At 49.9% G+C, this 122,186-nt stretch overlaps 5 protein-coding genes across 11 annotated transcripts; 3 read left to right on the forward strand and 2 right to left on the reverse strand.

Annotated features, from left to right (window-relative positions):
* The first annotated feature begins 9,857 nt into the window (after positions 1 to 9,857).
* On the forward strand, positions 9,858 to 55,821 carry Cep250 (centrosomal protein 250). 5 transcript variants are annotated; one of them, XM_075962692.1, is made up of 33 exons: positions 9,858 to 9,976; positions 16,315 to 16,597; positions 18,197 to 18,253; positions 19,001 to 19,083; positions 19,374 to 19,539; positions 20,267 to 20,373; positions 20,576 to 20,827; positions 22,805 to 22,901; positions 24,195 to 24,302; positions 25,303 to 25,461; positions 25,919 to 26,097; positions 26,573 to 26,755; positions 28,696 to 28,840; positions 29,951 to 30,097; positions 30,583 to 30,813; positions 32,146 to 32,339; positions 32,543 to 32,670; positions 32,754 to 32,923; positions 35,238 to 35,405; positions 35,796 to 35,930; positions 37,274 to 37,396; positions 39,010 to 39,143; positions 40,722 to 40,860; positions 41,567 to 41,909; positions 42,995 to 43,116; positions 44,351 to 44,471; positions 45,612 to 45,733; positions 46,356 to 48,956; positions 51,485 to 51,670; positions 51,832 to 51,981; positions 52,317 to 52,418; positions 53,235 to 53,297; positions 55,110 to 55,821. In XM_075962692.1, exons 2-33 carry the CDS (start codon positions 16,415 to 16,417, stop codon positions 55,371 to 55,373), a joined length of 7,362 nt encoding a protein of 2,453 aa, XP_075818807.1. In that variant the 5' UTR covers positions 9,858 to 9,976; positions 16,315 to 16,414; the 3' UTR covers positions 55,374 to 55,821. The 5 variants fall into 5 exon arrangements, with proteins under 5 accessions (XP_075818807.1, XP_075818808.1, XP_075818809.1 ...); XM_075962693.1 differs by having other exon boundaries at positions 51,557 to 51,670; XM_075962694.1 differs by lacking the exon at positions 51,485 to 51,670.
* Positions 55,822 to 58,920: 3,099 nt separating this feature from the next.
* Positions 58,921 to 59,589, reverse strand: C2H20orf173 (chromosome 2 C20orf173 homolog). Its single transcript, XM_075962845.1, is given in 6 exon segments — positions 58,921 to 58,950; positions 59,043 to 59,092; positions 59,095 to 59,167; positions 59,344 to 59,364; positions 59,367 to 59,466; positions 59,468 to 59,589. Coding segments are annotated over 6 exon segments (396 nt in total).
* Positions 59,590 to 61,550: 1,961 nt separating this feature from the next.
* Positions 61,551 to 72,845, forward strand: Ergic3 (ERGIC and golgi 3). Of its 2 annotated transcripts, XM_075962698.1 has the most exons (14): positions 61,551 to 61,694; positions 61,830 to 61,900; positions 62,009 to 62,096; positions 62,292 to 62,411; positions 63,640 to 63,733; positions 64,817 to 64,982; positions 65,071 to 65,128; positions 70,107 to 70,121; positions 70,728 to 70,759; positions 71,419 to 71,515; positions 71,595 to 71,659; positions 72,155 to 72,291; positions 72,369 to 72,424; positions 72,649 to 72,845. In XM_075962698.1, the coding sequence occupies exons 1-14, from the start codon at positions 61,607 to 61,609 to the stop codon at positions 72,726 to 72,728; spliced, it is 1,167 nt and encodes a 388-aa protein (XP_075818813.1). In that variant the 5' UTR covers positions 61,551 to 61,606; the 3' UTR covers positions 72,729 to 72,845. The 2 variants fall into 2 exon arrangements, with proteins under 2 accessions (XP_075818813.1, XP_075818814.1); XM_075962699.1 differs by lacking the exon at positions 70,107 to 70,121.
* Positions 72,846 to 74,522: 1,677 nt separating this feature from the next.
* Positions 74,523 to 110,858, reverse strand: LOC142844413 (fer-1-like protein 4). The gene is made up of 45 exons (XM_075962846.1): positions 110,780 to 110,858; positions 110,480 to 110,535; positions 110,029 to 110,117; positions 109,854 to 109,953; positions 106,396 to 106,487; positions 106,218 to 106,259; positions 105,654 to 105,818; positions 105,134 to 105,194; positions 104,899 to 105,030; positions 104,600 to 104,662; positions 104,354 to 104,438; positions 103,955 to 104,114; positions 103,656 to 103,839; positions 102,713 to 102,899; positions 101,897 to 102,261; positions 101,449 to 101,557; positions 101,089 to 101,263; positions 100,875 to 100,995; positions 100,462 to 100,562; positions 95,980 to 96,067; positions 95,787 to 95,903; positions 93,976 to 94,128; positions 92,679 to 92,832; positions 92,436 to 92,560; positions 91,980 to 92,114; positions 91,559 to 91,732; positions 90,702 to 90,818; positions 90,453 to 90,614; positions 85,749 to 85,947; positions 85,550 to 85,608; positions 85,339 to 85,467; positions 84,306 to 84,348; positions 83,905 to 84,005; positions 83,694 to 83,828; positions 83,324 to 83,440; positions 79,988 to 80,115; positions 79,659 to 79,829; positions 78,712 to 78,866; positions 77,952 to 78,112; positions 77,439 to 77,524; positions 76,032 to 76,130; positions 75,648 to 75,889; positions 74,952 to 75,229; positions 74,781 to 74,881; positions 74,523 to 74,703 (listed from the first exon to the last, which is right to left on the reverse strand). The coding sequence occupies exons 1-45, from the start codon at positions 110,856 to 110,858 to the stop codon at positions 74,523 to 74,525; spliced, it is 5,976 nt and encodes a 1,991-aa protein (XP_075818961.1).
* Positions 110,859 to 117,156: 6,298 nt separating this feature from the next.
* On the forward strand, positions 117,157 to 121,580 carry Spag4 (sperm associated antigen 4). Of its 2 annotated transcripts, XM_075962700.1 has the most exons (12): positions 117,157 to 117,586; positions 117,992 to 118,096; positions 118,389 to 118,455; positions 118,581 to 118,642; positions 118,848 to 118,891; positions 119,113 to 119,138; positions 119,258 to 119,366; positions 119,560 to 119,635; positions 119,739 to 119,854; positions 120,209 to 120,376; positions 121,189 to 121,278; positions 121,369 to 121,580. In XM_075962700.1, exons 1-12 carry the CDS (start codon positions 117,277 to 117,279, stop codon positions 121,522 to 121,524), a joined length of 1,329 nt encoding a protein of 442 aa, XP_075818815.1. In that variant the 5' UTR covers positions 117,157 to 117,276; the 3' UTR covers positions 121,525 to 121,580. The 2 variants fall into 2 exon arrangements, with proteins under 2 accessions (XP_075818815.1, XP_075818816.1); XM_075962701.1 differs by lacking the exons at positions 118,581 to 118,642; positions 118,848 to 118,891; positions 119,113 to 119,138.
* Positions 121,581 to 122,186: the final 606 nt, after the last annotated feature.

Here is a 122,186-nt window from a genome sequence, read left to right on the forward strand (position 1 = left end):
AGACGCAGCCAGGGGGTGAGTCACGTGGGAGAGCAAGTCAGACATGTCAGAACCATATCAGGGTGGCTTTGTAAGCCATCAGCAGTGAGTTCCGTTTTATTTGTAGTTCACTGGAGAATCTAGTGGAGAATTTTAGGCAGGATGTCACATAATAACTAATATGAAGCTACCAACCTTCAAATAAACCCCAGCGTCTCCATTCACCAACTGCATGATCTCAATTAAATTATTGTTATAATCTTTTAACAGATTTATTTATTTACTTATTATGAATACAGTGTTCTGCCGCATATAGGCTTGTATGCCAGAAGAGGGCACCAGATCTCATTACAGATGGTTGTGAGCCACCGTGTGGCTGCTGGGAATTGAACTCAGAACCTCTGGGAGAACAGTCAGTGCTCTTAACATCTGAGCCATCATCTATCTGGCCCTCAGTTAAATTATTTAATCTCACTGTCCCTCAGTTTAGTAATATTATATGACAAAAATAATAATTAAAATATTTTGGGGGGGGTGGAGAAATAACTCAGCAGTTAAGAATGAGTATTGTCCTCCCAAAGAACCTGCATTCAGTTCCCAGCAACAACACGGGGTGCTTCATAAGTACCTATAACTCCAGCTCCAGTGGATCTGACACTCTTCTCTTGACTCCTCGGCTCATGCATTTAAACATGAACACACCACATAGAGACACACACATATATACATAATTATAAATAAAATAAGTATTTTTTTAAAAAATGAACATGGTGGTATATGTCTTTAATCCCAGTACTCAAGAGGCAGAGGCAGGTGGATCTCTGAGTTCAAGGTCAGCCTGGTCTATGTAGGAAGTTCCAGGATAGCAGCCAGGGCTACACAGAGAAAACCTGTCTCAAAAATAAAAACAAGAAAATAATAAAGGAGGGAAGGACAGGAGGAAGAAGAGAAGGAAGTGTGGTGTGTGGTGCATGTGGCGACATCACACTTACATGTTATCAGTGGTCAGAGGGGTCAGAATCTGGGGCCTGTGTTCGTATGATCTTGGCATTTTTTTCTTAAGACAGAGTTTCTCTGTGTGTCTGGAACTCGCTTTGTAGACCAGGCTGGCCTCGAACTCACAGAGGTCCACCTGCCTCTGTCTCCAGAGTGCTGAGATTAAAGGTGTGCACCACCACCACCCGGTTGGAAGCACTTTCTTAATTGATGTGCCCTCCTCCAAAAGGATTTTAGCTTGTGTCAATTTGATATAAAACTATCCAGCACATTCCCTATCACCACACAAACTGGTGTGTAGCCCTGGCTGCTCTGGAACTTGCTATGTAGACCAGGCTGGTCTCAGATTTCCAGCAATTTGTCTGACTCTGTCTCCTGAGTGCTGGGATCAAAGTTGTATATTACCACACCCTGTGGTTCTTGACTTCTTACTCAAGGAACTGAGATAAAGGCTCACAGCAGCTGCAAATGCAGCAAGAAAACTATTTAAAACAAAGCATTAGAATAGGCCAAATACAGTGTCAAGAGTGATAGCTGGGGAGCTCTGAGATGGCTTAGTGCTTAGTAAATTACTTGCTGAGCAAGCCTGACTGCAGTGATACTTCGTTTGTAATCTAACAAATAAAGCTTGCCTGAAGATCAGAGTGCTGACCTGAGCCACTGTTTAGCCACAAAGGCCAGGCAATGGTGGCACACACCTTTAATCCCAGTACTTGAGAGATAGAGGCAGAAGGATCTCTGTAAATTCAAGGCCATCCTAGGCTACAGGACATTTAATCTCTCTAAAAGAGAAACAGCTCACACAAAGGTGGTCCCAGCACTTAGGATCACGTGCCTTTAATCCCAGCACTAGGGAGGGGGAGACAGGAGTGATAAGGCTGGGAGGAGAGAGGAATATAAGGTGGGAGGAGACAGGAGCTCATCCAGATAGGGCGATCCTATCTCTACACGGAGGATGTGTAGAGATAGGATCGCCCCTTCAGTCTGAGGATTCAGTAGAGGTAAAAGGTCCCCCTAGTGGCTGGCTGCACTGCTTCTCTGATCTCTCAGCTTTCACCCCCTAATTTCTGACTCCAAGTTTCTATTATTAAGACCAATTAGAATTCATAGTACACCTGATAACTTGAGTTTGATTCCCAAAAACCTGCATAAATGTGGAAAGAGAGAACTGACTCCAACAAATTGTTCCGTGTCCTCCATATGGGCAGCTTAACACTCGAGCCCCCACCCACAACCATATACACACACATGTGTTATTCAAAGCCAGTGCACAGCAGGCTATATAAGATCTTGTCTCAAAAGAAAAGAGGGGGAGGGAAGGGAAGGAGGGAGAAGAGGGAGGGACAGAGAATGGCTCAGTGGTTAAGAACACTTACTGTTCTTTCAGAGGACCTGAGTTCTGTTCTAGGATATCCAGGTGCTGCCCAAGCTCCTATTGACTAATTCTTTAAGGGATCTGGTGTCCTCTTCTGGCTTCCAAGGGTACTACACGCGGGTAGTAGATGTACATAGACACACATGCATGCGCACACAACCTTAACAACAACAACAACAAAATCAAATTATCCTGGCATAGTAGTGTGAGACAAGAGGATCCCAAACTGGAGAAGAGTCTATATAGTTGACATAGTGTTTTAAAGAAAGACACAAAAAAATCCTACACCACCCCTCCAAGCTCTTAAAGCCTCAGGGGTAAAAGTTAGGCACCTGGAAACTTTCTTACTGTTTGGTTTATTTGAGAAAGGATATTGTGTATCCCAGACTGGCCTCAAAATCACCATATTCAGCTTCTTGCAATTCTTGAACTCAGAAACCTCAGATTCTTGCTGAATATTCCATTTTTACCTCCCATTCCTACCATCCTCCTGCCATTCTTAGCTCCCTTCATCTAAACTCTGGAAGCATTCAGGTCTAGGACACAAGGAGAACGCCGAGGCGGGGCGATCGTCCTTTGGAAGTAAGAGATTTAATACAAGAGTTATCTACGAAGCCGGGCGGTGGTGGTGCACGCCTTTAATCCCAGCACTTGGGAGGCAGAGGCAGGCGGATCTTTGTGAGTTCGAGGCCAGCCTGGTCTACAAGAGCTAGTTCCAGAACAGACTTCAAAGCTACAGAGAAACCCTGTCTCGAAAAAAAGAAAATCCATCCTATCCGCAGAATCGTCGAAAGAGCAGACGAGGCACACACCTTTAATCTAAGCCCTCGGGATGTAAAGGCAGGCAATCTTCTGATGTCATATTCTCTCTCTCTCTCTCTCTCTCTCTCTCTCTCTCTCTCTCACACACACACACACACACACACACACACACACACACATACACACACACACACACACATACACACACATACACACACCACATACACACACCTTAATCCCAGCACTTGGGAGGCAGAGGCAGGCGGATCTTTGTGAGTTCGAGACCAGCCTAGTCTACAAGAGCTAGTTCCAGGTCAGGCTCTAAAAAACACAGAGAAACCCTGTCTCGAAAAACCAAAAAAAAAAAAAAAGAGAGAGAGAGAGAGAGTTCTCTACGCCATGGACAGACAGACAGCAGTTTAGCAGGGCTCTAAGGAGAGCTCAGGCACACTGTGTAGAGTGAGAGGGTCCCTTCTCATAGGTCTCAGAGGAAAGGAGGGTTCATAGCAGAAGCTGGCAGTCGGGACGTCTGTGATTCCTAGTGGCATGGGGGAGAAAGAGATGGGGAAGTGAGGAGGAGTACATCTAGTTGAGGTGTACCCATTGTATAAGTCAGGGCAAGTGTCACCACCCGCAACCTGGTCTGGTTTCATTCTCACCTCCCCAAGGTGAGAATTGAACCAGTCAGACTCCTGGGATCTGGGCGACTGGTGAGTCTGTTTACAGACCCACAGACAGCAGGGATCCCGGAACCAGCCACGAAGATGGAAACCCAGAGTGTTGTAGATAGGCACTAACCAGAGCACCATATGGTCAGGGATTCTGATGATTCTGTCTCTCAAATCAGGCGTGGTGGTGCAAGCCTGTAATCCGAGCACTTGGGAAGAAGCTGAGGCAGGAAGATCATGACCTTAAGATCAGCTTGAACTACATACTAAGACTATGTCTAAACAATAAAGCAAAAGGGCTGGTGAGATGGCTCAGTGGGTAAAAGCACATGCCATTTAGCATGATGACTTTAATTCAATCCCTGGGACCCACAAAGAGCTGGATGTAGTGGCTAGAGTATGTAATCTCAGCACTCTCGCACAAAGCTAGGAAGAGGAGACGGGAATCACTGCAAGCTCCCAGCCAGAGAGCCCACAATACACAGTACAGCAGCAGAGAGACACAAGAGACTCCGTCTCAGCGAGAAGAATGAGAGAATGAACCCCAGGAAAGCTGTGCTCTGACCTCTAAACAAACACCACAATATGCACCCACTTCCACCGCTGCACACATGCACACACAGAAAGTAACTTAAAAATAAACAGGCAAGTAAATTCTACCTTCCACATTACATATAAGAACCCTAGTAGAGGGGCTAGAGAGATGGATGAGGTTAAGAGCACTGGCTGCTCTTCTAGAGGTCCTGAGTTCAAATCCTAGCAACCACAGGGGTGGCTCATAACCATCTATAATGAGATCTGGTGCCCTCTTCAGGCGCCCTCTTCTGGCGTGCAGGTACACATGCAAGCAGAACACTGTATACATTAGAAGAAAAAGCAGAAGCAGAAGCAGAAGAAGAAGAAGAAGAAGAAGAAGAGAAGGAGGAGGAGGAGGAGGAAGAGGAGGAGGAGGAGGAGGAGGAGGAGGAGGAGGAGGAGGAGGAGGAGGAGGAGGAGGAGGAGGAGGAGGAGAAATACCCAAATAGAAAGAAGCGTAAAACAAAAATACCAAGAACCCTTGTAGAGGGCAACAAGATGGCTCACAGATAAAGGCATTTTTTTGTCAAGCCCGACATCCCGAGTTCAATTCCTGGAACCCATATAAAAGGAGAGAATTAACTCCTGGAAATTGTCAATAAATAAATAAATGTAAAACAAAACATAAAGCAAAGCAAAAACAAATTCCAAACCCCAAGAACCCCATTTGCAGTTGATATGTAACAGATAAGAAGTTTAATAACTTATTCGCTGGGCAGTGGTGGCACACACCTGTAACACCCGATTTTGTGTTACACCCTCGGTACAGTTCGCGCGCCACTGTACCGAACGTGAGTCGAGCAAGGGCCTGGAGATTGAAAAGAACACACAGAGAGACCAGGGTCATTCGAAAGGAGATCAGCCGAATGCCAGTTTATTCAGCATTGGGAGAGTCCTTATCTACCTAACTGCAGCACAAGGATCTCCGCCCAGGCAGGTGGGAAATTACCATATTAACAATGGAGTAAATGCCCTGTAGCTAACCACCAGGCGGGGCAGGAATAGCACAGAAACACACAGGAAGCTTAGTTAGTTGATCATAAACTGTCCCCACAAATGCACCCCAGGGATAAGAGAGACCAGGGCCCTACACACACCTTTAATCTCAGCACTCAAGAGGTAGAGGCAGGAGGATCACTGTGAATTCAAGACCAGCCTGGTCTACAGAGCAAGTTCCAGGACAGCCAGGGCTACATACTAAGCTCCTACCTCCAGAAAAGAAAAAAAAAAAAACACTTTTTTTTTTTTTTAAAGTTTGGATAACCACAGTTTGTACAATCTGAATTTATGTAAAGCCAGATGTGGCAGCACAAAAGAATCCACAGAGAAATGAGAGGCAGAAGCAGTGGTGGTGGTGGTGGGGGGGGACGACAGAAGCTTGCTGGCCAGCTAGTGGTGAGCCAGAGACCCTGTCACAAGACGGAGAAGATGTGGACTGACACCCAAGGTTGCCCTCTGACCTCCACAGCTGTGACACAGAGCTGTGCTCACACACCAACACACACAGCCACACATAAATGCACATCTGAGGAAAACAGGGTTTCTCTCTGTGAAAGTGAGTTCTAGGACAGTCAGGGCTACACAGAGAAACCCCGTCTCAAAGAAAAAAGAAAAGAAGAAAGAAAGAAACAAGATGGGTGGCTGTAGAGTCAGTTTGGGGCCTGCACGGAGGCGAATTCACAGAGATTTAGTTTAGGATGTAGAGGAAGACACACAGTTTACCTGAGGGGACCAGGGTTGGTTTTCTTTCATATCCATTTCTCTCTTTCTTTCCTCTCATTCCTCCTCCCCAGTCTGGCTACTGAGACTCTAGGTCCAATTTAATTTTATTTGGTGTCCCAAATGTTCCTTGCAGTTTGCAGGATGCCCAAAGGCTGATGTGCCTACTGTGTGCCTACCAATCCTCGAGGGACAAGGTCACCCATGATTTTACATCAGCAACTCCACTTTCTGCTCTGGCCCAGGTAGTTCCTGGTGGTATCACTTTATTGTATTTTCATAGAATTTCCAACAGGTTGTTAACACATTGTGTTATCATCTGATAGCAAAACATAACAACGGTCCGATAAAAGCCTGCTGCGTAAATGGATAAAATAGTAAGGACATGAATGATCCCCCCTTACAAGGGTCAATGATTAATGATTACTGTTCAGTATTGATTTTTCTACTTCAATGACCCCTTTTAGTGTTATATTTTGGTGATTGAAACCTATGTCTATTCCCTAAAGTAGGCTGGCAGTTTGCTGATGGATTTTCTGTTTTAATTTTTGGTTATTGAAACAGGATCTCACATAGTCCAGGCTCCTTTGAAACTCTTTATGTAGCTGAGAGTGACTCTGAGTGGCTGGGAATGACTTTGAACTTCTGATCTTCTTGCCTGCACTTCTCACGTGCTGGGATACAGGACTGTCCACCATGCCCAGTTCCATCAGACCCAGGGCTTCACAAATGCTAGGCAGGCACAATAAACTGAGCCACACTCCCAGTACCTGCTGGTGGACTTTCGTCTCGGTAATTTTTTAATCCTGAGGATGATTTGACTTACTCAGGTCAATGGATACTTATTAAAAAACACTGTTTGGTCGGAAGGGTCACCTCAGCTCCCCGGCACCCCTTTACACAAAAAGTCTGGATTGTTTGCCTGGGGGCTTCACCCCAGCTTCTGGCATAAGAGTTGCCTCTGTCCAAACCCCACCTCTGAGAAAGCCTGCCAAAAAGTGACCCCTCCCCATGGAGGGGCACAAAAACCCGGCCAAATGATGACCCCTCCCCAGGGAAGATCGGGACCACTTCCACAGGCTATTTAAACTGCTCCCCCAAAGAATGAACATGTGGTCTCCGGGTTCCCTGTGGTCTCCCCTTCTCTCTCTTCCTCTCTCCATGTTTTCCTGGGGCCACTCGAGAGTATTGTCATCCATTAAATATGGGCATCTTTTAATTCGGTCTGATTTGATCTGATTGGGATTATTTGAGTCAGCGGAGAGATCTGTTAGCTAAGAAAATATTTAACACACACTTGTCAGACTATATAAGAAACCCTCAGAATAACTCATGCTCATAACTTCATGAAGCTTAAATTTCATAGGGGAAAAGTATGAAAATAGTAAGTCAGCAAATAAAAAATAGAATTACTATAAAAGAAACAAAGAACCATGATGGAAAATATAGGGTCTTACTTTTCAAAAATTATTTTATTAGGGCTTGTGTGTGTGTGTGTGTGTGTGTGTGCGCGTGCTCACACATGCAGAGGTGTACATGTGACTTGACATATGTGCAGAGGTCAGAAGGCAACTTTTGGGAGTCAGTACCTTCTTCTACCATAAGCGCCCAGGACACAGATGTTCAAGCTTATGTAGGCTCAACTTTTATCCATCTCAGCTGCTCGAATTTCACAGCAGAAATCATGCTGAGGGAACCTTTAGGAAAGGAGACAGCCTGGTAGTGCACGCCTTTAATGCTAGCACTCGGGAGGCAGAGGCAGGCAGATCTCTGTGAGTGAGTTCAAGGCTAGCCTGGTCTACAGAGCGAGTTCTAGGACAGCCAGGGCTACATAGTAAAATACTATATGAATGAATGCCAGTTAAGCCAACAGCTGAGAGAAAGAGGGGGGAGTAGTGGTTTAGGTCAAGGGCAAAATATATTAAAAGGCCTAGAGGTAGAAAAGATCGGGTATGTCTAACAGGTTGGTTTGTTTATCTTCATTCCAAATGCAGCAACGGAGAACATGCTTCCACAGGGCTTGTGGGATTGCTTTTCTGGGATGAGTCCTCACCAATTCTTTGCAGCTCTCTCTAGGTCGAAGGTGCCTCTTCTTCCTGCTCTACACAGCTTGTTTTTCAGAACCATTTGGTTTTTCGCTACTTCACCCCCTCCCCAATAACCATTAAAGGGCAAGATAGCTCAGAAGGTAAAGGCATTTACCACAGAGCCAGATGACCCCAGCTTGTTCTCTGGAACCCACAGACTGAAAGGAGAAAACCGACTCCAGCACTGTCTTTTCTGGCCTTCGCATGTGTACATTCATACACATATACACATAAAACAATTAAATCCAATGTAATAAACAGGGTTGAGCTGGACAGTGTGGACACACGCCTTTAATCCCAGTACTCAGGAGGCGTAGGCAGGTGGATCCCAGAGTTCGAGGCCAGCCTGAACTACAGAGTGAGTTACAGAACAGCCAGGATTCCCAGGGCGTTGGTGGTGTACGCCTTTAATCCCAGCACTTGGGAGGCAGAGGCAAGTGGATCTCTGTGACTTCAAGCCCAGCCTGGTCTATAAGAGCTAGTTCCAGTACAGGCTCAAAACAAAACAAAAAAACAGTCAAGACTCAAAGGAAAAACCCTAAATCAAAATCAAAAAAATACCAAAACAAAACAAAAAAACCCAGACAAACAAAAGGTTCTTATATAAGAGATCAGAATAGATGGCGTCACAGATGCTTGTCCCCAAGCATGGACCTTCGTTCCAACAAAATCACTCAAATCAAATAAAAAGCTGTGAGGTGCTTAACGGAGTGCTCCCTTCTCAGATTCCCTTTGTGTCTTCGCTCTCCGTTTCTCAAGACAGGGTTTCTCTGTGTAGCCCTGGCTGTCCAAGAACTCTCTGTAGACCAGGCTGACCTCCAAACCAGAGATCTGCCTACCTCTGCCTCCTGAGTGCTGGGATTAAGCGTGTGCCACCACCGCCCAGCCGACTTCTCTTGGGTACACACAGTTTGTACACTGGTTCTCTCAACACTTGCTGTTGTGCCAGCCCTTGTACTGGATGCTAGAGTCAGAGATGCTCAAAGATGGCCCTGTATCCTCAAGGTCAGTCTCATGTAGTGCCCATAGAGAAAATTCATCTGGTTTCTTTGTTTTGTTTTGTTTTTTTCCGACCTTTGTCTCGACTAAAACTAGAGACAACCAGGAGTCAGACAAATGAAATTTCTACGCTAAGAAAAAAGCGGAAAGCAGACGTCTAGAGGTAGTCATAACTGGACAAACCGCAGCCCTCCTGGCATTTAAACCGTTCCAGCAAAGCAATACTGTGCAAAGGCTTGTGGAGTACCGAGTATTCCAAAAGACACTAAGTTGTTTGTAGATGCTGTGTTGCCCGAGGCTGCGTGGAGGACCCGGAAAGATGGAAAGTTGAGTCGCTCGCCCAGACTTAACCACAACTAGACCCTATCACGCAGTCACTACTGTTAGTGCAACAGTGCGCAGGTGCCCCTAGATCTTGGTTTTACGCGTGCGCGTTATTTAACTCTGAAGCCGCGGGCGGAAGTCGGAGAGCGGGTGTTTCTTCTCCCTTCTGAACGTTCAGTGCTAGAATTCAGACACTGTGGCTGTGTCTATTTCTGGAGAGCGCTCGTGTGTCTCACTATACCCCCTTTTCCTTTTTGAGACTCTTTAGGAAGTTGGCTGCCAGTACTTAATATGGCGAGAGGCGCAGCCTCGGCGCGCCGGCTCCCGGCCCTCGGCTCCGCTGGGCCGTCCCCCAAGAAAGGGCGGGAGTTTGGGGGGCGGGGCCTGGCCGCCGGGCCGAGGGCCGCCCCGGGCCTGGCCGCCGGGCTGCTGTTTCGCTTCTGCGGTTGCTGAGGAGCACTCGGGGATTCCCGGGGACTGGCGCTGCAGAGGTGGGTCTGGGGCAGGCGGGAGGTGCCGAGTCTAACGGTCCAGAGCCCGGGCGCCCGCGGGAATCTCGCCTGGGCAGCGGCTGGGCAGGGGTCCGGGCCTGCCTGCCTGAGCTTCCTGCTGCAGCCACAGCTCCGGAGAACTGCACCCCAGGGTGGCCCACAGCCGTAGCCAGGGCTAACCGGCTAAGACGCTGCGCTCCCTGCAGATCTCACTTCGTGCTCCCCCGAGCTTCGCAGCGCCCTGTGCCCCTAAGGCTTTGCACGTGATCTACCCCTTGAAAGTCCGGTCCCAGTCCTCTGCTCCCTCTCAGATTCCTAATTCCTCAGGACCCAGCTCGAAGACCACTTCCTCACTTCTTCAGAATCTTTCCTAGAGGCCTGCTCCAGGCACAGCTAATCTCGATTCTTGGGTTTTGCCATCTTTGCTCAAGTCAATGTTCTTCCCCTGGCTCATGTTTGGGGCTTGTTTATTCGAAGTCATGTCTTTTTTTCAGCTCTGTGTCCCACGATGATAGTAAAGTTACTGAATGGTCACAAGATGACAGCTCTGCTAAATGCGTTACCTGCAAAGGCCCCGTTAATTCACACAGCGATCTACGATGTGGGTTCCATTTGTTCACATTTTATGCATGAAGAAATAAGCCCTCATAAATCAAGTTAGAGCTAGAATCTGCCAATGTAAATGATTGATAACTTAACTAGATTGTCTTTGAGTTGCTGTTTTTACTTTAGCCTGTAAGATATGGAGGCCAGGGTTACAATTCACATTTTACTAAAAGGGCTTTTGTAATGGGAATTGGACCTATGGTCTTCTGCGTGCTGACCAGTGTTCTGCCACTGAGCTAATCCAAGCCCTCTTTTTACTCTTTTATTTTGAGACAAGGTGTTACCAATTTACCAAGGCTTGATTTGAACTTGATGTCGTCTTGTCTTGGCATCCTTAGAAGCTGAGATTTCAGGTCTTGGACATCCAAGGCCAGGCTTATAAAGGAGAATTGATCTTACCAGATCAAATAGAATTCATAACAAAAATAATCAAGATGAGATTTGGGTTGTCCTACTGATACACTGACAGCCCGTGTTCTTCCAGGAACATTCTTCTGTACTTTGCTCCTTCAACCCCAGAAAGCTTTAGACATGGATGCCATCGCTTCACGCCCCATTGGGAAATGCTCCGTGGGGCTGTGATTTTAATTTTTGGCTTTGACAGCTAATGAGATGAGTGTAGAATCTGGAATCAGATTAGAATTTGGTTTCTACTTTGCCACTAACTAGTTGTGTTTCTTCCTTAAAAAAAAAAAAGTGTGTGTGTGTGTGTGGAGTTGTGCCCTGATGTACACAGGGAGGCTAGAAGACAGCTTTGAGGAGTTGGGGCCTCCTTCCACCTTCATGGGGGGTCACACTCAAGTCATCAGGCCTCCCTTTCCCTGCTGAGCCATGCTCCCATTTCACTTTCCATCTAAAAATCATATTCACTTTTAATTTTGTGTGTGGGGTGCACGTGAACCTCGAGGCCTTAGATCTGGAGCCGGAGTTAGAGGCAGCTATCAGCTGCCCAGAGTGGGCGATCAAAATTGGATTTGGATCCCCTGCAAGAGCAATATGGCTTTTTAACCAAAGAACCATCTCCTTCATACTTCTGTATTTTGTTTTGTTTTGCTTTGTTTCATTGTTTGTTTGTTTGTTTTTTGAGACAGTCTCTCCACGTAGAACTCATTCTTGTAGACCTGACTGGCCTCAAACTCAGAAATCCACCTGTTTCTGCCTCATGAGTGCTGAGATTAAAGACATGGGCTATGATACCCGCTCACACTAACATTTTTTAAAACACTGGTTTTCCTCCATTCTTTCTTTTTTCTTCTTCTTCTTCAGGATTTTATTTATTTTTATTTTGTATGTATGAGTGCTTTGCCTACATGTATGTATGCGCACCATCTGTGTGCCTGGTGCCATCAGAAGTCAGAAGAGGACCTCAAGCCCTCTGGAGCTGGACTTGCAGATGGTTGTTAGTCACTAGCGAGTGTTAAGAATGGAACCCAGCTCTTCAAGAACAAGTCTTCCTAATTGTGGAGCACTGAATCTTAGTTTTCTTGATTGTAAAATGAGGATCGTAATTTTTTTTTCAAGACAAGGTTTCTTTGTATCACAGCTCTGGCTATCCTGAAACTCATTTTGTAGCCAGGCTGACCTCAAATTCTCAGAGATGCTCTTGCCTCTGCCTCCCAAGTGCTGGCATTAAAGGATGATCCACCACTGCCCAGCTGAGACAGTAATCCTATACCGCTAAGGTTTTTTGTTTGTTTGTTTGTTTTTGGTGTTTGTGTTCTTTTTTTTGATAATGAAGGTTGCAACTGATTATTTTAAGAGTTAAACACTGTACACACTATACATGATCTTACTTTTGCTTTATGAATGGTTATGGAGCTGCCAACACTTTGTAAAACATAAGGATCATGTTACTTAATGTTAGCTATCAGCCAGTCAGGTTTATTGGGCACTTCATACACACCAGGTCTATTTTAGGAGCTTGGAATACAGCATTTAGTGAAGTGATGTTAGCTGGGGTGACGGTACACATTTGTAATCTAAGTACTTGGAAGGCAGAACTAGATTCATGAGTTCTAGGTCAGCCTGAGCCACTGTAGCAAGACACCGTCTCAAGCAAAGAGAAAACAGTATTCCTGTACTGGCGGGGTTTACATTTTGGTAAGTTGTTGCACATAATAATTAGAGGCCGCTAGACATGGTAAGTAGAATTGCCAGTGCTTGTGTCTGGGAGTGGTGTCACTTTACACGACACAGCTTACTAAAAAAGTGACAGTTGATCAGAGACCTGGTTAGAGGTCTCACTAATATGTGAGCGCGGCTCCTGCTGTGTTCTAAGCACCTGAGGGCTGGCTATGTGGTTGGAGGCATGGCCAAGGAGGTGAGAGAGGATTAATTCATTTGGCTAAGATGGGTCAATTAGGACTCTACAGACGATTATAAAGATCTTCTTTAACTGTAGTTGGCTGTTACCTAGGGTTTGGGGGGTTTTGTTTTTTGAGACAGGGGGTCTATGTGTAGCCCAGGCTGCCTTCAAACTTACTACATAGTCCATGGAAGACTCTAACTTTGACACTCCTTCTGCCTCAACCTCACAAGTGCCAGGATTTTAGGCATGTCTCACCATGCTTGGCTGCTTATGTTTTGTTTGTTTGTTTTATTTTGTGTGCATGTGTGTGCAAGTGTGTGCTACAGTTCTCGGGTAGAGGTTAGAGAACAACTTTATGGGGCAATTCTCTCCTTCCACTCTGGGTTCTGTGGACTGAATTCAGGCCGTCGGGACGGTAACAAGTACTTTTACTCCCCGAGACACCTCAGCAGCCCTGTTGTGTTTTTAAAAGGATCCTGTAACTGTTCTGTTGAGGAAAAGCAAAACAAGACAGACTTTAGGAGGTATCACGAGCACCGAGGAAGCTTTGGCCGTGCTCCAGTTACGCAGCCGTACAAGGAATTATCCTGAGTTTGGTATTAAGCGGCAGTTGTTTATGGTCTCACACAGCCACTGTGGGTTGGAAGTTGGAGCAGATTAGCTGGTGTTTCTGGCTTAGGAGACACAGGCAAGGCTGACAGTAATCTGAGGTTTCAACCAGAGGCTGGAAAATCTGCTTCCAAGATGCCTCACTCACAAGGCTGTTGGCAGAACTCCCAATGCTTTCTCCTGGGCCTCCTCAGAGGTACTTGTGTGTCCTCAGGACAGAGCAGGTTTTTCTCCAGAGAGTTGTTCAGAAGAGTAAGCGAACAACAAGCCACAGTGCCTTCTGTGAACTCATCTCAGAAGGCATTTCTACTTAAACATTCTTTTGTTTGTTTGTTTGGTTGTTTGGTTGGTTGGTTGATTTTCAAGACAGGGTTTCTCTGTAGTTTTGGAGCCTGTCCCAGAACTAGCTCTTGTAGACCAGGCTAGCTTCGAAATCAGAGAGATCCGCCTGCCTCTGCCTCCCAAGTGCTGGGATTAAAGGTGTACACTACAACTACCCGGCATTACTTAAACATTTTTTAAAGATTTATTTTATTATTTTATGTGTATGGATGTTTTGCCTGCACGTATGTATGCGCATTACATATATGTCCTCAGAAGTCAGAAAAGGGTGTTGGAGCCCCGGGCGCTGGAGTTACAGGTGGTAACTCCACCATCTGGGGGCTGAGACCTGAACGCTGGTCTTCTGCAAGAACATCAAGTGCTCTTGGCTGATGAGCCACTGTCTAGTGTTAGTCGTTTCTACTTTAGTCATACTACACTCAAAGAGAAAAGTTGGTTTCACTTTTTAATTTTAGACTTGATTTGATGTAACCAGGTTAACCTTGAACTCACTGTATAATGAAAATGACTTTAACCACTAGATCCTTCTGCTTGACCTCCTGACTGCCCAAACTGTACTACAGCCAAATTAGGCTCCCTCTCATTTTCGGTGGTGGTAGTGGTGAGGATAGTAGTTTGGTGGGTTTTTTTTTTGTTTTGTTTTCTTTTTCTGTTCTTGTTTTATGTGTGTAGTGTATGTGCAAGTGTATATCCACATTCACTGTGCAGGAGCAGAGATTAATATTGAATGTCTCCCCTGATTTTATTCCACCTTATATGTTGAGTCAGGGTCTTGTATTTGAATGCAGAACGCACCAATTTTAGCTAATGGAGATAGTCGTCAGCGCTACCTAGGAAGTGAGTGTATAGAGAGACTCAGGGCTGAGCCCTAGAACCCTCAGTCTTTTTTTTTTTAATTTATTTATTTATTGTGTATACAACATTCTGCCTCCATGTATGCCCACACACTAGAAGAGGGCACCAGATCTCATTACAGATGGTTGTGAGCCACCATGTGGTTGCTGGGAATTGAACTCATGACCTCTGGAAGAGCAGCTGGTGCTCTTAACCACTGAGCCATCTCTCCAGCCCCAACCCTCAGTCTTTAGATGATGGAGAGGCAGGAGATCTCGGGTCATGGCCTTGTTTGTTAGTAGCCTGGTTATTCAGAAGAGCCAGAAAGGCTTATTGTGTGTGCGTCCTTTCGATCATGAATGTTGGCATCTGTTTTTGAATTTTTTAAATTTTTATGGAATGGTAGCACACACCTATAATTACAACACTTGGGAGGTAGAGGCAGGAGAGTCAGGAGTTTGAAGTCATCTTCAGCTACATACAAGTTTCAGGCCAACTTGGGCTGTATGAAACCCTATCTAAAAATAAAAGAAGAAGAAAAAAAGAGAGAGAGAAAGAGCCTGCAGGACACTAAATTTATAACCTCTGGACTAAGGTTGAGGTCTGCCAAGAGTGGGCCCATACACGTTTCTTTAGTGTGTATGACTGACAATTGACTGTGACTAAAATGAATTGGACAGTTGTTACTGTTGAGACACTCACACTTTGGTAGCAAAGACAGACAAATGCTGATGGCAAAGACGGGCAGACAGTGGTGGTGCACTCCTTTAATCCCAGCACTTGGGAGACAACCAGGGCTGCTCAGAGAAAGCCTGTCTCAAAAGGTAATGTAGACATTAGAACACCTATTTTTGAATACAGTTAAATGTGTATGTGAGCAGGAGACTGTGAGTGTGTATGTGCACACATACACATGTATAACTGTCACAATTTGACGTCTTCAAGGCTTCATCTGGGTGGGCAGGTAGGAGGTAGACTGAGCCATGACGTACTCATATTCTGGTACATGAAAAAGATTTGGCGTTCTAGAAACTTTTGTGTGTGCACATGCCACATTGAATTTAATTGTTGTGTCTTCGCCTTTGCCAAACCGACAGCACCTTCACGATTGATTCCACAGATTGCTGTGGGCCATGTGTCGAACAGAGGGTGCAGTGGCATAGCCGGGGCTCTTAGCTTCAGGTCGGGTCCCAAAGGCACACATGGAAGCGGGAGTCCTCTGACGGTGCCCATCATAGCTCCTCCTAAAGGGTAGGGTCCATCCTAGTCTTTTCAAAGTTCTGAAGAGGGGACTGGAGAGCCGGCTCGTTGGTTAAGAGCACTTGCTGATCTTGCAGAGGACACGGGTTTAGTTCCCAGTACCCACATGGTAGCTCACAACCATCTGTAACTCCAGTTCCTGGGTATTGATGTTCTTTTTGGCCTCTTCAGGTACCAAGACCACACATGATGCATATAAGTGCATTCTGGCAAAACACTCAACACACATAAAAATAAATATTTAAAAAGGAAGCTCTGAGGAGTCCTGTAATAAAGGAACTTATTTACTTCATTCAGCCAGATTCACCCCACTTAATGTTTGCTGAGTAATTCTGAGAAACCTAGCCTTTTCGATTTTCTTGTATGTTTTGGTCTCTAGCTCAAGAGGAGATCTAGGACACATAGATCAATGGTTAGACTCCCTGCTGCAAGCAATCTGTAGCCACATAGGAACTGTGAGTCTGTTCTCGGATGCTCGCATGGAGACAGGAAGCCCCAGGTTGAACATGAAGCCCCAGCCATTGCAGCTGGTGCTAGAGGAGCAGGTGCTGGCACTGCAGCAGCAGATGGCAGAGAACCAGGCCGCCTCCTGGAGGAAGCTGAAGAACTCCCAAGATGCCCAGAAGAGGCAAGCCACCCTTGTGAGAAAGCTGCAAGCCAAGGTGAGGCAGCTGCCCCTCTGGGGAAGGGAAAACAAAGCCCCACCCCGAGTTAAGTGACAGAGTGGGATGAGGGCTGGATGAGGGAGAGACCGTGGAGGGGAGTGGACCAAACATCCTGGTGAGAAGGGCCCAGATATTCACCTTTCAACCATAGCCTCTCCTCTGATGGTCACACTATGCCAGGAAGTGTGGTTTGTGTTCCTTTCAATCTGACATTCGCAATAATTAGTTGTCTAGGTTTGTTCTGTTAGACTAGAGCAATGGCCCTCAGCCTTCCTAATGCTGAAACCCTTTTAATACAGCTCCTCGTGTTGTGGCGACCCCAACCATAAACTTGTTTTCTATGCTACTTCATAACTGTATTTTTGCACATATCTGTGTTTTCTGATGGTCTTAGGTGACCTTTGTGAAAGGGTTGTTTGACTCTCTCACGGGGGTCACGACCCACAGGATGAGACCTGCTAGTCTAGAACTAAGCCCAAACTCAGTATACAAGGTATATAGAAAATAAGTGTGAGTAAGAATACGGAAACAAGGGGTCACTGTTGGGTATCCTTGTCTATCACTCTTCATATGCATACTGTGTATTGTATGCATATGTCTGTGTAAGTGTATCGTGTGTGTGTTGATGCCCTTGGGGGCTGGAGTTACAGGCAGTTGTGAGCCATGCATGGTGCTGGGTGCCGGGCACCAAATTTGGATCCTCTGAAAGAACAGCAAGCTTTTTAGCACTGATCTGTCTTCAACCTCCACCACATTTTTAGGACAGGGTCTCTCTCTGAACTGGAGCTCATAGATTCGGCAGGCCGGCTGGCCAGGGAGCTCCAGGGAATCTGCTGCCTCAGCACTGGGATGGTGGCTTTTTATGCTGGGGATCTGAACTTGGGTCTTGATGCTTGCACAGTAAGCATTTTACTTTTGATTTATTTATTTATTTTACTTTTGAGTTAGGGTTTCTCTGTGTAGCTTTGGATGCCCTAGAACTAACTCTGTAGACCAGGCTGGCCTCAAACTCAGAGATCCACCTGTCTCTGCCTCCTGAGCTGGAATTAAAGGCGTGTGCCACCACCAACAGACACATTTTACTGACCAAGCTATCTCACCAGCCCCTTGGAAATATTGATTTAAAAAAAGAAAAAAGTCCTTGTGTAAGTGGGGGAGTGTAAGCATGCACACACCTGACACGGGTCAAGGTCAGGGGCCATCCCCAGGTGTCCACCGTGCTTCTACCCTGCTGAGAGAGGGTCTCTTTGTTTGCCACAGTATGCCTCAGGGGAGCTATCCAGTGAGCTCCGGAGATGCTCCTGTCTCTGCCTCCTGTCTTGCCATAGGAGTGCTCGCCCAGAGACACACACTACACATCTGGCTGTACTTGAGTTCCGGGGATCTGAGTTCAGGCGTTAGGATGCTTGCACAGCAAGTGCTTCCCCACGGAGCCACCTCCCCGGAAAGTATTATTTAAACACTCAGCTAGATACTGTTAAGATACTTCACCGTCACCACCCGCTTCCCGTGTTCACAGCAGATTTGCCCACGAACCCAGGAGCCTTGGCTTGTGTTGTTTACACGCATGCTCAGGGCCTGCTCTTTTTGCTTTAGGTTTTACAGTACCGGAGCTGGTGTCAAGAGCTGGAGAAGCGCCTAGAAGCCACTGGAGTAAGTGAGGTTGAGTTCTGGACTTCCCCTGAGAAATTCCATCCCATGGTTTTCCTTTTATAAATGCAGATTCTGGGGACTTAACATAGTCGAATGGGCATGTAGACTCATAAGGGAAATTCATTTTTCACCCAGCAGGGGTCAGTGTTTATACGTTAGGAAGATGCTCGCCTCTGCATGCCTCTAAGCGTGCCTGTTGTAGAGGGATATGTTTGTTCCCTGGGTAGGACTGGCTTTGAAAGACCCTTATGTCACTCTCTGTTCCAGCTTTCTTAGGCTTCTCCTCATTCCCCCTAGTAAACATCTCAGAAGAAGGAAAACCAGAATGTGTTGAGCACCTTCTGTGCAGGCCAGGGCACCACTAGGCATTTTGTATTGTGTCACGGGACTTGCAGACTCTCTGAGAAGAATGACAGCCACCTTCGCTTTGTGGTCTGGAGACGATGAGTGACTTCCCAAGGTCCAAATCAGTGGACTAGAAGTTAGGGCCATAGTGAAACATGCAGCTTACGCTCCTTGGGTTAGGTGCCGTTTGCCATAAGTTCCATCTTTTAGGGCTGGGGATTGGTTCACTCTGGAGAAGGAGTGCAGTGTGTTTGCTTTCCTGACAGTGACTGAGAAAAGAAGCAAATTGCTCCCAAGAGAAAGAATAAGGAAGGAAGTGGGCTGCTGTCGAAGAAGGCATCAGGGAATTGTCCTGGGTGATGTTTTTGTGTGGTATTCTAAGGCCTGTCTCTGTCTCTTAAGGGACTGATCCCTCAGCGGTGGGAAGGTGCAGAAGAGCCAAACCTGGAACAGCTGCTGGTCCGGCTGGAGGAGGAGCAGCAGAGGTGATGGACCCCAGCCTTCCTGAGCTGACTGGTCATGCAGAGGGTGGAAAGGCTGACCATGTGGTGGGAAATGCTGGGCGTGGTGGTTCATGTGGGTAGTAGGGCAGGCAGAAAGCAAAAAGAGAGGGAGGGAGGAAGAGGGCGCTTGGGAACCTTGTGTTCTGAGGGCAAATAGGATTCCAGTCCTCTGGTTCCTGGTGATGGAAAGTTGTGTTCACTGTCTTAATCCCAGGAGCGAGGGTGGGACCAGACCTTTATTTCGTCCTTGCTCTTCTCAATTCCCAGTGCAGGTGTGAGAGTCTAGTGGAAGTGAACACGGAGCTTCGGCTGCACATGGAGAAAGCCGATGTGGTGAATAAGGCCCTTCAGGAAGATGTGGAGAAATTGACAGTGGACTGGAGTCAGGCCCGGGACGAGCTAGTGAGGAAGGAGAGCCAGTGGCGGATGGAGCAGGAGGTACGGGAAACGGGAGTGGTGTGTGCACTCTGGGTGCTATTCTGGGCAGCGCTGGAAAGGGTTAACTCTTAGACCTGGGTGGAAACTGATCTGTCATTGTTCCAGCCTCTGCTTAGCCTGTCCAGGCTGACAGCTGTGTCCTGTTTCAGCTTTCTTCCTAGTTCTGCCTGGTCTGGGCTTCGCTGGCAGGTAGCAGAACACTCAGCTCTTGCAAATGCGAGTAGCCTAGCTTTCAAATGAATCTGAAAACTTACTGATTGCCCTTGTCTGGAGGTCTGCCTAGCTAGATGCTAAAAAGGTAGCTGCTGGATTAAATGGAAGAGAAAACAGTTATGGACCTTGGGAAATTTTTCAGTCACAGCTATAGACGGCAAATGTTTCCTGAACCCTTGCTGGGTGCTGGGTCTGGGTGATTTACATGTATTAGATACCCAGTTCTCCTGCCAATGGTAATAACTCCCATTTGCCAAGCCGCCACTGCATGTCCTTTTCTGTTCTGGCCAAGTGGAAGGCCACTTTTCACACAGGGCCCTTTGACCTCTTGAACCTCACTGCCAACTTTAGCAAGCCCTTTGGTGTAGCCTGAATGTAGACACCCATTCATAAGCTGTCTCCTCGAAGTCCTTCCCTTCCGTCACCTTCACGCAGCAGCCATAAAGAATCTAGGACTCTTGTGTTGCTGCAGGGTCTTCTGCCCTTGGGTATGACTTGGGGTTTCTGAACACAGTTCTTCAAGGGCTATTTGAAAGGTGAACATGGCCGTCTGCTCAGTCTGTGGCGTGAGGTGGTGACCTTCCGACGTCACTTCCTGAAAATGAAGTCAGCTACTGACAGGTCAGTATGGGGATGAGAAGAGAGGTTTGTCCCTGCTGAGCTGGACGTAAGGCAGCAGGCTCTGTAGGAGAGGATCTGGGGGCAGTAGGCGTGGGCTAAGAGGGAGAGCTGCTGTTACTAGATACAGATGACCCTCTCAGACCTGCCCCTTAGGTCTCTCTCTTGCTTCCTTGGAGTCTTCATTGTTCCTTCCTGTGCTCAGAGATCTGACAGAGCTAAAGGCTGAACATGCCAGGCTTTCGGGGTCCCTGCTGACCTGTTGTCTGCGCATGACCGTGAGAGCTCAGTCTCGTGAATCCAGTGGCTCTGGGAGAACCGAGGAGAGTGAGCCGGCTCAGCTGCTACTGCTAGTAGCTAAGACCCAGGCGCTGGAGAAGGAAGCCCACGAGAAGAGCCAGGAGCTGAGACAGCTGAAGAGCCAAGGGGATCTGGAGAAGGCTGAGCTCCGGGACCGGTAAGGCGGCACATGGTCCCAGGAGGAATTTACTGAGGGAAAGCTGACTCCCTAAAGAGTTGTGGGTGGGCAGAAAAGATGTCAAGAACACACCCACCCTGAGAGGGGAAGGAAATGTGACCTCTGAGTCCTGTTAGGAACCCAGTGTCTCAGTTGGGGTCTGTTACTGTCCCCCAGCTACCTTGCAGCTCAGTCCCTCTCCTGATAGTTTGTGCTGCTAGCTGTTCTCTGGCGACAGCGGCTCCCCGCAGCCATGCTCCTCCACAGGCTGTCTCCTCGTGTATGGCCTCCCTTCTTCCCTCTGCCTTGCCCTTTAAGGTGGAGTTCAATGTCCCCTCTCCTGTGACTTCTCTGACTTCGGTAGCTTTTAGTCCTGTGAGTTTTTTGGCTTGCCTGTTACAGCACTAATCTTACTGTATCTCTTTAGTTCCTTTATTTCTTTGTATCCCTTCTTTCTTTTGGTGGTGGGTGGGTAGCTTAGTTGTCTTTCTTGTGTTGGGGATTGAACTCAGGGCCTTGCATATCAAACTCTCTACCATTGAGCTATATCCTACCTTGGCTATTTTAACTTTTGGATTATAATAAGTTGGGATTTTTAAAATAATAAGAAGGGAAGACATGAGCAAAGTGCCACTGACTATCAAGACACAGTCTGTGTGTCATGGCTAGGCTTCTGTCCCTATCTATTGGTGGGACATAAGTTGGTGTGTACATAAGCTGGGGGCAATTTTGTTTTCTTTTTGCTTTTGGAAACATTAAGAACAAAGATCATATCTTACTAAGTTTGTATCTTTAATGTTTTGTACTTTATCTCTCATATAATAGATAATTATTTGTTGAATGACACAATATTTAAATAAAAGACAATACAGTGATCTAGGCCCCCAGAGGTGATTCATGATTCATAATAAAATTATTAAGGTTTAAAATTTTCTTTTAGTCAGGTGTGGTAGTCATTACTTTTATTGTTTTTTGTTTGTTTGTTTGTTTTGTCCCAAGAAAGGGTTTCTCTGTGTAGCTCTGGCTGTCCTGGAACTCAGTCTATAGACCAGGCTGACCTCAAACTCAGAGACCTCCTGAGTTCTGGGATTAAAGTGTCACTACTGCCTGACTGGTAGTTGTCACTTTTAATCCCAGCTCTTTAGAGTTATAAGCTGGCTTGAACTCTCTGAGTTCAAGGTCAGCCTGGTCTACACAGCAAATTCGAGGCCAACCAGGGCTATGTAGTGAGAGCTTGCCTCCAAAGTGAATAAATGAATGAGTGAAGGAATAGATAAATAAAGACTCCTAGGTAACATTAATTTAAGACATATTTGTTAGCCAGGTGTCATGGCTCATGCCTACGATCCTAGTGCTCAGGAGGCTGAGGCAGGAGGATTTCTAGTTCAGGATTATCCTAGACTACATAGAGAATTTCAGGCAAGACTGGGCTACATAGGAAACAAAAACAAAGAGGAAAGAAAGGCATGAGTGTAATACTGCTCCCAAAGCTCTGAGATGCATTGTTAAATGATAGAGCTGCTGATAATTTTGCTGGGCATCATTAGCTATATTGTCTCCCAAGTCATCTGCCCTTTTTCCCTATCAGAGTCAAAACCTTGGGCTGGAGGGACCTTGGGACTATCCCCTGTGGTGGCAATTCTGATGTTCTTATTGGCTTCAGGGTGCTTGACTTCACAATCAAGCAAGGCCTGGAAGGGCCTAGGCCAGGGCTTTCCTTCAGCTCTCGGGCCCACAAACGCTGTTCCAGTCTTGAGATGTGGTAAATCCCTGCATGTGTCTGAGTGGCTTTTGGCTTTCCCCACCAGATCAGAACTCTAGAGTCAGATGTTATTCAGGGAGTAAAAGGACTGGGCATGCCCAAGGGATTCTGGGAGCTGCAGTGGGAGTGTCCGTGTGGGGCTGAGGTGTGTTACCGGGTGACTTTGCCCGTGTCCTTGGGCTATCCAGGAGACAGTGCTATGCCTCTTTCCTCAGAGTGACGGAGCTCTCTGCTCTGCTGACCCAGTCTCAGAAGCAGAATGAAGATTATGAGAAGATGGTGAAGGGTCTGAGAGAGACGATGGAGATCCTGGTATGTGATCCTGGGTTGCAAAGGAGCTGTGTGGGTTGACAGGTTCCTTGTCCTTTGTGGACAGTAGTGAATGGCACCCGTTAGATGGTCCTTGATGAATCCTCCAAAGCTGGAAAGTGAACTTTGGCCAAATCTGAAAATTAGTTAACTCATTCATTTTCCTGTTCAGTAAAACAACTGTCCACTATTTTGACTGTAATCCTGGGGAAACACAGTGGCATAGATATGAAATGTGTCCTGTCTGAGAGAGACTTGTCATAGTGAATTTGAGGCCAGTGTGAGGTACACGAGACCCTAAGGAAAGCTGAAGTGGTGGGAATGAGCAAGGTATCAAGGAAGGGATCTGTGGAGAGCTGAAAAACCAAGTCACATGGGAGACTGCTTACCCTGGAGCAAGATAGGCTTACTGCCTTCACGTCTCTGAAAGGAGAGTCAATGGCGGAAAGCCGTTCATGTTCTCCAGCGTAGAGCCATCACAGCGGTGGAGGTTGCAGATGAGGTCGTAGGTGTTGGCTCAAGCTGGAGCTGTCACTGGAGCGGTGTGTCTTATGAAGAGTGTGGTTGTGCTCACTGACTTAAACGTCTGTCGGGATGTCACAGAAGTGCTGCTCCACCATGGGATGGCAGAGTCCCCGACTCGATTCCGAGTTGCCTTTCATCTCAGCACGTTTTCTGGTCATTGACTTTTGGCAGCTCTGCACCCCTATCCACATGTGTTCCCCTAGTCTCATCTGTGTTGGAGTCCACTAGAAGGCGGACTTCTGCCCCTTTAATTCCTTCTTATCAGGAATGTGCCAACACAGACATCCACAGGACTCAAGTAACAGAATGAATGACATCAGAGTGCAGAGTTCTGGTTTTCCAAGGCTGTTGTAGTATTTCCCACTGATAGAACAAGAACTTTAATCCAGGCAGTCATTTAGATTTCTGATCATTTATTCTGAGCCTTTTATTGCCATATTACATTGTTTTCAGACTCCTTGGGAAAGTGTGGTTGACGAAATAGAATATGTCTTGATGGATTTGTGGACAAGAATGGTGAATTCGGGCTGGAGAGATGGCTCAGAGGTTAAGAGCATTGCCTGTTCTTCCAAAGGTCCTGAGTTCAATTCCCAGCAACCACATGGTGGCTCACAACCATCTGTAATGAGGTCTGGTGCCCTCTTCTGGCCAGCAGACATACACACAGACAGAATATTGTATACATAATAAATAAATATTTAAAAAAAAAAAAGAATGGTGAATTCTCCTTGCAGAGTTTGGCTCTCAGACTCTCTTCTGTTCCTTTACCAGGAGACAAACCATGCAGAGCTAATGGAGCATGAGGCCTCTCTCAGTAGGAGCGCTCAAGAGGAAAAGCTGTCTCTGCAGCATGTGATCAAGGCTATCACCCAGGCGCTCGTGAGTGCTCTGTACCTGGACAGTGCCCCCTTCCCCGTGTCCTCTCTGCACCTGGACAGTGCCCCCTTCCCCGTGTCCTCTCTGCACCTGGACAGTGCCCCCTTCCCCGTGTCCTCTCTGCACCTGGACAGTGCCCCCTTCCCCGTGTCCTCTCTGCACCTGGACAGTGCCCCCTTCCCCGTGTCCTCTCTGCACCTGGACAGTGCCCCCTTCCCCGTGTCCTCTCTGCACCTGGACAGTGCCCCCTTCCCCGTGTCCTCTCTGTACCTTCCCCGTGTCCTCTCTGCACCTGGACAGTGCCCCCTTCCCCGTGTCCTCTCTGTACCTTCCCCATGTCCTCTCTGCACCTGGACAGTGCCCCCTTCCCCGTGTCCTCTCTGTACCTTCCCCGTGTCCTCTCTGCACCTGGACAGTGCCCCCTTCCCCGTGTCCTCTCTGCACCTGGACAGTGCCCCCTTCCCCGTGTCCTCTCTGTACCTTCCCCATGTCCTCTCTGCACCTGGACAGTGCCCCCTTCCCCGTGTCCTCTCTGCACCTGGACAGTGCCCCCTTCCCCGTGTCCTCTCTGCACCTGGACAGTGCCCCCTTCTCCGTGTCCTCTCTGCTGCCTTGATTTCTAGACTGAGGTTTGGTTTGAGGGTCATCATGTAGGATAAGTTCTCTCAGGGACTTGAAGATTGGGACCCCGAGTATAGGTAAGCATTCATGTCCTGACCCTGTGTAGTGGAAAGGTCCTCTATCTTGTTTCTTGTTCTGGTTCTTAGGCCATAGGCTGAATTCTGTCTTTGTCATTGCAACAGCATTTTCTTTCCCTCCCCCTCACTTACTGCCCATAGACGATTGTAGTCTTATTGCTTGGGTGACCAAACATGAAGAGATGAAGAGACCAGTCATTTTTGCTCTTAGGGTTCCTGCCTCAGGAATAGGACCTGCAAAGGAAACCTTCAGGCTCCTCTGCTCTGTAATGCAAGTCTCTTGGTGACACGTGGTTGCATTTCAGGCCTCAGTGGAAGAAGAGGACACTATGACCCAAAGCTCAGATCATGAGGGCTCATTGCAGTTGGACTGTAGCAGCTTCTCCCCGTTTGATCCCCAGGACCCAGACAAGGCTCTTACTCTGGTGCGCTCGGTGCTGACTCGGAGACAGCAGGCTGTACAGGTGAGAAGCTCCAGAGCTGCTCCTCGGCCCCAGGGACAGGTGCCCCAGGCATGTCTCTCGAGTCTGCAGTATCCCTTTCAGCTGGCACTCATACTGTGTTCGGTTGCACACTAATTTCTCTGTTTGCCCAGTGGTGCCTGTGACCTACAGGTGTCTGTATTCTCCACACCAGTTGCGTGTATCTTTGAGTGCTGCTAAGCAGGGTCCTGGGAGAGTGTAAATGTCCCCAACTCCAAGCAGCCCTTGCTGTCCCTTATGCTACTCTGTCTGAAGATGGTGGTCTCCAAGACTCTAGAGCCACAGAACCCAGGAACCCTTGGTTCTTTGACATCTCACTTGGCCACATTTCTGATCTCAGCTGGCTGTTGTTACTGTTTCCAGTCCCCTTGCCTTGGAGTCACCCGTTTGGTGTTGGTTCTTTGCTCTGCATCCCGTTTCTGTGGCTCTCCTTTCACAGGACCTCAGGCAGCAGCTTTCAGGCTGCCAGGAGACGATGAGCTTGTTGCAGCAGCAGCACAATCAGTGGGAGGAGGAGGGCAAAGCCCTGAGAGAAAAGCTACACAAGCTCACTGGAGAGCGGGATGCTCTGGCAGGGCAGACTGTGGACCTTCAGGGAGAGGTGGACTCTCTCAGCAAGTGAGTGAGCAGGCTGCTTGTTCTTCCCTTTCGTGTCTGGTTTTTGGAAAGCAAAGCCTTCGTAATTTTATTTTATCCCATGTCTGGTTTTACTTATGGTTTTGCAGGGCTGGGAATCAAACCCCAAATCTTAGTCTTGTTAGGAAAGCACTCTTATGACTGAACTGCATTCTTAGTTCTTAAGTGTCTAGTACTAGTCCTCATTTAGCCACTTATCCAGCACTGTCCTGTCTTTGTCCCTGGATCCATTTAATGATGCTTAAGGCTGCTTTGGTTTTTATTCTATCTCCTGTGGGAAAACCTTTTTGTGTTGGTGTCTTTAAAATCATATAATAAATTGTTTTCTGCTTGAAAAAAGCATTATATATTTTTATAAATGTTAAGAAACAAGCTTCTCTCACCTTTTGCTCTACTAGGTCTTTTTCCACCAGGATCTTTGGTCCCCAGGCCTGGACATCTCCGATCTGTATTTCAGGGAGCGAGAACTGCTGCAGAAGGCCAGGGCAGAGCTGCAGCAGCAGCTGGAGGTGCTGGAGCAGGAAGCGTGGCGGCTGCGGAGAGCCAATGTGGAACTGCAGCTGCAGGGGGACTCTGCTCAGGGGGAGAAGCAGGAGCAGCAGGAGGAGCTGCATATGGCTGTCCGCGAGAGGGAACGTCTGTGAGTGTGACTGGGCCCCTGTCACCAGGGCCTGGCTTTCCTTACCCTATCCTTCTCTCTTAGGAAGTCGAGTACGTGTGGTTCACCTTAGCTCACTACTTCCTCCTTTGTAGGGAGCTGAGGTGGAAAGTCATCAGACACTGCTGAGTCCCTGTAGGGTATGGGGCTGTGAGGGCCACAAAAACGAGTAAAGATGCTGGCCATGATCTCGAGGATCTTGAAATCTAATGAGAAGTCAGACGGACAGACAGCTGTGACATGAAAGCTAGAAGACATACGGCCGCACGAGAGCTCGAGCTTGGTGTTTTGGAATTACAGGAGCAATAGTTAATATCGAGAGCCGGGACAACTTTATGGAGGAGGGGTAGACTTTGAGCAGGGCCCTGACCTGTTTTAATTTGTAGGGAAAAGGACCAAAGGGACAGAATAGCAAAGAAAAGGAATAGGAGTTGTGATGTGTTCAGAGTTAGCTGGCTAAGGAAAGGTAAGACCACTGGGAAGTGATAGGAAAGTCACTGGTCAGGAAGGGAAGCCAGGGTCATGACCCCAGCTCACCTGTAAAGTCCACTAGGTGATGCTGCAGAAAGGAACTGTAGAGCAGGACAAAGGCTTGGTGCAGATTGTGGCTTTGCCGCCAGGATGGATTATTCTCTTGGCAAAATAGAAATGATATTTGAAGAGTTATTGGAAAAATGGGCAATACTTTACAAAATGCTAGCATAAGCTGTCAAGATGGCTCACAGTGAGTTCAGTCCACTGACCCCAGAGATTGTCCTTTGACCTCCATGTGTGCATTGTGGTTCCCTCCGCACACACAAGTAAATTTAATTAATTTCTTGTTTATTTGAGACAGGGTCTCATCTGTAGTCCAGGCCAACTGTGAACTCACTTTTTAATGCCAGCAGAGCCCTGGTAGCAGCTCGTTCCTTGGCGTGGTCCCTTCCTGTGCCTTATTCCTTGCGTCTAGTTAGTAAACAGTGGAAGCTTGAGGAAGCTCAAAGGTCTGCCAAAGGGTAGGGTCATGCCGCATGTTCTGCACTGAGGGCACAGCAGACAATCCACACAGATACATATGTGTTTAAAATGTGATCTATCCTGGGTAGTGGTGGTGCATGCGTTTAATCCCAGCACTCGGGAAGGAGAGACAGGTGGGTCTCTGTGACTTCGAGTCAAACTTGGTCTACAGAGTGAGTTCTAGGATAGGCTCCAATGCTACAGAGAAACCCTGTCTCAGAAACAACAACAAAAAAATGTAATCTATCTGACTCGATATATAGTTAGATAAATCAAAAGTTAAAGCTGTTTAAAAAGATACCAGGGTATATTGGCTCACACTTACAATCCCAACACTTGGGAAGATTGCTCTGAGTTCAAAGCCAGCTTGGGCTGCAGAGCAAGACCCTGTCACAATAAACAACAAAAATCCCACCTATTTAAGAAGATGCACATAGGGAGGTCTCCATCTTTGCTCGTTCCGTCCTCCTCTCCTGTCTTCTGTTAGTCACCGGTTCAGTTAATTTCATGTTTGTCTTTTTTTTTTAATTTTTTTATGGTTTATTTAACACATTGGTGTGAAGTGTCAGATCCCCTGGAACTGGATCTTCAGACAGTTGTGAGCTGCCATGTGGGTGCTGGGAATTGAACCCGGGTCCTCTGGAAGAGCAGTCAGTGCTCTTAACCACTGAGCCATCTCTCCAGCCCCTCGTGTTTCCAGTCCACTTCGTGCAGATAGTCTGCTTCCTCTCGCTTTTGTACGAAGGCAGTACACTAACACTGCTATGCGCTTTGCTCTTCTCACCCGCTGTCATTGAGAGCTCTCCTTATTAGTTTTCAGAAGATAATTCCACATTTTTTTAATAGAAAAAATAATTAGACTCCCATGTCCTGTTGGGACACAAACACTCCCATATACTCCCTAACTCCCTCTCCTTCCTTCTTAGTCAGGAGACGCTGGTAAGCATGGAAGCCAAACAGTCAGAATCACTCAGTGAGCTGATCACTCTTCGAGAAGCCCTGGAGTCAAGCCGCCTAGAAGGAGAGTTACTGAGGCAAGAGCGAGTGGAAGTGACTGCAGCCTTGGCCAGGGTATGTGGGCCTTCTCCCTTGGAAAGTCGTGTTCCCAGTAGAGGGGCTGGATGGCTCATTCTTCACCCTTCAGACTTCAAATCTTCATCTGTTTCTCTTCAATCGCTAGTGTGCTTCTGGGTCCTCTCCCTCCCAACATGCCCTCTACGTGACATTCAGTCAGTTTTGTGAATGTGGTTGTGAGTCTCTTAAAGTTGCCCTGTGCTGGCTGGAGGCGCATACTGCTCTTGCAGAGGACCTGAGTCCACTTCCCAACATCCACATCAGGCGCTCACAACTGCCTGTCACTCCAGGAGACTCTGATGTCCTCTTCGCAATGTCATGGACATATACATTTATTCATTCACAAGAAAAGAGACACAGAGACATATATAAACATGATTTAAAAATATAAGTCTTTAGCAGAGTGGTGGTGGCGCATGCCTTTAATCCCAGCACTCAGAAGGTAGAGACAGTTGGATCTCTGTGAGTTCGAGCCAGCCTGATCTACAGAGCGAGTTCCAGGACAGGCTCCAAAGCTACACAGAGAAATCCTGTCTTGAAAAAACAACCAAACAAACAAACAAGCTAATTAATTAATTAAAAAATATGTATATATGTCTATAAAAAAAATCAATGGCTTCTCAACTCTAGTACCACATTCAACACCCTCTGCTTCAACTATTTCTGGCCTACCTGCGCGAGCCCCCCACACTCCAGGTATCCTTTCTCTTGCACAAAGCATCAGCTGCACTCTCGGGTCCCCTTCCTCCATGACTAACACTGGATACACGTTTCTGTCACCTTGACTCCCAAGCACCATCTCCCTGTCACTGTTCTTTGTCCCAAGCATTTTCTGCTCTCCCAAACTGAATGAATGCCTCCTTCGAGTTCTCATTTGTGCTTACACTTTCTGTACTGTCGTGACAATTGTAGTTTGCACGGCTTTCTGTGTTTCTGTGCTGTGAGTGCCTTTCTCGTGAATGGATGGATGGATGGATGAATACCTTGTTTAGAATGGAAGGGAAGAGGTGGATGATATTTTACAAATGAAAGCAGGTATTGGGAGTGTGTACGGTTTACTGTTCTGTGAAAACTGAAAGCAGAAAGCACTAACCCTTTTGTTTTTAGGCAGAACAGTCCATTGCAGATCTGTCAGCTTCCGAGAACAGCCTGAAGGCGGAGGTAGCTGATCTTAGAGCTGCGGCTGCCAAGCTTGGGGCCTTAAATGAGGCTTTGGCTTTAGATAAAGTGGGACTGAACCAGCAGCTTCTTCAGGTGAGCAAAGATTTGATTCCCAGGAGGGGCTGGGCCTTACCTGATGATTAGCCATTAGCCCAAGTGCCCCCAAATCACCTCTGTTGGTTAAAAATTTAACCTCTCATTTTAGTAGAGAAAACTTCTTGTTTCCCGTTCTCCTGAGACCCAGAAATGTCATTATTCTGGGTGTTTTGTTTGTTTGTTGAGACCCTGTTTCATGCTACCAAGGCTGTTCTGATCCTCCATCACTTCCCAAGTGTGGGGATCACAGATTTGCACCGCTACCCGGTGTTACTCTGAATTCTTTGGAAGCAAGAGTTCGCCTTTTCAATCTTAATCCCAGCATCAGGCCCATCTGGTGCCTAGAATATAAACACCAGATCAAATGGCTGGGTCTCCCCTTCTCTTAAAAGCACTCTGTGCAGAGCTGCAGAAGCGCGGGGGAGCGAACTGTACCTACTTAGCTTTGGTGTGCTGCACTCCCTTCTCTTTCTGGCCAGTAGTTGGAGCAGGAGAACCAGTCTGTGTGCGGCAGAGTGGAGGCGGCTGAGCACCTGAGAAGTGCTCTGCAGGTGGACCTGGCGGAGGCAGAAAGGCGCAGGGAAGCCCTGTGGGAGAAGAAAACTCAGCTGCAGGCTCAGCTGCAGAAGGCGGAGGAGACAGGGGCTGAACTACAGGCAGAACTGAAGAGTGTCCGAGAAGAAAAGGAAGAACTTAAAGAGAAGTTAAGCGAGGTGAGAGGACACGTATTGTCAATGTACTGTCCCCACGGTGTGAAACACGCTCACTGTCAGCAGAAGGAGTGACTTAGTGTGAGTGAGGTATCAGAGTCCTTCACTGATTCCCCCACTCCCTATTCCTGCATGGTCTTCCCTATAGTCTTCATACTCCGTTCAAACATCTACAGCTCTCATGCTGTGATTATTTGTTTGCTGTCCTAAAGGCCAGCTCTATTGTTTACTTGTTTATTTATTTTCGTCTTTTGAGACAGAGTCTAACTCTGCAGTCCTTACTGGCCTGGAGCTCATTATGTAGACCAGGCAGGTTGCAGCGTCCACCTGCCTCTGCCTCCTGAGTGCTAAGATTATTAGCTACTATGTTCAGCTAAGGCTGTGTCTCTCTGTCTTTTTCTTGGTTTGGTTTTTGGCCCTCCCTAGTGGGAAAGCATGCCAGCAGATGTCTATATGGTGGCCAGGGTTTGTGGCAGCTACTTGCTTGCATCTTAGCCACCAGGAGGCAGAGAAGGGGAAATGAAGTGTCTGCTGGGCTTTTTCCTGTTGCCCTTTTAATTGAGTCTGAGACTCCACCCATGGGATGGTGCCATCCATATTCAGGTGGTTTTCCCTCTATTAATGCCCTCACAGACACACCCAGAGGTGTAGCTCCTAGGTGAGTCTATGGCGGTCACGCACTTATATTTCTGGATCTTCAGTCAGTTGTGAGCTGCCATGTGGGTGCTGGGAATTGAACCCAGGGCCTCTGGAAGAGCCATCTCTCCAGGCCTCTCCTAGGTGATTCTAAATCACCAAACTGACAATGAAAGTTAATGATGACAGTCTTGCTTTTCCTACCAAACCTCTCATTGTCCTAATACTTGAACATAATCCTTTCTTAAGAGTCCCTTCTCAGGGAATGGAGAGATGGCTCAGAGGTTAAGAGCACTGACTGCTCTGCCAGAGGTCCTGAGTTCAATCCCCAGCAACCACATGGTGGCTCACAACCATCTATAATGAGATCTGGTGCCCTCTTCTGGGGAGCAGGTACGCATGCAGGCAGAACACTGCATACAAAATAAATAAATAAATAACTTTAAAGAGTCCCTTCTCAGATATTAATCAGGTTCTTGGTGTATATATGGGTTCTGCTGTCCCCAGCACAGAGTCTCACTCATAGGAGAGCATCCTTTTTGCCCTAGGCCTCTTGATCAAGGAAATAAACAAACACCAGTTATTCCTGAGTCAGCAATGTTCAGTGCTGAGTCCAGAATCTTCAAAAACCCCTCGCGCTGACCTGATGGCAGCAGCCCTGGGGTTCTGCCTCACTCTGTAGCTCATCGTTTTCCTCAGGTACGTCACCAGCAAGAAGCAGCTACAGCTCAGCTAGAGCAGCTGCATCAGGATGCAGAGCGACAGGAAGAAACACTTGCTAGAGCAGTCCTGGAGAAAGAGGCCCTCGTACGGGAGAGGGCAGCTCTTGAGGTGCGCCTGCAGGCTGTGGAGCGGGACCGACATGACCTCACTGAACAAGTTCTGGGGCTCAGGTAGGGTCCACACTTAGCTCAGGCAAACACAGAGAGCGTTGCAAGGCTAAGCAGAGCTCCCTGTCCTAAGAGTATGAATTTTCAATGAGCTGTAGACATGCAGTTGCCCCCATAACTTCTTGTAGCCTGTACTGCTCTAGTCCCTCCTAAGAAAGGGTAAGGGGCTTGATGGATTAGAACTCTTCCTAATTCCCAAATCTCAGGTCAGCCAAGGAACAGCTGGAGAGCAATCTCTTTGAAGCCCAGCAGCAAAATTCTGTCATCGAGGTCACCAAGGGTCAACTGGAGATCCAGATTCAAACTATTACTCAAGCCAAGGAAGTCATTCAAGGTGAGAGCCCACTGGGATGGAGAGTATTGTTAGGTAAACGGAGTGGGGCAGAGGCTCAGAGGTGGTCTTGCCTGGCATCCTAGGGGAAGTGAAGTGCCTGAAACTGGAACTGGATGCCGAGAGGAGCCGGGCAGAGCAGGAGCGGGATGCAGTAGCCAGGCAGCTGGCCCAAGCTGAACAAGAGGGGCAGGCAGCTCTGGAGCGACAGAAGGTGGCCCATGAGGAGGAGGTGAACAGGCTCCAAGAGAAATGGGTAGGTGACGGACGTGGTTGGGGATAGGAGAGGCAGACGTGGCCCCCCTTCAGTGAGTCTGCCCTCTGATGCCTCTTGGTCCAGTTACTACTGCTTAGAAGGATGAAATTTGATCACCAAAGTATAAAATCCAGTTTTCGAATCCTCAATCCCAGAATACCTGTCTCTGTCTCTACTTCAGCGTCTCTTTTCTGAGACAGGGTACCTCCTCGTGGCCTAGTGGGCCTCAGACTTGAACAGCTTCTAGCTATTAAGTAAATTAACATGAAAAATACTAAGACTGGTTCTTGGCATAGTGTGAGCCCTGTATCTATCTATCTATCTCTCTCTCTCTCTCTCTCTCTCTCTCTCTCTCTCTCTCTCTCTCTCTCTCTCTCTCTTTCTCTCTCTGTGTGTGTGTGTGTGTGTTGCTTGTTTGTTTGATTGGTATGTATAAAGAATTAAGCGTGGACCATGGAAGTAGCCATAGCAGAGCCCAACTATAATCCCAGCATTCAGAAGACAGGAGGCTTGTGGGTTTGTGGGTTCAAGGCTATCTGTGTTACCAAGGGATACCCTTTTTCAAAACGCAAAGAAACTTCCAGAAGTGATGGAGCACGCCTTTAATCCTAGCACTGGGGAGGCAGAGGCAGGTGGATCTCTGAGTTTGAGGCCAGCCTGGTTACAGAGTGAGTTCCAGGACAGGATTGCCTAGTGAATCCCGCTCTAAAACTTTATTTAAGTTTGGGCTGGAGAGATGGCTCAGAGGTTAAGATCTCTGCTGCTCTTCCAGAGGTCCTGAGTTCAATTCTCAGCAACCACATGGTGGCTCACAACCACGTATAGTGAGATCTGGTGCCCTGTTATGGCATAAAGACAGGACACTGTATACATAAACAATAAATAAATCTTTAAGAAAATTATAATTTAAATTTAAAAAAAAGTTGTAAGAGAGCAACCTTCCTTTTAATCATCAGGAAGATTGTAAAGCCAGACAGTCAGAAGCGGGGATTATCTAAGTGTGGAAAGGAAAAGAGAAGGGACCACCATGACAGTTAGTCCTTCCAGGGAAACTGAGGCCATTAGCTCATGAGAGGTTTATAATATCTTTTACTTTGGAGTTTTTAGTGGGTATTATGCCTGGTTCTTAGTAGAGGAACCTTGTAGACACTGTTCAACAATTGTTTTCAAGGCACATAATTCTAGAAGTGGGCGAACTTTTGCCTGCCATTTGCCAGCAAACCCGCCTTAAAGTCAAGGGGCTAGAGAGGTTCCTAGCACCCACTTCAGGTGATTCACGGTTGTCTGAAAGCCAGCTCTAGAGGTCCTAAAGCCTTCCCCAGCCCCTGCGCACACACACTTACATGGCATGCGTACACACAGAAAAATAAATACTTAAAAGCAAGTAACCAATAGTCAAAAGCCATACGTGGTACTTAGAGCATGTCTGTAATCCAGAACCCAGGAGGCAGGTCCTGTTCTTCAGTGGACCCATGTTTGGTTCCCAGCACCTACAAGATCAAGCCAGTTAAAAATCCCAGCGTGGAGGAGGTTGGGGCTCCTGAGGCCAAACTTCTAGCTTAGGGATTACTAGCACTTGATGGCTTTGAAAGTTGGTTCTCCTTCCATTGTGGATTCTGAGGGTGGGACTCGAGTCCTCAAGCGGATGCAGCCAGTTCTTTTACTTTCTGAGCCATCTTGCTGGCCCAGAATGTGGCACTTTGAATAGTAAATATTCTGGTCATAGTCTAACCAGCAGTGATAGACTACTGCTTCCTGTTTTGACATCACAGAATGGAGCAAATAGCTTAATTTTGTTCTAGGTTTTTCTAAGCATTTGTTACCATTAAAATTCATCTTTCATATATGTTTGCAGTTGGCTTTCTGAACCCAAATGTAAGGTTTGTCATTTACGATGGTTCTGTGATTGATATTCTATACTACTGTTCTACTTTTTTTGTTTTTGTTTAGTTTTTTGAGAACAGGAATTATTTGTGTAACAGCCTGACTATCCTGCAACTCACTATGTAGACCAAGCTGACCTCGAACTCACGGAGTTCCACCTACCTCTGCCTCCTGAATGCTGGGATTAAAGGCGTGCGCCACCACTGTCTGGCCTATACATCATTTTTTAAAACACAAATCTCACTTGACCCTTCAGTTTTAGTGAGACTGATAAGGCAGGGATCACCAAGCCTCCCTTCAGAAATGTTTAGCAGGCTGACAGCTGTCCCTAAGTCACATGAGGCAGTGCAGAGATTTGAACTCCAAACAAGCTCTCCTGCCTCCTCTGCTCACCCTCTGCTTCTAACTGTGGCTTCCTTCACATGGTCAGGAGAAAGAGCGCTCCTTGCTTCAGCAGGAGTTGGATAAGACCCTGGAGACCCTAGAGAGGGAGAGAACAGAGCTGGAAGCGAGGCTGAGAGAGCAACAGACAGAAATCGAAGCTCTCTATGCCCAGAGGGAAGAGGAGCGAACCCAAGCTGACAGCGCCCTGTACCAAGTAAGCAGCTGGACTATTAGGATCGCCACCTGTGATTTCCCCAGTTTTCCCACTTTCCCGTTCCTAACAGCAGGCTTCGGCGGGGCTTCCTGAAGAGAGTGTAGCTACCGCTGCACTGCTCATGAGTGGGCTAGTAGCAGTTAGCTGCAGCAGGCAGTATGTCATACTTCCTGAGGGAGGGCCAGCGTTTACCACATCCTGTGTGCTTGCAAACCAGTGGCAATCTTGGCACTTCCTGGTTCTATGTAAATGGTCTTAGACTTTGCTTTGCTCTGAGCCCCCATCCTATTTGTTGGAAGAACTTGGAACAGGTGTGATAGGCTTATGGCCTCCCGGGTCAGTATGATAATCCAGAGCCTTGAAACCCTTGCCCTTCCTGCCTGTCCACAGATGCAGCTGGAAACAGAGAAGGAGAGAGTGTCCCTCCTGGAGACGCTGCTGCAGACCCAGAAGGAGCTGGCAGATGCTACTCAGCAGTTGGAGAGGCTGAGGCAGGACATGAAGGTTCAGAAGTTACAGGAGCAGGTATGGAAGGTGTTCCTGGGTCTGGTCCTTCTGCCTCCTCCTAAACGCCAGGATTACGGGTGTGAACCACAAGACCCAGTTTTACGTATTGTTAAGGATCAAACCTCAAGGCTTACTAGGAGGAGGCAGTTTTAGTTGTTTTTTGTTGTTGTTGTTCTGTGTGTATGTGTATATGCGTGTGCATATGGCACGACATGCATGTAGGAGTTGGTTCCTTCCTTCCACCATATAGGACCCTGGCATTGACCTCAGGCTATTGCACTTGGCAGCAAGCACCTGTACCCACTGAGGGTAGTTTTTGAAGGACACAATATGCACATGATTTCACTGTCATAGGGCCCTGTAATAGACAGAAAGGGGCTTGGGAAATTCAAGGACAAAAAGATGTGCATGGCTCTAGTGGATAAACTTGGGGATAGTACAGGAGAGAGGGGAGGGGATGAGAGGGGCCTTTCTAGCCATAGCAGGAGCTCGGGTTTTGTTTTGAGGCCAGTGGAAAACTGGTGACTGGTATTTTAAGAGCAGGGAGAACACGTGATTTTTTTTTAAGATTTATTTATTTTTATGTTATGTGTATGAGTGCTGTACTTGCATGTATGTATATATACCATGTGCATGCCTAGTACTTGCAGAGGCCAGAAGAGAATGTCAGATCCCCTGTAACTGGAGTTACAGACGGTTAAGAGCCTCCATGTGGGTACTGGGAATTGAACCTAGGTATTCTGCAAGAGAAAAGTACTCTTAACCAGTGACCATTTCTCCAATCCCCATGATATATCATTTTATATATTTCTATATACATATTTAAGTATTTATTCTTTTATTATCATTATCTTTCTGTAGTTCTGGGGATCAAGCCTGGAGCCTTGTACATGTTAGGCAAATGTTCAGCTACTAAATTACAATGCCAGCCTAGAATATCTTTTTGAGGCATGGTCTCTGTATTATGTATCTGCCACCTGACTCTGCCTCTCTAGTGCTGGCATTGAAGGCATGTGCCACCATGCCTAGCCAGGATATCTTTTAATACAGTACTTGACTAAATGGAAGTATGTGCACGCATGTATGCAATTAAATGGAAGGAGGAGTTTGTTTAGGAAGCTGTTAGGGGGTCTGGGTTAGTGTCGGTCACAAACTTGGGCTGTCCAAAAGGTTGACTGAGCCCATACAGTCATGTGGAAGGAGAAATAGGGTGTGAGAATAGAAGGGGAAACTATGCATTGCTAGTTCCTGCCTCAGCTTTGCCAACTCAATAGGAGCAAACGGTGTTCATACACCGCAGATCTGGGGAGCCAGCTCCTGTGGAAGCTTTTCTGCACTCACTGAACCTTTCTCCTCTGCAGGAGACCACCAGCATGCTGCAGACCCAGCTCCAGGGAGCAAAGCAGGAGCTGAAGGAGGCTGCCCAGCAGCACAGGGAGGAGTGTGCCGCCTTCCAGAAGGACAGGGTAGATCTGCAGAAGCAGGTCTGTCCTTTCTACCTGCCCCACAGCCCTTCCCACCACAGCCAACCCCTGCAGGACAAGGACAGGCTACAGAAATAAGTGCAGGAGTTGAAGGGTGTTCAGGGCTGAGCATATGCCTTTCAGAGTTCCAGGATTGTATTATTAGCACTCCTTATCCACAGATTCTACCAACGGCCAACTGAAAATATTGGGAGGACATTGTACTGTAAATATACAGACCTTTTCTTAATCACTAAGTAATGTTTACATAGAGTTTACATTGCATTAGGTACTGTTTACATTGTATTCAATATGATAAGTAATATGGAGATTATTTAAAATATATAGGAGAATGTGAATAGGTTATAGTCAAATACTATATAGTTTAATCCCAGCACTTAAGAGGTTGAGGCAGGAGGACTGTTGAGTTTGAAGTCAACCCAAACTGCATCGTGGGTCTCTGTCTCTAAAACAAGAACAGGCTAGGAAGCTGGCTCAGTTGATACATTGCCTGCCGCATGTACATAGGGGTCTGAGTTCAGATTCCCAGCCCCCATGTGAAAAACTGGGTACAGTGGCATGTGCTGAAAATACTGGGGCTGAAGAGGCAGAGACAGGGTTCCCTGGAGTCCACCTGCCATCAGGTTTAGGAAGAGGAAAAACCTGCCTCTAAAAAGAAGGGTGGGAATGATAGAGGAAGACTCACATTAACCTCTACCTCCATACACACACACATTTGCACATATGCACACGCACACACACACACCATATTTACAGAGCAAAGATACCGCTATATTTAACGGTTTATATAAACTTCTGCAAACTTGGATATCCAGAGGAGATGTCACAGGATACTGGGACCACTGTTATCTTTGTCTGGAGTGACCATAAGCAGACTTCTTAGACAAGCCAGTGTCAGCTGTCCTTCCTGTCCTCACCTAAACCTGTATTATCACATGACTTTTGCTTCTCAGAGTCCAATAGCAGAGGATGTTCTGAGTTTTTATTTTTAAAAAAAAGTGTGTGTGTGTGTGTGTGTGTACGGTCACTGTGGTCTTGCCCATCACTTTGCCTTTTGGTATAGTTGTGTTCAGCCAAGATTCTTATTTGTGTCTGCATTTATATAGCATTTATAAGGCTGTGGAGACCAACAGGGTGAAAGGTCTGGGAGAAGAGAATGATTAAGAACTGGGTATGAAGCCAGCTGTTGGTGGCACCTTTGATCCCAGCACTCAGGAGGCAGAGGCAGATGGATCTCTGAGTTTGAGGACAGCCTGATCTACAGAGCAAGTTCCAGGACAGCCAGACTATAAAGAGAAATTCTGTCTTTTTTAAAAAAAAAAAAAGGAAAGGAAAAGAATGGTGTGTGTGTGTGTGCATGCGTGCAGTTAGATAGTTCAGAACCAACTCCTACCAATTGTCTACTGACCTCCACTAGCATATCGTAGCATGTGTTTGAGTGTTTGCATACACAGTAAATGTTAAAAGAAAGTGTAGGGACCAGTGAAATCTCCGGAATGTGGAGACAGGCCTCTGACTGGTGTGGTGTAGGAGCCTAAAGCCCTAGGTGGAATCGTCTTCCCACCTGGCTCCCTGGGCTTTGCCATCTCAGCCTCTTGCTCATAACCTTCCAGGTAGAGGACTTGAAGTCTCAGCTGGTAACCCAGGATGACTCCCACAGACTGGTGAGACAGGAGATTCAAGAGAAGGTGAAAGAAGCTCAGGAGTGTAGTCGGATTCAGAAGGAACTGGAGAAAGAAAAAGCCAGGTAGGCTGGAAAGCCAGAGGGGTGGCTTGCCTTCCACATGGTGGTCACAGTGGCATTGGCTCTTCTGCACAAGGTTCCCTCCCCATGCCTCACTCTGGCTACACTTGGAGCCGTCGAGAGTGAACATGGTCTCTGCTTTAAATCTTACGCTTGTTTTATTTCATACATGTTTAGAGAAGACCTTTTATACACCATTGTCTATGACAATGTGGACCCTACCCCAATAGAAGTTATGTTCTATGGGGAAATTTTTAATCGAATAATTTTTTAAATAAGTTGTTACAGATTATTAAATATGGTATGGAGGAAAGAGATAAGGTGCTACTAGAAAGAGAGAGAAAATTGCTTTAGAAAGGTATATGGAAAAAATCTTTCCCTGGAAATTGGATTTGAACTAAATGCGAAACCAGACATGGTGATGCACAGCTTTATCCACACAGGAGGCAGAGGCAGGCAGATCTCTGAGGCTGGCCACGGGTACAAAGTGAGTACCAGGACACCCTGAGCTACACAGAGAAACCCTATCTTAAAAGACAAAAAAAAAATTTAAAAAATAAAAATAAATTGAATACTAGGGCTGGCGAGAAGGTTCAGCTGGTAAGGATGCTTGCTGCCAAGCCTGTGACCTGAGTCTGGTCTACAGGAGCCACACGATGGAAAGAGAGGACCCGCTCCTGAGGGTTGTCCTTTGACCTCCATTTGCCCCCTCAACACACACAGTAAATAAACAAACAGAATGCTAAACAATGAAACAGAGCCACCCCTGCAACCGAAGAGAGTTCTGTTCAGGAAGAGCAGAAGGCCTGAGGCAAACGCAAGCATTCAGCGTTTGGTGAAGCCACAGTGTGGTATGACCATATTTGCTAAAGTCCATGGGAAGGAGCTTGTAGGCTACATTTAGCAAGAAACTGTAAGGATTTCAAGTAAGGAAACCAACATAGTCAGACTTCCAATGTGTTGGAAGAGACTGAAATGGCCTGAAACATGGAGCGGCATGAGCCCATTCAGAATGGGAAGCAGCATACACTCGGTGCCCCAGGGATCCGAGAAGGAAGGGATGATCTCTTTAATAGTGACAACTGCGTCCTAAAAACAAGTCAGGAGGCTGGTGTAGGTGTCCAAATGAGAGTTGGCAAGAAAGCAGAAGGGAAGAGAAGAGCTTAAGATACATTATGGGGTTAATCCAGTTATATACAGTTATAGATTGGATGTGGGTAGGATGAAGAGGAAACTGGAATGGTCATGGCTTCCATGCTGTGACTGTAGATGAAAGAGCCATTCCTAGAGCCAGGGGACAGAGAGATGATTGGCTGGGGGGTTGGGAGCACAGAGGGATGGGATCTTAGTGAATTTGAAATATGTGCATATATTTATCAGATATATATTTGAAATATGTGTATAATTTATCAGAGAAGAGTAAATTTGAGTGAAATGACTCCTCATATGTATGAAGTTCCTAGGAGCCCTTAGTAGGTGTTAACCAGACAGTTTTTACTGACCCTCCAGTGAGCACTGCTGTTTGTGTTTAACAAGCCATGCCCATGCTCTCACCCCTACCTCTCCAACCTGTGTTTTCAGCCTGGCGCTGTCGCTGGTGGAAAAGGAAGGAAGGCTCCTGGTTTTACAAGAAGCCGACTCTGTTCGACAGCAGGAGCTAAGTTCCCTGCGCCAGGACATACAGGAGGCCCAGGAAGGGCAGAGAGAGCTCAGTGTACAGGTACCCCACTGAGCCCTGCTCTTAGAGGGGCTGGGTGAATCGTTTTTCTGTCCTAAGAACGGGATAGGCTAGGGACCTCAGCGTCCCCACCAGTAGGGGAAAAGTGAGGCTGGGCAGGCCAGTTGGGAACCTGACCTGCAGATAGATGAGCTATGTCCTCTGTAGGGAACCTGACATCTTGAACAGAACGTTCCCAGAGTACCCAAGTGGGCCGAATTCTTGCACAATCACTTGCAAATGTGCTTTATCTGGCTGGCAAAATACAACAGGGGGGACTTGGAGGGCATCAGCAAATACCCCACCCAGATCAGGTAAACACCAGCAAGATGACTTCCATTCTCAATTTGCTCACTGAGACCCAAACCTGAGCCTGGAGGAGAGATGGAATTGGGAAGGAGAGAGAAGGGACTCGGGTCTGCCGTCATGCAGTCTGACTAGCCCGTGCTGAGGTCTCAGCGCAGAGTTATAATCACTGCAGGGGCTGGCATATCTGTTTTCCTGGGAACATGGCCAGGGCCTGTTAGTATAGCCTGAGCCCTTGTGTCGAGTGTTGGTCACCCCCAGTTGTCAGAACTACTCATTTCAGGGCCCTTGCTACCTGCCGCAGAGCTGGGCCCAATGGACTCCTCCCTATCAGGGGTCAAGTGCGGGAGGATTGAGGAAAGGGTGCCACTTGCTCGCTCAGGGAGTCTACTTCCTCTGGCAGGTGGGACTACTGAGGCAGGAGGTGAAGGAAAAGGAGGCAAACTTTGTAACCCGGGAAGCACAGCTGCTGGAGGAGCTGGAGGCCTCACGCATCACAGAGCAGCAGCTGCGTTCTTCTTTGTGGGCCCAGGAGGCCAAGGCAACCCAACTGCAGCTGCAGCTGCACAGCACTGAGAGCCAGCTGGAGGTACTGGCTGCAGAACGGCAGCCAGAGAAGCAGGCCCAGGCCCAGCTGGCTAGCCTCTACTCTGTTCTGCAGCAGGCCCTGGGGTCTGCATGTGAGAGCCGGCCTGAGCTGAGTGGCGGGGGCGACTCTGCTCCTTCCCTGTGGGGCCCTGAGAAAGGTGAGGAAGCCAGATGACAGCTAAGTCTTGTGGGCCGAAGCCTGGGAGAAGGGAAGGGAATGTAGTTCCTCTTGTAAAATAGCATCAAGGTTAAGGTTGCAAATGCTGCAGCTGCTTCCAGGTAGCCTGAATCCCGGTCTATCTGGTAGCAGGCAAACTATTTAACCTCACTGAACTTGATTTTCCTTGACTATAAAATGGAAGTGTTAAAAGTCCTACCTTAGAATTTTTCTAGGATTATAAACATAAAGAGCTAGGCCAAATGTGGGGTGCCTGCCTGGAACCCTAGCACTCAGGGCTCTGTAGGATTCTAAGTGCTCCCAGCCTGAGCTCCGTAGTGAGTTGTTGGGTGTCATGGTGCCTGCTCAGGTGGGGGTTGGAATAGGAGGATTAAGAGTGCAGAGTCATCCTCAAGTACTTAGTAAATTTCAGGCCAGGCTGGGCTCCATAAATCCTGTCTTTAAAACATGATAGAAGGGCTGGAGAGATGGCTTAGAGGTTAAGAGCATTGCCTGCTCTTCCAAAGATGCTGCGTTCAATTCCCAGCAACCACATGGTGGCTCACAACCATCTGTAATGAGGTCTGGTGCCCTCTTCTGGCATGTGGGCATACACACAGACAGAATATTGTATACATAATAAATAAATAATTTTTTTTTTTAAAAAACATGATAGAAAATTTTCAGCTTGCACTTGAAAGCATAGCGGCCAACAGCCAGCATTATCTAACACAGCAGTTCTTGGCCTGTGGTGGTTGAATGACCTTTCACTAGGGTCAAATACCAGACATCCTGCATATCAGATATTTACATCACAGTTCATAACAGTAGTAAAATTATAGTTATGAAGTAGCAACGAAACAATTGTATGGTTGGGGTCACCACGAGATGAAGAACTGTATTAAATGGTTGCAGCATCAGGAAGGTTGAGAACCACTGGGCTAATGGAAAGTGTACGAACGAACCACCTAGAAGGGATGCTTTGGAGAGAGGGGACCCAGCAGGAAGGCCAAGGCCCTGTCTGGAGAGGGACAACTGCCTCTTATTGTGGCAGCCAGGTGAGAAGTATTTTCCTCTTTTCCTCAGATCAGAATGGAGCCAGGAGACTCTTTAAGAGAGGGCCCCTCCTGACCGCCCTGTCAGCCGAGGCTGTAGCATTGGCTCTCGAGAAGCTTCATCAAGACCTGTGGAAGGCCCAGCAGGCCCGGGTATGTCCTCAGATTTCCTCCTTCCTTTTCTTGACTTTCCCCGCGATGCTCAAACAGACTGGTAACATGGAGGAAGATGGGTCAAAGAGTGCTGCTCATCCTGAGCTCTGCCTCTGTCACTCTGTGGGTTGCTTACTGCCTGACAGACGTAACTGAAGCATCTGGGTTTCTGGAGCCTTGTTTTCCCTTGGAAAGTGGGTGGATGATGCTTCCCTTCCCCTGCTGCCTCTGCCCTCACACAGCACTCCACACCCCACTGCTGGGAGTAGGGGTCTTAAAGGAGCCCTATGCACTGTAAACCCTTCAACACAACACATGGGTTTTATTTTGTATAATTTCTCGTCTAAGAATTTATGCATAGTACCAAGTCCTCTGAGAAGTCAGGTAAGCTGAGAGCATTGGAATTTGAAGTCACTGTTTACAAGAACATTCTAGACATAAGACTGAACTAACTGCACCTCACTGTGCCTGCTAGTCAGTACTGAGAACTACCTGTGCACCAGCCACTCAGAGCTGCTGATACAGAATGTAAAGACCCAGCCCGCCTTCAAGAAGCCCTCCATGGGGAGCCCAGGCTTCACTCTGACATGGAGCCGACAGAAGGACTGGCTCAGACACAGCTAGAGCATGTCAGGGGAGAGGTGACCGTGTTCTGAACTGTGAGGGATTCCTAAGAGAGAAGGAGTGGCTGGAATAGGACACTGAGCAGTTACTTCAAAAGAAATAATCCAGGTGGGGTGGCACAGGCCTGTGGTCCCAGCATTTGGGAGGCTGAGGCAGGAGGATGATCAGGCATTCAAGACAAGCCTAGACTTTGTGGTTACTTTAAGACCAGCCTGGGCTATGTGAGACTGTCTGAAATAACAACAAAACATAGGCCCAGGGGGTGCCCCTCAGGTTCACCCCGCCTTCAGGGGACAAAATAAATGCAGAGGAGTTTTGAGCAGTGGTTCTCAACCTGTGGGTCACAACCTTTTTGGGGGTTGAACGACCCTTTCACAGGGGTCAGATAGCAGATATTTATGTTACAATTCATAACAGTAGCAAAATTACAGTTATGAAGTAGCAACAAAATAATTTTATGGTTGGGGATCACCGCAACAAGAGGAACCATATTTAAGGGTCACAGTTTAGCAAGCTTAAGAACTGGTTTAGAGAGTAGGGTCATGGTGACAGAGTATAGACAGTTTGAGCTCTACAGAGCAGGAGCTCAACCCCACCCTTCCTTTCCCAGGATGACCTGAGGGACCAGATCCTGAAGCTGACACAGCACCTGGCTGATACGGAGGCCCAGAAGAGCCAGGCCCACTCAGAGTTGCAGGACCTGAAAAGACAGCTCTCACAGAGCCGGGAAGGTGAGATGCTCAGGGCAGCAGGCTGACAGGAGGCAAGAGCCGGTGGTGACAGGGACAGGAGACTAGCTGAGGCACCTGTGAGGGGCAGTGAGCTTTTTCAACTCTAGTTCCCCTTTACTTGGCCTTTGTGGGCATTCTGGAAAAAGGAGTTAGAAGGAACAGATCTGGGAATCTGATAGAAGTTGCTGCTTCGGCCGCTGTTAGTCTCTGCAGGGAGTTGTTTTTGGTTTTGCTTTTTTGTTTTTAAAATTGCATTTATTGTGTGGTGTGCCGTGGCACACTTGGAGGTCAGAGGGCAATTTATGGAAACCAGCTCTCTTCTACCTCACAGATTCCCCAGGCATCCTGCCCAAGTAGTCAGGTGTAGTAGTGAGAACTTTTCCCTTCTGAGCCATCTCAGCCCATGCAGAGATTTTTTTCTTTTCAAGCACAAAATCCTGGTGACCCTGGGCCAGAACTATCAGACCATAAAATTGTGTTTCTCATCATTTATCCATGTTTCTTATTTTTATCATTTCCCACTATGCCCTCAAAATTAGCCTTTGAGGACTAAAGGATTATTGTGAGAATAATTTACGTACTGTGAGAAAGGCCAGGCAGGGGAATCGGGAAGAACATGCTGTCCTGTCCCTCTGCCACGGACTTGGAGGGGTGGGTACCACCTGGAAAGGAAAGGAGCCTCAAGACTGTTTCCTCTTGACGTCCTATTGCAGAAGGCAAGAAATGAGCCTTTTTAGGGTTCTCTGAGGTCTGTACACACAGCTGACCTGGGGTGTCTTCAGACTCAAACGGCTCTCGGAACTACCTACAAACTCATATGATTTGGGATTAGAAGTGGCTGCTGTCATGACCACTGCCTCTCGTATCTAGAGAACGGATCTGAGGACCCCTGGGTGTTGAGGATAGGAAGTGTAGGACGGTTGGCAGGCCGTGCTGTGCCAGGGCTAACGGCTGACACGGTGCAAGGCTGGAAGCAGCTGCTGATAGACAGGCAAAGGCACAGGACACTGGGTGTCATTTTTTTCCTCCTTGGCCGTGTTCCCCTGGGATTCTGATCGCTGTCCTCCATCTGGTCTACACCCTTGTGTTCTCCCACCTGCGCCCATGCATCTGACTCCAGCACCTCTGCTCTTTTCAAAGAGAAATCCAAGTGGGAAGGGAAACAGAGCTCCCTGGAGTCTGAACTGAGAGACCTGCACGAGACTGTGGCATCCTTACAGAGTCGCCTGCGGCAGGCAGAGCTGCAAAAAATGGAAGCTCAGGTAAAGTGCTGACCTGGGGAAGAGTGACTCAGGAGTTGTGTTTAGAGTTCACAATCCTGCCTCTCAGACCCACCTTGGCCTGTGCTCATATACCTGGCTTCCTTCAGCAAATCTCAAGGTTCCCTGACGCCTCCCACCTTCCCATTATGAAGGTCATAATGACCTTCATCTAATTACTTTTTCTGAATCAAGATTAGACTCTTATTCCTATTCCTTGCTCTGGAAGATCAGGGTCTAGAAAGCCTCTTTGCACCAGGCTATCTCTCCTGGACACAGAGGAGCCCTGAAAGATGGTAGGGACACTCCTGTATAGGATTTGCTTAAGTGGAACACATCACTTCAGTCCTTGCTAAGACCTGGTCACTGATGGTGCCATAAAATAAAAGGCCAATATCAGAGTGACAGTATCAAAAAAATAATCTTGGCCAGGCAGTGGTGGCACACATCTTTAATCTCAGCACAGATGCAAGCACATAGGCAGGCAGATCTCTGATTTCGAGGCCAGCCTGGTCTGCAAAATGAGTTCCGGGATAGCCAGGCCTACACTGAGAAACCCTGTCTCAAAAGACCAAAATAAAAAGGAAATCATCTTGTCTTAAAGCATTTTGTCTCTTGTTTCCAGAATGAACAAGAGTTGCTTCAGGTGTCCAAGGAGAAGCTGACTGCCCAGGTTGAACATCTGCAAACATGTGTTGCAGAAGCCCGGGCTCAGGCAAGTGCAGCCGGTGTCCTGGAAGAAGATCTGCGAACGGCTCGCTCAGCACTGAAACTGAAAAACGAGGAGGTCGAGAGTGAGCGGGAGAGAGTCCAGGCTTTGCAAGAGCAGGGCGAGCTAAAAGTGGCCCAGGGGAAGGCTTTGCAGGAGAATCTAGCCCTGCTGGCCCAGACCCTGTCTAACAGAGAACGGGAGGTGGAGACGTTGCAGGCTGAGATCCAGGACCTGGAGAAGCAGCGGGAAATGCAGAAGGCGGCTCTGGAGCTGCTCTCCCTGGACCTGAAGCAGCGAAGTCAAGAGGTAGACCTGCAACAAGAACAGATTCAGGAGCTGGAAAAATGCAGGTCTGTGTTAGAACACTTGCCCATGGCTGTCCAGGAGCGGGAGCAGAAGCTGTGCCTGCAGCGGGACCAGATCAGAGAACTGGAGAAAGACCGGGAGACCCAGAGGGGTGTCTTGGAGCATCATCTCCTGGAACTGGAGAAGAAGGCTCAAGTGATTGAGTCCCAGAGGGGGCAGATCCAGGATCTGAAAAAGCAGCTAGTGACACTGGAATGCCTGGCCCTGGAACTGGAGGAAAGCCACCACAAAGTGGAGGGCCAGCAGCAAGTGATTGCGGAGCTGGAGGACCAGAGGGAAATGCAGAGGGTGGCTCTAACCCACCTTACCCTGGACCTGGAAGAAAAGAGCCAGGAGCTGCAGGCACAAAGCACCAAGCTCCATGATCTGGAGAACCACGGCACTCATCTGGCGAGAGAGCTGCAGGAGAGGGACCAGGAGGTGAAGGCTCAGCGCCAGCAGATTAAGGAACTGCAGAAACAGAAAGAGCAACTGACTCAAGATCTAGAGAGGAAGGGCCAGGAGCTGATGCTGCAGAAGGAGAGGATCCAGGTTCTGGAAGATCAGAGGACGCTGCAGACCAAGATCTTGGAGGAGGACCTGGAACAGATCAAGCATTCCTTGAGAGAGCGCGGGCAGGAGCTGGCCTCCCAGCGGCAGCTGATGCACGAGCGGGCAGACGATGGGAAGAGCCCTAGTAAAGCCCAGCGTGGGAGCCTGGAGCACTTGAAGCTGATTCTGCGTGATAAGGAGAAGGAGGTTGAGTGCCAGCACGAGCGCATCCAGGAACTGCAGGAACACACCGGCCAGCTGGAGCAGCAGCTCCAAGGCCTGCACAGGAAGATGGGCGAGACTAGCCTGCTCCTGACCCACCGAGAACAGGAGATAGCGAGCCTGCAGCGGCACCTCCAGGAAGCCAAGGACCAAGGGGAGCTGAAAGAGCAGGCACTTCAGGGTCAGCTGGAGGAGGCCCAGAGAGCTCTGACCCAGAAGGACCAAGAACTGGAGGCCCTTCGGCAAGAACAGCAGCAGAACCGGGATCAGGAGGAAAGCATGAAGCAAAGGGCAAGTGCTCTGCAGGCGTCGCTGGAGCAGGCCCATGTGACACTGAAGGAGCGCCAGGGGGAGCTGGACGATCACAGGGAACAGGTGCAAAGGCTCCAGGAAGAGCTGGCAGCGGAGGGACGGCAGGTGCGGGCCCTGGAGGAGGTGCTGGGAGACCTAAGGGCTGAGTCTCTGGAGCACGAGAAGGCTGTGCTGGCCCTTCAACAGCGGTGTGCTGAACAGGCACAGGAGCATGAGGCCGAAGCCAGGACCCTGCAGGACAGCTGGCTGCAGGCCCAGGCCACACTTACAGAACAAGAACAAGAGCTAGCAGCTCTGCGAGCAGAAAATCAGTATTCCCGTCATCAGGAGGAGGCTGCCTGGGGCCAGGCAGAAGCTCTGCAAGAGGCCCTCAGCAAGACCCAGGCTGCCCTGCAGGACAAAGAGCAGAGTCTCCTTGAGCAGGCTGAATTGAGCTGCACTCTGGAGGCCAGCACTACCACCTTGCAAGCTACCCTGGACACCTGCCAGGCACGTGCCCGGCAGCTGGAGGAGGCCCTGAGGAAGCGAGAAGGTGAGATCCAGGCCCAGGCTGTCCAACACCAAGAGGTTATGCAGCAGCTCCAACAGGCCCTTTCCCAGAAGGAAGAAGAGCTGAGGCAGCAGGAGGAGCAGGGGCGGCTGCTGGAAAAGGCTCTGGCCCAGAGAAGTCAAGAAAATGGGATCCAAGAGAAGCAAGATCTGGAACGAGAGAGAGAAGAGGAGGCAGGGGACATTGTGGAAAGCCTAAGGGAACTACAACTGACTCTAGCCCAAAAGGAAGAAGAAATTTTGATGCTGAGGGAGGCCCAGCAAAGGCAGAGTCTGGATGCTTCTTCCCTAAGCCTCAGAGCCTTCCCAGCAGAGAAGCCAGCTTCACTATCGCCCCCAACGCAACAGGAGCTGGAGCGGCTGCAGAATGCCCTGAGGCAGACAGAAGCCAGGGAGATCGAATGGAGGGAGAAGGCTCAGAACTTGGCACTGTCCCTGGCCCAGAGCAAGGCCAGCATCAGCAGTCTGCAGGAGATAGCCATGTTCCTACAAGCCTCTGTCCTAGAGAAGGAGTCAGAACAGCAACGGCTACAGGTGAGTCACTGTGTGGAGAGACAGGCAGGGGGCAGAGTTTGTTAGCTGATTGCCTGCCTGTGGTACCTCAGACTGTGAGAACGAGGTGGTGAGCCCTTCTGTACCTCAGCTGGCAGAGCAGATGAGCGACTGTAATCAGTGAGGACCATGCCGGAAAGAGGAATTTCAGTGTGCTCTGAGCGTGTTTCAGGGACACCCAGGCTTCCCAAGGGTGGCACCAAATGGCTTTCTGGTAAAAGTGGTGTTTAAGGTTAAGTTGGAAGGAACTGGAAGGGAACTAGCCAGGAACAGTGCAGCCCATGAAGATGATGAAAAGCGGGATTGAGGACGGTGAACTTGGTTTGAAAGTAGAGCGAGGCACCGAGGGGACACAGGGACATTGCAGCAGGCAGCTCAGTGAAGGGCCTGTAGGTCAGAGTGAGATGAGCGTCTGCAGAGTGTGGAGCTGGGCCTGTGATAGGAAGGGGTGAACTCGAAAGTAGGTGGTTGATTACAGACAGTGCTTCTCAACCTGTGGGTCCAGACCCCTTTGAGATCAAACAACCCTTTCACAGGGTTGCCCTAGACCATCAGAAATATCAGTGTTATGATTCATAAAATTATAGTTTTATTGAAGTAGCAATAAATCAATTTATTGTTGCAGGTCACCATATGAGGAACAGTCTTTTTTTTTTATTGAGCTCTATATTTTTCTCTGCTCCCCTCCCTGCCTCTCCCCTCCCCCCTTCAGCCCTCCCCCAAGGTCCCCATGCTCCCAATTTACTCAGGAGATCTTGTCTTTTTCTACTTTCTACTTCCCATGTAGATTAGATCTATGTAAGTCTCTCTTAGTGTCTGCATTGTTGTCTAAGTTCTCTGGAATTGTGGTTTGTAGGCTGCTTTCTTTGCTTTATATTTAAAAACCACCTATGAGTGAGTACATGTGATAATTGTCTTTCTGTGTCTGGGTTACCTCACTTAAAATAATGTTTTCTAGCTCCATCCATTTTCCTGCAAAATTCAAGATGTCATTTTTTTTCTTCTGTGTAGTACTCCATTGTGTAAATGTACCACATTTTCCTTATCCATTCTTCATGAAGATCTTTTGCCATTCTGTAGGTTGTCGTTTTGTCTTGTTGACCGTGTCCTTTGCTTTACAGAAGCTTCTCAGTTTCAGGAGGTCCCATTTATTAATTGTTTCTCTCAGTGTCTGTGCTGCTGGGGTTCTATTTAGGAAGTGGTTCCCTGTGCCAATGCATTCAAGTGTACTTCCCACTTTCTCTTCTATAAGGTTCAATGTGGGTGGCTTTATGTTGAGGTCTTTGATCCATTTGGACTTGAGTTTTGTGCATGGTGATTGATATGGGTCTATTTTCATTCTTCTACATGTTGATGATATCCAGTTATGCCAGCACCACTTGTTAAATATGCTTTCTTTTTTCCATTTGATATTTTTTGCTTCTTTATCAAAGATCAGGTGTTCGAAGATGTGTGGATTGATATCTGGGCCTTCTATTTGGTTCCATTGGTCCTCCTGTCTGTTCTTATGCCAATACCAGGCTGTTTTCAGTACTGTAGCTCTGTAGTAGAGTTTGAAGTCAGGGATTGTGATGCCTCCAGAAGTTCTTTTATTGTTCAGGATTGTTTTGGCTATACTAGGTTTTTTGCTTTTCCATATGAAGTTGAGTACCATTCTTTCGAGGTCTTTGAAGATTTTGCTGGGATTTTAATGGGCATTGCGTTGGATCTGTAGATTGCTTTTGGATAAGATTGGCTTTTTGTTGTTGTTGTTGTTTGTTTGTTTGTTTGTTTTTGTTTTTCAAGACAGGTTTCTCTGTGTTGCTTTGTTGCTTGTCCTGGAACTAGCTCTTGTAGACCAGGCTGGCCTCGACCTCACAGAGCTCCATCTACTTCTGCCTTCTGAGTGCTGGGGCTGAAGGTGTGGGCTCCCACTGCCTGGCTGTTGTTGTTAATGTGTTTGTGCATATTTGTATGAGTGTGTGCTATGTGAATGTGCTATAGGTGGGTGTGTGTATGTGTAGGAGTGTGTGTGTGTGTGTGTGTGTGTGTGTGTGTGTGTGTGTGTAGGTATGTGTAGGTGCCTATGGAGGCCAGAAGAGGGCATTGGAGTCTGTGGAGCTAGAGTTAAAGACAATTGTGAGCTATGCCACAATTGGTGCTGGGAACCAAACTTGGATCCTCTGGAAAAGCAGCAGGTTCTCTTTACCACTTAGCATTTTACATATTTAAATATTTTTACTTGCCAGGTTCCATTGTTTTCAGTTTTCACTACCCTCGAAGGAACTGATACTATGTCCATTTTATCGTTGAAAAATGGCAGTCAGGGACTTGAGCTTGTTCAAAGTCAGACATCTGGTTGAAGTGGTTAGCTCTGACAATCTGAGGAGGGCTCAGGGTTAGACCATGTGGCTCTTACTTTCCCTGTGAGCTTATCTCTCACACACACAAACACACACACACACCACACACACATACACACACACACTCCCAGATCTGTCTTCCATCTTGAACATGGTCTGTTTATGAAGAGGATAGAGGAGGAGACAACTTGGATATGGGTTTGGCATAGAGTGGTTTTTGTCCTTGGCTCTGAACCTCAGGAGGAGTTGGTGCTCAGCAGACAGGCTCTGGAGGAGCAGCAGTCATGTGGCCCACGCTCAGCCAGCAGAGCAGACCAGGGGCCCAAAGCTGGACAAAACACACAGCCTGGAGAGGTGAGCTGGGCCCGGTGGTGTAGGAGGAGCCCGTCAGCAGCTTGTTCCCTCCTTTAGGAATGGGCCTCTGACCCCAAGCTGACAAATTGGTCCCTTTGCCCTCCATCTCTTCTCCCTGTCTGTTGGGCTGCCTGGATGAACATCCTGGGTCTCCCCTGCAGGTAGCTGTGGCTGAGCCTAGTCCTGGGGCGGAGGAGAAGGAGCAGTGGACACAAAGGCTGGAGCGTCTGCAGCAAGCAGTGGCGCAGCTGGAGTTTGACCGGAGCAAGCTGCAACACCACAACACGCAGCTGCGGACTGCACTAGAGCAGGTCAGGAGCTTTGGCAGTCCCCCTCTGGGGCCCCAAATCTCCATTTCTTGTGCCCGTTTTTGAGTTTTATTAAGTTACAGCCGTGTTTGTGGAGCCTGCTGGCCATGCTGGAGAGCAGATTAGCTGTGACAGTGGGAACAGCCCACGAACAACCCACACAGCCAGCCTGAGAGCCGGCCAGCCTCCTCTCTCTGTACCAGGAGCACTTCTGTATATCCTACCTTATGCCTCCCAGCCCAGGAGTCTCACTGCCCATGGCTTCCAGCTCTCCGCACTCACCCCTGCACATGTGCTGACTCCAAATCAAGATGTGTTTCTCTTTTTCATATTGGCAGGTGGAGCGAGAACGGAGGAAGCTGAAGAAGGAGTCCATACGTGCATCCCGAGCGGGGTCACTGGAGATGAGAGAAGCGATGGCTTCATCCCCTACACAGCAGGTTACCTGCTTTTCTTACCTGCCTCTTTCTTCCTGCCCCTATAGAGACTCAACCCTCTGTAGTGCATATCCCAGACCAGTGTAAACGTAGAGACAGCCACTCGAATCTAGAGAGCGCCCCCGCCTCCAGCTTGACTCTGTCCTCAGTCTGTCCTTGCCTTAGGAGGTCTGACATCAGTGGGTAACTGCAGTCAGGAACAGTGGGTTCAGATCCACTCACTCCCTGAGCAGTGCCTTAGGTTCCGCGGTTACCCAGAGTCCCCGGCATCCAGTGGCTGTGCCGTGCTTTCCAGCCCAGGGCTTTGACCACAGCTCCACATCTACGAGCCCCTTAGTTCTAAGTTTACGTTAGGGTTCTGATATGTCCTGGCACAGAGCCCATTTTCATGGAAGGGTAAGCTGTTCCTGTCAGCATGGGCCGAGGAACTGCTTCTCCTCCTGAACATCTCCAGCTTCACTTCACTTTTAATGAACATTTCCCAAGGGCAGATACTTTCTTCGCCTTCATCCCAAGGCTGCCACAAAACAGATCCACCGTGAATCCTTAATGTTAAATAAAAAGGTTCCTCACAGAAGATGCTGCCCATGCTGCTGCCATGGGCCCTCTAGGGCCTCCCCTTGGCCTGGAGCCATGCCCGTATGCTTCATTCAGTTCAGGTACTCCTGGCCCTCAGGGTGTGGGATGAGTTGAGCGCGGCCTGCTCAACAGATAGGCCCCTGGAAGCCTTGCTGGCCTTGGGCCAGGGGCAGAGGTGGGTGCTGTGGAAACTCCAGAGCGGACAGCCCGTTCTGATAGGTCCGTTTTTATCTCCCTCAGGATGGAAGAGGAGGTCAGAGGGGTTCCTCGGATAGCATGCATATGGTTGAGCTTCAGAGAGAGGTATGTTCTGGAAGGATCCATCTTCTATTCCCCCTTTCCCTCACTGTGCTCAGGCAGCAAATTTTGTGTCTGTGTATTTCCAGCTGAGAGGGAGAATCTTCGGCCCCAGAGAACTTTATCTCCATAGGAGGCAAATGTGATCCAGTCTCAGCTTCTCCTGCAGGGTGGCGGAAAGTCTGGGGCAGCCTCCAGGTCCGTCCTCACAGAGGGAGAGGAGACACAGAGGGTCAGGGCAGCCTCCAGGTCCGTCCTCACAGAGGGAGAGGAGACACAGAGGGTCAGGGCAGAACAGGACAGGAAACATTGAGGCCTGGCCCTCGGCTGTAGGCAGGCAGGACTTGGACAGTAGCAGAGGGACTCAGACACGGTCAGGCAAGCTGCCACATCCAGGAAACTAATGCCTCCTGCCTCCTATGCCTTACCTAAAGGTCCCACATTCCTCTTTCTCCTCCCTCCTCCTCTCCACACCTTTCTCCTACCCCACCTAGGAGTAATGAAGAGATAGATAGGATTCCTGAGCCTCTCTCAAAATCAGTATTTACTGTCGGCAGGCTGAGTCCAGCTGGACCTGAGCTGTGCTTTGTAGTTACATTTCTATGAAGCCCCTGACTCAGAGTCTGAGACAAGCCTTGGGACTTGCTTTTTTCCTGGTGTGTCCCTCAGAGCTGCCCTCTAAGGCCCTCCCCTCACCTTAGTTCTGGATGATCCTGAGAGTCCAGTCACTTCACCGTTCCCTTTCCCGTCTGAGGCATGGGAAGTTTAGTTGGAGATTCTCAACCTTGGCAGTATCTTAGAGCCACATTGGGGAGGAGTTTTGGAAAAACACTGATACTGGGGCCTCACCCCATTCTAGTTAAGTTGGAATGTTTCCTCCCAAAGATGTGTTGGAACTTGTGCCTGATCCAAGAGTTCAATGGTTGATTAGGTTGTGGTTATGCCTGAGTACACACATTATTGAAATCATCAAAATTAAAACTCTGGGTATTTGAGCAAATGTGAATTTCCCTTGAGTGATGTTAGTGAGGGGCTGGAGAGATGGCTCAGTGGTTGAGAGGATCTAGGTTCAGCTCCCATTGCCAACATGGTAGCTCACAACCATCCCCAACTCCAATTTCAGGGCATCCGGTGCGCTTTTCTGGCCTGTAGGCACCAGACACACATGGTGCACATACATACGTGCGGGCAAAACAGTCATACAGGTTTTTTTTTTTTAAGTAAATCTTTTAAAAATTAAAGAAAATAAAGTCGTTGAGTTTAATTATGCTGTAGCGCCCCATGTCATCTGTTGTCCTAGTTCACGATAAAACACCCTGATGACAGCCATGGACAGGAAAAGGGTTTGTTTTAGCTCTCAATTCCAGGTACCAGTCCATTGTAGCAGGGAAGTAGAGGCCGCTGGAAGTCAAAGCAGCTAGTGGCGTCACAATGAGCAGCCAGGGTGAATGCATCCATGCCTACTGCTTAGCTTACTACAGTGCAGGACCATAGCCAGGGAATGGTACCACCAGCGTGATTTATGTAGGTAAGGCAGTCCCTTACAGACGTGTCACAGGCCACCCTGATGTATGCAGTCCCTCACTGAGGTTTTCTCAGGTGCTAGATTGTGTTGACATTAAACCAGCCATTATAACTGGAGTCAGCATTGAGAATCACTGGATTTGGAGTCCATGGAACCCTTCTAACACCAGAGCCTGATTCTGAGATTCATATACACGTTGGTTCCAGCGTGGAGCCGCAAGAGCACAGAGCAGAAGGGCCAGGACAGCTTCAGAGCCTTCAACTGCTCTCCTTCTTGGTTTTCCTGTCCACTAGGTAGCCCTGCTGCGAGCCCAGCTGGCGTTGGAGCGGAAGCAGAGGCAGGAGTACATTGCGCGATCAGTGCAGACCAGCCGTGAGCTGGCAGGCCTCCATCACAGCCTGTCTCACTCCCTCCTCACAGTGGCCCAGGCCCCCGAGGCCACTGTACTGGAGGCTGAGACCCGGAAGCTGGATGAGTCCCTGAGTCAGAGTCTGACATCCCCAGGGCCAGCCCTGCTACATCCCAGTCTGAACACTGTTCACACTACACCCAGGTAGCAGCCACAGCCAGGGGGGCACATCAGATGACTGCAGAGGGGGGTCACAGCTCCCTGCAACAGCTGCGGGTTTGCCAAAGGCAAGATTTAGCTCTTACCCAGCTAGGAGGCCCAGGTCAGCTGATAGTCCCAGGAAGAAAATGGGAACCCTCCAGGCTGGAGGGGGTTGCAGCTCACATGGGAATGAGGCAAATCACATTTGCTTGCTAACCTACTGTTACCCAAGAAGTGCCTTGCCCTGCCCATGGGCATCTGTTGTCTTTCCCTGTTGAAGCAACCACAGTCTGTACTAAGCCTGAAGGCCCCGTTGGCACCAGCAGCATGTGGGTGTTCTGTCCTGGGCAGGAGCATCCTGAATGCATTGAGTGCAAGGAGTGTTCACTGCCTTCTTGGCTTCAGTGTCTCCCCCATCTTCCCCTTCACCAATAAATTCCAGGTCTCTGCATCTGTCCTGGGCTGCTGTCTCCACTTCTGTAGCTCGGCGGAAGCAGGACATCAGGGGAATTAAGAAACATACTGCGCCGGGCAGTGGTGGCGCACACCTTTAATCCCAGGGAGGCAGAGGCAGGCGAATCTCTGTGAGTTCGAGATCTGCCGGGTCTACAAGAGCTAGTTCCAGGACAGACTCCAAAGCAGCACAGAGAAACCCTGTCTCGGGGGCAGGGACAGGGGCTGGGGGAGAGAAACATACTGCATGAGATGCTGTCTAGCTGGGAAGGTTACAGAAGCCAAGCCTGGTCCAGCCTCAGGGGTGACTGATGAGAACCATGTAACAAGTCTGGTGAGATGCTTGGCACTTGCTGCCAAGCCTGACAACCTGAGTTCTATCCCGTCCTACACAATGGGAGGGAAAGTTGCCCTCTGACCTCCACACATGTGCAATAGCACATACATGCCCATACATGTGCACGTACATGTAAACAATAAACAAAAGGAGAACCAGGTAACACGTTAACAGTTTAGACAGTCCTGCATATGAGCAGAAGTCCTGTGGAAATTCTGAGGGAACGAGGGAGGCGCCTGAGAGTGCTGCTGAGCACACTGGTGGGGCTGGTCTATCTGTGTCTACCTGTGTCTGTCTGTCTATCTGTGTCTGTCTGTGTCTGTCTGTCTATCTGTGTCTGTCTGTCTATCTGTGTCTGTCTGTGTCTGTCTGTGTCTGTCTGTCTGTGTCTGTCTATCTGTGTCTGTCTTTGTCTGTCTGTGTCTATCTGTGTCTGTGTCTATCTGTGTCTGTGTCTGTCTGTGTCTGTCTGTGTCTTTCTGTGTCTGTCTGTGTCTGTGTGTCTGTGTCTGTCTGTGTCTGTGTGTCTGTGTCTGTCTATCTGTGTCTGTCTGTGTCTGTGTGTCTGTGTCTGTCTGTGTCTGTGTCTGTCTGTTTCTGTGTCTGTCTGTGTCTGTTTCTGTGTCTGTCTGTGTCTGTCTGTGTCTGTGTCTGTCTGTGTCTGTCTGTGTCTATCTGTGTCTGTCTGTGTCTGTCTGTGTCTGTCTGTGTCTGTCTGTCTGTCTGTGTCTGTGTCTTTCTGTGTCTGTCTGTGTCTGTGTCTATCTGTGTCTGTCTGTGTCTGTCTGTGTCTGTCTGTGTCTGTGTCTGTCTGTGTCCGTCTGTGTCTGTGTGTCTGTGTCTGTCTGTGTCTGTCTGTGTCTGTGTCTGTCTGTGTCTGTCTGTCTGTGTCTGTGTCTGTCTGTGTCTGTCTGTGTCTTTCTGTGTCTGTCTGTCTGTGTCTGTGTCTGTGTCTGTCTGTGTCTGTCTGTGTCTGTCTGTCTGTGTCTGTGTCTGTCTGTGTCTGTCTGTGTCTGTCTGTTTCTGTGTCTGTCTGTGTCTTTCTGTTTCTGTCTGTGTCTGTGTGTCTGTGTCTGTGTCTGTCTGTGTCTGTCTGTGTCTGTGTCTGTCTGTGTCTGTCTGTGTCTGTCTGTGTCTGTGTGTCTGTGTCTGTCTGTGTCTGTGTCTGTGTCTGTCTGTCTGTCTGTGTCTGTCTGTGTCTGTCTGTTTCTGTGTCTGTCTGTGTCTTTCTGTGTCTGTCTGTGTCTGTGTCTGTCTGTGTCTGTCTGTGTCTGTCTGTGTCTATCTGTGTCTGTCTGTGTCTGTCTGTCTGTCTGTGTCTGTGTCTTTCTGTGTCTGTGTCTGTCTGTGTCTGTGTCTGTCTGTGTCTGTCTGTGTCTGTCTGTGTCTGTCTGTGTCTGTCTGTGTCTATCTGTGTCTGTCTGTGTCTGTGTCTGTGTCTGTCTGTGTCTGTGTCTTTCTGTGTCTGTGTCTGTCTGTCTGTCTGTGTCTGTCTGTGTCTGTCTGTCTGTGACTGTGTCTGTCTGTGTCTGTCTGTGTCTGTCTGTGTCTGTGTGTCTGTGTCTGTCTGTGTCTGTGTCTGTCTGTCTGTCTGTGTCTGTCTGTGTCTGTCTGTCTGTGTCTGTGTCTGTCTGTGTCTGTCTGTGTCTGTCTGTGTCTGTGTCTGTCTGTTTCTGTGTCTGTCTGTGTCTTTCTGTGTCTGTCTGTGTCTGTGTGTCTGTGTCTGTGTCTGTGTCCGTCTGTGTCTGTCTGTGTCTATCTGTGTCTGTCTGTGTCTGTCTGTGTCTGTCTGTGGCAGAGGGTGGGACCAAGGTTAGAACCGGATTACAGCAGGCTTCTAGCTGCAACCCAGACAATGAGTGTGTAACTAACTGTTAACTCGATTCGTTAAATAACCAGGCCAGCTTGGAGATAAACAATTATATTTTTACTTATTATAAGGGGAAACTCACGCCACGAGAATGAGAAGTCCAAGCTCTTCTGTGTCCTGCAGGAATCACCCAGAGAGAGCGAGCACCTGGTCCATCCCAGTTTTTCTTCCTGGGCTCCAGGTAGCCATGCCTTAATTAGGTTCCACTTCTTAGAGGTGATTGGTTAACAAAGCTTCCCCCATCACCAGTCTTCTGTGCGTGAGCTGAGCACGCTGTGCATGTGCTCACGCGCTTTGTATTTTTGACAATGAAGGCCTACATGTGAGTGCCTGTCCACACACACACCTACACACATGCAGGCAGGACCTTCGCGGCAGGGAGGGGGGGTGGGGGTGGGGGGGCAGCTTTGGTCTGATTACTATAACGAAACCACTTACTTTGCTGTTCAGATTCAAATCCAGAGAGGGAGGCCACTCACCCTGGCTATCCAGCTAGCTGCCCATGTTATAGTTGTGCCCTGGCTAGCCTGAGTCCCTGCCCACTGCGGATCAGAGCCGTATCCTCTGTGCCTTATCCTGTCTCGTGCCTCTGAGGAAATCAGACCATTTCCCAAAATCTACAGTTGAGAAAGAACTGGAGATGGTGAAATTCCAGGAAGCTCTTGAGACCTAAGAAAATCCCTCAGACATCCCCATCAAGGCAGCAGAGATCCCCACATTCTTCCCTCCTCCTCAAGAACTCTCCGTACCTCCATGTTGAGAATGTCTAGCCTATCCCCACACTACCACCTGGTGCACCAGATCAGCAAGCTCTGGGAACCCCTGCTGCCTCCAGGAACCCTGGTATTCCTGGGACAGGTGAAGGGTCCTGGGGTTTGGCTCCTTACACCTTCCTCAGAGCTGCCGGTAGTGTCCTGACTTATCCTGGGAACAAGGCAGAAACTGACAGAACCTGGGGCAAGCCTGACTGGGCCTACTACCTTCTTAGTAACTACTGAAATCCATGTTGATACTACTGCGGCCAGAGTCCCCAGCATGACACGGGGCACACAGAGGAAATCAAAAAGGTGCACGAGAGCCTGGGAATCACTTCTAATAGCTCCTTCCACACTTTTCCAAGCTCGCTTACTGAGCTCATGTCCTGGTAGCAGCAGAAAGAGAAGTTGGGGTTCTAGCACCAGCCATCAGTTCTAGGGGGCGGGTGAGCCCAGGGGCCAAGATTGGAGAGGGGAGAAGCACACAGAAGCCAAAGGATGGGGGATGAACTGGGCCTGGGGAGGAAAGTGAACAGCTCAGGGCCCAGTGCTGTCCACTGACCAGCCACCAGAGAGCTTGGTCCTCCTCAGGTACCCCACGGTCTTCTCATAACATGCCTCAAAACAGGTCCATCCTCCAACTGTATGGTGGCAGGTGGGGCAGTTGGGGGTCCTTGAAGGGCAGCCAGTTACAGTGCCGTGGTACCATGTATGCCCATTCCTGCTGGGGTGCTGTTTCATGTGTCCAGTCCGGGTAGGGAGCCCTCAGCCACAAGATGAGCCCCCAGAAGACCTAGCAGTACTCCATGGCTGGCCCACACAAGGGCTCATGTGGCAGGCAGCAGACTGGCTTCTCCTCCTGGAAGGACATGGGGCTGAGGCCATGGACAGCACCAGCATTCCTCCATGCTGGCTCCAGCATCACCTTCCCCTCCTGTCCATTTTCCTGCCCCCAGGGAGTGCTCTGACTGGGCCTAGAGGGAAGATGTTGGAACAGACAGGACAGCATAGTTTTCTGCTGAGTGCTCTCTGCAGAAGGGAAGCCTGGCTGTCAGTGAAGGGGAAATGAAGGTGCCTAACTGGGTACACTCATGTGTGTGTGTGTGCATGTATGATAGAAATACATTTTATATATATGTATGAAGATGTTATAATGAAACCTATTATTGTGGATAATCAATATATGCTAACAAAAACACTTAAGCGCTCGGTGTGGCAGTACATGCTTGTAATCACAGCTCCCGGGAAGAAAAGGCAAGCAAATCTCTGTGAATACAAAACCAGCTAAGGCTACACAGTGACACCTTGTCTAAAATAAAATAAACTTTGCTGGACAGTGGTGGCTCATGCCTTTAATCCCAGTACTTTAGAAACAGAGGCAGGTGGATCTCTGAATTCGAGGCTAGCCTGCTCTACAAAGTGAGTTCCAGGACAGCCAGAGCTACATAAGGAAACCCCTTCTCGAGAAAGAAAAAAAAAAAAACTTTGAAAAAATCTTTAGGTGGAAGGGAAACCATTCACTATTATGGGTATATAACCACTAGACAGCATAACATGGGATTCCTAAAGCGAGATTTATGACCCAAAGCAGGAATTCTAAATCAAAACCTTTAAGCTCAGGGCTTAAGAAAGAGCTCAGCGTGGTTGACCCTGGTTCAGTCCCTGGAACGCACACACTGGATGGCTCACAACTGCCCCTAAGTCTAGCAGGGGATCCAATGCTCTCTGCTATCACCTGCTTCATAGAAACACCTGCAGATACACGTACACAAAAATAAACCTTCAAAACAAAAACCTCCCATGAGATGCCGTGAGGCTGAAACGGGTGGTGTCCAGGAGTTCTGGGCCAACCTGGACAGCACAAGGAGACCCTGTTTCAAAATAAAACTCAGGATCACTTCGTTTTAGTCAGCACAGCTGGATTAAGCCGAAGTCATTCCTCTACAGCCAATGGGTCACAAGAGAATGCGAATAAGGGCTGGCTTACTCTCTACTCTATAGCCTAGGCCTGGAGGGGTGGAAAGGGTCGGTGAACTGCCCACGTTCTATACAATGATTTAGGATAACCCAGAAAGCACTGGGAGTAACGCTGGGGAGCTTTTGAGTTAAGAACCCAGGGTACTTTGAGGTCCAGTAGAACTGGGTTCCATTATTGATCAATTTGCGCTTGAGAAAAATGAAAGCTAACTCCCACTTTCTTTTAAAAATATATTTACTTATTTGTATGTGGCCATGGGAGTGCCACGACATTCGTGTGGAGGTCAGGAGGACATTTTGCAGGAATCAGGTCTCTCCTTCGGCCATGTGGGTCCTGGGGATCAAACTCAGGTGATCAAGATTGGCAGCAAGCGCCTTCACCCGCTGAGCCAACTCGCCACTTCTCAGGGCGGAGATTCTCGAGCCTTAACCGCATTGGAAACACCTCGGAGCCACTTTTGGACTTTCCGATACGGTCGATGGGGGACAATTATTTGCACTTGTAACCAATTCGAACTGATGCTGCTGCAGCTACTGCCGGAGAATTGTCAGTAGCGCTGAACTAGCAGATCGTAAGGTCCGACAAGAAGCGCTTAGCACTGGGGCAGTCGCTCAAGCTCCGCCCTCCCTGTTATCGGCCCGCCCACCTCCGGGCCCTGCCCAATCCTCGCCAGGGAGCGGGACAACGCCCACAGGCCACACAGCCTGTAAGAAGGCGGGTAAGGGTGGCGCCCTCGTAGGCACTGCCGCGTATGCGCGAGACAGCGAGGGGCGTGGCCCAGACCCCAGGCCGGAAGCGGGAGGCTAAAGGGGCGGGCCGGCTAGTGTCCCCTTTCCGGGCGGTCCCCATGGAGGCGCTGGGGAAGCTGAAGCAGTTCGATGCCTACCCCAAGACTCTGGAGGACTTCCGGGTCAAGACCTGCGGGGGCGCCACGGGTAGGTCTCGGAGCGGGAGGGTTGGTGGGGAGGGAGCTGTCCCCGCGTTTGGCCCGGGCTCCCGGACTCTCCCTGGCCTGCTGGAGGCTGAGGGGTGGGACACAGGCCATTCCAAATCTCGCTCCCGCCTTGCAGTGACCATAGTCAGTGGCCTTCTCATGCTCCTGCTGTTCCTGTCCGAGTTGCAGTATTATCTCACCACTGAGGTAAGGGGCGTGCCCTAGAACGTGGGCGGGGCTTGGCGTTCTAAGGGTAGGACCCTTAAAGCAGGGTAGTGGGTAAGGCCCAATCTGACTGAGAGGGCGTCGCTGCAGGTGCATCCTGAGCTTTATGTGGACAAGTCTCGGGGAGATAAACTGAAGATCAACATCGATGTTCTTTTCCCGCACATGCCTTGTGCTTGTGAGTACCTGATTGTGGGTGGGAGTTGGACTCTTGGGTGTACCAGGTGGGCGTCCAGATTTACACTTAGATCCCGGAATGGGTGCCAGGTCGTCCTCATGCCCCTAGTTCAATTCTTCCACGAGATACTTCTTTCCTATCAAAGCTCCGATCTCCAGGTCCCTGGAGTCATACATAGTACCTCTCTCTTTCAAGATCTGAGCATCGATGCCATGGACGTGGCCGGGGAGCAGCAGCTGGATGTGGAGCACAACCTGTTCAAGAAACGACTAGATAAGGATGGAATCCCCGTGAGCTCAGAGGCGGAACGTCACGGTAACCAAGGTGGGGGTGGGGGTGGGGGGGCAGGTCTCCAATCCTAGAGCTGGACACACACCGTCATCCAGAAGTGGACTGTTGCTGGCTCAGTGACACATTATACAGAAGTCAGCTGGCTTGCCTAGGGTTCTTCAGCTGTTAAGAATCAAGACTGTTGAATCATGTTTCTTGTATCGGCACATTGAGTGGAATACCTTAGGGACTGGAGAGATGGCTCGGTGGTTATGAGCAGAACACTTTACTTGGTTTTCATACTCTCAAGATTGAGCAGGGGTCTTCCATATATAGAAGCTTGTCATGTGTTTGCTTTCCCAATGCATTGGCTAAAGGGCTTTCCCCCTTTGCAGTGCACGTGGCCTAAGGTTAAGAGTTTAAGTTCTTAAGTAGAATTTCCTGGGTTCAGATCCAGCGCCGTCCTGCATGCGGTCTCTGAGCATCAGCAATAAAGTAGTAAACTGTAGTATCCCATACAAGAGAGAAAGGCTCAGATGCGGGCGGACGGTTCCCCACTTAGGATGTTCTGACTTTGTGAGGGTGTGAAAGCACCCATACAACCTTTCTGCTTCTCTTTCAGTAAAGGAGTCAGGAAGTTATTTGCAATACTTAGTACTTTGTTAGGAAATAGCCTCTCTGCCAGATGGGTTTACCCAGCTGTAAGCTGTGTGTGTATCTGAGCATGTCTTAGGCGGGCTAGATTAAGCTATGACGTTCAGTATCTTAGATGTATTAAGTGCATTTTTTGGGGATATGATAATTTATCCATATGTAACCCCCGTCGTAAGTTGGGGATCACCAGTAATGTGTATGAAAGACCTTGTATAGCTAGCTCACTTTCACTTTCTGTTTCTAAGCAGCTGTCTCCATTACCCTCAGGTATATTTCTTTTTTTTTTTTTCTTGAACTCACAGAGATCCACCTGCCTCTGCCTCCTGAGTCCTGGGATTAAAGGTGTGCGCCACCATGCCCACTTCAACCCATTTTCACAGTCTTATAGGAATGCAGTGAGACCTGGTAGAGTTACCTGTAGCAACTGTGCTAGCTGAGTCCTACCTGTTCCTTATTAGCGCTTGGTGTATGTAAAGCGCTTAACTCCTGACCATCATGCGTATTGTATAAATATTAGATTTTGGTTTTCCTTTGGTTTTCCCACCCCAGAGGTCAAAGGACTCGTGATGTCACTGTGTCTACTCATGTTGTTTGTGCTTTGCCTCTGCCCTCTCCTCAGAACTTGGGAAAGTTGAGGTGACAGTGTTTGACCCAGACTCGCTGGACCCCAACCGCTGTGAGAGCTGCTACGGGGCTGAATCAGAAGATATCAAGTGAGTGGAGCCCCGGGCAGGGAGTGGGTTCTCATCAGTCTTTCTGCTCAGCCTGGAAAGTCGGACTAAGAGTTTAGAGGGGGTAGGGTGTATGCCCTGTCACTGATCCTGGTTCAAATGATGAGGGCTAATAAGCAGGCCTGCCCTGACAGCTGTGGACCTGGAGAAGCAGCTCAAGGGAGATTCTGGAGTCTCGCTGCCAGCGCTTGTCCTCAGGCCAGGCCACATCCCTTCTCCATCTGTTAATAAAGGAGGAGAGGAACACGTGCCTTGCAGTGGTCACGTAAGGATCGAGTGTATGTTATAGGTAAAGCCCTGAAGTACAAGGCCAAAGCTATGCTATTAAGCCTCTGTGCTAACGGCTGTGTGGTTTCCCCAGCCCTGACTTTTTTTTTTAAGATTTATTTATTTATTTATTTATTATGTATACAAATTTTTCAGTACTCTGCCTGCAGGCAAGAAGAGGACACCAGATTTCATTACAGATAGTTGGGAGCCACCATGTGGTTGGTGGGAATTGAACTCAGGACCTTTGGAAGAGCAGCCAGTGCTCTTAACCACTGAGCCATCTCTTCAGCCCCCCCCCTTTTTTTTGTTTTTCAAGTCAGGGTTTCTCCGTGCCTTTCTGAGCCTGTCCTGGAACTAGGTCTTGTAGACCAGGCTGGCCTTGAACTCACAGAGATCCGCCTTCCTCTGCCTCCTGAGTGCTGGGATTAAAGGCACGAGCCGCCACCACCTGACTTTTTTTTTTTTTTAAAGGAAGAAATTGGGGGAAGTAAGGCTTGTGCTACAGTCAGTGGCAAACAAGCACAAGGCCCTGGAATCCACAGGCCTACACACACAGACAATAATAATAGTAGTAGTATGTGGAGCTGAAAGTTTGCATTTTAACCATCTTTGTGTGACAGTTCATTGGCATTAAGGACATCCAGTGCCTTTTCTCCTACGACAGATCACAGCCCCAAGCAGCTTAGGGGTGTGCTCTGAATGTTCTGCTCACAGTGAGGAGACAGCGAGAGAAGCCTTGGTGGTCAGGGAGGAGGCCAGCCTAGCCTCGCTCTCATCCCTCCTCCTTCCCTGCAGGTGCTGTAACAGTTGCGAGGATGTGCGGGAAGCGTACCGCCGTCGAGGCTGGGCCTTCAAGAACCCAGACACTATTGAGCAGTGTCGACGAGAAGGCTTCAGCCAGAAGATGCAGGAGCAGAAGAATGAAGGCTGCCAGGTGTATGGCTTCTTGGAAGTCAACAAGGTACCAGGAGGGGAAAAGGCCAGGTGGCTGGGCCAAGCCAGGTTGGGAGGACTCCACAGCTGGAGAGTGAGAGGACATGTCCCTACAGGTGGCTGGAAACTTCCACTTTGCCCCTGGGAAGAGCTTCCAACAGTCCCATGTGCACGGTGAGTGGTCCAGAACCTGCCGGGTGTCTAGCTGTCGGGTTCCCTCGTGCAGGCTGGCGTGCCCCTCGCTAGGCCAGTGTTCTTTAGGAGAGCAGTCAGCACAGTTGTGAGGAGTTCTGGGGCAGGGCTGTGCTCCGTCGGTAGAGAGCTCACCTGTCGTGCATGAAGCCCTAGATTTGACCCCCAGCCTGTGTGGTACAGGAGTGGGTGGTAGCACAGAGCCCAGGTTAATTGGTGGACCCCCCTCCCCAGTCAGGTGACTGCAGGTGAGGCTTTGGTTATGCAAAGCCGGATTGGAAGTCAGGTTCCCTACATTGAGCTGTGTTTATGCGTGTGTTCCTTAGATATCTGGTCATCTCCCCCTGGGTACTATATGTTAGTCTAGATAGTAAGATACAGCAGTCCATAAAGTCCCTGCACTCAGAATATTCACACAGACATCTGGGGATGGTCCACATACCTATAATCTCAGCACTTGGGGGGTAGAGACAGAAGGGGCAGTTCAAGGTCATCATCACTTACAGAGCAGATTTGAGACTAGCCTTAGCTACATGAGCTTCAGCACCCTCTCTCCACAAAAAAGAAAAAAAAACAATTATAAAATTCATGATATAGCCTCTACTATTAAGTAATGTGGCCTAACTTTGCTTTGCCTGTTTAACAGAGAAATTCCCAGGACAGCCAGGGCTACACAGAGAAACCCTGTCTTGAAAAGCCACAAGGAAAAAGTAGTGTGGACCAAGTCAAGCATGGTGGTGCTCACCTTTAATTCTAGCAGTTGGCAGGCAGAGACAGACAGATCTCTGAGTTTGAGACCAGCCTGGTCTACATGCTTATTTTTGGGCTAGCCAGGACTACATAGTGAGACCTGGTCTCAAAATAAATAAACAAATAAACAATAATGTGGACGAAAACAAGGCAGACTAGAGCTGAGGAACAGTGTGTCTGCCATTGTAGTTACGGTGACTTAGGAAAGACTGTGGGTTACTCCTGCACACAGGGGAGGAGCATAGCAAGGAGAGAGAAGAGCAGCCATAGGTCCTGAAGGCCTGAGTGCGCTTGGCAAGTGCCTGGAGCAGTAAGAAAGGGGTTTCCGGGAACAGAGTGAGCGGAAGAGCGTGCTTGACTCAGGGTGAGAGGACACCCTCGTAGCGCAAGAGGCCCCAGGCTTCTGTGCTGTGTGAGATGCTAGGAAGGGTTTTCAGGGGGGGTGATCTGATTTCTCCTTAAAAGTAAAGTCAAGCATGGTGGCGAGAACCTTTGATCTCAACAATCAAAAGCAGAGGCAGGGGGATCTCTGGTTCCAAAACAGCCTGAATCTACAGGCTACAAGGTCTACTTAGCAAGACCTTGTCTCCAGAAGAGAAAGATGAAGGCACATGGTAGGCAGCACTTGATGGCGTGTGCAAGGCTGGAGGAGGGAGGACAGGACAGGAGAGGTCAGTGAGGAGGTCTTGATGGCAAGGCTGGAGGAGGGAGGACAGGACAGGAGAGGTCAGTGAGGAGGTCTTGATGGCAAGGCTGGAGGAGGGAGGACAGGACAGGAGAGGTCAGTGAGGAGGTCTTGATGGCAAGGCTGGAGGAGGGAGGACAGGACAGGAGAGGTTGGTGAGGAGGTCTTGATGGCAAGGCTGGAGGAGGGAGGACAGGACAGGAGAGGTTGGTGAGGAGGTCTTGATGGCAAGGCTGGAGGAGGGAGGACAGGACAGGAGAGGTCAGTGAGGAGGTCTTGATGGCAAGGCTGGAGGAGGGAGGACAGGACAGGAGAGGTCAGTGAGGAGGTCTTGATGGCAAGGCTGGAGGAGGGAGGACAGGACAGGAGAGGTTGGTGAGGAGGTCTTGATGGCAAGGCTGGAGGAGGGAGGACAGGACAGGAGAGGTCAGTGAGGAGGTCTTGATGGCAAGGCTGGAGGAGAGAGGACAGGACAGGAGAGGTCAGTGAGGAGGTTGGCAGTGAGCAGTCCTGGCCGAGTGAGCGGTGGTGGTGGAGCTGGAGAAGAACTGGGTTCTAGATGTGTCACAGGTGGAGCTGAGAAGCAGCTGATAGATGTGGCAGAGAGGACAAAGGAGGCCAAGATAACTTCAGAGCTCATGCCCAAATAGTGGGAAGACTGGAACTCCCTTTTAGGAGACACGAGGAAGGCTCTGTAGAGCAATAGAATGACCATTTAGGAGACAAGGAGGACTCAGGGTGGTGCGCTTGTTTGAAGGTGTGAGTACAGAGAGACCCTCAGCTTCTGACACTTCAGACCAATAGGGTTCTCATTCCGTAGGCCCTCGGGATATGAAGTAAGCATTTGCCTGGAGTCCGAGGACAGAGACTAGCCAGGAGACAGACGTTGAGCCTCCCACAGATTTAAGGCTATGAGACTCCATGAATTTCCCATGCAGGTGAAGTTTGTTGGAGAAGGGAACTCAGGGCTCTTGCATTAGAGGCCAGCGGTGTGGGGACTGAGGAGGAAACTGTAAGGCCGGCTGGTGAGATGGGAGCTTGAGCAAGGAGCGCGGCATCCTGAGAGCCAGGGGTGGGTGCTTCTGGATGCCGAGCAAAAGCCGAATGTGGGATGTTAGTGTAGTGGTCTCTGACGGCCCTGGTAGAACACGGCTACAACTAGAAATGCGGAGAAGTGTTTGAGGATTGTGTTGGATAGATGTCATCGTTGCCATTGTCAGTCTAGAGCACTGGCTCTCAACCTTCCTAATGCTGTGACCTTTAATACAGTTCCTCATATTTAATACAGTTCCCTAACCATAAAATTATTTTTGTTGCTACTTCATAACTGTCATTTTGCTACTGTTATGAATATATCTGTGTTTGGGTTGTTTGTTTTAGTTTTTCGAGACAGGGTTTCTCTGTGTAGCCCTAGTTGTCCTGGAACTAGCTCTTGTAGACCAGGCTGGCCTAAAACTCAGAGATCCACCTGCCTCTGCCTCCCAAGTGCTAGGATTAAAGGCGTGCGCCACCACCGCCCGGCTTAATATCTGTGGTTTTTTTTTAAAATATTTATTTATTCAATATGTATACAATATTCTGTGTGTATGCCTGCAGGCCAGAAGAGGGCACCAGATCTCATTACAGATGGTTGTGAGCCACCATGTGGTTGCTGGGAATTGAACTCAGGACCTTTGGAAGGGCAGGCAAAGGTCTTAACCGCTGAGCCATCTCTCCAGTCCCCTATCTGTGGTTTCTAATGGTTTTAGGCAATCCCTGTGAAAGGGTTGTTCAGCCCTAGAAGGGATCGCAAACCCCAGGTTGAGAATGACTGGTGTAGAGGGTAGCAGCAGACCGGTGACTAGGGAGTGGGGACACAGCTGAGGAGGACAGTACCTGTAGGCACTGGTGCGCAGGATGTCACCTGTGGAAAGGGCAGAAGTGATGCTAGAGATAGCACCATTGTCCATGCCACAGCGGCTCTGGAGAAAGGCCGGCTCTGACAGGGGAGCAGGGCAATCAGAGACAGGGCAGTGTCTCTTCTGGCTGCTCTAGCATAGGACGCAAGGTCATTAGCTGAAGGCTGAGGAGAGGGGAGTGGCATGCTGGAGATCGGAGAGAGGCAACACCCATGGGGCTTTCTGGGTTTGGTGTTGCTCTCTGCTGCAAAGACAAGGGAGGCCATCGTAGAGCTGGGCCGTGGGAAGAAAGCGAGGACTTGGGGTTTGGGGGCGGAGTGGAAGCCAGTGAGGAAGCATGACAGACTACCACAGGTACTGGAGGGAGGGGAGGAAGAGGAAGAAGTTAGCAAGACAGGAGTCAGAGCTTGGGCACTGTGGTTGCAGCTAGAGGGCGTGTAGCTACTGCTAATGACAACAGCTGGCGGTCTGGGAGGGCCGGCTAGGAACTGGGTGGGCAGGATGTTGGAAGGCTCGCCGTGTGTGTGACTTGGGTACCATAAAGGATGGACAGCTAGTTGCTGAAACTGTCCTGGGAGTGCCTGGTAGAATTTCATTTTTAACAAGTAGGAACTTTGAGAAGATCAGGGGACAGCGATCTGAAAATGGCAGTAAGGAGCTAGAGGGACCAAGTATGGGAGATCAAGTCATAAATGAGACGATAGCATGGAGCTGGTGCCTGGAAGAGAAAGCCAGGTCATGGGTGAGGTGGAAGAGTGAAGGGCCTAGGTGGAGGCTGAGACAAATGTTGCTGCTACCTGGTGGGTTGTGGGTGGGGTGGGAGTTAGGGTCACATTAGGGGACAGCTACTGGGTACGAGGGGTCCAGAGGACGAGCAGGACCTGGTGGTCCTGAGCTGCTCCACATGACTGAGCAGGTGTGGGGTCCTACAGTTTCTTGTGTAGTCTGTGCCTGCAGTGGGGGAAAGGCACATGGAGAGGTAGGTGACTTGGAGGACCCTGCAGGCTCTGCAATCCCCGCCCCACCTTTACTCTGGAATTTGCCGAGTAGAGTGGATTTCCTGAGACTCTAGGAAGACATCCGTGTCACTGTGTAAAGCTGTGGGCTCCAGGCCTTGTGCACACTCGGGAGGTGGGGCTGGTGGGCAGCAGCACCTCTGCACCTCTGCCTAGGTCTGTATTCGGGCCACGAGCCCCAGGGCAGCTGACTCTGAGTACGAGGATGCTCATTCACAAGCTGCAGTGGCCACAGCCGGGCATCTGCATGAGTCCGCAGTTCTAAGATCCTTGTTGACCGCAGGGTGACTGATGGGGTGTATACCATCTCATGAGGCTGACCAGTAGCCACCTCCTTTAGGTCCTCAGGACAGCCCTTTGCAGAGAACACGGGCCAGGTGCTTTGCCCAGGTCACACAGCTGGGAGGCTCTCAGGCTGGCTATTTTAGTACTTAAGCCCTTTTTTATGCCTTTTTGGCCCTGGAAGAGGCCTATTAGCTGAGGCTAGACCCTCATGCCGAAGCAGGACTATCTGTCCTCCCTCTTCCCATGGGTCTCGCTCCATAGATCTCACTGTGAAGCTCTGAATCTCTGTTCTCTTCCTCCTCTCTCCTCCCTCCCCCATGCTGCAGTTCATGCTGTGGAGAGTAAGTGGCCCTGCCCCCAGGGAGGCCCTCCCCCCACTTCTAAGGCAGCCTGCCCTCTTGGAATGGGAGGGAGATTTGGATGGGTCTGGGATGGAGCCTTCTCTGACCTGGCTGCTGGGTGACTCACCCCTAGGATGAGCCTTTGATGTGGGGTTCCTTACAGCGGGCAGTTGGGACTAGAAGGAGGGAAGAAATTGCTGGTTCAGGGAACCCATGAGACTCCCTTTGGGGAATTTTGAGGGTAAAAGCAAGGGAGTCCCGGGATTTGTCATTAACTCTGGTTAGGGAGAGCCCTGTCAATGGGTTTTGTTTCCTGAAATAAAAGCCCAGCTTGGAGTCAGTGCCTGGAGCTCCCTGTCTGTTCCGGGAGAGAGATCTGTGTTCCTGTCCACCCCAGTGGGAGGCTCTGAACTCTCACCCAGCTCCAGACAGGCCCTGGCCAGCTGTGCTGAAGCAGGACCAGAGGTACCAGGCTGTGGGTGACGGGGGTCAGAGAGGAGATAGGTGCGTCATACCCCACAGGGAGGAGGACGGCCTGAGACAAGACCCAGGAGTAGCCAGGAACCTGGACCTGCCTGCTGGTGACTCTTTCTTCTTCTTTCCTAGTTCATGACTTGCAGAGCTTCGGCCTTGACAATGTACGTACCGGGCGGAAACCATGGAGGGCGGATGGCATGGAGACTGGGCCCTGCTCATGTCTGAAATGGGGAGAAATCACTCTGTTCTGCTGGTGTGCAGACTGAGGGCAGAGACCGTTGTATAGATGCATCCTCAACAGAAGGAAGCTCGGAGCAAAGCCAGGATGAAGTGTGACATTTCTAGGAAACCACAGGGTGGAGATAGATGGCCAAGGCTGGCACAGTTGGCAGGGACCCTGGGACTGGAGCCACACTAAGGAGTCTGCCCTTTCAGCAGAGAGGGCAGCTGTTGGCTCTCCTTAACCAGGGGTGTGACACAGCCAGATTTTCATTTCTAACTGTCCCTCAGGAAAGCTGGCAAATGGGGGCATCTGGCTTAGGCCTCCATCCCTTGAGGCACCTGGGTAGGACCAGAACCTGCTGTGCACTCGCTGGCTGTGAAGCTCTACCTTAAGCCCTCTGAGGGAGCCCTCGGTAAAAACAGATGCCTGGTGTAGGCATTTCTTCCATTACAGCCATGGCCTCTCCCACGCAGCCCTTCCCTTCACCCTCCCCTCTGCCCAGCTGTGCTGATGGGCTCAGGCAGCCCTCTCTGCTAGTCTAGACAGTTGTGCGTGGGTTGCGTGCTGTCAGGCCTCAGACACTGATGTTGCTTACAGATCAACATGACCCACTACATCAAGCACCTGTCATTCGGGGAGGACTACCCAGGCATTGTGAACCCCCTGGACCACACCAATGTCACTGCACCCCAAGGTACCGTCCTGGGAGGTAGCCCCCTCTGTCACAAAAGCCCTGCCTGGCACCTATGCCCTGTGCTTTCTTCTCCTCACAGCCTCCATGATGTTCCAGTACTTCGTGAAGGTGGTACCCACGGTGTACATGAAAGTGGATGGGGAGGTGAGTCGCGAGTAGAGCTGTCCAGCTGGGAGTGAGGTTCCTCCAGCTGGGAGTGAGGTACACAAAGCCGAGGCCCCAGGGCTAGTGATGCCCTCACTGAGACACAGGACAGACACTGTTTGGTCTTCCTGCTTCCCACACTGCCTGCAGACAGTCCTTGGGTGCCTACTGACCCCCATTGTCTGTGCTGGCATGGCAGGGCTGAGGGGAAGTGAGTCTCAGCCTTAGGGTACTGCCTACAAGAGTTTCTTCTCATCCCTGGACCACCCGAAAGCATCCATCAGTTGGAGGGAGGACAGATAAAAACCGTAAGATGGTGACCGGAAGGAAAACCAGGATAGCCAGAGGGGCCTGGGTGGCCCGCAGGCCTTGCGATGCTGGTTACCAGTGTGAAGCTTCTTCCGTCCCTTCATACAGTCCCGGCCTGACAAGGCTCAGCACAGCCCTGAGTCAGCTTGTAACTTCACTCTGCCTCTGCTTCCGTTCCTACCACAGGTGCTGAGGACAAACCAGTTCTCTGTGACCAGGCATGAGAAGGTTGCTAATGGGCTGCTGGGGGACCAGGGCCTGCCAGGGGTCTTCGTGCTCTATGAACTCTCCCCCATGATGGTGAAGCTGACAGAAAAGCACAGGTGAGGGCAGGGAGTGGGAGCAGCCAGGGTCTGGGCCTGAGAGTAGGGTGCCGACCACGCCCCCTGTTTTCCTGCAGGTCCTTCACCCACTTCCTAACAGGTGTGTGCGCCATCATTGGGGGCATGTTTACAGGTAAGTCCCAAGGTGCCTGTTTGGGTAGTGGGGGCCCCAAGCTTCCCAGTGCTGTGGATTTGGTCAGGTGTTCCCCTGCTGAGTGACATCCTCAGCAATGTCCCAGGCTTTGGTTGGGGAAGAGGGTACCTTCAGGGCCAAGGAAAATGCTAGCCTAGCCCGGTAGATGACAGTGCAGGCGTCCACGTTGCGGGGTCCAGTGCGAGCCGTGGTCTCTCCCCCAGTGGCTGGACTCATCGACTCGCTCATCTACCACTCTACTCGAGCCATCCAGAAGAAAATCGATCTAGGGAAGACAACGTAGTCCCCATCCTTCCCGTCGTTCCTTTCCTCTGTCCCCTGTGATTATCCCGCAGCCTCTTTCCCTGCCCCATGCCTCCTCTCCAGCATCAGCCCGGGGTGATAAATGTTGTGATAGTAATGTTGGTCTCAGTGTGGTTCTTGGGATCTGGCTGAAACCTACAACAGCCCCTCCTTGTGGCCATCTACAGAAGTCCATCATGACTGACAGGCTGGGGCGAGCCCTTTGGGAGTCCCACACATGCATCCCGTTTAATACGGCTTCACAGCCATGTCCTCAGTCCCTTTTCTTCTGTGACCAGGTAGACCTTTCTAGGGTAAATATCTTGTGAAGTAGAAGACACCAGTGCCATTATCCCAGAACTCCGAGTCCAGGCTAGAGTGTCCCTTGTGCAGTGATGGACAGCTAAAGCAGAGGTTCATGCGGTTCTGCTCCACCAATGTTTCTGCTCTTCGCCGAGCTCCGTAGTGTCTCGCACTGAGAGATTAGCGTGGACCTTTACAAAGTCCTTACGGGAACAACACTGAAGCAAGGCGGAGGAAGCTGGGACTGCCGTTCTGGAGCACAACCAGCACAACCCTTAGCTCAGGACCTAACCAGAGCTTCTTATTAGAGCCCTTATCTCTGTGTTTTGGTTTTTCAAGGCAGGGTTTCTCTGTAGCTTTGGAGCCTGTCCTGGAACCAGCTCTTGTAGACCAGGCTGGCCTTGAACTCACAGAGATCCGCCTGCCTCTGCCTCCCAGTGCTGGGATTAAAGGCGTGCGCCACCACCACCACCCGGCAGCGAGCCCTTATCTCTGTGTTGAGAATCGTGATCCAGAGGCCTCAGTGCTCCACAGCCCAGGGAGCCAAGACAGTGGGCAGCAGGCAGTTCATCAGATCATGTTCCCCAAAGCTGTGGCAGAAAGCCAAGTACAGCAATGACAGCAGAGCCTTGGGGGTGCCTGAGGGCCAGGTGATTTGATTGTCCAGAGTTGTTTATCACCAAGCAGCCGGGGTGTTGACCCGGAACTATTTCCCTTGTTAACTTGGGGTCCTTCTGGTAACCCACCTATCCTCTCAGCCTCTGTGGTTCAGGAGCAATATTGGTCTACCCCATGCTCTTAGGAAGGTCACCATCTGAGTACGCCAGCCACCAGCACCCATGGTAAGCCAGGCCCCTCCGGAGGAGGGAGGCAAGGAGCTGCACAGTGATCTCCAGTTCCAGGGGGCCCTGCCTATCATAAACTACCCTCTGGGGGCAGCAGGGCTAAGCTAGGAGGCAGTAATAGCCAGTGATCCATTTAAGACCTGTAACAAGCTACCTGAAGCCAGCCAACCAAACCAATAATGTCCCTTTTTTGCTTAAGCCAATTTGGGTTGAGATTTCTTTCTTTTTCATATATATACATATAAAGCTTTAGTAGGCATCCTTGCTCTTGGGGTTGGCAAAAAGTTAATGGAACAAAATGCTTAGATGTCATGGAAGGCAGCACCATGAGCACACTGAGAGGGACCCAGGCTCCGGCAGGAATACAAAGCAGGCTGTTGAGGGGCTGATCCAGATGACACAGCCCACTCAGCCGTTAGGGCTTGTTCTTCCCCGGGGTCGCATGTGGGCCGTCTTCCATCCCTGTGCATTCTAGCAAATCCCTGAGAGCATTTGACCTTTAGCACCTACAAAGACCAGGTCCGCAGTCCCTGGGTCTGCAGTAAGGTTTATTAAACTCAAGTACTGGACCCTAGAGCTCATGTTGGAAGACTTCCGGAGCAGGGTTGAAAGATTGGCACCCTGAGGTGTGTCCCTGGTCCCTTGGACTAGTGTTTGAAGATGACCTCACTGATCTGTCCAGGGATGGTGTAGAAGACGAGGAGGAGAAAGACAGTGATGAGCGCCAGCAGCAGCAGCAGCACCAGGATGCGCCAGTACCGGCGCCAGATGAAGAAGACAAAAGTCTTCAGGGGGTTCACGAACCAGTTGAAGGAGGTTTTGGGGCGGCTGTTGGGGAAGGGTAGAGTCACATAACCAGGAAACCCCTGCCAGCGACCCCACCTCCCTAAGCTCGCGCTACTTACTTGGGCTTCTCCAGAGGCTCGGGCTCTTTTCTTCCCTTCCCAACTGGCTGGTTCTCTGCCTCCTCCACAGTCAGCAGTTCAAATTCCGCCTCAACCTTCCCCTAGGAGACGGTGAGGCTGTCAGTGGACACAGTCCAGCCCTGAGCCAGCCTTAGCCACTACGCTACGCACCGTGAGGATGTAGACGTTGCCACCGGTGTCTGTGAACTCCAGGTCCTCTGGCCGTCCCTTCCTCCTCCTCTTCCGTTTCTTGCGACCCTGAGCTTCTCGGGCCTCTCGCTCCACATCTTCCACTTCCTTCATCTTCACTACCGGCCACCAGCCCCGCAATCGACGACAGCGAAACAGATTGCACCTCGGCCCAGCCCCACCAAGGGCTAGTCGAACAGAACAGTGCTCAGGGTCCCGGGCCCCCCTCACCATGTCTGGTAGCTGCAACTCCAGGGAGCCTGTGAGAGCACAATTTCCGAGGTTAGGGTGAGGGGTCAAAGAGGCAGCTCCCGAGTGTTGCCAAGTACCAAAAGGGAAAATACCGTGGTCAGGCCACAGCTATAGACTTCTTAACCAGTCAGCACCAGCCTGTCAGGTCCCAACCGAGGGACCATACTGCCAAAGCATCAAAGGCCACAACGGGAATGCAGAGCGACTCCAGAAGGATCCCAGGGAAAGACTTGAGCAGAAAGGAGGTTACTACATCATGCTCCCTGAACACCATGGTCAGGTAGAAAGCAATGGTTCAAGCCTGGGGTCTAAAACCACAGGACTCAAAGTTGAGTCGGAGTAGGAACCAAGGGACAGAAGAAACAGTGGAGGCAAGGAAAACGAGGACAAATCAAATGTAGGCTTGAGGCTAGGGAAGCTAAGTACCAAGGAAGTCGTTGGCGGAGATGCGGTCGTAGTCCCAAACCTGCATCACCAGCACAGCTGGCTGCCGGAACTCAGCCTCCTCCAGGGCGAAGGGTCCGGGCTTGCGCCGGACGCTCACCTCCCGCTCCGTAGGCAGGTAGTCAAAGCGAAACACGAAACGCCAATTGAAGTTGCCCTCTCCAGTCAGGGAGTTGAAGTGAACGTCTGTCTCCTGTTTGTCATGCTCCAGCCCCTTTATCCAGCTGCGTGAGAAAGGACACAGCCCAGGGCAAGATGAGCATTGGGGCTGGAGCCGCACCCACAACTCAGCTCCTGGCGCACAGAAGGCCTGGACACAGGGTCCCCATTTACAGTTCCCTTAGGACAACCGTTTGGACAGCCTACCTTTTCACATAGATGTCGCTTGACATCTCTCCTGTGAGCGGATTCACGTCATCCAGAACCACATCTTCCGTGTTCCAGATGACAACTCTGAGCTCATAACTGGGGACACAGTGGTTTCTGACTGTTGAGAAGGGTCCTGGGAGTGTCAGGCCTAACACACTACAGCCCCTGGTTTGGTTCCCCAGCAACTCTTAGACTGAGGTGGTGGCACACAAGACTAATCCCAGCTGCTCCAGAGGTGGCAGCAGGAGCATCGGAGCTCAAGTTCATCTCTGAGGCTACATGAAACCTTGTCCTCAAACCATAGCAGCCAGAAAATCTTTGATCATTGTTCAGTTGGTAGAGTGCTTGCCTAGTATGCATGAAGTCCTGGGTTCAGTCTCTAGCACACATACATGGCAAGTGGTACATGCTTATAATCCCAGCTATGGAGGGGGAGAGGCAGGAGGATCGAGAGAGTTCAAAGGCCATCCACCGCTGCACACCTAGTTAAGGACCTGCGGGGGCTACATGAGGCCTCGTCACGAAAGACAAGAAGTGGAGGGGGCGCTGTGCGAACAGAAGGGAACTGGGTCAGATGTCACTGACCACGCCCCACTACAGCAATGGCAGCACCAGGCATCCCAGTTTTCCCTCTGACTCTGCCCAGCCACGCTGTCAGTCTATACGGTTCTGGTGAGATAGGCGTCTACCCGACTCTAGATTTGGGAGAACCACCCAGAACTGGCCAATCTGTGGTGTTCCAGCCTTGCCCATGGTGACAGCTTCAGAGAGGAGCATCTAACCCCCAGCAGACAATAGGAGGTGGCTCTCAGCTTTTGTCTAATAGGATTGGGTTTTATTTCTGCTCAGAAGGCCTGGCTGGTAAGAGATGAACCTGAAACTCTCAGAGACTACTTTGTTCTAGACTGCAAAAGGCTCTCTGAATGGCTGGAGATGACTCAGTGAAAAGAGCACTTGTTACTCTTCCCCAGGACTCAGGTTCCGTTCCTGGGATCCACAGTGTGGCTTATAACTATCTGTGGCTCCAGTTTAAAGGGATCTGGCGCCATCTACTGACCTGTTCAGGCCCTAAGCTTGAATGCAATACACAGACATACAAGCATGCAGGCAAAAGAGCCATGCACGTGAAAAGAAAAAAAAAAAAAAAGGATCCTCCCTGAGAGGGACAGAGCCCGAGGTGGAAAAGGACACGGCTGACAGTCGCCAGGCATCTGGACCAGTGTCTGAGTGACGACACCCTCACAGAACTGCACTCGGGCTAGCTTGGGCTAGCTGGGGCAGGAACAGGGTGTACTGAAAGATACAGACGCCCAGAACTCGCACCTGCCCATGAGCCTAAGTCAGAATTCGTGGCTCAGTGGGGGCTCAGATTTTCAGAGAATAGAAGGGTCAAAATTCTTTCACCTGATTGGCTGCCGAGGCTTGATGTCAACTGGGGGTGGGGCAGGCACATCACTGGGGAAGATGTCAATCCACATATGAAGGGATCCCTAAGAAAAAAGCAGGCTGCAGCGTCTTGTTAGAAGAACCCCTTCCCCTACAGCCTTGAATCTGGTGGCTGCCCTGTCCCCAGGGGGAGAAGAGCCAGGGGCAGGAGTTACTGGGCAGACTGGGCAGATTTGGGAGTATTTGGATGAAGGCAGAGTCTGAAATGAGGGTCCCACAGCCAAGACTAGGTTTGGGTTCAGGGTGAGAAAACTGAGGTCAAGGGTAGGATGTGGTCTTGAGGCCCGAACCTTAGTGAGTGAGGAGGGAGGCCTGACCCTCATTGGCTCAGGGCCGGGGACCCCGTGGGACCAGAATTGGAGATAATAGGGTGTACAGCCCATGACAGGTTATCACTGACACCAAGAGCCAGGGTTAGCAGCAGTGTAGAGTGTGGCTTGGGAAAAGGGTCTCAGGAGTCAGGTCCTTCACCTGCAGCAGCCCTGGGCTGCGGGGATGGTACAGGGGCCGTATTTCCACATGTTCGGGTACCAGCTGAATCCCGAGTCCTGGCATCTCCTGCCAACGCCGCAGCACGAGCAATGCTTGAGCCTCTTCAGAAGCCTCATTTCTCACCTTGGGATCTCTGCCGTCTGAAACAGGGATGTGGCTGAGACTAATGCTACCCTCAATAAAGCCTGTGGCCTCTGCCGGGCATGGCGGCTCACACCTCTAATCCCAGCAGAGGCGGGAGGATCTCCAGGAGTTTGAGGCAAGCCTGGTCTACATAATGAGTTTCAGGAACAGAGCTATGTAGAGACCTCCTTAACAGCTATGTTCCCCCAACTCCCATCCCCACACCCCCAAAAATAACCTGTGGCCTGAGAGAGCAAGTCCACCATTCACAAAAAGCAAGAGCTGGGGGAGGTGCTGCTGCTAAAGCTACTACTGGTGAAGAGCCAGCCGTCACAATTGCTCAGACCCTGTTTAGAGACCAGACCACCAGCCGCTTGAAGTCTGAGCTCAATTCCATAACCACAGACTGTATAGATCTCTGTATCCTGTGCACTGAGGGGTTTACTACCTAAGATCATTTTCTCCCTGCATCGAGGAACAAATTCACAAACATCCCTGTGCCTGCTGCCATCAGTGGGCTCTCCTGGGCATACTAGCCTGGCACCTGCTGTATCCTGTGTCTTGGTCTGTCTCCCTGGTACTCTCTGTGGCCTGCCCAGCAGAGAGGGTCTGGTACCTGAAGGCAGGACCTCGGACGGTGTCAGGAAGACTCTGTTGCCCACCTTGACAGCCCCAGCTCGGTATTCTGGGGCAGGGAGGCCACAGCGCTGGCACAACCCCGCCAGAATCTGTGAAGGCCGGAAGGCATCGCGCCAGGCATTGTACCCATCCCTGCAGGCAGAAGAGGACAATACATGAACTAGAGCAGTGTGTGGGCACAGTGGGGCTCAAAGAGGTCACATGACTTAGTACCAAAACCCCAGTACCCAAGCTCAAGTCTTGGCTACTGAGCTGAGATGACTTGCAAGGGATGAGAGACGTTTCCCTTCTGTAAGAACTGTAGCTTGGATACAAGAATGGGACTGTGACAGCTGGGGAGATGCGACTGTTCAGCATGTAAAGGGTTTGTTGCATAAACATGAGGACCTGAGTTCAAATCCCCACAGCCCACATAAAAGTTGACACGTAGGGCAAGTATTCGTAATCCCAGTGCTCCCATGGGAGATGAAGGTGGAGACAGGAGATGCTGCCAGCTCATAAACCAGGTAGCCTGGCTCACAACAGTGATGAGACTCTCCCTCAAGATGGATGGAGAAGGGCTGGAGAGATGGCTCAGTGGTTAAGAGCATTGCTTGATCTTCCAAAGGTCCTGAGTTCAATTCCCACCAACCACATGGTGGCTCACAACCATCTGTAATGAGGACTGGTGCCCTCTTCTGGCGTGCGGGCATACACACAGACAGAATATTGTATACATAATAAATAAATAAAAATTAAAAAAAAAAGATGGACAGAGAAGAGTAACACCCAAGTCTGTCCTCAGACCCTCACATGCATGTTGTGGAACACGTGTCCCCAAATACTACACGTGAAACATTCAAAATATAATAAGATTAAACACATTCTAAAGGGAACTGTGAACTTGAATGTGTTCGCTTCAGGAATGGGCCCTGCCAGACTCACACATCATACTGGGAGGCCAGCCCACAGTTGGCTCTGTGGTGGCTATAGAATCTATTTTCCAGGTCAATGTGGGTCTCCCCAATGAGGTCATCAGAGCCCACGAGGTCATGATCGAATATGGCCACAGTCAGCTCTGGTTCGGCTGGAAGGGAGACGTTCAACTCCAGCACCCTGGGCAGAAAAGAAAAGTGGCTAAGGACAGCTCCACGCCCTCCAGGGAGACCTGGGGTAGTGGTGTCCAGTTCCCCACCATCACCAAGTCAGCAGCCTGGGCAAGAGCCTGTGGAGCCCCAGACCCCCCCACTCTCAAGCCCAGGGTCCAGCCTCACTCTCCAAAGATGGGGTGGAGTTGCTTGGGGATGTAGCGTTCCTTAGTGTCCCGCTGTTCCTTGCCAGCGCTCACCACCACATAGGGGTCTGCCTTGCCGTTGGGGTCCGCGGGAGTCAGGTTGGTAGCCTAGGGGGTAGAATTGAAATCAGTGGATTCAGGAGAAATACCATCCTTGAAACCAAAGCCCTTGTCGGACCCGATCACAGGATTTTGCAAGGTGCTGGAGGTCAAACCAGGGATTCCTCCGCACTGGTCAAGCACTCTATTGACTGAGCCACATCACCGCCCCGGCCTCTTCTCTGTTACAGTGTGAGAGCCATCAGCAGTATGAGGTGTGTTTAGAACTCACTGGGGAATCAGAGAAGCAGGTGGCACTAGGGCCCGTCTTCCCCAGTCAGCTGCTGGTACCTATCCAATGTTAACAGTTCAACATTGGGAAGACTGTACTGCCCTAAAGAGTGTAGTCAATGAGAACTGGAGGCTGGGGATGGAGGGCAGAGAAACGTGATAAGGGATATAAAACTCACTACTTTTGCCAAATTGGCATGCCAGTCACTTTTGCCTTTTGTCCAGGTTGGGGCCTGGCTTCCAAACTGGAAAATAAATCTGTCTTGCTTTTGCTACACTGAGTCTCCAGGACTTTTATTATGAAGTGAAGTGTTTCTTGCCTACATAAAGAATACACTACTCATCTTCCTTCTCACTTTCCTATCTGGAAATTATTCAAGGACACAGAGACCTTCGTTATTCATTTTTCAGCTGTATAATACTCTGTTGTTCACCCATTGTGTGACTGGGCACTTGTTTTTTTGTTGTTGTTGTTTTTGATTTTTTGAGACAGGGTTTCTCCGTAGCTTTTGGTTCCTATCCTGGAACTAGCTCTTGTAGACCAGGCTGGCCTCGAACTCACAGAGATCCGCCTGCCTCTGCCTCCCGAGTGCTGGGATTAAAGGCGTGCACCACCAACGCCCGGCTCTGGGCACTTGTTTTTACGGTAACTTTTTATTTTTAGAAATATGTGGGGTTTTTTTTCCTTCAAACTGTCCAGTCACCCCTTTTTCAGGACTGGAGATCAAACCCAGGATCCCCTGAATGCTAGGCAAAGGCTCTACCATACAGCCACATCCTCAGCTGCCTCTTTTCAAGTATTCCTCTGTGTGTGTGTGTGTGTGTGTGTGTGTGTGTGTGTGTGTGTGCATGTGTGCATATGTGTACACGCCTTCCTCAATCACTACCTTGTTTTTTGAGATTTGGTCTCTCACTGAACCAGGAGCTCACTGATCCAGCCATGCTAACTGGCAACAAATCTCAGTGGCCATCCTGACCTCACCTTCTCTGTGCCGGAATTATGGGTGCACACTGCCAAGCCCAACATTTTGCATAAGTGCCGGGGACCCAAAAGTCTTCATGTTGGCACAGCAAACACTTTACCAACTGAGTCATCTCCCAGTTCTATGCACTTCTGAGACAGTGTCATATAGCGCAGGCTGCCCTCAAACTTGCTTTGTGGCGGAGGATGACTTTGAACTCCCGACCTTCTTGTCTTCACCTCCTGAGTACTGGGACTGCAGGCACGTGCACACCAGCTTTGTGTGATTGTGGTGTTTAAATTCGGGGCTTTGTGTATGTTGGGAAAGCTATGGCTCTAGTTCTGGACTGGCCTTGAACTCAGTCCTACCTTAGCCTCGTGTGTGCACCCATGAGGAGGTCCAAGATGACTCCACAACCTCAGGTGTTGGTCCTCTGTGGCCATCTTTTTTTTTTCTGGTTTTGTTGCTGTTGTTTTTTGGTTTGTTTTTGTTTTTGAGATGACATCTCTCACAGGACTGGAACCAGCTAGGTCGGCTAGCCTGGCTGACCAATGAGCCCAACTGACCTCTCTCCACCTCTCCAGTCATGGGATTACAGACGTGATCAGCCATACCAACTTGTTTGGCTCTTTATGTTTGCTTCCTTGTTTTTGGTTGGTTGACTCCTCTGACTTGGTAAAGGTTTTTGATTTAATTTTGTGTGTACGGGTATTTTGCCTGCATGTATGTCTATGTAACACATGCATGTTTCAGGCGGCAGCCAGGCCAGGAGAGTGTCAGATCCTCTGGAACAGGAGTTCCAGATGCTCATGAGCTCCTGTAGGGTGCTGGGAATCCATCCTGGTCCTTTGGAAGAGCAGCCAATGCTCGTAACTGCTGAGCCATCTCTCGGGCTCTGGTTTGGTATTTTGATCCTCCTGCCTCCACTTCCCAAATTTTGGGATTACTGATGTGTACTACACCCAGTTATGGTTTGGGGTTGTTTGTTGTTTTTATTGTTTTTTTTTTTTTGTTTTTGGTTTCACTATGTAGTCCAGGCTGGCTTCAAATTCACAGTAATCTTCCTAGCTCAGCTTCCTGAGAGCTGTGATTACAAATATGATCCTAAAATTGCTGTTTCCTCTGCCTAGTGCTGGGGATGGACCCCAAGGCTCAAGTGTTCTGAGCCAAACTTCAGCTCTCAGAACTGAGTTTTCTGAATTGAACAGATCATATAAATCTCAGTCTTAAATCGATGTGGGGGGAGTCACACTAAAGATGCATTCCCCAGGAAGACCCTGTTTCCTAAAATGGCTTCTCTTCCCTGCAGGCGAGCTGCCTCTCAGCAGCTTTCAAGGAGGTCCCGCTTCCTGCAGGGTCTGGTTTCCATCCCTTCCTTTGCTCAGACTCTAAGAACCCAAGGTCAAGGTTCAGGTGTGGACAAACAGTGTTGAGCTGCGGCCAGTGGTTGTCTTGAAACTACAGCCTCCTAGCTCAACGAAAAGGGAAATTCCCCTTTCGTCAATGCTTTGTGTTCATTAAAAAGATGTCTAACGTGTCTAGACGTACAAAGGCATCTATCTCGGAGCACCCTGTCTACCATAGTGCTAGACAACACAGTCAGGATGAGTTCACTACCTAGCATTACCCTAGGAGGATCAGATGGTAACGCAGAGTGTCTCTTCCAGTGATGCCTTAGAATCCCTAAGTCAGGTCATAGCATCTGCTCCAGTGACAGGGAGAGAGGGACAGAGGGACAGAAACCTGCTTGTTCCCCATTCCTTCCCAAGACTCCTTTAAGAAACTTCCAGGGCTCTGCTGTCTGCATGACAGCCATACAATGGAAAGAGTTATATTACAGGGCATTTGACCAAAAGGCATTCTGGGATTGGAGATCCCACACTACACCTTTTAGCCGCACTGTCCCTAGACCAAAGATGTGCGTAAGTCTTGCCACAGACAAGCTTTGTGAGGAGAAGAGGTACCCTGAAGGAGTGGCCTACCTCTGTTGCCATGGGGATGAGCCAGGGACTGAGGACACTCACCTTCACGACATACACTCTAACCAGAAGCTTGATGGGCCGGTTCAGGGGGATCCCCCTGGAGATCTGAGGCTCCAAGAAAGATGTTGCCTCTGACTCAGGGTAAATGAGGAAGGAGCCCTGAGGTGGGGGAGACAATTACATTAGATTTATGTGTGAGTGCTTTGCCTACATGTACGTCTGTGAGCTTGGTCCCCGAGGTCAGAAGAGGGTGTCAGATTCCCCAGAACTGGAGTTAGGAAAGCACCCTGTGTTGCTGGGAATGGAACCCTGGTCCTCAGCAAGAGCAGCCAGCGTTAACTTAGGAGCCACCTCTCCAGCCTGTAAGCTTTTCCAGTCCCTTCTCAGCCTCTCTTTCTTCCCCGAAGTATACCTTGAACTTGCCCACAAAGTGTCCAAATCCTTCCTCTCCATCTCCAGCCTGGCCGCCTTGCCCTTTGTACAGGGGGAACACATTCAGCCAGTCTTCAAAGTGGTTGAACTCCTCCTCTAAGGAGTTGTTGTAGATCTGAAAGGTGAGGGGTCTCAGTGACAACTCTGTACCCCAAGTCCAAGGGGCACCCTTCTCCCCAACACCCCGTCACCTTCAAGGTAGCGATTGCTTTTTTCTGAGGTCCAGAAACTTTGGTATCAGTTCTCCCCTGCTCCTGGGCCTCCCTGTCTGCAGAAATGAGGTGGGTGCCATCTGAAAAGAACAGTGAGGTAAGAACTGTGGGGACAGCCGGGCGATGGTGGCGCACGCCTTCAATCCCAGCACTCAGAGGCAGAGGCAGGTGGATCTCTGTGAGTTCGAGGCCAGCCTGGTCTACAGAGCGAGTTCCAGGACAGGCTACAAAGCCACACAGAGAAAACATCTCAGGGTGGGGGAAGAGAGAGAGAGAGAGAGAGAGAGAGAGAGAGAGAGAGAGAGAGAGAGAGAGAGAGAGAGAGAGAATATGAATGTGAGTATGGGGATAGAGCGAGAGCAAAAAGTCGCATCTCTCACCTGGGTCCCCAGCGTCCTCCATCTCATCCTCATCGAAGCTGGACTGAAATCAAAAGGCAGGTCAGAGATCCCCTCCCCTCCTTGGCCCACCCTCCCTCCAGCTACGCAAACACTTCTTTGTTAAAGTGGCCTTTTCTGTCCAGTCCTGTGTGGTTATAGTCAGTCACCGCCACCCACCTAGGGTCACTGAGCCCTTGAAATGAGGTCAGTCTACACTGCAAGGTGCTGGGAGTTGAAACACATACCAGACTTCCTGGGAGAATATAAAATAGCTTATTAATTTTTTTTTAAATATTTATTTATTTATTTTGTATACAATACTCTTTCTGCCTGTATGCCTGAAGGCCAGAAGAGGGCACCAGACCTCATTTCAGATGGTTGTGAGCCACCATGTGGTTGCTGGGAATTGAACTCAGGACCTTTGGAAGAGCAGGCAACGCACTTAACCACTGAGCCATCTCTCCAGCCCAGCTTATTAATTTTTATGATAATTACTGGTTGGAACCATATTTCATGTATGTTAATAAAACATTACTAAAATTATTCTTATTTTCCCTTTTATTTTTTAATGTGCCTGTTAATAAAATTTTTTTTAAAAAGTTGAGACAGAGTCTCATGTTGGTATAAGCTGGCTTTGAACTCCTGACCCTTCTGTTACCACCTCCCAGGTGCTCACTGATGGGTGCTGAAGACCTAGAATTCTGCACTCATTTTTTTTATTTGTTTGTTTTTGAGCCAGGTCTCAGTTTGTGTCCCTGCCTGGCCTGGAACTCGCTATGTAGACCAGGCTGGCCTCGAACTCACAGGGATGGAATACAGGGATTAAGGATGTGCACCACCATGCTGGGTTCATGTTCTATTTTGTTAGACAACAGAGTGCTGGGAGGCAGAAGTACTAATGTCCAACTACTGAAATGATGAGAAAGAGGAGAAGAGATGGCTGCAACCAAGAGCTCTGGAGCACACAGGGTCTGCTGGATGAGACTCCCCCGTCTTTTGCCCCTCAGTTCCTGCGAGGCCCTGCTCCACCCACCTGCCCCTGGAGCTCCTGCAGCGAGGCGTAGTACTTGGACCACCAGTCCATCTCTTCTGGATCTGGGATGTCCTCCTCCAGCTGGGAGCCTTGACCCAGGAGCCCTAAGGTGAGCTTCTTCAGAGGAGCCTGAGGTAGAGAGGCCCTTGCTGCTCTCAGCCAGCCCACCACAGACCCTGACACCCCTCTCCAGCCTCGGGAATCCCATCACCTTCAGGATCCGGCTGGATAGTCCTGCTTCAGCCCCGAAGGGGTCTCGAGACTGCTCTCCTGGGAGCAGGGAAGAGAGCCCATGAGTTTAGGCCAGTAGACACCAGACTCCAAGCCCCACTGGGTGTTCCACTGGAGCCATTGCTACCAGGGCCCAGAGAGGCTTCTATCTGTGGCTCCTACGAAGAAAGACTCCTAACCTTGAGGGCCCTTTGGCACCAGGTCTCTTGTATCCTCCTCTGGTTCCTCCTCCTCAGGGGGATCCTCATGCCCCTGGAGTGTGAACTGCAGCATGTTGGAGACAATATGGGAACCCACAAGGACAGTCCGGCCAAAGGCCCGGCGCTCAATCACCAGGATGCTGAGTGGGGGCTGCAGGTATGACTGTTCTGGCAAGTCCTAGAGACAGGAAAACGGGAAGTGATTCCCAGCCCCAGGAAGGAGGAAAGGAGCTCAAAGTGGTGGGGAACAGGGCATTCTGGGCTCAGCTCCGCCACACTGTCAGTCGCTGTGGCCTTCTGACTCTGTGCCCCAGCTGAAGAGGGGACACAGCCCTGGACTCACGGACTGTTCTAAGTACGGTGACTCAGCTGATATGAAGGGACTTTGTCACCTATGAAGTGTGACCAGAAACACAGGTTAGCGTTTTTCTTAGAGGATGAACGCTCAACCTGCAGATAGAGTCAGAACCATTGAAATATGTATGGATTTGACCAAGTGATTGCCCAACTATCCCTGGCACCCAAGGGGGACAAAGACAGTGTTTATACCACTAGTTAAGTCACTGGCTCATTATATACAAAGAGGAAAAATAGAGCTACATCAGAGAAAACTTCTACCTTTCCCTGGAATTAAATTATTATTAGTTTTTTTTTTGTTTTGTTTTTCGAGACAGGGTTTCTCTGTAGCTTTTTTTGGTTCCTGTCCTGGAACTAGCTCTTGTAGTCCAGGCTGGCCTCGAACTCACAGAGATCCGCCTGCCTCTGCCTCCCGAGTGCTGGGATTAAAGGCGTGCGCCACCACCGCCCGGCTAAATTATTATTAGTTTTTAAAAAGTTTTTAACTAGAGTCTTTGATACCCAAGGTGTGGTGGCACACACCTGTAATTCCAGTATGTGGGAGTCATGGGATGCATGACAAGTTTGAGGTCAGCTTGAGTTACATAGTGGGTCTTTGCCACTAAATATCAGGAACAGGATTGACTGTTTGGTTGTGTGTTTAATTTTTGCAGTTCCTTATATTTCCTAGATATTAACCCCCATCTTGAGTAGATAGCTTGCAAAGATTTAAAAAAAAAGAAAGAAAAGCCGGAGGCAGAGGCAGGCGGATCTCTGTGAGTTCGAGACCAGCCTGGTCTACAGAGCTAGTTCCAGGACAGGCTCCAAAGCCACAGAGAAACCCTGTCTCAAAAAACAAAGAAAGAAAGAAAGAAAGAAAGAAAGAAAGAAAGAAAGAAAGAAAGAAAGAAAGAAAGAAAGAAAGAAAGAAAGAAAGAAAGGGCCAACAACAACAGAAATGTGAATGGCTATTTTGCCGGAATGTATGTCTGTGTAGCATGTGCATGCAGTGCCCAAAAAGGCCAGAAGAGGGCACTGGATTCCCTAGAACTGGAGTCCTAGTCAGTTGCTGAACCCAGGTCCTCTGAAAGAGTAGTCAGTGCTCTTAACTGCTTAGCCATCTCTGCAGCCTCACAATAAAGTGTTCAACATCCTATGCCTACTGTCCACATGGCTGAAGGAAGAAGGGATGCCCACATGTCCCACATGTCCCACACGTGTGCGTCCACAATGCATCCACAGTGCACACGTGAGAACACAAACACAATTTTAAAATGTAATGCATAAAAAAAAAAGAAATTCTGGCAAGGATGTGGGGAAAGAGAAACCCTTGATGCTGGTAGGAATGCAAATGGGTACAGCCTCTACCCAGCCTCTATGGAAGCCAGTATGGAGATTTATTAAAAAGCTACAGTGCTGGCAAAATGGCTAAGTGGGCAAAGAGCAGTTGCTGTATATCGATGATGGCTGAGACGCATGCAAAGGTGGAGGGGGACTGAGGGCTGAGACCCATGCAAAGGTGGAGGGGGACTGAGGGCTGAGACCCATGCAAAGGTGGAGGGGGACTGAGGGCTGAGACCCATGCAAAGGTGGAGGGGGACTGAGGGCTGAGACCCATGCAAAGGTGGAGGGGGGACTGAGGGTTGAGACCCATGCAAAGGTGGAGGGGGACTGAGGGCTGAGACCCATGCAAAGGTGGAGGGGGACTGAGGGCTGAGACCCAAGCAAAGGTGGAGGGGGGACTGAGGGTTGAGACCCATGCAAAGGTGGAGGGGGACTGAGGGCTGAGACCCATGCAAAGGTGGAGGGGGACTGAGGGCTGAGACCCATGCAAAGGTGGAGGGGGGACTGAGGGCTGAGACCCATGCAAAGGTGGAGGGGGGACTGAGGGTTGAGACCCAAGCAAAGGTGGAGGGGGGGAACTAACTCACAAAGTTGTCTTCTGACCTCCACCTGAGAGGGAAGTGGAAGGGAGGAGAGAAGAGAGGGTAGGAGAGAATAGAAAGGGAGGAAAATACTGCTTTGGACCTAAGCATGGGCTCACAGCTGTAATCCCAGTATACAAGAGGCTACAGCAAGAAGATCTAAAGTTCTGGGCTGCATAATGAGATCCTGGCTCAAACAGTAAATAAGTAACAAGAGAATAGAATAACAGAAATAATTTGTGCATGGTAGCAGACATATTTAATCCCAGCACTCAGGAGGCAGCGTTTGAGGCCTGCCTGGCCACATTGTGAGTTCCGGGTCAGTCAGGGCTACCATGTCTCAAAATAAAATAAACAAAACTAGAAGGACAAATTTGATGAGACCCTAAATTGTATTGCCAGAATTTGACCCCCAAACCCAACAATCATAATAGAGACCACAAAGGGTGAGAAACAGTCCAGTGGTGGGTGCTAGTCTCCACGTGAGGGACAGTCCATTGTGGGGTGCTAAGGTCTCCACGCGAGGGACAGTCCATTGTGGGGTGCTAAGGTCTTCACGTGAGGGACAGTCCATTGTGGGGTGCTAAGGTCTTCACGTGAGGGACAGTCCATTGTGGGGTGCTAAGGTCTTCACGTGAGGGACAGTCCATTGTGGGGTGCTAAGGTCTCCACGTGAGGGACAGTCCATTGTGGGGTGCTAAGGTCTCCACGCGAGGGACAGTCCATTGTGGGGTGCTAAGGTCTTCACGTGAGGGACAGTCCATTGTGGGGTGCTAAGGTCTTCACGTGAGGGACAGTCCATTGTGGGGTGCTAAGGTCTCCACGTGAGGGACAGTCCATTGTGGGGTGCTAAGGTCTCCACGTGAGGGACAGTCCATTGTGGGGTGCTAAGGTCTCCACGCGAGGGACAGTCCATTGTGGGGTGCTAAGGTCTCCACGTGAGGGACAGTCCATTGTGGGGTGCTAAGGTCTCCACGTGAGGGACAGTCCATTGTGGGGTGCTAAGGTCTCCACGTGAGGGACAGTCCATTGTGGGGTGCTAAGGTCTCCACGTGAGGGACAGTCCATTGTGGGGTGCTAAGGTCTCCACGTGAGGGACAGTCCATTGTGGGGTGCTAAGGTCTCCACGTGAGGGAAAGTCCATTGTGGGGTGTTAGTCTCCACGTGAGGGACAGTCCATTGTGGGGTGCTAAGGTCTCCACGTGAGGGACAGTCCATTGTGGGGTGTTAGTCTCCACGTGAGGAACAGTCCATTGTGGGGTGCTAGTCTTCACGTGGAAGGTTCTGACTCCAGCACCTACCCCTCAAAAATCATTATTAAACTAAATCATTTTTTTAAAAATATACCATATTTTTCATGCTTTAAATATTTATTTTATTTTAAACTATGTGTGTGTGTACATTTGTGTCTTTGTGGGGCATGTACACAAGACAGGTGCCCAGAGAGGTCAGCAGTGTCAAGAGACCCTGGAGCTGCACTGATGTGGCTGCTAGGGACCTGTTTCCTCTGGAAGAGCAGTGCTGGCTCTTAGTGGCTGAGCTGTCTCTGAAGCCCCAGACTGTATTTCCCTTCTCATGCCTGTATTTCAGAGACTGGAGGGATTTTCTCTTATTTATCATTCAGGACTTTGGCTAATCCTTCCATTCAACAGAGCCAAGAGAATGCTGCCGGTCTACAGGTTAATCCAGAGGTCAGGGAACCACAGCCATGTTCACGGCTCTCACTGCCAGCTTTTGTAGGTTTTATCAGAACACAGTCGTGGTCATTTCTACTCTGTCTATTGCTGTTTCCCCTATAGCAGCGAAGCTGAACAGTTGCAGATAAGATCCCCAAACAGTTAGTCTTTAATGGAGAACGCTGCTCCTGATCAGTGTAGCATAGCCACCTGGACCTCACTACCCACTGCCTGCTTCCCGCCTCCGCCCACAGCCCGTGTTCTGTTCCCTCCTCACCTGGACCTCACTACCTACTCCCTGCTCCACGCCTCCGCCCACAGCCCGTGTTCTGTTCCCTCCTCACCTGGACCTCACTACCTACTCCCTGCTCCACGCCTCTGCCCACAGCCCGTGTCCCGGCCTCTCCTCACCTGGACCTCACTACCTACTCCCTGCTCCACGCCTCTGCCCACAGCCCGTGTCCCGGCCCCTCCTCACCTGGACCTCACTACCTACTCCCTGCTCCACGCCTCTGCCCACAGCCCGTGTCCCGGCCCCTCCTCACCTGGACCTCACTACCTACTCCCTGCTCCACGCCTCTGCCCACAGCCCGTGTCCCGGCCTCTCCTCACCTGGACCTCACTACCTACTCCCTGCTCCACGCCTCTGCCCACAGCCCGTGTCCGGGCCTCTCCTCACCTGGACCTCACTACCTACTCCCTGCTCCACGCCTCTGCCCACAGCCCGTGTCCCGGCCCCTCCTCACCACTGTCACATGCTGGACAAGTTCTGTGAAGTTAGGGTTCTTGCGGTAGCTGGCCAGAACTTCAGACTCCACGCGTCTCCCGGCCACTTCTAGAACAACCTGGGGCCTTTCCACTTCAAACAGGTGCACACGACCCAGGCCTCGCAGACCCCAGAACAGCACCTAAGGTTGGGAAGGGGGAGAGCCAAGGGCTTGAAGCTGACATGGAGCCTCCGGAAGGGAAAGGAGGCCTTGCGTGCTTGACTTTACCTCAATACGGAACTCCCTGAGCACAGGGCGCACGTGTGGAGGCAGGGCCAGGTGTCCCGAGATGGGCTGAACTAGGGATGACAGGTCCTGGGGCTCCACATCGCTAGGCACTGAGGGCTATAAGAAAAAACAAATCAGAATTCACGTCAAAACAGAGAAAGCCTAGGTCATGGGTTTCTGTGGTGAATTTAAAAAAAAAAAATGGCCCCTAAAGAGAATGGCGCTAATGAGAGGTGTGGCCTTGCTGTTGGAGGAGGTGTGTCACTGTGGAAGTGGACTTCAAGGTCTTCTATGCTTAAGCTACACCCAGTGAACAGTTTACTTCCTGTGGCCTGTGAGTTAAGAAGTAAGGACTCTCAGCTCCAGCACCACGTCTGCCTGCACGCTGCCACGTCTCACCATGACGATAATGGACTAAAGCTCCGAAAATGTAAGGCACCCCATGAAATGTTTTCCTTTTTAAGAGCTGCCATGGTCATGGTGTCTCCTCACAGCATTGGAAACCCGCGCTAAGATAGTCTCCGTGAAGCAGAGATGCAGGGCAGCCAGACAAGGCTGGATGTATAGGAAGGATCTCCCGGAAAGCAGACGTGTGTACAGAAAGTGGTGCGGGAGCCTGAGGCGTTCACGAAGGATAAACCCAGGATGAACAGCAGTCTGGATTCTCTAGGGGTCGAATCCTGGCAAGATAAGCCTTGGATGTGTCGATCTATAATTGTGGGGTCACCCCAAGAGAACCCTAGAGACGCATCCTCTTGGGAAAGAGACTAGATGGTTACCCTTGGGACACCCTGAGACTGCATGGTCTGATGAATAAGAATGTGTACATCCTGCTAGCCAGACCAGAGCACTCTAACCTCGAAGTGGCCACTGTAGTCCAGTTCAATGAGTTCAAAGGTAGCGATGACTTCTCCAGCCGTCTGTGATCCCTTCCTCAGCGGGAAGAACTGTAGCTCCGGGCGCTGATATGGGTCCTCTATCAGCTTTACCTTTGGGGCTGCAAGTGCCCTGCCCAGGAACACAGAAGGGCCCTGTGGGAGCAAAGCGGGGAGGAAATAAAGGCGATATAACTGGTTGTGGTGGCTACATCTTTAATCCCAGCCCTTAGGAAACAAAGATGGTAACCTCTATGAGTTTCAGGCCAGCCAGGACTACATAGCGAGACCCTATCTCAAAAATAAATGTTGGGGGATGAGATGCTCGGAAGTTAAAGGGGAGGCATCAAGACAGTAGGGATGAAGAGGCTGGAAATGGGGTGCAGGGAGGGGACACACTTACAAACTTGTTGTGGTCAAAGACGTTGATGACCACTAGCGGAGGCTCCTCCTGCAGGTGTTCCCGCCTGCCATCCACAATCAGCTGGTCAAACACCAAGAGTTCATCCCACAGGGGGCTCAGTGTCTGCTCCAAGACCTTGAGAACCATGCAGAAAAAGAGATAAAGGCAGATCAGAAGGGGACCCCCTACACACGCCAGCGGACAGTCAAAGAGATACTTTAACTGTTTGCTACCGAAGGCATTGGTGTCCAGCTCTGGTGTCTCCCTGTGGTCATCTGCCATCTTTCTGCCGTAGCCCTAAAGTCAACACCAGGAAACAATGGTTTCCTGTTCTCCACTGTCTAGTCAGAACCTGGTCCTACCTAGTGCCCTGTGCTGGACCCCCAAAATGGAAAGAGAAACTTAGGGCCTTGGATAAGAGTGCTCCCCTCGTCTGTGCCCCAGCCTGGCCCTCACCCGTGTGGTCTGGCACTGGGTAGAGATGAGGACACGTGCAAAGGGGTCCGAGAGGCCACTGTCATCTGCTGCCAGCACACCCCGGGCCTGGTACAGGTGAGCCCGCAGCTGGAAGTAGCTAAAGTCTGGGATGAGGAAAAGGAAGGGGCCATGCTTGTTCAGGGGACCACTGGAGTTTCCCAACCCATGAGCCCCCATGGAGGACAAATAGCAAGGTTGACTGTCCCCTGGCCCTTTACTCACCGTCCCGGTAGAGGCTGTGAGGCAGCCCAGCTGAGGGTTCGGGCAGAAGATCTGGGGGCAGCTCAGAGGTGCAGGCCTTGGCTTGCTTGGCCAGTCCCAGCCACAGAAAGAGCTCCAGCTTGGCACAGACCTCCCCAGGGGCGGCCCCAGGTGCCTGTGCGGGATGGAGGCATGTTGGGCCTCCCAAAGCATGCCCCAAATCTCTCTGCCAAATGGTAACCCAAGCTCCCCAGCACAGGAAACAGGCCCTCTGTTTCTATCTTTCTTCATTCCCTCCATCCCAACACACACCTCACACTACCCTACTTCCTATACCCACAGCTCTAACCCCAGATTCTTAATCTGTCCTCTCTCCTTTGTCCCTCTATCCTCAACACATTTAAATTCTCTGTCCTTTACTTCAAAGGTCACTGGTATAGGATTCCCCGTCTGTATGCTATGAATATATTTTATTACCATTGGTTAATAAAGAATCTGCCTCGGCCTATGGTAGGGCAGAATATAGATAGGTGGGAAAACTAAACTGAATACAGGGAGAAAGAAGGCAGAGCCAGAGAGACGCCATGTAACCACCTAAGAAGCAAGAGGTAACAAACCATGAGCCTTGTGGTAAAATATAAAATAATAGAAATGGGTTAATTTAAGATGTAAAAGCTAGCTAGAAATACACATGAGCCATCGGCCAAACAGTTGTAATTAATATAGGGGTTTTTTTTGTTTTTTTTTTGTTTTTTTTTAGTTTTTCAAGACAGGGTTTCTCTGTAGCTTTGGGGCCTGTCCTGGCACTAGCTCTTGTAGACCAGGCTAGACTCGAACTCACAGAGATCCACCTGCCTCTGCCTCCCGAGTGCTGGGATTAAAGGCGTGCGCCACCACCGCCCGGCTAATATAGTTTTTGTGTGATTATTTTGTGTGGCCAGGAAATGAAAAGGCAGTTTCCATATGCAGGTCACAGCTTCTCTTTGTTAGAAACCCGCTTGAGTATCTTTTCCAGACACAGCTCATTTGTAAATTTTCTGTCTGTAATCCAGTTCTGCTTACAAGAATGGTCACTCTCCTTCCTCATTACCCTGTCTGTGTGTCAGCCTCGTTAGCCAAAGGGCCAGTTTAGGCCCAGGGCAGACAAGTTTGCTGTTCAGCTGACCTGGACAAAGCCATAACCTCCTTTTGTCCTTTTGGACAGTGAGAAACAGTCAGGGAGCTCCTGGTTGGGAGCCACAGGCCACCACCTCTGATGCCCTGACCTGCTTATGACCCCCATCCTGTCACCAGCACCTCCACCCCAGACCCGCCTCACTGTGAGTAGAAGGCTCTGGATCTTCCCACAGTCCCGGCCTCGCTCCTCCTCAACCACGGAGAACAGCACATCCTGGGCAGGGATGCGGGCATAGGCCACATGGCGCTGGCCGCTGAACATCCAGACCAGCACATCAGGGAGGGGTGGTTGCGGCTGCAAGCGGAGGGCAGGGTTACCTGGGAGTTTGGAGCTGATACTCCCTGGGCCTTAAGCTTAGGCTGTATGGGTAGTTCAAATGGCTTGACTTTCCTGAACCCCTGGCCCTGTGGTCACCTGCTCCTTGACCGCTCCTCCTGGAAGCACCAGAGGGCACCTCAGACTCTAAGATTACCTAATGTCTCCACACTGCATTCTGCCCGCATCATTTTGAAGTCTACAGTTCAACAGTGTTAAGGGCATTCACAGTTGTGCTGACAGCCGTGCATCTCCAGAACTCTTATCATCTCACAAAGCAGAAACTCAGCACCCACTGGACACGAACTCCCCATTTCCAACTGAGGGTCCAGTTCCCGATACCCGCAACGAAAACAATAATACAACACGTAACAACAAAGCTCTGACTGGTGAGCTGGCTCAGGGCTGAGGACCTGGATTCTGTCTCCAGCACCCACATGGTGGCTCACATTCATCTGTAGCTCCAGTCCCAAGGGATCTGATGCCCTCTTGTGACCACAGACACCAAGCATGACCATGGTGCAAAAAAACATACACACAAGCAAAGGATTCATACACGTAAAATTAATAAGCTTTTTAAAAAAACAATGAAACTAGACAGAATGCATATTCATATCCGCAAATGTCATTTGACAAAGGGAGGTTTTCATTACAAATTTTAAAGATGGGACAGGGGTGTGACTTAGTCAGTGGTAAAGCATGCTTACCATGAGACAAAGGAAAGGAAAGAGAGGGTGGGAGGGAAGGAGAGACAGATGGAGGGAAGAAGAAAGAGAGGGAGGGAAGGGGAAAAGAGGGAAAGAGAAAAAGAGGGAGGGAAAGAGAAAAAGAGGGAGGGAATGAGAGAGAGGGAGGGAAGGAGAGAGAGGGAGGGAAGGAGGGAGAGGGAGGGAAGGAGGGAAAGGGAGGTAAGGAGGGAGAGGGAGGGAAGGAGGGAGAGGGAGGGAAGAGGGAGGGAAGGAGGGAGAGGGAGGGAAGGAGGGAGAGGGAGGGAAGGAGGGAGAGGGAGGGAAGGAGGGAGAGGGAGGGAAGGAGAGAGAGGGAGGGAAGGAGAAGAGGGAAGGAGGGAGAGCAGAGGATGGAAGGGAAGGGAGATTAATTTTGCTCTAAGATTCAGTTTAGTGACATTTCTCTCCTGCTCCTCCCTCCCATGCTGGGTTCCACCTGCCCAAGCCTCCCAGCCCTGGGCATTTGCGCATGTGGGTATCCATCCTCTCTATCACACCAAATTCCAGCTATCAAATGTGCTTGGATTCCTACTGCTGCTTAACCGGCTGTGCCACAACGGCTGGAAGTCAGCCTTCGTTATCTGCCTGTAAATGGCGCAGGCCCTGCGCCCAAGGGGATAACTCAAGCAGGCGCTCGGCGCAGAACGTGTCCCAAAGCACTGTTTCTCCTCATCCATCCCAGCTAGCCACTGTACCAAACAAATGAGGTCACACCCACGGCAAGTCGGTCAACTGTCCTTCAAACTCTGGATCCTGACCAATCCCTCACTTCCTCACCCCGACTTCCACATGAAGCAGGCAACATATTGGTACCAGACAAAAGACAACTGCCCCACATGTCCAAAGGTCTCCAGAACTAGAGGAGGGGGAGTTAATGTAGAGTAGAAAGTGTGGTGGGCAAGACATCACCTCCTGAGTCAGGAAATGCAGTTTTGCCAGGAGCTTCTTGGCCAGGGTCAACTTCCTTTGCATGTTGCTCTGCCTCAGGCCCCGTAAAAGCTGCAATCCTTGCTTTGCCATAAGATTCTGGAAGGGCAGGAAGAGAATATGAGTAGAAGAACTCAGCTAGGTGCCCTATTTCCTTCCCGTCCCCAGCCGGTACCAGGCTGTGTGACAGTAGTTTCCCTCGGCATCGATCCAGGGCGTTGGGTCGAGTCATAGTCCTGCGCTCAGCACCGAGGCAAAACTGTCTGCAGAGAGAAGCCAGTGACCAGATCAGGATGCCAGAATCACTTCCTTCAGGAAGTGCCTCCTATTTCCTGACCCTTACAGGCCTTCCTCAGAGAGCCTCGTGCCCAAATGGCCAAGCGTAGGCTGGTGTTTGAACCCTGCGGCAGTCAATATTTAACATCTGCTGCCCTGGCTACTTCAGTTATGGCCACAGATCCTAGCCTGCCTACCCTCTGCGCGTCAGTTAGAAATGTCCGCCAGTCCTGCCCTCCACCCAAGGCCTACAGTGTCAGGCCCTACTTGTTTACCTTCTGGGAGAGTCCTATGCCCACACTAAGTCAGAGAAGAATGCCTTTAGTCTCCACCAGCCCATCTAGAAGCTAACTGGACTTCCAGGTGAGGTGGTATATGACACCTTTAATTTCAGCACTTGGGAGGCAGAGATACATGGATCTCTGTGGGTCTGAGGCCAGCCTGCTCTACATAGAGAGTTCCAGAACAGCCAGGGGCTACATAGTGAGACCCTGCCTCAAAAAAAAAAAAAAGAAAAGAAAAGAAAAGAAAAAGAAAAAAGAAAAAAAAAGAGCTGGAACATACCAACACCACACAAAATGCATGATTTCCAATGACCTCCTCCAACCAATACACACCAAAGCTGTGCTGTTGAGATGGCACGGGGGAAAGGACGCTGGCTGCCAAGCCTAACAATATGAGAAACCAACTCCTACAAATTGTCCTCTAAATTCCTTATCCTAGCATGGTATGGATGCACATGTATACACACAAATGCATGCAATTAAAAATAAAATCTTTTTTTAAAAATGCAATTAAGGGTGTTTTTAAAAAAACACATAGAAGTCAAACTTTCAATTGCTCTGTCATATTTTACCTTAATCTATCAGCAAATTATTTACATTCTTTCTTAAAAATCCAGAACCAGCCGGGCGGTGGTGGCGCACGCCTTTAATCCCAGCACTCGGGAGGCAGAGGCAGGCGGATCTCTGTGAGTTCGAGACCAGCCTGGTCTACAGAGCTAGTTCCAGGACAGGCTCCAAAGCCACAGAGAAACCCTGTCTCGAAAAACCAAAAAAAAAAAAAAAAAATCCAGAACCAGTGCTAGGAGATGGTGGTGCACACCTTTAATCCCAGCACTCGGGAGGCAGAGGCAGGCAGATCTCTGGGAGTTTGAGGCCAACCTGGTCTACAGAGCTAGTTCCAGGACAGGCTCCAAAGATCCAGAGAAACCCTGTCTCGGGGGAGGGGAGGAAGGTCTACCCCTAAGAAATCATGTACAAGCCCTGTATCAGTTCAGTTTGGGGCTGCCTTTTCCACCCTGGCAGAGGCAGCCACTCTCCTGGATTCCTCCAATGGAATAAATCTCTTGATAAGGCTTGTGGTAACAACTTTCCCCAAGCGGAACAAAGATGTAGCAGCTCTTGCATCTGGAGCAGAGCAGAACTGATACATTTCTGCCACGAAACTCCCTTAGCACGCAGAGCTCTAACAATTTTAACTGGAGCAGAGCAGAGCAGAGCTGTAACGGTTAGGCTGGGGAAACTTTCCCGTGCTGGAGCAGAATTGTTGTACTGCAGGGAAGAATTGTTATTCTCGGGGGAAGCTGAGAGAACAGAGCAGAACTGTGACAACCCAGCTGGAGCAGAGTTGTTACACTTGCATTAGGGAAACCTTTCCTGGAGCCAGGATTGTAAAACTTTGCTGGGAAAACAGTCTCCCACTGGGACAGAGCTGTAGGTAATCCCTGGCTTCAGACTGCCAGGATAACTTTCCATCCAGGGCTGTAATATTTCCATCACAGAGAGAACTTGCCTCAGGAAAAAAAAAATCCAGAATCACGATAGGTATATGACTCAGCAATAGAATACATACTTAGCATGAATGAGGCTGAGTTTAATGTCCAGCATGCATGTAATATGGTTGTATACACTAGCATCCGGCATCTGACCTCTTCTCCCATCTTCCTGCAGAATCACCTGGGCTAAGTGGTCATCATTTCCCGCTCAGGCCGTCACTTCCTCACTGCACGGCTGCTGTTCTCACCCTCACGCCACACCACATTCTCAGAAGCCCCCAGAATGTTGTCAACTGTTTTCCATCTATTTTGTTCTACTGCAGCTGCTTCTCATCTAAGGGCAAAACACCGAACTCTAAAAATGGCCTAAAAGGTTCGGCACACCTGGTCCATTATCTCCATCCTCATTAAACACGCCTTGCCCAGTGAAGGACAACCCGACTCACACTGGCCTCTTTGCTCCTCCATAAATCACAGAGAGTAACACATCTTTGTGCACACAGATGAGCTCTGAGGAAGCCAGGGAAAGTCAAACACATCACTTATCTCTTCAGCGGAATGAGGTTCTCAGCTGTAGTTTACAATCTGGTGATCCCTTGCTGTCTGATGCGCCAGGCTCTGTCTGTATCTCCCGGAATTTATATTTTACTTTCCCCACTAAGACCTTGAGCATTGCTTGTAAGCCGTAAAACCCACCCTCATGAAAGATGTTACTTGTACTTTACAATAGCCTAAGTCACTTCTGTGTTATCTTAGGGCCAGACCAATCCTGATGCCCACAGGCATGTTTATCCCAGTCAATCTCCCTAGATCCAAAATCTTGGGCACTCTCTCTGAGCCAACAGTACCCATCTTTATGTACTTTGTAAACAATCTCAATGTAAACATGCCTTTTTAAAAATTTTCTTTTTCCAATTTTAAATTTATTTTATGAACATTAGTGTTTTGCCTGCATGTATATTTTTGTGTGGGAGTGTTGGGTCCCATGAAACTGGCATTACAGACAGTTGTGAGCTGCCATATGGGTGCTGGAAATTGAAAAGCAGTCCGTGCTCTTAAACTCAAAACCATCTCTCCAACCCCCCCCACACACACACACACTTTTTTTTTCAAGACAGGATTTCTCTGTATAACCCTGGCTTTCCTGAAATTAGCACTGAAGTCTAGGCTGGCTTTGAACTCACAGAGATCTCCTGTTTCTGCCTCCCAAGTGCTGGGCTTACAGGTGTGCACCACCACCGTCCAGCTTAGGTTGGGTAAGTTTATCTGGAATGACCCGCTAGAACTGTGGGTAGCACTGTCTCGTGGGCTGAGGTCCTGGGTTGAATAAAATGGAGAAGGTGAGCTGAGCCCCACGCGTTTGTCAGCCCTGCTTCCTGACTGTAGATGCTGTTGGTCACCTGTGTCCTGCTCTTGCTAGAATGCCTTCCCTGCTGCAATGAATTGTACCCCCAACACTGTACCCCCAAAATAAATTCTTCTGTAAGTCATTTTGGAGAAATATTTTTTTCACAGCAATGAGAAAAGTCACAGACACTGGACTAAGATCTGTGACTGAACATGTTTTTTTCCTCTTGTACATCTAGCCATGCTCTGCAAATGCCAACTGTGAACGCTTGGCTGTTTATGGTTTTTTTTTCTATAGACAATGACCTTGTGTCTGTAACACTGGTCTCAAACTGAGGCTGACCTTGAACTTCTGATCCTCCTGCCTCTCCCTCCCAAGTGCTGGGGTTACAAACATGCACCACCATGCCTGGTTTCTGCAGTGCTGGGGATTGAACCCGGGGTTCTGTGCATGCCAGGCAGGTGAGCTGCATGCCCAGCCTCCTTTGAATCTGTTTACCTCATTTCCATTGCACGGTTCCGTTCATCTCCTATCTCCTAAACTATTACAACGCCTTCTTTAGCAATCCTGTCTTCTCTCACACCATCTCTCTCCCACTCATCCTTTCTAAAGTTATAAATTAGAATTTCAAGACCTTCAGTGGCTCCCTCCTGTCACCCAGAGAAGAAACCATGGTCACTGCCATGGCATAGCAAGTGCCAGAAGTGTTTGCTGAATGAAGAGAAAACTCTTGAGAAAAGTGTCAGATAGGGGCTCAAGCGTCTGGGGCAAGTTATCAAATTCCTAGCAGTGTGGGTGAAAGGTGAAAACGACTAGAACTTGTTCATGTGGTTAGAGCAACAACTAGTCAAACTGGGAAAGGACTAGTTAAGAATGAGGAGTCGGATGACAGCAGAACTAGTTAATGCAGGAGGTGAAGGAAGATTAAATCAGCATCACAGAGGGGCAACTGGGGAAGCAATGAGTCAGGAAGGACCAACAAATGGGCGCAGAAGCTGGCCAGGTATAGGCTGGATGGATGAGGGTAAGGTTTTCCCTTCTCAGGATATAGGAGAGGAGAGGAGCCTTATAAGCTTGTAGGAGCCCAACAACCCGTGATCTCTATCACGCTCCATTGATACAGACACTTCTCGTTCTCTTTCATCTGTAGGTGCTGGGTAAATGCAGCTTGGTCTAGACAGTCACCTTGAGTCTCTTGCCCATCATGAGACTGGCCAGGGATTGGCAGCCCCCGGGACTGACTCAGCTCAGCTCACCTGCTCCCAGCCACCAGCTCTTCCAGAGTCTGCTTGAGTCGTGTGCAGGCACCCAGCCTGGACCTGCGCTGCATCTTCTCAGCCTCCCACAAGCCCTGGTCCTGTGTGGGTTCCAGCAGAAGTCAGTCTTGGGGGTCCCTGGCCCATACCCCACCCATTCATACCACTGGTCGGTTTCTCTAGCCCTTCTGTCTCCACTCCCGTCCATCACTCCACCCACCCCTCTCCAAGCTCCCACAATTTTGTTCCCCTCAGTTTGCCTAGAAACTCTGAGCCTTGTCCACCCATTTCCTGGTCCTACACCAACAAGGTGTGAGCTCCACCCCATTCGTGTCTATTTTGGAGCCTTCCAAAGCTGAGTCTTGGGTGCCCTGTGGCTAGGCCTTTCCCTTCGGGGGCCACCTTGCTCTCACCAGCCTCTCCGCTACTTTGCGCACACTATTGCTGCAATGCAGGCGCCAAGTGTAATCCTCCCAGCGGCTCCAAACATGCAGACAAGGCTTTCGGTGACGCAGAGGCAAGCAGAGGTATGGCCTGGGCCAAACAGAGAGAAGGGAGGGGTTTGGGGGCATCCTGAGTGCTTGGGGGCTCGTCTATACCCTCTGACAAGTCACTCAGATCACTCACCCATTGCCATCCACAGGCTCAGGCCACTGAGCAGGTGTCCCCAGCAGCTCTTCCTCCTCCTGCCCTGACCCTCTGTCCTCAGATCCCAGGAGAGGTTGAGCTTCCAGTGTGCTATCTTGAGTTTCGACAGTCCTTGACCTTTGGCCCAATTGTTCCTCTCTGCGTCCTGCATGACCTGGCCCCACAGAGGATCAAAGGTCAGAACTGAGGGTTAGATGCATTTCTCCTCCGCAGCCTTTCCCTCCGTAAGAGAACCCACCACTATCCCTGAAGCTGACCATTCCTCCTGTAGTCTAAAGACTGAAACAAGAGGGCCCACTCTCAATCCCATGACCTTCAGTGCCCATCTAGGTCACACACCAATAGAAATCTCCAAGCTGATGGGCTGCTTGGCCAGCGAAGGATCAATCATGGTGGCCTCAAAGACCACTGCAAAGAGTAGGAAATCTTCACAGGGCGCCAGGGCATTCTAGGAACGAGAATTAGATCAGCTACTGCCCTCCCAAGGAGTAGTCGGCTCTTCACAATGCCCACAGAAAGATTCCAACTAAGGTCCCGGGGGCTCTGGGAGTGTCGTACCTCCCCCTTGACCCCTGGTAGCTCCCCCATACATTGGTCCAGGGGACTGATTCTCCCTGGCCCACTCCCTCTATATACGCCATGTATCACATCAGCACACATGTGCACATACACTAAATTCATATTCACGTTCCCAAACTGGAAACAGCATCATGATGTATCTAATGCTCAGAAGGGGATTTACGGGCCTTGTCCACCCATGCTGAGGGTCACCACCACCAACCCCCACCTCTGGCAGAGGCAGCAACTCCTCCACCTCCACCTCCATTGCACTGGGAATCTCAGGTGCATCCCCACTGGCGCCGGCATCCACAGGCTGCAGAACGGCAGCCGGTGTCTGATCCTGCTTGGTTTTCTTTTTTTTCTTCTTTCCAGCGAGTCGGGATAATCTGGACCCCTTTGTGGTCTGAGGGGACTTTGGTTCAACTCTGCCTTCCAACACCTCCATGGACACAGCTACCAGAAGTCGGCCCCGGAACCAAATGCCTTCCCCAATGCCTTCGTTGAGACTTTGAAGACCATCCCGGAGCCTGCCACTGGGGAGCGAGCCATAGAGGGGCACCCAGGCTGGACCGAAAGTGGGCTTAAACCCCGCTGTGGAGGACAAGAACAGGTTTTGGATGGGAGAACAGGGTAAAAGAAGACTGCTCTGGACTGTATACCTTTGTATCCTCCAGTTGGAGGGGGGAGAGGACACGGACCTGTTTGTCACAGTAGCAGACCGAGGACCTCTCTGGACTTTAGGGAGAGCTGAGGCTGGGACGGAACTACTTATGTGGTAATTGGGGTGCTGGATGGTGGGTATTGAAGCCTCAGATTTCACAGTGGTCCTTATACAGCAAGGCTTGACTGGAGCTGCCACTGTGTTTAAGCTTGTAAAACCAGAGGCGGGGTCATGGTCGGAAGGAGGAGCCTGGCTTAGAACAGTTCCTTCTGGGGAATAGATGGTTATGCCTAGGGGCCTGTGTTCTAAGGATGGTCTTTGTTCTGAGGGGCTGACGTGAGCTAGGGCAGACGGTGCCCCACACGGGCCAGGCATGCTCACCCGCGCGGCCAGAGTTCGAGATCTGCCTCAGGTCCAGCACGTGCGTGGCGAGCGCCACATCCAGGAGCGGCGCGTCGTCACGCAGCTGCAGGCGAAGGCCGCGCGTTAGTGGCGGGAAGAGTTCCATAAAGCTCAACTGCTCATTCCACTCGGGAGCCGCTTCTTCTCCACGCACCGAAGTCTCACCCTGAAGGAAAGTCAGGTGGAAGGGGTCAGTGAGGGTCCCAGAAGATGGTTCTGTAATGACCTGAGTTTGGTCCCCAGGTCCTACACGGTTGACCCTGCAGGTTGTCCTCTGATCTCCATACGTGTGCATGGCACTCAGCGCACCCACACACATACACAGAACAAATTATAAAGGCTGGAGAGATGGCTCGGTGGTTAGTTAAGAGTGCTTTTCCAGGGAGCGTTTTTTTGTTTGTTTGTTTGTTGGCTCCTAGTCCGCACATGGAGCAGTTCACAAGCATCTGTGACTCCAGCTGCAGGCGTCTGACACCCTCTTCAGGTCTTGGTGGGCACCTGTACTCAAGTGCACAGAACACCACACAGCCCTGCGTGCACATAACTAAGAATAAAAATAGCCAGGCGCTGTGGCGCATGCCTGTAATCCTACCAAGTGGATCTCTGAATTCCAGGCCAGGTAGGGCTACATAGCAAAACCGTGTCTCAAAATGAGTAAATAAAGATATCTTTTCTTTTTTTCTTTCTCTCTTTTTCTCTTTCTTATTCTTTCAAAACAGGGTTTCTCTATAGCTTTGGTGCCTATCCTGAAACTAGCCTTTAGACCAGGCTGGCCTCAAACTCACAGAGATTGGCTTGTCTCTGCCTCCCAAGTGCTGGGATTAAAGGCGTGTGCCGCCACCGCCCAGCAAATGAAAATATCTTTAACAAATAACTTTTTAAAAATCTCGAGGTGTGGCATAGGGGGACAGAAGTCACTTACCTGCTGTCCCAGGAAGCTCACCCGCACATAGGGGTCCAGGAGGACGTGCTGGTCATGCAGGGCACGGGCCAGACTGCCTAGCAGCCCCGTACGCACTGTGGGAAGACCCTCTGCACGATACACGCGTATCCGCAGGCGAGCCCATGGCCTCTCAGCCTGCACTCCACGGGGCAGGAGTAGATTCCTAGGAAGAGCCCACGCTGAGGAGTAAAGCTGGAGCCTGAGCCCCTTTGATCCTCTGACCCCACCCCCAGGCCAGGCCTCCTCCGGTTCTCCATTCCCACCGCACCCCAGCTCACTTGTCAATATCTGAACTGGTCCCCGGGCATGGGGGTGGCAGTGGAAGGGGAAGGTCCCCACGTGCCCTCACAGACAAGGTGATCTTGACGAAGCCCTTGGTCCCCGAGCGGGTGTCACGGGGGTCATGCAGAGGAGCCCACTTTTGATGGAAGTGCCCATCTAAGGACAGAGGGATGGAACGAGGAGTGAGTCTACATTGGACGTTGGACAATGGCTGGGGTTTGGGTCGAAGCAGCCTGTCCCCATAGAGAGAATAGCCCGAGTATGTGAAAAGCCAGTCTTTAGAAGAGGTGGCTGTTCTCAGAAGTTAGTGTCGACAGCACGGGTGAGTGACCAGAGTTCAGTTTCTGGAGTCTTCGTGCGTGTGAATGAGTTTGAGTGAGAGGAGGGTTCAGTACCTGGCTGGTCCAAGGCCACGCCCAGATCCATCCTGAAGGTGCCTATCCTGGTGGCCATAAAAGGGAGAGTCTGCGAGTGGAAAGCCTGGGGAGAGACGAGTTAGTCCTGGTGCTTTGGCCCCTTCGTTGAGTCTCACTCTATAGCCCTGGCAGGGCCTTGAACTCCTGGCGCTCTTTCTGCCTCAGCCACCTATATACTCAGCTGGGCATTGCCCCTTTCTTGACCCGGTCCTCTTTCCCACTCACAGTGATCTCCAGCAGCAAGTCTTGTAGGTGGAGCCGAGTCTTGTGAAATTCGAACAAGAAGTACTGGGTTGAGTGAGAAAAGAGAAGGGAGGGAAGGTTAGGTGGAGGGGCTCATTCAGCTGGCCCCGAAATCGTGCAAAGAAATGCGGGTCCCTTTCCTAAAAGGTGCCTGCACACTCTTCAGTCACAGAACCGCGCGTCTTTGCACCCAGGCCCCGCCCTCTCCAGGGACGAGGTCTGTCTGGATCATACCCCCCCCCCATTATCTCAGGCTCGCCCTCTTCCTTGATCGTGCTCACCTCGTTGTAGAAGGGGCAATTGGTTCCACGCTGTGTTGTGGTCACGCGGCGCTGATCCCCCACGCGCACAGCCACGTAGGGGTTAATATTGACTCCCACTAGTTTCTGGGCCTCAAGTACAGTGACCCCGACCTAGGTAAGGAATGCAAAAGAGGGAGGAGAGTGAGACCTGCCTGGATAAGGGGAGAACCCTGGGAGGTTCCACGAGGCTTAGAATAAGGCACAAGAGCCATACCTGGAAGTCCTGGGCTCTGCACACCTGGAAGGGATCCCCACGGGGCAGGCCCAGGGTGCGGCTGTAGAGAAGCGTAGGGTCACCGTTACTTCACCTTCCTCACCCGCCCACACACGCAGTTGCCTGCTGCTGGCAGGCGGTCTCTGCACCATGAGCTTTTGGAGTCTAAGTCCTCTCAGATTACTGTGCTCTACCTTCATCTCAGGCCTACATCCAGAGTTTGACTCAGTCTTGGAGCTCTGAACCCGTTTGCTTGCTCAGACAAAGTTGGTTGAGATCTGCTAGGTGCCAGCACTGTTCTAAGAGATCTCACACTGATAAAACCTATCCTAATCCAATTTCTTTACAAACTGGTGTGAGTCACTATAACTGACTTTGACTATGACCGTGTCTGGGCCTATAAGGGAATGACCCTTGATGCCAGAGTATCCACCTTTTCCCCCATTCCCCGGTGTGGATGGGCGTGGCCTTACGTGTGTGAGGAAGACTGACTCACTGACAGGGCGTGAGAACACTTTACCTTTTGAGGGGGCTGAACACCACTCCAGAAATCTCCACGTCAGGCTCATCCTCCCCCTCCAGCTCCAGCTCCAGCTCATTCTCTCCGTCATCCTGTGTTCCTAGGCTTCGAGCTAGCTTCCGGCCCAGAGCCACTGCCCGACGCTCCAGCCTGGCCTCCCCGGGCCTGATGGGAAAAGCCCTCAAAGGTCATGACTAGCCTGTCACCTGTTGCTGGGCCTCCCTTGTTTCTGCTTATTTTAGGATTGACCTTTGACCTTCAGATTGACCACCCACACACACTTATTCTGGGACTAATTCTTTTCTTTCCTTTCCTTTTCTTTTCTTTGAGACAGGATTTCTTTGTGTAACAGCCCTGGCAGTTTTGGGACTCCCTTTGTAGACCAGGCTGGCCTTGAACTCACAGAGATCCACCTGGGATTAAAGGTATATGCTATCACATCATTCTAATTTCAGAACCTCTGACCTTATAATTAAATCTCAGACCCTGGAACTGACTCCATGACACTGGTTCTCAACCCCCGGACTGACCCCTGTGGCTCGCAGTCAGCTCCCACATACTTACTCCAACTCCTGGAAGCCCACATTGGGGATGATCAGTTCTGAGCTGGGAGGGGAAACAAAGAGGGTGAGATCTGCCTGTGAGAACCCGCTCAGGGTCACAGTGCCCAGCAGACCCAGAGAGGAGGTGAATGCTCCTTTTTTCTCTTCAGGGCCAGTTGCTTAAGTTTCTAGAAGATTACCTGTCTCGAATGGGTGTCCCAAAGTCCTCCTCTGCCCAGGTTCCAGCAGCTCCCTCAGGGGGCTGATACTTTAAGTCAAGCTCCACCTGGATCTGAAAGAGATAGGGTGTCCATGGGTCCCCTCAAACTGACATGGGGCTAAGAGAGTACTAGCACAATGCCTTACACGCCCTCTGCAAACAGAGACCCTTTGGGCAATGTCTGTAGTAATGTGTTCCTCTCTGACTATCGATAATGTCAGCATTCCCAATCTTCTGCATCTGGTAGCTGCTAAAAGAGGTGGAGTCGGTTTTAATGATATGACCCCTGGTAGGTCAGCTACACACCAAGGCAGGCCCCACTCCTAAGAGTAGTTGGGCAACACAAACTGAACTATTGTCAGGGGATGAAAAAAAGAAAAAGAAAACTCACAGTGGGATGGGAAAGGGGGTGAGGGTGGACAGGAGACATATGAGAAGAGCTGGGAATGAATATGATCAAAATACAATGTATTAAGTTCTCATAGAATTAATAAAGAATATTATTTTTGGGCCGGGCGGTGGTGGCACACGCCTTTAATCCCAGCACTCGGGAGGCAGAGGCAGGCGGATCTGTGTGAGTTCGAGACCAGCCTGGTCTACAAGAGCTAGTTCCAGGACAGGCTCCAAAACCACAGAGAAACCCTGTCTCGAAAAACCAAAAAAAAAAAAAAAAGAATATTATTTTTAAAGTATCCACAACCTTCTTGAGAACTAAGGGCAATGGTGCGGGGAGATGGCTTAGTAGTTCAAGGATGCTTGCTGGCAACCTGAGTTTGATGACCAGCACCTACAAGGGGAGGAGGAGAACCGACTCCTAGAAGGTGTCTTTCAACTTCTACACATACGCTCACCCACACGTAAAAAAATAATGTTTGATTGGGTGGTGGTGGCGCACACCTTTAATCCCAGCACTCAAGAAGGCAGTTGGATCTCTGGGTTCAGAAGCCAGCCTAGTCTACAGAGTGAGTTCCAGGACAACCAGGCTACACAGAGAAACCCTGTCTCAGAAAACCAAAATAACTAACTAACTAAATAAATTTTTTTTTATTTTTTAAAAAATAAATGTTTAAGGGACTAGAGAGATGGTTCATCTGTTAAAAGCACTGGTCTAGGTTCAATTCCCAGGACAAACATGGTGACTCACAAGCCTCTATAATGGGATCTGATTTTCTCTTCTGGCATGCAGGTATACATGTAGACAGGGCACTCATATACATAAAGTACATGAATAAATTAATCTTAAAAATAATGCTTAAAATATTTTTTTTTTCGGTTTTTCGAGACAGGGTTTCTCTGTGGCTTTGGAGCCTGTCCTGGAACTAGCTCTGTAGACCAGGCTGGTCTCGAACTCACAGAGATCCACCTGCCTCTGCCTCCCGAGTGCTGGGATTAAAGGCGTGCGCCACCACCGCCCGGCTCTTAAAATAATTTTTTGAGACAACGTTTTAGTGTGGTCTGGAAGTCACTATGTAAACCAAGCTGGCCTGGAGCTCAGAGAGACCCACCTGCCCCTGCCTCTGCCTCTGCCTCTGCCTCTGCTGGGATTATGGGTGTGCACTACCTCGTCAGTTATTAATAAAAAAGGAAATAAGTGAAAGGGACTGAAGGCTGAGGATCCAGCTCAGTTGGCAGAGAACTTGCCTAGCATTCAGAAAGGCTTGGGTATTGGACTCAGCAGCACTGAAAACAAACAAATCTAAGCCTGGAAACTACAAAACAAACCCTTAATAAACAGCAACAAAATTTAATCTCAATGTGCAAGTTACCTCTTGAGCCTATTCTTTCTCTGTTCTTGGCCTTCACAGCTCTGCATGGCTGGTCCCTGACAACTCTTGCAGCTCCATCTCATTCTATGTTTCTGTCCTGCTCAGCACCCCAACTAAGCCCCCCATCAGCACACAGGGATTTTACATAATCAGGCTTCTCTGTCTGAACTTTCTCATTCCTACCTAGTTAGCACCTATAACCTTCAGTTCTGAACTCAAGCATTGTTTCCCCAGAGAAACTCTTCCGACCTCCCCATCTAGGTCACAAACTGGTTATACTCTCATTGACTCTTACCTGTAGTGATATTTTGTTTGTAAACTAATAAATAAAGCTTGCCTGAAGATCAGAGTGCAGAGCTAAGCCACTAGAGACCAGGCAGTGGTGGCACACACCTTTAATCCCAGCAATCAGCAGACAGGAGACAGAGGCCATTGGATCTCTGTGAGTTCAAGGCCACTCTGGGCCCTGAATTAAATCTGGGCCCTGAGATTAAATCTGTCTAAAAGAGAAACAGAGCTCACACAAAAGTGGTCCCAGCACTTGGGATCCCATACCTTTAATCCCAGCCCTAGGGGGGTAGAGACCGGAGTGACGTGGCTGGGTGGAGAGAGGAATGTAAGGCAGAAGGAGAAAGAGTTCAGATGCAGTCTGAGGTTTTGTAGAGAGAGAGATTGTTTGAGGATTCAGTCTGAGCATGCAGTCTGAGGTTTCACAGAGGCAGCAGTCAGTCTGAGGAGTCATAAAGACAGGATCACCACTTTGGTCTGAGCATTGGGAGAGCTAAGAACTCTAGTGGTTGGCTGCTCTGATGCTCTGCTGCTGCTCTGATCCTTCAACTTTCAGACCCTGATATCTGACTCTGAGTTTCTATAATTAAGAATAATTAGAATTGCCAGGCAGTGGTGGCACATATCTTTAATCCCAGCACTCGGGAAGCAGAGGCAGGCGGATCTCTGTGAGTTCAAGGCCAGCTTGGTCTACAAGAGCTACTTCCAGGACAGGCTCCAAAGCTACAGAGAAACCCTGTTTCAAAAAAACCAAAAACTAAAATAATAATAATAATAATTAGAATTTGTGCTACACTTATCAGCCCTTCTGTAACACCCACCAACAGCAAATTCACTTCTGCCTACATGGAAGCTCAGCTACTGAGCTTCACAAAAGCAAATCTCTGTTTGGTTTTGCTTACCGTTGAATCCCTATTGCTCAACATCATCCTTGAACTTAACCAATGATTGAATTTAAAAATATAAAAATAAAAACATAAGTCTGGCTCTCCATTATGTAAATGAGGAAACAGCTTAGAGGTGCTGAACTCTTCTAGGCTCTCCAGTGGGAAGTGGCAGGTCTGAGATTCAAAGCCAAGTCTACCTCTTCTAAGGATAGGCAACCTTCCATGAAATTCCAGGAAAATCCTACTGGGTACATCATTGTCCATAAGAAAAAAAAGTGAGTCTACCCCAAATCCAAGGAGCAACAGTACACACCCTTTGGGACTCAGAAATAGCCTGCTTCTGGCCCATGTAGGATTCGGGCAGGGGCTACTGGAAGGGAGCCTAAGCTGGGGTGCTTGTTATCCCTGCTGTCTGGCTCAAATTTTCCCCTCAGTTAAATCGAACCCTCTGTCTGGAGAAGTCCCAGGCTTGCTGATGGTGGGCTGGTGGCACTTACTGGGGACACCCGGAGTTTCTCGTCCACTAGGGCTTCCCTCAGCACCAAGTGCCCAGCACTTTGCAACTGCTGCAGGGAGATCACCAGGGTCCCAAGGGGCCTAGAAGAAAGGTGTGGAGCTGAAGAGTGAACCAGGTGGTGACACCATTCCCTGGCTTCCTCCAGCTCTGCTTACCTGGGGCTGAACACGCGGCTACAGTTGACCACCTGTACAGATAGACTCTCCCCAGCCAGTGGAGATCCATAGTGGGGCCAACGAAACAGCTGGAGACAGAGAGACACTCATAACCGAATGCTGGGCTGACCCTCGCAGAGTCTACTCCCAACAGTCCAAACATGAGGCTACCTCTAGAACTGATCTCCCAAGCCTCGAACAACCCCCACCCAACATGGAGTTGACTTCAGTCTAGGGCTGATTTGGGACTCACTGCCAATCAAGAATTAATCCCGCTAGTGTTGAGACTGACGTCTCAAACCAGGTCAGATCTTTCAAGTCTAAGATTCATACCATTTCTGGAGACCACACCTTCCAAGCCCAGGAATGACCCCTTGTGCCCCAGTATGGAGCTCCCCCCCCCCAAAAAAAAGTACTGTCTTCTTTCCAGCTAGGAACTGGCTATACAGACCTCACCAACATCTGCTTCTTGGCCACAGTGAATTTTCCTTGTTTTCTGGGTAAAGCCTGCTCAAAAATGAAACTAGTTATTTATCAGCCTCTCCATAGACACAAATCATTTACCTCATCCACCCATGGGCCAGTGTCTAGTTCCCCAGCCAGGCTTAAAGAAAAGTAGAAAACAGGGAAAGAAGCCGGGGAGGAGGGAGACAGGTTATAGGGAGAGCAAGGATTTAAGTTGGAGTCTAGGGAATGAAAATGCAAGGCTCCCCAATTCTAAAAACCCTCAGACCATCCATGCAAGTCTCACCCCGAAAGCAGAGCTTCACTTGTCTGTCATGGATGCCCGGCAGCCCTGCTATGTGCCTCACACACACGGTCAGAGCCATGGCTGCCGAACCTCTGGCTCTCGGTCTGCCTGCTTGCCCTTCTGCCCACCTGTGTTGTCCATGACTCACTGGCTCACCCAGCAGGTTCAGCAATCCCTTCCCTTTAGTCAAACACACAGGGGACAGGCCTGGAAGTCACGGGTGGGGAAGCACTGAGACCTGAGAGGTAGGGAAGGAGGTCATGGGTGGGAAGGATTGGGGGCTGAGGGGTGGGATAAGGTCCCTGTTGTCAGCACAGGACTCTGCCTGTACCATCTGCAGGATGGCAAGGAGCTTCAGCCTGTATCTCATCTTTATGGGGTGAAAGACCCCAGCTTAGCTGCTGTAATGCCATTTTGCAAGGCTTTCACGCAAACAAATGCAAGTTCAAGGTAAAGTCGGTACTCCTAGGCGGCCAAAACAGGATATCTGTGGTCAGACACCAGGCCTAGGAGGGGAACGAACAGTTCTAGGAAAATCTACATGTACCCTAGATAGGGCCAAGTCTGCGATTATTATCAGACCTTCATGTCTCCGGGAAACTTGTCCCCTAAATGAACTCATCGCCTCATTCGAACTGACCAATGAGATCCCTGTAACCATACATTGCTTCTGTATGCCTGCTTTTGCCACCCTTTTCCTATAAAAAGACCTTCTCCCAGCCTGCAGGAGCGCAAGTCCTCCGAAAGGACTTTGCCGCCCACAGGTACCTGTGCCCACCCAATAAACCTCTTGCTAATTGCAGCCAGTGGTCTCGACTGTTCCTTGGGTTAGGGGTCTCCTCCTGAGGGAAGGACCACTCTGAGGGTCTTTCAGGGGTGGGACCTGGGATAGGGTACGAATGGAGAAAATGGGAATCTTAGGGTGGTCCCTGCTAGCCTATGAAGCTTCAAGGACATTGCCTTGGTTTTCTGTCTATGGCTGTGATAAAATGCAGTGACCATAAGTAACTGAGGGCGGTGTCTTAGGGTTATCATTGCTGTGATGAAACACTATGACCAAAAGCAGTTTGGGGAGTAATTAAGAAAATTCCCAACAGGTTTGCCTAAACCCAATCTTACAGAGGCTTCCTACTCTCATACGACTTTAGCTTTTGTCAAGTTGACATAAAACTAGTCTTGACCCTTGTCAACTTGACACACTATTGCAACAATATTTAATAATAATCTTTGTTCATCCCCAAGATCTCATATCAATAAGTAACACAATATAAAATATATTGGAAATTTAAGTCTCATGGGTTTTTGTTTGTTTTGGGGGGATTTTTTGAGACAGGGTTTCTCTGTGTAACTCTCACTGTCCCGGAACTCACTCTGTAGACCAGGTTGGCCTTGAACTCACAGAGATCTTCCTGCCTCTACCTCTCAAGTGCTGTTATGAACCACCTTGACACAAGGCAACTTGGGGAGGGAAGGGTTTATTTGACTTTCATATCCTAAGTCACCACTCCATAACTGCTGCTGTCCTTGATGGTCATCCCATGGTATTGGCATCCCCAAAATGTTGGGGTCTCTTGAGGGAAACCAAGGCAGGAACTCAAACTGGGTAGGAACCTGAGGCTGGAGCTTCATGCAGAGGCCATGGAAGCTCCAGTTAAGCCTACTTTTTTTTTAATAGGACCTAGGACCACTAGTCCAGGGTTGTCCTTGCCCACAGTAGACTGGGCTCCCCCCTATCAGTCACTAATTAAGGCACCCTACAGGTGTAGGCACACCTGTACACCTGCCTACACCCAAATCTTATGTGGAATTTTCTCAGCTGATGAACCTTCTTCTCATATGACCCTTCTAAATCAATCTTTAATCAAGAAAATGCCCTACAGGCTTGCTTACAGGCCAGTGTGACTGGGACATTTTCTCAATTGCAGTTCCTTCTTCTAAAATGACCCTAGTTTTTGTTTGTTTTTGGCTTGGTTTGGGTTTTTTTTGGGGGGGGGAGTTGAGATAGAGTTTCTCTGTATAGCCCTGGCTGTCCTGGAACTCACTATATAATCAGACTAGCCTTTAATTCAGATATCCACCTGTGTCAGGCGGTAGTGGCGCATGCCTTTAATCCCAGCACACTTGAAAGGCAGAGGCAGATGGATCTTTGTGAGTTTGAGGCCAACTTGATCTACAGAGTGGGTTCCAGGACATGATCCAAAACTACAAGAAAACCTGTCTTGAAAAACAAGATATAAAAAATAAAAACAAAAAAGCAAAAACAAACAAACAAAAATATCCACCTGCTCCTGCCTCCCTTATGCTAGTATTAAAGGTGTGTGCCACCACACCTGGCTCAACCCTTTCTTCTGTCCTGGGGCTAAGCATGGAACACACAGTTGTAATTCCAAGAGTTGGGAGACTGAAGCAGGAGAATTTCTCATTCAAGGTCAACTTGAGCTGCACAGTGAGACCTAGTTTCACAAAGAACAAAGATACACTGTCTGGATGAACCCCTTGTCCCCAGTGTTACATTTGTCAAATTAATAAGAGGTTGAATGCAACCCTAGCCTACATATAGTAGTTGTATTTTGTGTGTCTTAACCAGAAGGCATGCATGTGTAGGTCAGAAGACAGCCTGCAGGAGTGACTGTTCTTCTTCCACCACGTGGGGCCTGGCAAGCAAACGCAGGTCGTCCGTCGGTCAGGCTTGGCAAGAAGTTTTTCCTCACTGGTCCATCTCCCTGGCCCAGTTATTCCCTTCCTTTTTTTTGTTTTTTGTTTGTTTGTTTGATTTTTCAAGACAGAGTTTCTCTGTGGCGTTGGAACCTGTCCTGGAACTTGCTCTGTAGACCAAGCTCGCTGTTTTGTTTCTTGAGACAGGGTTTCTCTGTGTAGCTCTGGCTGTCCTGGAACTCGCTTGTAGACCAGGCTGGCCTTGAACTCAGAGATCTACCAGCCTCTGCCTCCCAAGTGCTGAGATTAAAGATGTGCACCACCACCATCCAGACTCCCAATTATTCCCTTTTTTTTTTTTTTTTTTGGTTTTTCGAGACAGGGTTTCTCTGTGGTTTTGGAGCCTGTCCTGGAACTAGCTCTTGTGGACCAGGCTGGTCTCGAACTCACAGAGATCCGCCTGCCTCTGCCTCCCGAGTGCTGGGATTAAAGGCGTGCGCCACCACCGCCCGGCTCCAATTATTCCCTTTAATTACTTCCTATGTGCAGAACTTTTGTTGAGTTCTTACACATGGAGAGATGCAGACAAGGAAAGGTGAAATAGATGTGCTCCTAAGCCTGAAAAGAACATACCACAGTTACTTTCACAGTAGGAAAGAGATGGGACTGGGGAATCTCTGAGGAGGGCCGACAGAAGCCCTTTGCTGAAGAGGGAGTCTTTAAAACAGGATCTAAGACAGAAACTGGGACCCATGGTCAGCATTTAGGGAGTGGGAAGGATTGGTATGCCCTAGGACTTGTAATTTGGTCAGCTTGACTGAAATGCAAGGAATGTACAGGGCAGCAATGATAGATAAGATTGGACCATCCGAAGAACTGGGTCTTGTTATACACCTCAAGCTCTATAACATGGCTCCTCCTTGAGTAAGCTTTTATGTCCCACTAATGGCATTAGGAAGAACTGGGGATGTCACTCAGGTAGTAGAATACTTGCCAAGCACGCAGGAGGCCATAGGTTTAATCCCAAATTACTCTAACCTCAGAATTTAGGAGATGGAGGCAGAGGGATGGGAGGTTCAAGGTCATCATGACAAAGTGAGTTTGAGGCAATCCTGGGCTACAGGAGATCCTGTCCCTAAAATCTAAAAACCACTCAAAACAAACAAAAAAGCTAAACAACCACCATGGAACTCCATACTTGGCAAGAAAGGTTGCTTTTTAACTTAATCTTTTTGAGAATTTCATACATGGTATTTATATCATTTCCAGATACCCCTCCCTCTCCAACTCCTCCTGTGCCCCCATCACTCCCTCTCAAAGTCATGACCTCTTCTATACTAATTAGAGCAGGTGTACACACACCCTACCGAGCCCATAGTGTAGCTCTTGTATACACGTGCTTAGGACTGACCTCTTCCTCTTGGGATAACCTATCAGTATGTTTGCCTCTGGAAAACTGATTCTCCTTCTCTCACCAGACACTGTTTGTCTGTAGTGCTTCACCTAGAGGTGGAGCTTTAAGAAATTCCCCTAACCAGGTTGGCATGTCTGCTGTTACTACATGGGCCTTGTTGAGGTGACCATATTGTTGGGATTTCATGGGCGAAGCATCTCCGGCTCTTACAATCCTCCTGATCCTTCTTCCCATGTTTCCTAAGCCTTGGGTGTTAGGGGTTGCATTGTAGATGTGTGGGGGTCTCTGTGACCCCCAGGGCCAGCAGAGGGTCACTCAAGTGAGGCAAGAGGGATTCAACAAGACTCAGTAGTTAGTTCAAACTTCTAGAGTCTTACCCTGGGCAGTTTACTTTAGGCGTGTTTCAGCAGAGCACAATTTTGAAAAAGGATTCCTCATGGTAATTACTTCATCCCATGCATACAATAAATCTTAAGGCTTGACTACATCAACACTCTTTGTAAAGTCCATGTGGCCTCTTCTGTAAAGATGAGTTCTAGTGACTGAGAAACAATGCTCAAGAGAAGGGCTTAGGGACGATGACTGAGACAAACACAAGAGTCTGGAGGAGTCAGGAGTGACCTGGCCATACCGAGACCACGAAAGTCACCAGGCTATACAGCACATCCAGTCCCAGTCTTCTGGGTGGGAAGCAGGTTATACATCTCTTCCTTTGAGAGACAACCCCATCGTTTAACATTCCTGGTTCCCTTACTGCTTACCTGTGAGCACAAGGACCTCTGTGTCCCCTACACAGGTATAACCTCGGGGCCGACAATACACTGTCACCCATTCTCTGGGTTTTGACCAGTTGTGGATCTCTGCCATAGCCTCTGTGTGCTGCAAAAAGAAGCTGCACTTCCCTGCGGGTATCAGTGCTTAGAATACAACTAGAAACTTTATTGACTGAGGAAAATGGTAACAGTAGATTCCCTTCTAGGGTCTATAACCCCTTCAGCCACATAAGAGTTGGCCACGTTTACACCCAGCACGAATTCCCTCCTACTGAGTGGGTCTTCAGTCCAACTGAATAGCTATTGGTGACCCTTTAGATAATAGTGCCGCTACTGTACTGCTGGGGACATTTCACCAGCTGGTCATTGTTCGGGTTCGTTGGCTTTACAGATGGACAGACTGTGAAAGTAGATAGGTTGATTGTTACATCGCATCTCCCCATATAATAGCTGTGATACTATGAGAGCTAGGCCTTAAGGAGGGGCCTTCTGGAAAAGTTACAGCTCGATTCTTCCAAGTTCTGCATCCAAAGCATATGGTGTTTGCAGCAATAGATTCTTACCTTCAAGTTCTGGGAGGCAACCAAGGGCCACTGTTGCAGGAAGGAGAGAGCCGCTTGTTGGTCCTGGCAGCCCGGCTAACTTACTCCCGAAATCATCACACAGAAACTGTATTCATTAAATCACTGCTTGGCCCATTAGCTCTAACTTCTTATTAGCTAACTCTTACATATTAATTTAACCCATTTATATTCATCTGTGTATCACCATGTGGCAGTGGCTTAGCAGCAAGGTTCATAGTGTCCTATCTCTGGCGGCTCCATGGCGTCTCTCTGACTCTGCCTCCTTTCTCCCAGCATTCAGTTCCCTCTTCCATGCCTACCTAAGTTTTGCCCTATCAACAGGCCAAGGCAGTTTCTTTATTCATTAATGAAAGCAACACATAGACAGAAGGACCTCCTACACCAGGCCACAGCAATAGCTTATTGTTGCTGGAATGAGAAATACTTCCCATTCCTCAGCTTACACACTGGGTGCAGAGCTGATGGCACTGTTTGGGGAGGCTTAGGAGGTGTGGTCTTGTTCGAAGAAGTCTGTCACTTGAAGTCAAGCTTTGGGAATTTAGAGACTTGCACCATTTCCACTTTGTTCTCTACTTGGTGTTTGCAGTTCAAGCTAAGAGCTTTCATCCCAGCTGGTTGGTGATGGTGCACACCTTTAATCCCAGTACTCAGGAGGTAGAAGAGGGTGGGATCTCTGTGAGTTTGCGGACATCCTGGTATACGTAACAGGTTCCAGGCCAGCCAGAGCTACAGACACCCTGTCCCAAAAATAAAGTGTGCAGCCGGGTGGTAGTGGCGCACGTCTTTAATCCCAGCACTAAGGAGGCAGAGGCAGAAGGATCTCTGTAAGATAGCAGACTTCAACCTCCGGTCCCACACACGAAGCCATAAAAAAAGCGGGCGACCGCTTGGCTGCCAGTGACGTCACGCGGCTCTGTGACGTGCTCCTCTGTGACGGCAGCAGTGGGCAGAGTCGGCCGCGCCGCTCGGGGCTCAGGCAGGATCTGACCCCCGTGGCGCGCGGCAGCGGAGGGAGGGCCGAGGGCTTTGGCTGCAGCGACTTCGGCTTCCCCTGGGAAGCCCCAGGGCAGGATGCGGCGGAGCCCCCGCTCAGGCTCGGCCGCATCCTCTCACAATCCCGCACCCGACTTCTTCAGCGAGAACAGCAATAGTTCCCACAGCGTGACTTCGGGGGACAGCAATGGGCGCCGGTCCGCTGGGCCGGAGCTCGAGCAGCCCGAGGGCAGAAGGGCCCGGGGCTCGAGCTGTGGTGAGCCCGCCATAAGCCCAGGAGTGCCCGGAGGAGACACCTGGGCAGGAAGCTCTCTGCCGAAGCCTGCGCCTCGGAGCCACAATGGCCAGACCGCCTGTGGCGCGGCAACCGTGAGGGGCGGGGCCTCGGGTGCGGGCGGGGTCGAGCCCGGGGGCGAGAGGGCGGGACGGCCGCGAGGGGCGGGGCGGGGCCCGGCGCGGACTAGGGTGCAGTTCCCATTTCGCCCCTGAGGGGGGCGCGCTCCATGCGAGTCCCTGAGGGGCGGGGCACGGTGCCACGGCCGGTCCCGGGAGGGGGCGGAGACGATCCAGTGTTTGGGCCTGGCAGAGGAGGCGCCGCAGCGCCAGCGCGAGTGGCAGCCTGGACCCGAGCCCCGCCGCACTGAGACTCAGGCATGGGGGTGCGGCGGGAGCGAGGCCTGTTAGAGAGGCTGCCCAGCTGTTTAGCACTAGGTTCAGGAGCCTGCGCCCGGGCCCCGGGGGAAGTGCGGGACTGCGGTGCCCAAGACCTCAATGGAGCCCTGCGCTCCCGCAGAACCGGGTGAATCTCCTGAAGACTTGGAGGAGCAACTCAACCTTCTCCCGGTCCTGGATCTGAGGCAGGAGATGCCTCCCACGCGGATGTCCAAGAGCTTCCTGAGTATGAGCCAGGACAGCCCCATTCTCTCGAACCTGGCACTCGGAACCCCAGTTCTCCTCCCTAGCCCGGGTCCCAGAATCCAGCCCGACCCCCTCTGACCTGGCACTCGGAACCCCAGTTCTGCCCAAGCCTGAGCCCAAGAGTCCAGCCTCGGCTCGTTTTCCCAGCCCACCCTCACCTCCTGAGTCCCAGGACCTTGCCCCCCTGGCCCTTCCCGAGCCTTTCTGAAGCTGCACCACCTCACCCACGTGGCTTGCCCTCTCTGAGAGGTTTCTCCTGTCCCCGTCCCCAGGCCTCCTCTTTCAGGTGCTGAGCATATTGTTATCAGTGGCAGGAGACGCGCTGGTCAGTGTGTACAGGTCAGAGGAAGAATGGGCAGGGATGGCTCAGGGAAGGGCAGCAGGGCTGGGTCCAACCAAGGCTAGAACCCTGGGGTCGAGGCTAGGGTGGGTTAGGGCCTCAGGCTTCCACCCTGGTTCTTCAGGGAAGTCTGCTCCATCCGCTTCCTGTTCAGTTCTTTGTCGCTCCTGAGCATCTTTCTGGCAGGTGAGGAGCTTCAACTCCCTGGGGCCCCAGCTCTGCAGGTTTGCAGCCAAATTCAGCTCACAGGTCCCTGTGCCCCTCGGCCCACTCTAGTGACCCCGCTTGGTCTCGTCTCTCACTGTCAGTCCTTCTGCAGCCCCAGCCCCAAACTCCCTTGCTTTCCTCCTGGTTCCCTTATATCAGCAGATGCCCCGTTCTCTTTTTCTAGTATTCTGGTGGGGTCTCCTGTACCTGGTCCCCACTTTGGAGAATGTGAGTTGGAGAGACTGTCTCCAGGCAGAGTGGAGGTTGTGGGGAGGGCATCACTGGGTTGCTGGGAGGGGCAGTGTTGGAAGCACTGAGTGCAATCCCCAGAGGCCATCCCAGAATGGGAGGGAAAGGGTAGTAAATCTCAAAAAGGGAGGTTCTGGGAGTCTAGCCACACCTTGCTGACTTGGGAGAAGAAGGTTGCTTATTCGTCCCTCCCTCAACAGGAGCCTCAGGAGATGCTGACTCTAAGGTGAAAGAGGGCAGATGGGGTGGGAGCTGGACAGCTCTGCAAATCTCTCTTTGGGGGCCTTCAGAAAGGCATGCACAGGGATGGGTAGCTAACACATGGCACCTGCCTCCCCAATCCAGCCAATACCACCAGCGCGTGCACTCCCAGAGCCAGCAGCTGCAGCAGCTACAGAAGGAGCTGAATAATCTTCACAAGGAGGTGTCCAGTGTGCGCGCAGCCCACAGTGAGGTGAGTCCCCTCCACGGGGGCTCGGGGACAGAGCTGCGCTTTGGAACTGGCACATCCTGGGTCCTGAGATGAATCTTCACCCCCAATACCCACTGTGGGGACTCTTTCCCAAGACCCTTAAGGTCCTATCTGAATATTGTGTTACCGAGAAGCAGGGCCACTGCAACCCTCCTGTTCCACCCTCTGCCTTTAGAGAGTGGCCAAGCTTGTGTTCCAGAGGCTGAATGAGGACTTCGTGCGGAAACCCGACTATGCACTGAGCTCTGTGGGTAAGACGTAGTAGACACGTGGAAAGAAGCAGACTCTGGAACCTAGATAACGACATTGATGAGAAAGCCTGGGAGTCCCTAAAAGTGACTTCTGCCCACCCAGGAGCCTCTATCGACCTGGAGAAGACGTCCAGTGACTATGAAGACACCAACACTGCCTACTTCTGGAATCGCTTGAGCTTCTGGAACTATGCTCGCCCACCCTCAGTCATACTGGAGGTGGGCCTGGAACCAGGGTGCTGGGGATGGTGCCAAAGGGCAAGAGCCAGGAGAGAGGACTGGAACTGAGGTCAGTTTGGCTTCAGAAGGTGCCCCACTGTAGGCAGGGGCTGGCATGGTGTGGGAAGGTTCCTGCCAAGCCAAGGATGCCGTTAAACTGAAGAGAACTGAAGTGCTGGGGACTCAGCATTGCCTCACGTGGACAGGCAAGAACCAAGGCAGAAGGCAGAGCTCTGGGCTGAGCAGCAGCCCTAGGACAGGGTCTTCTCTGCAGCTCAGGCTGCCTTCCAGTTCTCAGTACTGTCTGGTCTTGGATTTGTCATGTGTTCTGATAGTCTGTCTAAACCCCTGCAGCCAGATGTGTTCCCTGGAAACTGCTGGGCCTTTGAAGGCGACCAAGGTCAGGTGGTGATCCGACTGCCAGGCCATGTGCAGCTAAGCGACATCACCCTACAGCATCCTCCACCCACTGTGGCACACACTGGAGGGGCCAGCAGTGCACCCCGGGACTTTGCAGTCTTTGTGAGTGGGGTGGGGACCAGGAGGTGGAGCGTCTGCTTAGGAAACCCTAGACGGTGGTGAGAACTATTGCCAGTGCGTGTCATTGTTTGCTCATCTGTAAACTGGACATAACGCATGTGGGCCGCTACAGGCTGTAATGAGCATCACCATATCCAGATAGTAGGCTTGGCTTTCTAAGCTCTCTCTATATTATTTCATTGCTTCTGCAAAACCTATGAAGTACTGTTGTTTCCTCCCATCTGAAGGGGAATGATCGTGCTCTTAAAAGGAGCGATTACGAGCTCAGTCACATTACTTTTTAAAAAAGATTTAAGTGTGAGTGGTTTTGCCTGTGTGTAAGTAGTGTATCACACACATGCCTAGTGCCCCAGAAAGTCAGAAGATACTGGTAGGTTCTCTGAACTGGAGTTAAGCACCATGAGCTAGAAGATACTGGTAGGTTCTCTGAACTGGAGTTAAGCACCGTGAGCTAGAAGATACTGGTAGGTTCTCTGAACTGGAGTTAAGCACTGTGAGCTGCCATGTGGGTCCTTGGCAAGAGCCATCTTTCCTGCCCTGCTAACAACTTTCTAGTAGCCTGGTTGGTTTGCTTAAGACAGGGCCTTCTGTGCAGCGCAGGTTGACCTTAAACTCACTCCTGCCTTAGCATCCCTGGTGCTAGGCTATCCTGGCTGTTACATTCCACACTACACATGCTATGTTAGAGCATGAACCAGAGCACAGGTAGCTGTGGATGTGTAGACGGCCCTGAACAAAGCTGTCCCCTGCTTCCTCTGTACCTCACTGTTCCCCCATACACTCTTCCCCTCCAGGGGCTCCAAGCTGATGATGAGACGGAAGTGTTCTTGGGAAAATTCACCTTTGATGTGCAGAAATCTGAAATTCAAACTTTCCACCTACAGGTGTGTTTTTCTCTGGGGGTGGGGCAATGGACATTGGTGGGAAGGACAGTCTTGAGAGCAGTTGTTGGCATGACCCGTTTGTCTCCCCAGAATGACCCTCCATCAGCCTTCCCCAAGGTGAAGATTCAGATTCGAAGCAACTGGGGCCATCCCCGTTTCACATGCTTATATCGAGTCCGTGCCCACGGCGTGCGGATCTCGGAGTGGGCAGACAGTGCTACAGGGGTCACTGGGGGACCCAATTAAAAATGCTGATGGTTGGAGGAGAATTGAGATTTGTGCATCAGTGCTGGGAGGTCACCTTTGGGGGCAAGCTCTGGTTGCCTGGGGCAGGTCAGTATGGCACAACACGGCCCTCAACACATCCTTTTCTCAAGTCCAGAGTCACATAGTAGCAGCAGGTGGTGCCTACAGTGTCTACCATGTGCAAGAGAAAGTGTTTTGGACATTCCACACTGTACACAATGCAGCTTGATCCTCGGTACAGGGACGGAAACTCGGGCAGCAACTCGCTCCACTCATACTCGGGAAAAGGAGCCCAAGAACGGGGCCTCCCTCACGAGGCATCTCAGCTGGAGAGCTCTCAGCAGCTGAAGCCATCCTTATGCTCAGTCCCTACCCCCAATTCCTGGAAATGTCCTCAGTTCTTGCTACGTACAGATTTAGAGGGAAACTCTCCTCTGGCAAACAGTGGAAAGCTAAGACCTGGAAATTTCTAGGACACCTTTTGAGCAAAGCTGACCTGCACTTGGTAGCCTTCATGCAGCTGGTCATTTCTAGGGCCTTGGGTGTAGGCCATGTGATGTTCATCAGATCTAATAGTCTTCACTGTAATGGCTAAAAGAACTGGCCAGGGTGGTGGGAAGTGGAAACAGGCAGTCAAATAATTAGAGTTCCTATGGGAGGAG

Source organism: Microtus pennsylvanicus, chromosome 2 (genome assembly GCF_037038515.1).
Source record: "Microtus pennsylvanicus isolate mMicPen1 chromosome 2, mMicPen1.hap1, whole genome shotgun sequence".
In the NCBI taxonomy this organism is placed as follows: Eukaryota; Metazoa; Chordata; class Mammalia; order Rodentia; family Cricetidae; genus Microtus; species Microtus pennsylvanicus.

Excerpts from the sequence above, each read along its gene's own strand:
- LOC142844413 (XM_075962846.1), bottom strand. The coding sequence starts at position 110,858 with ATGGCTCTGACCGTGTGTGTGAGGCACATAGCAGGGCTGCCGGGCATC. Across the intron at positions 92,115-92,435 it reads CCCAGTGCCAGACCACACGG|GTCTTGGAGCAGACACTGAG; the intron begins GTGAGGGCCAGG and ends ATGGTTCTCAAG. Across the intron at positions 75,890-76,031 it reads AGCGACATCTATGTGAAAAG|CTGGATAAAGGGGCTGGAGC; the intron begins GTAGGCTGTCCA and ends TTTCTCACGCAG.
- Ergic3 (XM_075962698.1), top strand. The coding sequence starts at position 61,607 with ATGGAGGCGCTGGGGAAGCTGAAGCAGTTCGATGCCTACCCCAAGACT. Across the intron at positions 62,097-62,291 it reads CCCGCACATGCCTTGTGCTT|ATCTGAGCATCGATGCCATG; the intron begins GTGAGTACCTGA and ends CTCTCTTTCAAG. Across the intron at positions 72,292-72,368 it reads AAGCTGACAGAAAAGCACAG|GTCCTTCACCCACTTCCTAA; the intron begins GTGAGGGCAGGG and ends GTTTTCCTGCAG.
- Spag4 (XM_075962700.1), top strand. The coding sequence starts at position 117,277 with ATGCGGCGGAGCCCCCGCTCAGGCTCGGCCGCATCCTCTCACAATCCC. Across the intron at positions 119,855-120,208 it reads CACCCTCAGTCATACTGGAG|CCAGATGTGTTCCCTGGAAA; the intron begins GTGGGCCTGGAA and ends AAACCCCTGCAG. Across the intron at positions 120,377-121,188 it reads CCCGGGACTTTGCAGTCTTT|GGGCTCCAAGCTGATGATGA; the intron begins GTGAGTGGGGTG and ends CTTCCCCTCCAG.
- Cep250 (XM_075962692.1), top strand. The coding sequence starts at position 16,415 with ATGGAGACAGGAAGCCCCAGGTTGAACATGAAGCCCCAGCCATTGCAG. Across the intron at positions 32,924-35,237 it reads ACAGGCTCCAAGAGAAATGG|GAGAAAGAGCGCTCCTTGCT; the intron begins GTAGGTGACGGA and ends TCACATGGTCAG. Across the intron at positions 37,397-39,009 it reads GGGTAGATCTGCAGAAGCAG|GTAGAGGACTTGAAGTCTCA; the intron begins GTCTGTCCTTTC and ends ATAACCTTCCAG.